The 141189-nt window shown below is 41.9% G+C and overlaps 4 protein-coding genes, 1 long non-coding RNA gene and 2 pseudogenes across 7 annotated transcripts; 5 read left to right on the top strand and 2 right to left on the bottom strand.

The window, feature by feature from the left end:
- Positions 1-3236: 3236 nt before the first annotated feature.
- Positions 3237-17520, top strand: LOC116057088 (annotated as a pseudogene).
- A 15127-nt stretch (positions 17521-32647) lies between these two features.
- Positions 32648-67526, top strand: LOC116057096 (phospholipid phosphatase-related protein type 5-like). Of its 2 annotated transcripts, none has more exons than XM_036001039.1 (6): positions 32648-33209; positions 53206-53338; positions 61114-61316; positions 61396-61572; positions 65358-65477; positions 67477-67526. In XM_036001039.1, the coding sequence occupies exons 1-6, from the start codon at positions 33006-33008 to the stop codon at positions 67504-67506; spliced, it is 867 nt and encodes a 288-aa protein (XP_035856932.1). In that variant the 5' UTR covers positions 32648-33005; the 3' UTR covers positions 67507-67526. The 2 variants fall into 2 exon arrangements, with proteins under 2 accessions (XP_035856932.1, XP_031165361.1); XM_031309501.2 differs by having other exon boundaries at positions 61066-61316.
- Positions 57273-58407, bottom strand: LOC116057102. Its single transcript, XR_004106725.2, has 2 exons — positions 58079-58407; positions 57273-57389 (listed from the first exon to the last, which is right to left on the bottom strand). It is a non-coding gene; the product is annotated as an uncharacterized LOC116057102 (long non-coding RNA).
- Positions 58233-59190, top strand: LOC116057097 (piggyBac transposable element-derived protein 4-like). Its single transcript, XM_031309502.2, has 2 exons — positions 58233-58246; positions 58541-59190. Exons 1-2 carry the CDS (start codon positions 58239-58241, stop codon positions 59169-59171), a joined length of 639 nt encoding a protein of 212 aa, XP_031165362.1. The 5' UTR covers positions 58233-58238; the 3' UTR covers positions 59172-59190.
- A 17746-nt stretch (positions 67527-85272) lies between the features above and the next one.
- On the top strand, positions 85273-110770 carry LOC118494999 (annotated as a pseudogene).
- On the bottom strand, positions 90126-96591 carry LOC116057095 (zinc finger protein 425-like). 2 transcript variants are annotated; one of them, XM_036001033.1, is made up of 3 exons: positions 96189-96591; positions 90396-91233; positions 90126-90311 (listed from the first exon to the last, which is right to left on the bottom strand). In XM_036001033.1, the coding sequence occupies exons 1-3, from the start codon at positions 96280-96282 to the stop codon at positions 90212-90214; spliced, it is 1032 nt and encodes a 343-aa protein (XP_035856926.1). In that variant the 5' UTR covers positions 96283-96591; the 3' UTR covers positions 90126-90211. The 2 variants fall into 2 exon arrangements, with proteins under 2 accessions (XP_035856926.1, XP_031165360.1); XM_031309500.2 differs by having other exon boundaries at positions 90130-91233; positions 96189-96589.
- A 27828-nt stretch (positions 110771-138598) lies between the features above and the next one.
- On the top strand, positions 138599-140656 carry LOC116057087 (synaptonemal complex protein 1-like). Its single transcript, XM_031309488.1, has one exon. The coding sequence runs from the start codon at positions 138599-138601 to the stop codon at positions 140654-140656; it is 2058 nt and encodes a 685-aa protein (XP_031165348.1).
- The last annotated feature ends 533 nt before the right edge of the window (positions 140657-141189 follow it).

The raw sequence follows: 141189 nt of genomic DNA, 5'->3' as shown, positions 1-141189 counted from the left end.
TCTCCAGCGACCTCGAGTCCGTGCTGACCAGTGTTACTGTTCCTGAGTCTACTAGTTTTCCCGAGTCTATGTTGACCATTGTTCCTGAGCTGACGTGCAGCCTTCCAGAACCTCTGCTGACGTGTAGCCTTCCAGAACCTCCGCTGACGTGTAGCCTTCCAGAACCTCCGCTGACGTGCAGCCTTCCAGAACCTCTGCTGACGTGCAGCCTTCCAGAACCGCCGCTGACGTGCAGCCTTCCAGAACCTCCGCTGACGTGCAGCCTTCCTGAACCTCCGCTGACGTGCAGCCTTCCAGAACCTCCGCTGACGTGCAGCCTTCCAGAACCTCTGCTGACGTGTAGCCTTCCAGAACCTCTGCTGACGTACAGCCTTCCAGAACCTCTGCTGACGTGCAGACGTCCAGTGCCAGAGCGGACCAGCGTTCCAGTGCCAGAGCGGACCAGCGTTCCAGTGCCAGAGTGGACCAGTGTTCCAGAGCCAGAGCGGACAAGAGTTCCAGAGCCAGAGCAAGAGCGGACCAGAGTTCCAGAGCCAGAGCGGACCAGAGTTCCAGAGCCAGAGCGGACCAGAGTTCCAAAGCCAGAGCGGACCAGAGTTCCAGAGCCTGAGCTGACCATTCTCCCAGAGTCTACGTCGACTGACCTCCCAGAGTCCCAGAGTCTACGTCGACTGACCTCCCAGAGTCTACGTCGACTGACCTCCCAGAGTCTGCGCTGACCGTTCTCCCAGAGTCTGCGCTGACCGTTCTCCCAGAGTCTGCGCTGACCGTTCTCCCAGTGTCTTCATTGACCGCGGCCCCAGAGACTTTGCCGTTGCCCGGCACTTCAGAGACTTTGCCGTTGCCCGGCACTTCAGAGACTTTGCCGTTGCCCGACACCTCAGAGACTATGCCTTTCCCCAATACCCCTGAGACTTCACCCGTCTCCGGCATCCCGGAGACTTTGCCTTTGCGTTGTCCCCCAGAAGCTTTGCCTTTTTTGTCGGTCCGACCGACTCCTGCCCCCCATGTTTTGTCGGTAGTCCGGCCGACTTCTGCTCCAGTTACCCTGTCGGTGGATTTGCCGACTTCTGATCCTGTTGCCTTGTTGCCTGTTCCTGATCCTGTTGCCTTGATTCCTGTGACTGTTCCAGTTACCTTATCGGAGGACCCGCATACTTCCGTTCCTGTTACCTTGTCGGCAGACACTGGCCCAGCTGACCCATTGACTGTCTCCAGCTCAGTTGACCCGTCTCCTGTCTTCAGCTCAGTTGACCCGTCTCCTGTCTTCAGCCCAGTTGACCTGTCGCCTGTCTTCAGCCCAGCTGACCCATTGCCTGCCCGGCCCACAGAAGGGATTCACCTTCGCAGATGTCTTCCAGAGGGGTTTCGCCTTCGTGGACGGCCTCCTGAGGTGATTCGTCTTCGCCGCCGGCCTTCTGATGGGTTTCGTCTTCGCGGCTGGCCTTCAGAGGGGTTTCGCCTTCGTGGACGGCCTCCAGAGGGAATTCACCTTCGCCGCCGGCCTTCTGATGGGTTTCGCCGCCGGCGTTCTGATGGGTTTCGCCTTCGCCGATGGCCTCCAGAGGGGTTTCGCCTTCGTAGTCGGCCTCCTGAGGGGATTCGCCTTCGCCGCTGGCCTTCTGATGGGTTTCGTCTTCACCGTCGGCGTTCTGATGGGTTTCGCCTTCGCGGATGGCCTCCAGAGGGGTTTCACCTTCGTGGTCGGCCTCCTGAGGGGATTCGCCCTCGCGGCTGGCCTTCAGAGGGGTTTCGCCTTCGCCTCCGGCCTTCAAAAGGGATTCGCCGTCGCCTCCGGCCTTCAAAAGGGATTCGCCTTCGCCGCCGGCCTTCTAAAGGGATTCGCCTTCGCCGCCGGCCTTCTAAAGGGATCCGCCTTCGCCATTGGCCTCCAGAGGGTCTTCACCTTCGCCATCCTGCTCGGCCACCTGAGGGATTCTGCCTTTGCCGTCCTGCCCGGCCGCCAGAAGGGTTCTGCCTTCGCCGCCGGCCGCCTGAAGGGTTCTGCCTTCGCTGCCGGCCGTCAGAGGGGTCCCATCTGCACTGCGCCTCTCTGTTCCCTGTCCCAAGTGATCCTCTGATTCCCCGAGGCCTCACCAGCCCTCTGTTTTCCCTAGGCCTCACTGAGCCTCTGTTTCCCCCAGACCTCTCCGGCCCTCTGTTTCCTCCAGACCCCCTCCACTCTCCCTGCACTGTCGTGCCCTGTTTTGGACATTTTTTGTTTTGTTTTAAGGGCCGTCTGGTAGCCGTCCCTTGAGGGGGGGGGTACTGTCATGGTTATGAGTTTGTGTTTCTGTTGGTTTTTAGGTTCTGTTCTTGTTTCCTGTTTTTGTTGTTTATTTGTCCTGTTTTCTGTGGTAGCCCGTGTTTCCTCCCTTGTCTTGTCTAGCTGTAGTTCCTGTCTTGTTTTCCCATGTCTGTGTGTTCTGTTTCCTGTTTTATTTTGATAGTCTGTTTTCTGTCTTGTCTATTTTACTTCCTGTGTTTCCCTCCCTGGTGATTGCCCTTATGTGTTTCACCTGTTTGCCCAGCCTAGTGTCACCTGTCCCTTGTTAGTCCTCGTTACCTGGTTTATTTAGTCTCTGTGTTGTCTTTGTCTGGTGTCAGATCATTGTTTTCTGTTGCTGTGTGTTTGTGTCTGGAGTTTACCGTTCGTCTCTGATTTCCAGTTTTGTGATCCCGTTCTGCTGTTCTGGAATTAGTTTTTGCATGTTGCTTTCTGGATTTTTTGGTATGTACTTCATTTTTGTTTAATAAACCTTCTAAACTGCATTTGGGTCCAAGCCTTTCCTGACAAATCGTGACAGCCACAAATGCTTGAGATGCAACATATGTTAATTGTGTTATTAAAAGTGAGTGGTAAGAGTGGTAGTTATGTAAAAATAAACCTTTGTATATCCTATAAATAGACATAATTAGGCACATTGTTGACACCTCCTTTCTTTTGGACATTTTAATGGACTCAAAGCTGTTATTTAAGGGGTTCCAGAGCCCCACGAACACCTGTATTTTACACATTGATTCTAACCCAATTTGACAATGATCCTGCTTGATATTTGTAGTTATAGCTATTACTTCAAAGTGAATTGACTGACTGATTGATTGAGTGATTGCATTACATTTCCCACAGGGTTAGGGTTAAGAGAATAGTTATGAAGAGAAGCAGAGATATTCAGAGCTTCTTCTTCTTCAAAAAAAAAGAGTCAGAGCCAGCCACAGCTTCTACAGCCGTAGTGATGAAGAGCAGTCATCAGTCAGCACAGGATGGTAAGTCATGCTTGGATAGTTTGAATTTACCATGTAGGCACACATTCAAGTTGTTTGTCACTCCAGTTATACAATTACAACTGTCTGAAACATCACTACACAAGAGCAATAGTTAAAACAGTTGTAAAAGACAGAACAATAATAAAATGTGCATAATACATAAATACACACACACACACAAACACGTGTGTATGTATGTATGTATATATATATTAGGGCTGTCAATCGATTAAAAAATGTAATCTAATCAATTACATACTCTGTGATTAATTAATCGAAATTAATCGCATACATAATTAACGGTGCCTGAACCAATACTTTTTAAGAAAGTAAAAAAAGAAAAGGAAAAAAAAGGGTACTAAACAGCAGTTGGTGACATTAAAGAACGGCTTGTTTATTGCTAAGGCCATATGATCAAAATGAAATGATTTAATAATAATGTATAACAATAACTTATTTCACTAGTAAATTGCTGTTGAACGACAAAAAATAACCACCAGATGGGAAAAGTACATTTACAATAACTTCAAATGCACCACGAGGCTGTAGTTTACCAGTTTCATTGAACGCACCGTCTGTGTTGTTTATTCGACGGCAGCTGCAGATTGTTACATACCGTTGTTGAATCCTCTACAGTAAAACACAGTCAAACTTTACACCGTTTAGCGTTAGCTGTCAGCATTTTAACCGTTTTTAATCCAGCTACTAGCTAGCGGTAGGCTAATGTTAGCTGCTGTCGAGTATAGTGTTAACTAGCGTCACGTGCAGCGGTGTTTGTGTTGCCTGTATTGTCTGTTTCAGAGCATCAGAGAGAAGCGCAGACATATCAGTGGCACCAGATTTCGGTAGCCAAGGAGATTTTTAAATTAAGTGTTCCAATTAATGATCCGGGCAGCACATTCTCGTCTCCCTCCCATTTTACAGTCGAATGGTGGCTAGAACGGCTCTGGGTCAAACGTCAATATGGAATAGATTAATCTGCGTTATTTTTTTTAACATGTTATTTTTTCTCAGATTAATTAATCGAAATTAACGCGTTATTTTGACAGCCCTAATATATATGTGTGTGTGTGTGTGTGTGTGTGTGTGTGTGTGTGTGTGTGTGTGTGTGTGTGTGTGTGTGTGTGTGTGTGTTTGTGTTTGTGTTTGTGGCAGAACCTCCAGCCTATTGATGTCTCAGATTTCTCAGATATCTGTGTATTCCCATAGCTGACCAGCCACACCCAGAGGAGGATCCAGCAGTGTCTGGAGCTCCACCTGCTAAGCATGGTATGTCAAGTTCTGTTATGTCCAGATATGTCATTCATGAACAGTTACCTGAAGTTGTCGTGTACTCTCATACTTGATTTAATTTAAAAAGGACGGTCCAATTTTGCCCAAAGTGTATGCCATTCATTTGCTAATACACAGCAAACCCCACACTTAAACATAGACAATCTATTCTTTAAATCTCAATACAAAACATTATGAAAAGACTAAGGAAAATGTGTGACACTAATCTATGGGTCTATGGGTGTAATGGTTATTGTTTTTACTACTTCAGGTACTTCATCTAGTGAGCAAAGTGATTCAGAGGGCATGTCAGTAGGTGATGGTGACACCGATGACAGAGAGGCTCCTCATGTTGCACAAGTACATGCTGCCCCTCCTGGACCTCACGGTATGTTGTGACATTTTATCTTTCAGTTTACACGACATTATGATTGCCTTCCATTTAAATAACATGGGAGTTGTAATACTGACCACAAATTCACTTTGTAACTAATAATTTTGAATGAAACTTCACAAAAACTGAAGTAAGGACTGATCACGATTATTTATAATTTACAGACATTTCACAGTCCAGAGCAGCAGGTTCTACACAGCCTCAACTTAAGGTATTTCCGCGAACCATGCAAGGCAACAGGAAGAGGTCCTTCAACAGCGAGTGGTATAAACAACACCCATGGCATGGCTTGAGTACTCCCAAAGCCAAAACTCTGCCTACTGTTTTGCATATCGACACTTCATCGACACTTCTCTTTGCCAAACACCCCAGCATCTGTATTCACATCACAACTGGGATTCTCTCATTGGAAAAACACAATGTACAAAGATGGTGGATTTAAAGTACATGGAAAGTCATGAGGGTCATGTCAATGCCATGTTTGCATGGGGTGAGCACAAGAAGGCAGTACTAACAGATTCTTCCATATGTGATGCCCTTAATGAAGCATACAACAAGAAAGTCCAAGAGAATCGAAAATATATTAAAACAGTGGCTGAAGTACTTTTTTTGACGACAACACAAAACATTGCACAACGAGGTCACCGTGAGACAGAAGAGGCAGATAACAGAGGAAACTTTTTAGAAATTTTGTAAATGACTGCAAAGCATGACCCAGTGGTACAGAAAAAAATGAAGGGAAAGCAGAATGCCAAGTACACAAGCAGTGTAATACAAAATGAAATCCTAGAATGCTTGGCAAATATAGTCCGTGAGGAGATAATTCAGGAAGTGAAGGGTTGTCTGTGATTGCTGATGAAACCAAAGACCTGAAAAAGAAGGAGCAGCTGTCACTGGTACTTTGGTACTACTACAATGGGGCAGTGCACAAATGTTTTCTTGACTTTCAACAAGCCACACGATTAGATGCAGAAGGACTCAAGGACAAAATCATCCACTGTTTGGAAAGATATGGACTTGAGTACAGATCCAATCTTGTTGGACAAGGTTATGACGGAGCATCAGTAATATGTGGGAATCACTCTGGAGTGGCAGCCAGAATAAAGACTGACGCAAAACATGCAGTTTATGTACACTGTAACGCACATTGCCGGAACTTGCTACTCGTTGATACTGTGAAGGCAGTTTGAACTACTACAGAAGCTTTATGTGTACATGTCTGGGTCCTGTGTTCACCAGATGTGGCTGGATGTGCAAAAGGAAATGTATGAAGGTCAGCCGAGGGAGTTGCAGAAGCTCAGTGACACGAGATGGGCATGTAGATACTTGGCATGCAGGAATCTAATGGACTGATTACCTGCTGTACTTCGTGTTCTGCATGACATTGCTACAGAAAATAGTGGGGAAAGATCTGTAGATGCTCGAGGTTTGCTGACTCAGCTAGACCTAAGCTTTGTCAGTCTTCTTGCAACCTTTCAAAGGCTCCTTGGGGATGCAAAGGTGCTGTCTGAAACCCTCCAATCTCCTTCACTTGACCTTGCCATGGCAGTGGATTTAGTAAGTGCACTCAAAGACTCATTTCAGGAGTACAGAAGTGAAACATTTGTTGACAATCTGTGGAAAAATATTGTAGACACTGCCACAAAGTGCAATATAGCCATTGAAAATGCAGAGAAAAAGAGGTCTCAAAAAGTTAATTCCAGACTTGGTGGGTCTGTCATAACCTCTACATTGGGTCAGCACAAATGTAACGATGGTGACAAGGATTCCTTTAGGAGGATAATCTTCTACCCCATTGTGGACACCATACTTGGAGAGTTAGACAGGCGCTTCTCCAAAGACAATTGTGAAATAATGAGAGGAATACAAGCTTTGAACCCCAAAAGCACATGTTTCCTTCAAGAGGAAGCAGTCTTTCGCCTGGGAGAAATTTATGAAAGTGACTCTGAAGATCTCAGTCATGAACTCCACCAGATAAGGAGGCTTTTGCAAAGGAAACAGGAAAGTGGAATGCCAAACTTGTCCGGTATTGTTGAACTTGCAGTGTTCCTTGAACCTCATGAGGATGTTTTTCACGAGCTTTTTCGTCTGTGCAAGATAGCCATAGCCCTCCCGATAAGCAGTGCAGCATGTGAGCACAGCTTCTCAGCTCTTAAACTCATCAAGATCCATTTGCGCACAACAATGACAGATGACAGAAGAGCAAAGTCCCTTGACATGGACAAGTTTATTAAACTTTTTGCTACCAATTAGGGCTGGGCGATAAAACGACCTCGATATGGGATCGCAATAAAATTCCGGTCGATGACGATGATTAACTTGGACATATTTTACTTGATTTGGATAGATCTAACAGCCTATCACACAGCAGAAATAAACGCCATTCCATTTCAGAAGGTGGCGGTATTGCGCACCAAAAGTTGTTTGCCAACCGTCAAAAAAGTCAATAGAAGAAGAAGTTTTTGGCTTGCCCGTCAAAGTACACGCCCATTTCCTACGCAGAGCATTGTTTGAGCTACCGGCAGTGAAGAAATGAGTGGAACCGAGGGGCATGGGCACGAAAGCAACGGTGAAAGTGAACTTGGCATCATCATCCAAAGCTGAGGAAATTGTTGAGAAAAAAGGTAATCAATATAAACGTCAATTATATGGAAGTGGTTTGGATATCTCAAAAGCGACGAAGTGCAGATTAACACGGTCTGCAAAATATGCCGTCGGTCGGTGTCGACCAAGACGGGAAACACAACCAATCTTTTCTGTCAGTTGAAAAGGTACCATCTCAGCGAACACAGCAAGAGTTTGAAAATGCGGGCCCATGTTAACGTTAGTCTGCCCACAAGTTTTGTCCAACATCCTAGTGGTTCTTCTGCTGTTAGCAGCATTAGTGGGGCTGAAAAACAACAATCAATCGTGTCGTCTTTTGCGACTATTGCCCCATATGAAAAGTGAATGTGATAGTAGTCACAGCTTTTAGTTTTATTTACATTATTTGCATTCACATTACTAACTTGTACTGTTTTGTTAAGGCAGATAAAGCATGTTTGCAAAGTTAAATGTTTACATTTAGATGTTATTCAATATATTCTTTTATCCCACAATATATTCTAAACCAAGCCATGTTTGCACAGTTCAATGTTACATTATGTTATTCTATTTTTTTTATGTTAATAAACTATATTCTAAAGTTTAACTAATGAACCCTCTGGTTTCTTCAGGCTTCAGTCATTATCAGGATATTCTTCAACCTGGCAGCATTATCAAATTATATATCGTGATAAATATCGATATTGATCAATATGGAAAAGAATTATCGTGATCATATTTTTTGCCATATCGCCCAGCCCTACTACCAATCACCAAAACAGGAGAATTCATCTGAGGCCTGTACTACGAAGCAAGATTTGGCGTTAACGAGCTAACTTCAGGTTCAACCCAGGGTTTTCTGTATCACGGAGGTGGATCACTTGTTACCGGGTTCAATTGCCGTGGTAACTTATGCTGAACGCCTAACCTGGTCGGGAGCAGATTAAGTTAGAGATCAGAGATCAACCGGTATAAAAGCACCGTCCACTGACTCATTCATTCTTGATCATAATGTTCTTAGAAGATCCTGTGAAGCTAGGTGCGCGGATAGTGAGAGGTGCGCTCAGAAGGCCGTAGGTATTCCATGCCCAGATGCAGGTCAAACAGACTCAGAAACTCTTTTATCCCGACTTCTATTTCCATTTTAAACAATTTTCCAGAATTGTTCTGAATGTATGTATCTTTATTTACTATTGTGGTTTTAGATACTGTGGGTATTTCATGTTTTGCTGTATTGTTGTTTATCTTGTCTTTATGTGTGTCTGCTGGCTGTACAAATAATTGCCCCTTGGGGACAATAAAGTTACCTTGACCTTGACCTTGAAGAGCCAGAACATTTAGAGACCGACAAAACCCTTTGTCATTCTCTGATGACTATCTTTATGAAAGATATAGATTCTCAGCGGAGGGAATTACGGTTATTTGTCAGCTTCTTGAGCCACGTGTTGCCAATGCAACACAACGAAGCCGTGCGCTCACAGTCCCACAGACTGTATGCTTAGCGCTGCGCTATTTTGCAACGGGTACATTCATGTACAGTGTACAGTGATGCGGAGAACCTCAGCAAGAACACCGTCTGCCGCGTAATCCGCAAGGTGGTGCGTGCTTTAACAGCACACTTAAATGCATTTGTAGTGTTCCCAGGGCACTTGCCCACGCAGACAATAAAAAAAGGGCTTTTATGAAATAGCAGGTAAATATTCACTTAAATTTAAACTTCATCTATAAATAATCTAGGCCCCATGATGTTCCTTAGGCTTCCCGAGGGTAATTAGTGCCATCGACTGCACCCATATCCCCATTTCTATATCACTGGGAGTGAATGAAGGCGATTTCATTAATCGCAAATCATATCACAGCATCAACGTTCAGGTAAAGCATACAGAACAGGCTACACATGTTTGGTCATACTGGTAAAGGAGGAGTCCTTCTAATTCACATTGATGTTTCCCTCATGTTAATGCTGTTATGTGGATGGACTTTTAACACAAGATGCTTTTGCAGATGACTTGTGACCATCAATGTTTGGTTACCAGCATTGAGGCAAAGAGGCCTGGGTCTGTCCATGACTCCCGGATCTTCAGGGAGTCTGCACTGTGCCACAGATTGGAGCAAGGTATGGCAATTGCAAGCAATATGTTGCATTTTGTAATACTGATAATTGTGGTTTTGGACATTTCTGTTGTGGTTTTGGATATTTCTGTTGCCTGTTCTTAATTCTGTCTGTTTCCCATTTTGTATATTCTGTATATTTCTGTTCACTGTGGTGTAGACTCATCCTGTTTTGTGTATTCTGGTTTATGTATACTTCTGTTCCTTGTTGTTTGTATTATGTTCTGCTTCCTGTTTTATTTTGATAGTCTAGTTTTCTGTCTTGTCATGTCTAGTTTTGCTTCCTGTGTTTTCCCGCCTGTGTGATTGTCTAATGTGCTCCACCTGTTCCCCAGCCCTGGTGTCACCTGTCCTGTGTTTGCTCGTTACCTAGTTTATTTAGCCCCTGTGTTTCCTTTGTCTCTTGTCAGATCGTTTTGCGTACGTTTGTGTTTCCTCTCTGTCTGTTCGTTCCTTGTCAGCGTGTCTAAGCCTGGTGCCTGAGTTTTTCCAGCCTCTGTGCTGCCGCTTTTTGTTCATCAATAAATCCTCAAGCTCAACCCTTCTCCTGCCTGCCTGCCTCTCCCTGCATTTGGGTCCTTTAATCCCTGGAAACCATCACAAATATAAATTTTCATCTTCAGGTCTCTTAAGTGGATTGCTGGTAGGGGACCGAGGGTGCGTCTGCCAGCCCTTTCTGATGACACCCTATCCTGACCCGAACACAGGGCCACAGAATGCTTTTAATGTGGCACTCAGCAGAACAAGGGTCAGGATCGAAATGACCTTTGGCATAATCAAAGCACGCTTCAACTGCCTGCGTGGCCTTCGAGTGGCCCCAGACCGGGCTTGTCAAATTGTGACAGCCTGTGTCATGCTCCACAATGTGGCCACAATAAGAAAGGAGAGAGCTCCACCTGTCAGCCAGCAACCCCCGGATGTGGTAGACCCCCTCACCCTTGACTACCCTACTGGCAGGGCCGTGAGAGAGGCTATTAAGCAGTTTTTTTTGTTTAAGGGGAGACTAAAACATGTTTTTTTTTTTTTTTTTTTTTTACAATTCAGTTGGGCTATTTTGGTTCCATAGCATTTGAGCTATACGGATTTTCTTTAATGGCTGTTGCCACCGTATTCTGATTAATGGAGTGGTAAAAAGGAGATATCCAAAGTGCCCAGTGTAAAAACTTGGACTCTAATATGTTGACAAAATGAAACAAGGATTTTCATTCAGTCTTATTCCAATGTTCTGATTTCCATCCTGGAAATGTATGCAAAAGTAATCATATTTTACAACTTAATTCATCATTTGCTCATTTAAACATACATTTACAGGAAACTAGTAATGAAAACAACAGTTGACCTAATATTAGTTATCAACTGGGGAGGTTTCATGTTGATATGTTATCCCTATTCACTGGGGTGTCTCCCCCTTAACCCCTGTTGTCCTTGGGTCGATTTGGCCCATTTTCTAATCATTTCCATATCAGTAATTTGGGTTTCTTTCAACCACAACATTTCAAACAAAAAACATGTATGGTACCGTACAATGCTCTTCACAAGTGAAATAAATGATCTACTTTCATTGAATTTGGATGTTTTATTCACTTATATAGCTATTTCAAAACACAATAAATAGGACATTGAAAGAACAAAATGGTGAAAACCCCCACAAAAGACTCAAAGTCACAACAAAAAACTTTGGGAAAAGCCACAAAAAATTGTTAAAAGACCAAAATGTAGAAAAATGTACAAGAAATACATCCTCATGTGTTGTCCCTTTCCTAGGAACACAGAAAAAGAATGTCAGTGTAACTGTAAGCTTTGTTATTTATACTTTGTTATGTACTACCTTCTTCTCATGTTCCAGCTTTTCTATCTCCAGCCTTGTTTTTTTTAATTAAAAGCCTCTTGTACTCAATGTCGAGCTCCAGTGTTCTTTTATATAGGGCCCTCACATTGTCTGCTCCAACCTGAAACAAATAAAAGAACATTTTCCCTTTGCAAGGCACACTTGGAGGAAGTTGAAGGTGTCCATTTGACTACTGTGTTTTAAGGTCCATTGCTTACCACATGTCTTTGTCTTGGCCTTGATGTGGAGGCCCTAGGCTCAGGGGGTGGAATATGTTCCTCTTCCTGTTCCTGCTGAGTTTAACACCATAGCAATTTAATCAATTGAGTCATATTTGAAATGAGCACTTTGGCTTGTGTCTCATGTTCAGACCACCACCATTAGCAAGTCATTACAGACACTTCAATCACAGCCACACATTTCACACACTCTCACCATCTATGTTGCAAGTGGTAAAAACATTCAAAAGTGTACCCCCATAGCACTCTCTGAGCAGGCAGACAGTTTCATCATCTGGGACTAAGACCTCCACCTGAGGAAATAAATGGCCTATTTGATCAATATTCAGCAACCACATATGGCATATATACTGGTGTATGACTATTAGTTTCTGTACATATGCCTGGGTCTGTGAGCTGTTGCCACCAGGGTCAGAAGAAATGCCCCCTTCCACTCCTTCCATCAGGGGCCGACCCTGATTGCTGGAGAGGGCCAGCTCCTCAGCAGGAGTGAAGTCCTGTGGGGGAGGGCCCCCTCCAGTCTTCTTTGCCTCATTTTTCTTCCTGTTGGCTGCATGCAATTTCATTGTTCTATAGGCCCTTTGCATACCAATATCCTACAAAAGGGACTGATCCCGCAATTCAGCCTTGTACTTGTTGGCCTTAAAATATGTGCAAGTATTGCTACTGCTACATACCGGTTTGAATTATGTTTTTATATTTAATTTTTATTTGCTCCCACGATCGTTTGCCACTGCCAGGGTTGCAACTAAAATAATACAGCAACATCAGTTAAACGTTATGGAATGCGCAAGTCAGATCTTTCTCCTGTGACAGTTATATCAATAAGTCATGTAACTTACGCATTTACAGCGTCTGCTATTTTCTGCCAGCTTTCCCTCCTTGCTTTGGCAGCAGCGACTGTGTTGCTTTTAGCCTGTATTATGTTTAAATTCCTGATACGTTTGTAGGATTATTGTCTGCTCCTCCTGAGTGAAATATGCAGCTCTTGTTTTGTCCATGTTTGTGATTGGACATACGGTGTGATCACCGCCCCTTTTATGTGAACGCGCGCGTCTCTAGATTGGAAAAACCTGGGTTGACTGAACTAGTTGATAACCACCGTCGTGACACAGGTTATGTGGGACCGCAGTTGTTAGGGTTAGTGAAGCTGGATAACTGAAAGAAATCCAGGGCATGTTGATCTTGATTCGTAGTACAGGCCTCTGATGTAAGATGGATGAACACAGAATTTGCAGTGCAGTGATTCCTTCCGAGGGAACACAGCGAATCTGACTGCAGTAGATGTGACAGAAAGGCATAAAAGTTGTGTTAATCCAGCCAGTGCACATACCTCTGTTTATTTCCTGTTTTCCGGTCAAGTCCACACTAGTCGATTGTTGAACTCATACAATCCAATAGTCCAGTCAAATTTGTTGTGTTGCCTCGGAAGGAATCACTGCACATGGGTAGGCACTTGTAATGACATTTCGAGCATGTTTAATGGCTTAAAACATGAAAAAATGGACCGGAATTCTCCTTTTAAGGTTTGTTTGGTTTATGTTACTACTGTAACTGAGCATTTCTTATATTGTATAGACTCACTGTTTAACTCTAAAATGAAGACACGGGCTTCCAATGCCGGAACCAAGACGGCACTGCACGTCTCACTTTAATCTCTTTTTTTTTGTTCAACACAACCAAACGTCAGAAAGAACAACCCCTTTCTTCACTTCCCTTTTCCCCTTCAAAATAAAAGCTCTATATTTACTACAACGTTCTCCTAAGCCTCAACAGAGAGGTTACACAATAAAATACCTTACACTACTGTTTAGGTACAATTTTCACAATTACATTATGAAGAAGCACCTTAACCCTTAAGTTATATTTGGTCTGGTGGCATTGCATTGGACTTTAAGTCTTGTGACCACATTATGGCCTATGTGAAAGCATTTTGTAGCAGGAGAATGACCAAAAGCAAGAACTAGCTACCTCTACTGCACTTTGTTACTATTATTGGAATCCTCTATTGTTCATGAGAGTTTGAAGGTTTACATAACATTACTTTATAGTATATACTTTGTTTGGAGATTTGTTTGGTTTATGTTACAATTGTTTATGTATATCATGAGTTAATTTATGAAGAAGCAATCTTAACCATTTATAATTCTAAGTCTTAACTGTTTGATTTAAATAAACTTCTTAATGTATACTGAATCAAAGCCAACGTTTCAATTTATACCTTCATCAGGGCCTTGGACATGAATACTGTCTGGGTTGAAAACCACTTTTTGCACATTTTCATTCATCACAAGGCATCCTATAGAATGACATTATTCAGTCATCAGGCCATCATCTGTGTTACCTGTATTGTTACCTATGTTTGCTATCCTAATTTAAGTGCCATCTTGTGGTTAAATAAAAACACACCTGGCAAAGAACAAACCAAAAAATTCAAATTCCAGTATCTCCAACAAATTATATCTAAGCTAAATAATAACAAACTAAGCATTTAAAGAACAACAAATATTTCAGTTTCCTTACAAGCTTAGTTTATCTTTTGCTTACAGATACACTTTTTAATAAGGTCCTATCTTTAAGCGTTTTGGTTTGTTCTGTTGCCTGGATTGCTGTGTTTTTATGTAACCATAAGATGGCGCCTCAATTAGTAAAGCAAACACAGGTAACAATACAGGTGACACAGGTGATGAGCTGATGACTGATAAATGTTATTCTATAGGATGAGTTAAGAGCAGTTGAATTTTGCTACTCTAATCTAACTTGTGAAGAGACAAGGACTTTAATCCACTACAAGGAAATAGCTCTTAGAAAATTTGTACCCTATCCTGATTAAAAACAGACATGTTAAAATAACCAGAGATACTTGAGGACTGTGATAGGTGGAAATGGAATAAAAAACAGCATAGACACCTTTTATTTGACAGTTACGAGATAGGAAATCATGGGAGAGAGAGGGAATGTGACATGCAGCAAACGACCGGGATTCGAACCGCGGTCGGCTGCGTACGTATACGCATTAAACTTCGCTATGTCATGGCCACCCCACACTAGCTTTGTGTCCCATCTTGGCCACCCCAGTAACAATGTCCTGGATACGCCACTGGCTGCTCCTCACGGCAATGCCGATCCCTCTCTTGCTCTCTACTATGTCCCATAGTAACCACCCGTTTTTTCTTCACAGACGCCTTTCTGAGACGAAATTCCTTTGACAACACATCCATTACATCAGATATGGCTGAAGTCATTTTGGCGTAGAGCTCTTCGCGAGAGACCCTCTCATCCTTGACAACATACTGCAGAAAAAAGCAAAATAATTACATTAAACTACATGGAAAAAAAGATTTTAGACAGTTAACATTAAAACAAGGAACAATATCAGTAAATAAAATTAAATTATAATTCCTGATCTTAAAATACATGTTGCCATTTATTAATTTAATTTCCTTCCTTTTACTGTAATCATAAGTCTTGATATTTAAATATTTTTTTGTCACGATTATTTTTTATATTTACCAACCCCCATACACACACACACACACACACACACACACACACACACACACACACACACACACACACACACACACACACACACACACACACACAGACACTTGAAGCTCAGAGCAAATTCTTTCAGGAAGACTAATTACTGCAATCACCACTATCTCTCCCTAAATCTATTCAGCTGTTAAGAGGCGTTCACTCTTCAGTAAACCAATCGTTATTGGCCACAAAATTCATGATCCAATCACAGCATGACATCCTGCTTTAAATGTCTCTCTCCTTGCTATCAGCTGTCTTCCCAGGCAAACGTGCAACAGTCATTGATACGGCTATATGGCACTAGTGTTCCTTCAGCGATACTTTTGATTCTTCGTGCTGCTTACCATGTCGGACTCTGTCGAAAATTCTGCAAGGCAAAGGTGTAAATTTGGTGAGCCTTATTCTGCCTTCTCCTGAGTGTGGGTGTTCAAATCAGCGGACCCCAGGTTAAACAAAGAGCTTTCCATAGGGATATTTTTGGTGGCTTTTGGCATTTTCCGTGATGTGATTTGTTCCGTTTACCCGGACAGGAGACAAGAACTTGACGCATATTTGGCGCTGATCGGCGATCTAAATATTAAGACGCGGCTCAAAGACGTTTCGACTGCTCATCCTTCCACTCCATTAAATTTGCATACACTAGCATTTGAATTGTCTTTCCATCCTATTTCTGTTTTTGTGGATCACCTTCTCACAGGGCTTTCCCAAGGTTTTCGGGTGGGCGTGCTCACAGCTCCAAATGTTACGTTCATGGCAAAAAATCTTCTCTCCGCAGTTTCCGAACCCGACACCATTTCCCGGTTGCTGGCTTCGGAGGTTGAGAAGGGATACGTCATCGGGCCATCAGCTCGTCTCAGTTTTCTTTGTTTCGTGTCAGTCCCATTGGTGTGGTTACTCGGAAATATTCGGGTAAAAAGCGCTTGATTTTTGCTCTGGCCGTGCCGCACAACGGTCCTGTTGCAAGCATTAACAGCCTCATTCCGCCGGTCCCCTTTTCTCTGCACTATGCTTCTGTAGATAACGCTATCAAAATGATTAAGTTAACAGGGGTTGGCGCTTGGCTATCCAAGGCGGACATCGCCGATGCATTTAAGATAGTTCCTATTCATCCTTCTCAGTGGCCCCTTTTCGGCATTAAGTGGGATTCCAAATTCTATTTCGGGATGCGTTTGACCTTCGGCTGCAGGAGTAGCGCGTGCATTTTTAATCATGTCTCCGAGGCCCTTTGCTGAATCCTGCTTAACAGGGTGAAGGTGCCTTCAGTACTTCATCTGCTGGATGATTTTCTTCTCGTAGAACCCCCTCATGATAGTTCTGGTGCATCTTTGAGCAAACTGAGGTGCTGTTTTCGTTCCCTCGACGTTCTTCTGTCAGATGAGAACTATTGGTCCTGCCACACGCCTCACCTTTCTCGGCATCACGCTCAATTCTGTGGGCATGGAAGCGTCTCTCCCGCTAAACAAATTGCAGCGAATCCGCGGAATCGCTGCGTCTTTTTCAACTGCTATTAAAGTCACTAAACGCCAGTTGCTCTTGTCATGGGTCAGTGTCTGTTTCCCTGTCCTGCCTGTTATCCTCTCCCTTTTTCCCTGTGTTTGTTGTCTGTGTGTTTGTCTCCACCTGCTGTGGCAAGAGGCCTGTCCTACCTGCTGTGGCGAGAGGTGTGTTCTAGTGAAATCTAGGTCAAGAGGCATGGTCATTCTCTCCTGCTCCGTTTCCAGCTCAGCTGCAGCACATCTCCACTAATCACCTAACAGTTATCTACCTGGGCTGTTCACCTCTTCGGCGCCAGTTCGTTTCAACCATTCCTGTGGTAACGTGGCTCAGTAACCTACTAGCGATTCCACTCCTAGTATCTCAGCTTTCTAGCTCTGTGTTCGCGCTTCCTAGTGCTTTTGTTCACGTTATCTCCTGTGTTCAGATTCCGTCTCTAGACCTGCTGCTCGCCTGCTGATACCTGCTTTCCTGCCGCCTCTCTACCCCGCTCTCATCGCTCTCTGCCTCTCCACTCAGCTCTCCTCGCCGCTCACCTTGTCACTCATCTCCCCGTACAAACACCTGGGTGAGTCCGGACCGGACTTTCTCCACAACCTCTGGCGAGTCTCAGTCTGTCCAGCCACACACCTGTCTGCCTGCCTCCAGCTGCGCCCCCACCTGGAGTCACTCCAATCTGCTTATTCCAAGTTTGTTCAAATAAACACCTAAACTGCTCCCCTGTTGTCTGTGTGTCTGTCTCAGAGTTCTGGGTCAAAATACGAAACGCTCCCTTCTCGGGCATCTAAATTTCGCCATGCGAGTTATCCCTCAAGGGCGCTCATTCATTTCCTGGCTACTGGACACGGCTTCCTCTGTCCCTCTTACCGTTGAAAGAAGTTATATTAATACAGGGCGCTGCACCGTTTACCTTAATACTGCCCGCTGCGCCCACAAATTAAATCTGGCCCTGCGCAGATGTAATAATACAGGGCGCTGTACCTGGGAAGTTATGCCGGCCGCCATGCTGATGACAATATAATGGCCTGCGCAGGAGGAAATTAGGCACTACCGGCGTTGTGCCGATGTACTTACAATTGGGTGCCGCGATGAAATAATACTGCCCGCTGCGCCAAAGACATTATACCGGCCACTGTGCTGATGACATTTATGCTGGCCGCTGTGCCGAAGCCATTAATACCTGCCGCTGCGCCGAAGAACTTAATACCGGCCGCTACGCAGACGAAGTCTCTCCTGATTGAAATACAAACACACACAAAAAAACAAACACAGACTGCCAGAATTATTTTCTGTTAATGAAATTCAACATTAAAAGGACTGCAGAAACAAATCCATTTGCAACACATTACTTTCATGAAATATTACACTGCATTGAAGCAAACTAATGCCTCAACACATGTTTTGTGTAGAGCTGACAAAACATATCAGGAACACGTTTACACTTACTACACAAATTCAGTACATATCAGCACTGAAAAACAACTGTTAGAAACTAGTAAACAAAAGTATATGTTACCTTTAATTGAATATTTTCATTTCCTTTGTGTGATATGACCCAATATTTAATTTCACTTATCAAGAAACAAATACAAACACATAAACAACACAAACATTACTTACTGCATACAACTGAAGTGCTTGCCGTACAGCTTCCACCCTTCCATCCTTTACGTGCGCTATCTTCATAGGAGAAGCCATCTAAGGAAAACAATAAATTACATTATATACAACATCCACACTAATACTTAGCCATACTTAGTTATACACCAATATTTTTAACAAAAAAATAGGCTTCCAGAATCATAAATAAACATTAAAAATCACATGTTCTTCAATAACATCTGCAATTTATTATTTTATTAAAAATGAAAAAACACTAAGCCATAGACAATATTTTTTAACACCACATAACAAAACAAAAAATCCACAATTAAAAACAACTACTATTTAAGGTAAAATCACTGTATACTAAACACTTCAATACAAAACGCATATTAAGAGGTAGGATTACAATTAAAAGACCCATAAGATAACAATGTGTGGGAAAAAAAGTATGAGTCAAAAACAAACACCTATTTGCAAACATTATATATATTTGGTACAATGTTATTAACTTAATCTGGCCACATCATTTTATAGAGTTCCCTTATTAAATTGTCCTCATTGCACTCTTACTTTGCGCATTATATTACCTGTTTAATACAGCTTAATTTACTCCAATGAAAACTTCAATCAACCACGGAGACCACGTGTAACCCACAACAGGTAAATCTTCAAACATGGCGCGCAGTCAACAAACTCAAAACACAGTGATATTTACTTGACACTGCCTATACAAACAGAAAAAAAGGAAAGGAAAAACACTGCTTAAATATAATTTGTTACAAAGTAAAACACTTTGTAAGCACAAACACAGGAATAAAGACAAAAAATTATACCGTGTTAATAGTGTGATGTAGCTGTCCTTACAACGGTGAAGAAAGGAATGGCCACCACATAGCGTCAAATGACGTAACAATCATGAGATAACTGCTACAAATTATCAAAAGCACAAATACTTTAAGTCATTACATGCACTGATCTGACCATTGCAAACATCTAACAATAATATGTGCCAAATCTCACTACATGACTTTTTACCAAAAAACAGCGTTTTAAAACACACACACACACACACACACACACACACACACACACACACACAGCAAAGATGTGGTGCAACATGCTTCGGAGGTAAATACCTGACTTGGAAAGATACCACTATATGCTCAAATTACTGTAAGTATGCTACTATAAAACCTATAAATAAATATGTAGATAATCAATAACCACTCACAAATCTAAGGGGCATATTAAACAATATAATTCTACCTAATCCCTCTGGTCAATTCACTCTCGTCCACCGCGCTGTTTACCAAAACACAACTCTACTCTAAATAAAGATTTTTAACAAAAAAACAAAACAAACGGTCGGTTTATATCACAACTATTTATCTGAGTTTACCACAAATCATGAAATATACACAAATTCTTGCAAACTTAACTGCTGTAAATTAACAATCCTCCCCGAGGCTTCATCCACCAATGTTTTACGTGTAGCCCGAATATATTTTGAACAGTTAACTGACGAATATGAAAATAACAATAACCTATGAAGCCTAAACATGCCTGATCGCCTGGCCATTCATGCTTAGCCTATTTCTCCGCGCCTGTCACAAAACGATCCCTCACCTCACTCTCAATTCAATTCAAAGAGGCTTTATTAGCATGACCATATTGACATACAGTATTGCTAAAGCACATAAACAGGGAAACATGTTACACATTTACATCCAGTTGTACAGTAGGATGCAGACTATAGAGCATTAGGTTAACATTCGTATAAAAGCAACAATCATGTCAACAAAATGTAACAATATGAACAAAACTGATGGATATCAGCTACAACATGAAAACAAGAATATTACAGGTGTGTGTGTGTGTGTGTGTGTGTGTGTGTGGGAGGGGGGTGGGTCACTCACTGTTCCTCAAAGTGTGGCAGGTAAAGACATATTCTGCTGCTAGACTGCAGCTCTCTGGGCGTTCTCCCAGCAGGATTGGCATTTTATTGATGTTGGTTATTTGGTCAAATGTTGGGTGTTTGTGTTTGAATTTGGGGAAATATTTAGTTCGGACTGGCTGCAGTTCTGTGGATTCTGTCAGGAAGTGCAGCTCTGTCTCGACTTCGTCTCTCTTGCACAGCTGGCAGAAGCGCTCCTCTTTGGGGAGCCATGATTGTTTGTAGCGGCCTGTCTCGATGGCCAGGTTGTGCTCACTGAGTCTGTACCTGGTCAATGTAGTTCTTAGTTTGATATCAGTAACTGTGGTCAGGTAGTCTGCCACACTGTACTCTCTCTTTAGGGACAGATAGCTCTGCATGTGTTTCCCTGAGATCTGGATCTTTTTTGAAAAGTCCTTATCTTTGTCTTTTGAGTGTTTACTGCCATGGCCCAGGTCTGGCAGTACTGCTCCAGCAGGTCCAGGTTCTGCTGTAAGCCCTGTTCTGTAGGAGACAGCAGAACCAGGTCATCTGCATAGAGCAGGAACTTGATCTCAGAGTCGTGTAGAGTGAGACCAGGTGCTGCTGATGTCTCTAGGATGGTGGCCAGTTGGTTAATATAGATGTTGAATAGAGTGGGACTCAAACAGCAGCCCTGTCTCACTCCACGCTTCTGACAGAAGAATGTTGTTCTTTTGTTGCCAATTTTAATACTGCACTTATTGTTAGTGTACATTGATTTAATGATGTTATATGTTTTACCCCCTACACCAGATTCAATAACTTTGTAGAATAGTCCACTGTGCCAAATAGAGTCGAATGCCTTTTTAAAACATGCAAAGATTTTGTTGTTGTTTTGGTGAACATGTTTGTCTATCAGGGTGTGTAGGGTGTAAATATGATCTGAAGTGCGGTGTTTTGGTACGAATCCAATTTGACTTTTACTCAAGACATTGTGTTTGGTAAGGAAGATTATGAGTCTGGAGTTGATAATGCTACAAAAGAGCTTCCCCAGATTACTGTTCACACAGATGCCTCGGTAATTATTTGGGTCAGATTTATCTCCAGATTTGTATATTGGTGTGATGAGACCATGATTCCAGATGTCAGGGAAGTAACCTACACTCAGAATCAAATTAAAGAGTTTCAGAACGGCCAATTGGAATTGTGGGCTTGTGTATTTCAGCATCTCGTTCATGATGCCATCGAGCCCACTGGCTTTTTGGGGTTTTAGTACCCAGTTTGTCTCTTAGTTCCTGTTCATTAATGGGGGAGTCGAGAGGATTCTGGTTGTCTTTTACAGCCAATTCTAGTTCATTCAGTTTGGTTATTATTTGGTTTTGATTTGGGTCTGGGTTCCTTGGTAATAGTTCATAGAGTGTTTCAAAATGGCCAACCCATATGTCTCCATTCTGTATCGCCAATTCTACAGGTTTGGATTTTTTAAGATTTTTCCATTTTTCCCAGAATTGGTTTGTGTTTATGGACTCCTCAATTAATGTCAGTTGTTTTTGTGTGTGTTGTGCATTTTTGATTCTGAGTGTACGTTTGTAATGTTTAAGTGTGGCACAGTAAAGAAGGCGTAAGTCTACATTTCCTGGATCTCTGTGTTTTTGGTTAGATAATCACCTAACATTTTGTCTAATTTCTTTACATTCTTTGTCAAACCAATTGTCATCTTTGCGATTCTTAGGTTTATTTTTGGATAATTTCAATTGTGATTTTTTTGCAGTTTGCATGATGATGTGACTGACATGTCTAACTGCATTATTTATGCTTTCTTGACTGTGTACATATGTGGTGTCCAGAAAGGTATCTAGTAGGGTTTGAATTTCGGGTGAGCTGATTGCTTTCTGGAACTCTTCTGTGCTGTTTTCGGCCCATCTGTATGATTTCCTGATATTAAACAGCTTACTGGGCTGTGGGGGTGTGGTGTTGTTGGTGTTGTGAGAGTGAGGAATAGTGGACCCAAATGCAGGGAGAGGCAGGCAGGCAGGAGATGGCTTGAGTTAGGATTTATTAATAACAAAAAACGACAGCGCAGAGGCTGGAAAAAACACTCCAAGAAACTAAGACAAAAATACAAAAGCAACAGGAAAAACTCAGGCAGGGAACAAAGGAGCAAACTTACGGGGACAGGAAACAACGGAATACAAACAGACACCACGATACAAAACGATCTGACAAGAGACAAAGGGAACACAGGGGTTAAATACAAGAGGTAATGAACAAATGAGGGACAGGTGACACGACAGGTGAAACACATCAGGGCGGGGCAGGACAATCAACAAAGGCAAAAAGTAAAACTAGACATGACAGAAAACGGACTATCAAAATAAAACAGGAAACCAGAACAACAGACAGGAAACATGAAATAACCTAAACACAGAGACTTGACACAATATACAACAACACAACGGGGAACAGAAAATGTACAATGCAAAAAACAGAAAATGTACAAAACCATAACAGAGCCCCCCCCCCTCAAGGGGCGGATACCAGACGTCCATAACAAAAAACAACCCAAAAAGGGCGACTAGAGTCCGGGGGAGGCAGAGTGTCACTGTGGCACCGGGAACAGAGAGTCACTAGGGCAAACAGAGCGGGGCCACTCGGGGGGAAAAAACAGAGCAGGGCCACTCGGGGGAAAAAACAGAGCGGGGCCACTCGGGACAGGGAACAGAGAGCGGGACCACTCGGGACAGGGAACAGAGAGCGGGACCACTCGGGACAGGGAACAGAGCGGGACCACTCGGGACAGGGAACAGAGAGCGGGGCCACTCGGGACAGGGAACAGAGTCACTGAGAGACCTCGGCGACAGAGAGGCCTCGGCAACAGGGGACTGAGAGGCCTCGGCGACAGGGGACTGAGAGGCCTCGGCAACAGGGGACTGAGAGGCCTCGGCAACAGGGGACTGAGAGCAGCCACGAAGGCAGAAGCCTTCAGGCGGCCTGCGATGAAGGCAGAATCCCTCTGGCCACCGGCGACGAAGGCAGAATCCCTCTGGTGGCCGTACTGGACGTCGAGGGCAGCGCCCCACCGGGGGCCTTGCAGGTCGGCCAAGGCGGAGCCCCTTGGGAGGCTGCGCAGATGAAGGGGCAGCTGGGCCGGAGACAGGTGGCCAGGCAACCGGGGCAGAGGTTGACTGGGGTGCCAACTGGGCACGAGGGGCAGGAGTGGGCCTGACCGCCGACAGGGCACGAGGGGCAGGAGTGGGCCTGACCACCACGGGCAAAATCTCAGGGGGGCAGAACAAAGGCAAAGTCCTAGGGGTGGTCTCAAGGGCGGTCTCAGGGGCGGTCACAGGGGTGCCGGGGACCGGCAAAGTCTCAGGGGCGGTCTCAGCTAGCAGGGACTCAGGGGGATCGCTAGCTAGCCGGGGCTCAGGGAAGTTGCTAGCCAGCTTGCATTCAGGTGGGCTGCCAGCTAGCCGGGGATTAGGAAGACTGCTAGCTACCCTGGATTCTGGGGAGATGCTAGCTAGCGGGGAATCAGGGGGGTTGCTAGCTAGCAGGGACCCAGGGGGATCGTTAGCTAGCCGGGGCTCAGGGAAGTTGGCAACTCGGGCAGGGAACAAAGGAGCAAACTTACGGGGACAGGAAACAACGGAATACAAACAGACACCACGATACAAAACGATCTGACAAGAGACAAAGGGAACACAGGGGTTAAATACAAGAGGTAATGAACAAATGAGGGACAGGTGACACGACAGGTGAAACACATCAGGGCGGGGCAGGACAATCAACAAAGGCAAAAAGTAAAACTAGACATGACAGAAAACGGACTATCAAAATAAAACAGGAAACCAGAACAACAGACAGGAAACATGAAATAACCTAAACACAGAGACTTGACACAATATACGGGGAACAGAAATATACAGAATGTACAAAACCATAACAGTTGGTCACTGACCTTCTGAGAAACACAGTAATTTGGCTGTGGTCAGACAGAGGGGTCAATGGTTTAACTGTGAATGCACTGAGAGAGAAAGGGTCTAAATCTGTTAGCATGTAATCAACGGTGCTGTTGCCAAGAGATGAGCAAAAAGTATTTCTACTTAAAGAGTCTCCTCGTAACCTACCGTTGACGATGTACAGACCCAGGCTTTGACAGAGCTGCAGTAACTCTCTGCCGTTCTTATTGATCTGGGCGTCAGAGTTGGAACGAGGAAGGTTAGTTCTGTTTTGTGGATAGTTGTGTCCAAATATATGACTGTTACCTAGCTCTGTGTTGTAGTCAGGGAGAGAGCCAGTACATGCGTTCAGGTCTCCACAGATGAGCACATTTCCCTGGGCCTGGAAGCTGCAGATCTGCTCATGGAGAAGGGGGAAGATGTCTTCATCATAGTACGGGGAGTCACTAGGGGGAATGTATACAGCACACAGGAATATGTCTGTTGGAGGGTTAGTGATGTCTTGTTTTATTTTAAGCCAAATGTGTGAGCGTTCATATTTTATAGGGGTGATGTATGTTGATATTTCATCTTTGTACCAGATAATAATCCCTCCTGAGTCCCTCCCTCTTTTAACAGTAGGGAGTTTGTCCGATGACAGCATGATTTCTCTGTAGTTTGGGGGGCAGTGAGTGACAGAGCCGGGTCTACACCAGTACTCTTGAAGGATGATGATGTCTGTGTCTTTGGTGTTGTCTTTGAATTCAGGGGTTTCACTTTTACATCCAAACAATGAAGAGTTAAGGCCCTGAATATTCCACATGGAGACAGTAAATGGCTTCATTGTTAGCAAATACAAATACAGTTTTAAAAAGAGATAAGCCTACAGTAATAAGTAATAAATAATAAATGAGAGGTAGGGCTGTCCTTGATTAAAGTAGTAATAGAATACATTTTCTAAATGGTATCTTCCGTTTAGCTATTTGCAGATGAGTTACAGGTTTAGGGTTAGACAAAAGGTTTAGTTTTTATATGAGAGACCCGAAACAAATTATGAATTATTGTGTTGCCAGAGATGTACTCCTCATTTTAAGTAATGACCAATAAGAAAAAGACTACCTCATTCTGCACTGGAAGCTAAAGAGTAAATAGAAATAAATAAGTTAAAATAAAATAAATCTGGTGATAATAGCCTTATAATTTAAGACCTGAATTGAAAAGTCGATCGACTACTTAAGATAAAACAGCCCTAATTAAAAGTGGATAGTAGTTAAACTTATAAAACTTGAGACTGTCATAAAAACACGTTATTCTTCTAAAAATAAGAATAGTGTTTATGACACCTTAGAGTCCCACTTAGCTGATCAGTCTGGAGCATATGAGACTGAGCAGGTGTTTGATCTCCCCCAGGTCTGCAGGGCTGCCAGCACTGGTTGGTGCGAGTGTCTCAGCGTAGCTCCTCTGTCCCGGGTGCTGAGGGTGGTGTTGAGCTGGGCCAGCAGGGTGGGGTCCAGGGTGAGGCCTGGGGAATAAGGACGGGGCAGGTCTGGTCCTGGGGTTAGGGTTAGGGTGGCTGCCTTGTGCATACGAAGGTGGAGGGTGATGGGGGCTGGCAGGGTGTGAGCTGGGTCTGTGAGGTGGTGGAGGGTGATGGGGGCTGGGTCTGTGAGGTGGTGACAGCTGCAGGCCGGCTGGGTGGAAGCTGCTCCGTCTGTTGGTTCTGGGGGGGGCTTCCTTGGTTGCGTCCTAAAGCCAAATCTTTCAATTTCTTTGCAAAGGTGCTGACGGTATTTTTGCGGAGGTGGACATTATCATAAAGGCTGTGGATGTTGAGGGTAGGGTGGTGGGCCAGGTGGACATTTGGCATGAGGGCACATTCATGGGAGATTTCAGCATTTATCCGGTGGATGGTGTCAGGATGGAAGTCTCTTCGTGGGAGGATGGTAGAGATTGTGATTTTTGATGAGGGGAAGGTCTGTTTAGCCCTCTGTGCTACTCTCTTCACAGACTCTGATATCCTCTCCTGCTGTAGTCTCAGGTCATTAGTACCTGTGTGGATGATGATATGGGTAGGCTGACTCAGGATGGGCTCAGTGAGCAGCTGGAGGGCATTGTCAGTCCTGGGGCATTGAATTTTGGTGACTTTTTGTCCGGGGAAAAGCTGGTCCTCATTCACAAATTTCCCATTAGAATCTATGAGGATAATGATCTCAGCATTGCTGGTTTTGTTTTGCTCTCCAGATGTTTTAGGCTTGTTGGTAGTGGCCTCTGTATGTGGGTCGGTGGGGGAAGGGGTGGGCATTATTGCAGGTTGTTGGGCTGGTCTTGGTTAAGATGGAGGTGGAGGTGGATGGCTGTGGTTCAGGTTGAGGGGGGCTGTTGATGGAAATGGAGGGTTGTGGTTGGTGTTGGCAGGCTCTCAGACTGTGGAGCTGCTCCTTGAGGCTGAGGATGATTTGCTCTCTCAGGTGCAGCTCCTGTCTTACACCAGTGAGTTCTGTTCTCAGAGCTTCTCTGTCCTGCTGTAGCTCCTGGATCTCTCCATTTAGCTCCTGTATGGAGGCCTTCATTTTGTTCCTCACCTGGCTGATCTGGTCTCTTAGCTGCTGTGTGGATTCAGTGGTCTGTTTGGAAAGCAGTAGCTCCTTCAGTTCCACCAGCTCTACTTCTTGCAGGGACAGACTCTCTCCCATCTGGGACACTCTGCTGTCCAGGTGACTGATGTGCCCTGAACGGTCTCCTAAAGGCTGTTCCTCTTCCAGCTCTTTGCCTGGTGGCTGCTCTGTGGGGTTGATGTTGCTTTCCTCCTCACTGCTGATCTTGTCCTTTCTCTGTTTCTCAGTCTCTGCCAGAGCTTTGATGGTGTTGAAGTTTTCTTGGACAGAGCTGAAACTGGCCTCATTGCCTTGGAACATGATGGTCCCATTGTGGTAGACATTGACAGTGAGAGGTGGGCTGTCCTTGTCTTCATCTTCAATGACTATCTGTCTCCCACTGCATATGCCTCTCTTCTTGTGATGGTCATAGTGGGAACAGATAGCTTTATGCCATGCATCAGTACTGTCCGTGTACAGTAGTAGGTTACTAATTCCTCCTGTGTGGCATATATCTGCAGTCAAGGCCTCTGGGTTTTCTCTGAGTTTTGTGTTTATAAGCTTTCTTGGCCTGTGTACTTTTGATTTCTGTTGGGTAGCCAATCACAAGGAGGCTTGTTTCAGTTCCTAACTGACGCTCTGCTGCTCCCTCTGCTGCTACTTAGCACGCTATGTTAAGTTAGCACAGGCTAGCCTTGGTTTCTTGAGTTACAAATTACAAATTAAACTACTGTGGGTATGAAGGAAGCTTACCTTACTACTCTACTACAGCGTCTCTTGAGTGGGAAGGAGACAGTGCTAGCCTTTGGTGGGTTTTTCCTTTGGTTTGGAGCCTTTTGGTCCTTAGCTTAGCGTAGCATAGCCTTCTTGCTCCTCTTCTATGTCCTTAGCTGTTGTTAGCAGAGTTAGCTCGTCTTTGTCTTCACTTCTCTTGCCTTATTAGATCTTTTCCTTGGTGATTTTCTTTCCAAAAGTCTTCTTCGAGTTTTCCTCTTCTTAAGGTTTGATTTTTTGAGAATTTAGTAGGTTTATCTCAGTTTAAAACTATTTGTCATTTCTGTAGGAGCTTCAATAAAACATGCTTTTCTCTCTCTCTCTCTCTCTCTCTCTCTCTCTCTCTCTCTCTCCGATAAAAAAACACAGGGTGAATGATGTATGTGTGTGTGTATGTATGTGTGTGTTATGTGTGCAGTCCAGATAGATATATAGATAGATAGATTAATAAATAGATATAGTTTATTAATCTAAACATGTTATACTTTTTTATCTCTTTTTGCTCCTGTCACATTAATACTACCTGTAAGCTCATTTATCGCTATACCGTCAAGTTTTGCTATTGAAATTAACAAGCACAACCAGGGCAACAATTACCAGTGACTCCTAAATGTATTTAAAGCATTTAACAAGCTTGTAATAACATAAACATAATAAAAATGAAAAACATACATTAAATTAAAGATATTTTATTTAAAACAAAAAAAAAAAAAATTAAATCCTATAATAAAGCCTCTACCTAACAAAACATATGTACAGTGAGGAAAATAAGTATTTGAACACCCTGCTATTTTGCAAGTTCTCCCACTTAGAAATCATGGAGGGGTCTGAAATTGTCATCGTAGGTGCATGTCCACTGTGAGAGACATAATCTAAAAAAGAAAATCCAGAAATCACAATGTATGATTTTTTAACTATTTATTTGTATGATACAGCTGCAAATAAGTATTTGAACACCTGAGAAAATCATCAATCAGAAAATTAATATTTGGTACAGTAGCCTTTGTTCGCAATTACAGAGGTCAAACGTTTCCTGTAGTTTTTCACCAGGTATGCACACACTGCAGGAGGGATTTTGGCCCACTCCTCCACACAGATCTTCTCTAGATCAGTCAGGTTTCTGGGCTGTCGCTGAGAAACACGGAGTTTGAGCTCCCTCCAAAGATTCTCTATTGGGTTTAGGTCTGGAGACTGGCTAGGCCACGCCAGAACCTTGATATGCTTCTTACAGAGCCACTCCTTGGTTATCCTGGCTGTGTGCTTCGGGTCATTGTCATGTTGGAAGACCCAGCCTCGACCCATCTTCAATGCTCTAACAGAGGGAAGGAGGTTGTTACCCAAAATCTCGCAATACATGGCCCCGGTCATCCTCTCCTTAATACAGTGCAGTCGGCCTGTCCCATGTGCAGAAAAACACCCCCAAAGCATGATGCTACCACCCCCATGCTTCACAGTAGGGATGGTGTTCTTGGGATGGTACTCATCATTCTTCTTCCTCCAAACACGGTTAGTGGAATTATGACCAAAAAGTTCTATTTTGGTCTCATCTGACCACATGACTTTCTCCCATGACTCCTCTGGATCATCCAAATGGTCATTGGCAAACTTAGGACGGGCCTTGACATGTGCTGGTTTAAGCAGGGGAACCTTCCGTGCCATGCATGATTTCAAACCATGACGTCTTAGTGTATTACCAACAGTAACCTTGGAAACGGTGGTCCCAGCTCTTTTCAGGTCATTGACCAGCTCCTCCCGTGTAGTTCTGGGCTGATTTCTCACCTTTCTTAGGATCATTGAGACCCCACGAGGTGAGATCTTGCATGGAGCCCCAGTCCGAGGGAGATTGACAGTCATGTTTAGCTTCTTCCATTTTCTAATGATTGCTCCAACAGTGGACCTTTTTTCACCAAGCTGCTTGGCAATTTCCCCGTAGCCCTTTCCAGCCTTGTGGAGGTGTACAATTTTGTCTCTAGTGTCTTTGGACAGCTCTTTGGTCTTGGCCATGTTAGTAGTTGGATTCTTACTGATTGTATGGGGTGAACAGGTGTCTTTATGCAGCTAACGACCTCAAACAGGGCATCTAATTTAGGATAATAAATGAAGTGGAGGTGGACATTTTAAAGGCAGACTAACAGGTCTTTGAGGGTCAGAATTCTAGCTGATAGACAGGTGTTCAAATACTTATTTGCAGCTGTATCATACAAATAAATAGTTAAAAAATCATACATTGTGATTTCTGGATTTTTTTTTTTAGATTATGTCTCTCACAGTGGACATGCACCTACGATGACAATGATTGACTCCATGATTTCTAAGTGGGAGAACTTGCAAAATAGCAGGGTGTTCAAATACTTATTTTCCTCACTGTATATAAAATACAGGTAGAAAATTATTTTTTGGTGATTAGTTACAGTACTACAAACATATCATCAGATATGGACTATAACAGCTTTAGTTACAATATTTACATTGAGTACTTTTAATTAAAATACTTATACTAATTTTTCAAATAATACTTACATACTTTAAATGAAGAAACAATTTCAATAAGAGACTTGTACAGTAACAGAATATTATTGCAGTGTAGTATTAGTACTACAATAAAAAATCTTATTACTTCTTCTACCACTATTCACCATTAGGAATTGCATACAGTTACGCCTCACATTACAGTAAACAGAACTGTGCTTTCCTGCAGATCAGAAGACATAAATGAAATGCATTTTACAGCACCTTGATTAGGCAAACGTTTTTTTTTCTCCTTGATCAGGCAAACGTTTTTTTTTCTCTCCTTGATCAGGCAAAAGTTGTTTTTTTTTTACAAATACTTCAAAACAAATGTTGTATATGAGTTTTAAAATCTTTCCCATTAAACCATTTAGGCATATTCAGTGACAATCAACATTTTGAGAAAAACCAAATTCATATTTTCAGCATCTTTCCACAGTTGCAGAAAATACAAACTTTTCATCATTACAATTTGGAAAAATTGACATGACTACACTGATCAATATTTTCTACAACAAACATTTTTTTCTTTCCTTTTCTATTTTAGACCAGTTTTGAGGTAAACAAGTATGAATAAAAATCCTCTACAGCCTAGGCTACAATGAAAAAGTCACGTTTAGCAAACAAACACGAACAATATACATATTTTACTTTGGTACTTAAGTATATTTTGATAATACTTTTGTACTATTACTTAAGGAAGGTGGTGAATGCAGGACTTGTAACTGACAAGTAATTTGTAACTCTATAACACTGTTTTTTCTACTTTTATTGCAATACATGATCTGAGTAAGTTTTCCACCTCTGTAATTCACCAGCAACAGTCGTGCATGAATGCCTGCAGCAGTGTTTCAGCGTTTTGCAGCTCTGCTACAGTAACAGATAACCTTTAACATAACCTGCCGGTCACATGGTCTCTAAACAGTCCGCTCACAGTGAAGTCCTGCACGGATCAACAGATGTTACCGTGGATTTCCACAGGATGCAGAATGTCTGCGGAACGGCTACGTGCTCCGTCGTCCGTCAATACCATAGACAGTATAAAGAGTGGACCGACGGAGACCAGTGAAGGTACGTAAACAAACCGGGAACTATATTCTCAGACAGGTTTGCTGCAAAGCAAATCATTCCGCCCAAGTACTATATTCTTCCGCCTGAGAATATATTTCCCGGTTTGTTTACGGTTAGAAGATGGCTGTGTCTCATGTTACATTGTTTTTTGTACACGCTGTGACTATACAAATCACAACATGTAAATAGGAACATGTTGGCGTTATTTTGTCACTTATTGGGAGCAGTAGGATTGCTGGAAACATTCACCTGCATGTACTGTGCTGGCCTGATGCTGCTGGAGCCGTCAGACAGCCTTACAGCACGCACGGAGATGAGAAGGGTATGTATGGACTTGTCTAACTCTGGGGGTTACGGTGAATAAGCTAAATTCCCAATAAGTCGGTGTGTTCCTTTTAAACTTTTCATCTCCAATCCTATCTGTATTTGTGAGAAGAGTTGAAAGCCTACTTTACGGCTTTATTATCGAGTTAATAATAAAGTATCTATCTATCTATCTATCTATCTATCTATCTATCTAGCAAAGCCTTAAGACCTTGATGATGCTTCAATTTGAACATTGTGATTTTTTGTTGAATGATGTCGCCGTGGCGGCACGGCGAACTTCATCATGAAACAGAAAGATGTTGTAACTCGAATGTACATTGTTTGTTCTGCCCTAAATCATTCAAGGATGGCAATCCATAGGTCATTTACACGGGTCTTAGGCTTGGGTGTGGGAATTGGCTCAATATCGCCCCCCTACAAAATATCAAAGAAGTAGCCCCTGTAGTTCGTCTCACCTAGATGTATGAAATTTGGTAGGCATATTAATTTTGGCATTTTACAAAATGCTATACACCCTGTATCAAAACTGGTTCAGAACTATTTTTTTTTTAATATGACAGCCGGGTTCATGGATTCACAAAATCAGTCAGTACTGGCAGGTGCGTCAGACAAACACATTTTTATACTGTAACCCATTACATGTGAAAATAATCATATTTTCTGTACCTAATATCTTAGTTTACATCATATGGCTGTTGTCACTGTCAGAGTCTATATGTCAAATGCTACCTCTTATTCATTACATGTGTATTCATTATATTTATCATTTCCAGACTTACAAAAAAGCCTCTTGAAACCATACGCTAAACCCAACAGGACATCAGCTATATTAAAATGAATGTGCAAATTATGGATGATTTTGACCATATGCAGGCTACTTTAAAATACTGCTCCTACAGATGTAACCCGATCGACTTTAAAATTGGTCAGTACAATCTGTGATGCATTGCACTTCTGGGACGCTTTGTTTACATTACTTTTTAACCAACAGCACACAGCGACAAACAGGGAATCCTGTAATGAATCTGTAACAAGTTATAGCTAACATTAGCCAACACATCTATAAAATATAAACATTAAAATAGTACTTTTTCTCTAATTTCACGGCTTCTGCGAAGTACTGATGTGAGTGTGTGTTCAGTAGACTGCAAGCTGCTCTTTAGAGATTGTTCAGTGAAATAGAATGGATTCACTGGTTCACTGCAGTCAGATGATTCAGGGAATTTACAGCAGCAGAAGGACAAGGTTTCCCCTCTCACTCGCAAAAAGCATAAAGAAGAGTAACTTTCTCAGTCTCTGAGGGGCTAATCATCATCATCTTCAGTATGCAGTGGAGTATTCTTTGTTGAATTGTTCAGATGGATTATACATCACAGTTGTTACAACACTGGATTATAATGTATTATGGTGGGGGACAGTAACAAGGAATGAGTAAAACTGGATTATTCACCATGGTGACACAAACCAGAAATTGGCAGAATTGGATTTGAAACAAGCAGTAATCCCAGAGGTAACAGTGCCCAGGAGCTTGTTGAATCTGACTGTTGGAGCCTGAACTCACCATGCTGTACTTCCAGGTGGTGATTTTGTCAGCTACAGTGATGCTGCTTTACTACTGTGAGTTTACTGACACCTTCAGTCCGGCACAGCAGGGCTTCATCTGCAGAGACCCAGCTTTAACTAAACCAGATCCTGGACCTGAACAGGACAGCCGGGTACAGCCAGTGATCCTTTACTCTGTGCTGGCTGGACTGCCTGTTGTACTGGTAAGTCTAATGTCATTTAAACACAATTAACAGATGCAAGAGAGCTAGAGAGAGGAACACAGAGTCTTACCTTTTTTTTTTTTTTTTTACATTTACCACATCCATGCTCGTTCTCTTTCATTAAAGATGAATTGAAATACACTGCTAATCAGTGGCGTATCCAGGACATTTTTATTGGGGTGGTCAAGATGTGACACAGAGCTAGTGTGGGGTGGTGATCCAGGAGAATCTTTATGAATGACACGTGATCAAAATGTGTTAATATCACATTGCTTTGCTTAAACATCTACACATACAGTATGTATAATAATTGATTTTTAAAACGAAAAAAATGTAATGTCCGCAATACTGCTTTAAACTCCCATGTTTAATATAAGTGCAACGTTTCGACCCTACTGGCTCTTCTTCAGGCAAATGGTGAACACATTTGGTGAAGGGATATATGTAGGGCTCACATTCAGCTGACACACCATCTGGCTTCAATTAGTCTGATTAGGTCTGAACAGCCCAAAAAAAAATGTTTAAAAAGATTTTATGAATGTGTGGGATAATGTTCATTAATTCTTTAACCGTTTGTGGTAACTTTATATGGAATTGTTTCCGCTACTGAATGTTTTTCCTTGTTTCTTTTTCCTCTTTTTCCTTTTTTTCCCTGTTTTTGTGCATAGTAACATCATGTACCTCTTTGGATATATTGTATTTTTATGGTGAAACCCTCCATGAAAATGTCATGGGTGGGGCCTTTTGGGCCGTTCAGACTAATTGAAGCCAGATGGTGTGTCAGCTGAATGTGAGCCCTACATATATCCCTTCATCAAATGTGTTCACCGTTTGCCTGAAGACGACCCAGCAGGGTCGAAACGTTGCACTTATATTAAACATGGGAGTTTAAAGCAGTGTTGCGGACATTACATTTTTTTTCGTTTTAAGTACTTTCATTTGTCCTGCACCTGCCAGAAGGTGGGATGTGCACACAATTACTTTTATAACATTTTTAAAACTAATGTTAGCCATGAGAATGGCTCCTTAAAATGTGTAACTGACTTTTCCTAAACAATTACTGATTGAAAAACTGATGTTATGTTAAAATAACTAGAGGTCCAGAAACTGTAATAGGTTAAAATAGAACAGTAATAGAAAACTGTCAAATGTCTAAACAGCAATCTGATATTGAATACAAACAATTCAGTGAATGAAGAGAATAAATCTGCAAATAACATCAGGTATACTGTATAATCATAAAAAAAGATTCAAAAGTAATAGTCAATTGAATAATTGACTATTTTTAAAAATAAATAATTACGATAGAAAATTAAATTACATTTGTTTAAGGGTAAGGACAGCAGATACTTTCACATTTATTCAACTTTAAACACTAACCTGCTAAATTAAAGCCAACATTTCAACTTATGCCTTCATCATATGGAAGCCTATAGGGGACTTCATTCAAATGATAACTTAAATATGAAGGGTGTTTTGGCGATGTTTGCATACTTTGTTAAATTTTACTTTTGAAGGTACTTTAAGTATCCTGATCCCATGTATCATATATCAAAATGTTCAGAACAAACTCAGCTTGTGAGTTAGTGAGGCCCACATTTGTCCTAGAGGAATGTTTAAATGGATAATTAGTTTATCTATTTTTAAGTTTTTTTATTACAATAAATATATTACATATTGGAGTTTTAAGGTCCAATATGTAATATATTTACTGTAATAAATCTAAAAATGACCCTAATACATAGAATAAAGCTTAATGAAATTTTTTTATAAACGTGTTCTCTACTAGCAAAAAGGACAATAGCCTTATCATGGAAAAACTTTGGTAAACCTGCTATCACTGTGTGGTTTAGGGAACTAACTTCTTGTTTACCTCTGGAAAAAATTTCTTACATTCTTAAGGGCAGACAGGAGGTATTTCAAAATGTATGGGGTCGTTTCATCAATTATATGAAGGACAATGATTTGTCGCGCCTGATAGACGGGCCTGGGACAGTATAGCTGCACCCTCTGCACGACCCAGTTTTTTCCTCTTTCCTGTTCTCTGGACTATATGCTAATGTGTCTTCTCTGGACCCACGATTATGTGCCTTCATTGGGGAGGCCCCCTGACCGCCATGTTGTTGTTGTTTTTTTTTTCTTTTTTAGTTTCATCTTATTGGTATGGTTGTATGGAGCAAGTGTGTATAGTGTGAAAAATATGTTCTGACGGAGTATGTTTGTACACTTCTGTACCATTTTACACACTTCTCTGCTGTTATTTGTTCTTGTATGTTTTTTTATAAAATGAAAATCTAATAAAGATATCGTTAAAAAAAAAAAATGACCCTAATGCGTCATCTGATATTAAGGAAACATGCTAAGTTGAAATACTATCTTTTCTGTTAACAATGCTAATGCCAGTTAGCCTGGTCCTACCAGACTCTCGCACATTTCATTTGTTTTTCAAGTGTTAAAGGAGAACATGGAGCTGCTGCAGCTAATGCCGAGAGTTCCCATGCACTTAGCTAAAACAGCAGTTTTGGGGGCATATCATAAAGAGTGCATTTGTGCCTCTTAACTAGAGGTCGACCGATATGGGTTTTCTCTGGCCGATGCCGATGCCGATCTTTAGAAATCAGGGTCAGCCGATTGCCGATTAATGCTGTCGATTTATTTTGGCCGATATTTGGCCGATATGTGCTTGTTTTTAAACCCCTATTTGAAAGATAAAATGTAACACTAATATACACAGAATTTCTCAACAAAAACATTTATTGAACACTTCACCAATCTACACTTGTAGCCTATACTTCATTTAAAAATGTATAATGTAAAAACATACGGTAGCCTATATTGTATAAATAATGTATGAAAAATATATAAAATAAACGAAACAGGTAAGAAGAAAATAAACATTGTCAAATAAACCTTTCAATGAAAAAATAAAGTTTAGTGCACTTATCAGCATTTATTAAACTTCTGAAAATACAAATCTGCTTCACAGAAAGTGTCATATTATTAATCTCAACACTATTTCCTCCTAACTCCTGTTGAATCACATAAGGCTAGGGCTCTCTAGTTCACCTTGTTTGTTAGATCATTGTTCATTTGTAAGTGTTTTATCTGTGTTTTGGGGACCCTACTGTTAGCCTAGCTACATGTCCTGTTACACTCATTAGGATCTTATCTGAGCAGATTTCTGTCATTCAAACAACTCTTAGTTGTAATTTAAAACTCATCCAGCCAATTTAATAAAATTAAGGGTTTTATTCGTGCTCGAGTCCATAGATGCAGTTAATGGATAGCCTACAGGAACGGAGAACTGAAGGCTCTGTTAGCAACGATTAGCTCCGTTAGCGGTTAGCTCCAGTTAACTCCGTTATAGGAGTGGATGAGACTGCCACGGACAGGGGTAACAACCAGACTCTGATAAATGATATTCGGGGAGCTTCCACAGCAGTGTGGCCGTTTTGTACGGTTTTATTAGTACAGTTAATCCCTCTGCATTCATGTTTTTAACACTAGGCTGCCCGCAGATGCGCCTGCTTATTAATCGGCTTGATATTGGCCGATGCCGATTATGTAAAAAAATTGCCAAAAATCGGCCGATTAATCGGTCGACCTCTACTCTTAACAGACACAAAATGCAATTAAAATGTCTGTGCAACATGAACAGGGCCCTTACATGACAACAAGATGCGTTTTCAACTCAGACATTGTTTAAATTCACCTACCCTGTTAGCTGCTAGCTGCCGTCTGGAATGAGTGAGTGTGTTCAGCCAGGCTTCGGTAATAATCATCAAGCAGCAGTTCCCTGTGTATTTGTAGCATATATATCCATTTTGTGTGCGATCCATCTGGCGTTGGTGAATATAGTAGTCTCGGCAGTGGCGAACTGTGTATTAGTTGCGTTAGCCGGGCTAGCAGGCCCGACTGGCATCCTTCTACTTCCTCCCCGCCTGCCGCGGCCAACAACAATCCACAGGTGCCCGCTGGTCTGGTGGATGTCCTCCAGAGGACAGTTCATGCTTTTCCGGTGAATTTTTGAAGTTTATTCCCCCCTCAAAAATAGCTAATTGAGCACTGTAGTGGTTATGATCATATCAGTGACTATGTAACTACATGGAAACAGGCCAAATTATGTCTGTTCCTTGTAAAGTAACAGCGTTACAGAAGGCTAGCTCTAGCTCCATAGTTAGCTACGTTACGCCAAGCTTCTTCCCTTGTGAATACCTCCGCTCTTCACTCTTCAAACACTACGCTCCAATCTGCACACTACTGTTTACCTTTTCCTGCTACAACTGAATTCCCACGGGACTTCAGCGCAAGACTACAGCTAGTCTTCTTTAACTGGCATTAGGCATTAGCTGCAGCAGCTCCATTTGCTACTACCGATTCGGCTTGTTTTTTTTGCTATTGACAGTACTCACATACGTATAGCGATCAAGATTAACGTAAAAATTGCCCAGAGTTCTCCTTTAAGTTCCTAGAAGGCGGGTACTCTGTTGAGGTTTAAAACTATTGGATCTGCCATAACCAATCGCTAACGTTTGAAGTACATTATGCGCATGTGCAACAAGAGGGGAGACCGACAACAACTATCGGCTTATATTTAGCATTAGCATCGCTAGCGTTAGCCAACTTCTTCACCACTAATGGAGCGAGCTGGAAAATTAAACTGTTCCTGAACCTCGTGGGGAGGAGGGCAATAACATCATGGCCACCAACATAACTCAGCAAAGATTGTTCTTGCTCGGGCTTTAACTTCTGGATATTCGGCAGCGTTGCTGCCACAACGGACCGAATGGCTTCGCTCGCATCTTTCTAGTGCACGTCCTCAACGTCATCGTTCTCAGCCACTCCCTCTGTTCACTGATTGGACTGCCAAATATTTGACTGGAGAAAACCCTAGAATATACCGCAAACCCAGACGGAGTAGTGAAGGAAAATGAAAATTGAGCAGAAGTACGTAGGAGGGCGGAGCCAGGCTAAATGCCAGTATGTTCTCCTTTTGAAATTTCCGTTCCGTGACGTAATTTCTGTTTGTGTTTTGGCCTGTGTGTTGGTATCAACTGCCCAGTTTGACAGCCAGGCCGGTTGCCAGATATACCTGTAAAAACATTAACCCAGCGCGCTACAGCTGTAATGTTAGTACAGCCATGAAAGCAGCACACAAACGAACAGGATCAACGGAGATAGATTCTACCTGACCTAAAAAATAACGGCATGTTTCTAACAGTTGCGTGACCAGAGACGTAACAAACCCCGGGTAAATATTGGAAATGTATTTGAAAGATGGAAACAGTTTAGAGCCCAAAAGGACGCCGAGTTGGCTAATTTCCTCCTGAACAGGTAGGCTAAGCATTAGCTTCAGGCTAATTTACCACGGCTACAAGGGACGGGCATTTTATGTAATTTCAACATTTATGTCACTTTGAATTATATAGCTAGAGTACCCGACAGAGGTGTCAAAAGTATTCACATTCATTACTCAGGTAGAAGTATAGATACTATGGTTTAAAAAGACTTCTGTAGATGTTGAAGTATCAACTCAAGCTTTTTACTCAAGTAAAAGTGTAAAAGTACTGGTTTCAAAACTACTTAAAGTATAAAAGTAAAAGTAATGTAAGGGGGGAAAAAATGACATTAAGGACAAAAGCTTAGGCCGCGCCACAGGGACCTAAAGTACACTAGCCCATCTCCACAAAAAAACATTTTTCTAAAAGCCATAACGCCTGGCCAATAAATGCTATTAAAGGGCGGGTCTTGGCATGGCCATAGTGTGATTCGTAATATCGCTATCCGGATGTTGCAAATTATCTGGATAGGTTGGGTTTTTTTCGGTGTTTTTTTCTTTTTTACGATGACAAGCCGGAATAAAAACAAGTCAAACTGAAATAGGAGTAACGAGGCTATTTTTAAAATTTGAGAGAAAGTACAGATAATTGCGTGAAAATGTAAGGAGTAGAAGTAAAAAGTCTGCTGTAAAATAATTATTCCAGTAAAGTATAGATACCCAAAATTTCTACTTAATTAAGGTGACGAAGTATTTGTACTTCGTTGGTAACTCGCAAAAACAATTGAGACACAGCCAGTAAAGTGATCCCGACTGGTCCCGGCTAATGCCACCAGGCTAACCCTGCTAACCCTGCTAACGTTACCGGAGGACAACAATTCTCTAGGGATTTCTTTAGTTTTTCCATTTCTTTGCGTATATTGTCCCTGTTCTTCCTGGAAATTTGCTTTCCTACACAAAAAAACAACACGTAACTTAGGGGGTGGTCAGTCATGTACATCCTATGTAAAACAATAGCACTCAACAGTGTGGTTCCAGAAGTAAAAATCCCATTGATTTTCTCCATAAGGATTTTGATTATCAGCTATAATGTTTGAATCATCCAAGGTAGACTGACCACGAGCTGCGTTGTTGTGTAACGAAAGTTTCTGCTCCTGTAGAAGCTAGAAGTATGTATGAAATCAACCTTGTTTTAAGAAAAACATGTTTAATCTTATGGAGAAACTACACTACCCACGATCCTAAGCATAACAGTGACATCTCTGATTGGTCAAACTCGCTGTTACTATGGAAATGTTTACCGTACCAGCAAAACCGCAAACGACTAGAGCGAGCTTCTACCATTGAAATCTATGATAGTTTCTCTACACAGTCTTGTACTTTTGCCTTTTTTGCAGTTTTCAAAATGTTTTTTTTGCACTGAATCAAATGTTTTATGCTCACTATAAATCTTGTAGCTGGTTGGCTTGGTGCCAGGCTTAAAACTCTTTATATCAGCGATTTTTGAAACGTCAATGAAACAATTGAACGGGGAAACACTTCTGGAACCAGAGCCGTTAGAAAAGTGGATGGTCACCGTTGAGCTATTACTCATCAATAATGGGCCTGCTTCTTATTCTCTACATGTGTCCACTTATTTTCAATCCTAACTGCACACTGCCCTGACCTTGAAGATCTTGACTGCTGCCGTGACTGTTGGACGGGATCTGGACTTTGAGAGGTGTCCAGACTGTAGCTATGTTTCCATCCACACGTTTTTATCCGAATTAAGTGATATCGAATGAAAAATGCCTTATGGAAACAGTAAAATTCGATTGAATTTCATGAATATCGACTCAAAGTAAATATGTTCGGTCTCATCGGATTTTATCTTGATCGATATACGGCTTATGCGATAAACGCTGATGGAAATGTTATTTACCGAATAAATAATGAATTGTGATTAAGTTTTAGGTCATTTTATGATTGCAACCCGCCACAAAACGAAGAAGTTTTAGTTCATTTCCACCCAGTATTTCCGCTCTGTTTGCACACAGTGGACGAAACGAGGAGACGAGAGACTTTTTGAATTTAATTTACGAGCAAAATATAACGCTGTCGTTCCCACACCACAGGCCGCCTCCGTTGTCGTCGGGCATTTACGCGCATCTGCATCTGCATCATCATAGCAATGTGTTGATAGCGTCGTTGTTTTCTTATTATAGCTTGATATGTCGCTATCAGCTGGCACATAAGCACTATTACAACTTGCAATATTGATCATTTGTTGGTAGATGGCGCGATCCATTTTGTCTAGCAAAACTTTGTTCGCAAATTAACACATTTATATGTTTAGCCTATCTTTGAAACAATGAAATAAAAATGTAGGCTAAGTCCAAAGTCCAACAGGGTAAAGTTAGTTTTGGGTTGGATATGTATTTATATTTCCATAAATCTGCTAATGAATAGAAATGGGGCATATCCCTGCAATAACCAATGTGAAACTAACTTGATCAGTGAGAAGAAGCCTCATCTTGGATGTTTCAAACAGGAAACTTCGGGATTCCCGACATGTTAAACAAGGCAAAAATCCTAAAGAAATAATATAAATAATTGTCCCTAACCTTAACCTTCACCCTAACCCTACATGGTCGGAACAAAGGGACGTCGGACTAGTGGGCTGTAGGACCAAAGGGAATTTTTCGGGTTATTGGGAGGTCGGAACAATGGAGCGTCGGAGAAATGGGCAGTCCCCGACGTGCACGGCATTGTCATTTTCTTTCAGTAGCACTTGATGGAGAGATCTATCTGCAGATGTTATGAAATGTAACTGTAATATTCTTTAAACACATATAGTGAGTGAATGAACCAAACACATTTTTTCAACCTGTAATTTCCTATATTTTTGTATGTAAGTGACTGATAGGAACAACAATCTTTGAAATTGGTCCAGTACTAAGCGAGAACGCTGTAACCTGCAGCAGCAAAGTGGGCTGCAATGTAATCCTGTAGGGCAAATGTGCATTGTCAATTTCGTCCACTAAAAGTGCTGTTTTTAACCACTGACATGCTCAGATTGTTTTTATGAGTGTCTGACAACATTATGGAAAGGACCCCTACAGAGATAGACCTTTTTAAAAGAGTAGAATCCTATTTCTTTAACTAGAAACAGCTCTGAGGTTGCTAGCGCTAAACTCACCAGACGATGTATAGAACCAACATATTTTCACATGTAAATCAGTTAACTATGTGTTTATTTCAATCAAAACTAGAATTGTGATTGTTGGGAAAGTAGAAAGACGACCCAAACCGTCTTTTCATAGTTTTATTTTGTTTCTATCGACTTTGAATGAAGTGTATTTTACAGTGCTAAAATTACTGTTTATGTACATGGAGCCTGGTGGGTTTAGCGAATGCAATTTCGAGGATGTTTTTGTGTGTAAAAAAGGATCTTACTCTTTAACATATAGGTCAACCTCCTTAGAAAATCCTTTCCATAATGTTGTCAGTGTTGTGGTTATGGACATTTCTGTTGCTGTTTCCTGTTTTTGTATATTTATTCTGTATTTTTCTGTTCCCTGTCTTGTAAATTTATCCTGTGTTGTGTATTGTGGTCTGTGTATATTTTGTTGTGTATTTCCCTGTTTATGTTCTGCTTCCTGTTTTATTTTGATAGTCTGTTTTCTGTCTTGTCATGTCCAGTTTTACTTTCTGTGTTTTCCCGCCTTTGTTGATTACCCTGTCTCTCCTAATGTGTTTCACCTGCTGTGTCACCTGCCCCTCGTTACCTCATTACCCAGTGTACTTAGCCCTTGTGTTTCCCTTGTCTCTTGTTAGATCGTTTTGTGTCCGCTTGTGTCTTTACCCTGTCCGTTTGTGTCCCTGCCCTGCTAGTTTTAGTCAGTTTGTATGTGTCTCCGTCAGTTCAGCGTTTCCTGTTTTTCGTACCTCCTTGGTTTTTTGGATTTCTTTGGATTTTTTTCTGGAAGTGGTTTTTTGCCTGCTCACAGGACTCCCTTGGTTTGTTTTTGTGTTTCTTTAATAAATCTTCATGTTCAAACCCTCTCCTGCCTGCCTGCCTCTCCCTGCATTTTGGGTCCTCTACTTCCCTGAACCGTAACAGTCAGACACTTAAAGACAGACACAGACAAACAATCTGAGCCTGTCAGTGGTAAAACGAGCACTTTTGTGAAGGTAAATACAAGCTGCACAATTGCCCTATTAACTTACATTGTAGCTTGTTTCGCCGATGCCGACTGCAGCGTTATTGCTTAATACTAGACCAATATCAAGGATTGTTGTTCCCATCAGTCACTTAGAAACAAAAACATAGAAAATAGGGTCCAGGGGCCTGTTTCACAAAAGCAGAATATATAAATCCAGGATAACTGATAAAGCGAGGCTTGACCTAGTCTAATCTGTGCATCCTGGCTTGGTGCGTTTCACAAAGGCCAAGCCAGGCTGAGGAGGAGAGACTAGGTTGAGCCAGGCTGAAGTAATTCAGATAGATGCGCGTCCACGGCTTTCCTCAAAAGACCGCGAGGTCGATCACAGATTTACTGATGCCAAAATGGAGAATACGCATTGTACATACTTTATACAGAGTGAGCAGCAGCTTCTTGTGGAAGTATGATGATGTGAAACACATTTTTGTATAAAAAGAAAAGAAACACGGCCGCTGTAATGAAACGGTGAGAGAAAGCGTAGCAGACGATCACGGACCGACTGAATGCGTATATAGCCTAAATATATACATTTACTGACCACTGCTCTGAATTGAAACCGTCATAATCATTCCATTCAAGGATTAGGTTACTAATCATTTGCACAAATTAACAGTTGTACTCTTTGCCTTAAAAGTAAGCAGAAGATAATGTTACTCAGGAAATTTACCATGAAGATCAATTTTTTACAATGCTAGAGTATGATGCGTAAATATCTCTTTCACTGTTCCTCCCTCTCTCTCATGGGCTAAAATATAAATTTCCTAAGTCATATTAACTTCCACTGCTCGCTTTTAATGCAAAGTGTACAACTGTTTGCTTTTGCAAATGACAAGGGACTCATTGAATGGTTTCAGTTAAGAGCAGTAGTTCATCAATGTATATTTTTTATCATTCAGTCGGTGCGCTATTATCTGCCACGCTTTTTCTCGCGGTTTTTTTATTTTTTATAGAGGACGAGTTTCTTCTCTACATATTATATGCCTTGCTCCCTTGTATATATGGACATAGAAAATAAAGACACTGAAGAAATTGGACTCTAATCTAGAAACTATAAAGATAATTAAGTGATAAATCCCATGCACACTGTAAACATGAATGGAACAGAGTATATTCATCAGTTATTTCCCCCCCAGCTAAACATAAGGTCAAAAACCATTGGGGTGTCCTCTCCCCTGTTGTTACATGAATGTACAGTAGCCTACATCACTAGGTAGTTACTGGTCCAGTGAACTAAGACTATAATTTGGGAGGATTGTACAATTAGTATATGTTCTTTAAATTGTACAATCCTCCCAAATTATAGTCCCAGTTTACTGGACAACACAATTTGTGTGCTAAGAATACCAAATACCATGCACATGGAAGTGGAACAAACATGATCCTTATTGTTAAAGAATTAAAAAAAACGTATCAACTAAAATAATTCAAGGTGCATTGGTCAACTATAGAAATGTACAGCATTGTATGTATTGCCCTAGTAACAGACTTCATTTAAAACACATTTGAAATGTTATCAGCCTTTTCTACTTATCTCAACAACTGTCATAATATATTCATCAAACTTCTAACAACAATATGAACAGCAGTCTTCATACAGCAATATAACAGTAACGATGACTGTCACATGAATAATTATTAAAAACAATTATGGTCACAACTTTAAATAATAACAGTACTTAAATGAACAGCAATATGCACCTGTTGTATTTTAATCCAGGCTGATAACAATAGGGTAAAACCACTGCTGGGTGATCAGAAAAGGCTCCAGGATTAAATAAATCCTGGCTGTTAGCCTGGTCGGGAGCGGGCTAGCTGCACAGAGTAAATCTCCATGGTGATTTATGTGCCTCCACTTTCGTGAAACCGAGTCAAGGCTTAAATCATCCAGGATAACTGATAAATCCCGGCTTAATCCCTTATCTTGGTTTTGTGAAACAGGCCCCAGGTTGACAAAAACCGAAGTTACCCTTTTAACAGAAAGTGATTAACCTACATGAATGAATATATAAATAATTGTCTTGTGTCATGCATATAACAAAATATGCCCAGCCCACACCGGCTTACAAGACACCTTTACTTAGGACAAAGGACCAAATGCCAAAGTAACATACCCTAAACATATAAACCTTGTCTTTTTTGCCAAGCTTTAGAAACAAATGTTGCCAACTTATATAAACGTAGCACAAAAAGTAAGGACATTTGTGTTTGGTAGATTATTTCTCTGTGGTAACAATGCTTTTTGGCAATAAATCTTATATTGTTGGAAAGCCTGTTTAGTTCCCTTTCAAATGATGCCCTATTTGTAAGGAACATGCATTTGTGGGATGAGCAGCAGCGCTGAGTATGTGGGTTGCGCCCATGAAAAATTTGCCAAATCTTCTCTGCTATTGCCAACCAGGTTATTTTGCTGTTGCTATGGGCGTTATATTGTATAAATTATTAGTGTGTCTTGGCAATAAATAATTTTCTGATTCTGATTCTGCACTAAGGAGCTGCTTTTGAGACCATTTTCATGTAGTTGTTGCTCAACTGCAGTCTTTCCTCTACAAATTCATCCACAACTTTTGGCAGCATGTGTTTAAAGTAGAAGCTACGCAGCTTTTGCATATACTGTATGTGATGGTAAAGTCATTGTCATAAGGCACATCAAGCTCCAGGTGTTGTAGTGGGGTCCAAATAACAAGACTGGCTGTTTGTAGCCTGAGACAGTGCATCCCTAACTGTACCTGACTATAGTCAACCTGGTCTCACGGCAGTTCGTGAAATGGTCACATTATTTTGATCTATTGATTCGTGTACGGGGAAACGGTTTTCCACTTTATTTCGTGGTGGCTACGAAATTCGAATGTTAGCATTTCACGAACTGCCATGCGACTGGGCTGCTATAGTAGCCTTTGGGGTCTCTTGGGTTCATAATGTACTGCCCGTCTTCCACTCTGATGTCTTGGTTTTTAGCAGTGAATGCATCATTAATGGATGTGCATGCACTGAGGGTGATGGGGCATTTTATTTCTAGCAGCTTATTATCAATGATACCATCAGGGCTAGCTGCCAGCCATGGGTCTCCTGCACACACCACCAACCCTTTGTCAATCACTCTGCAGCCCCTCTCTTTAATATGCTCCTTAGCAAGTCCCTCACTTTCCTTCCCATACTTTGTGGCCCCACTCCCCTGGAACCTTGGATACAGGTGTTCAGCAAGAAACTGTGCTGTCTCACGCTGAGGCACTTTGCTGGCTGTGCTTGCTGTTATGCGCAGTGTTGCCAACTCTTTTCCAATGAAAGTCGCTAGAACCAGCTCCAAATGTCGCTAAAAGTCGCTAGATGACATCATATGCTCATTTGCATATTGTTTACGTCATTACGCAATCATTTGTATAAAGCTTAGTGGTTGTGTCAGCAAGGTAGATAGAAAGAAATAGAACTCTTTAGCCAAATAATCACAAATTCAATACAGGAATTTATTTTACCTTATAATTATTACTTAGGTAGCCTATCTTTGAAGTAAAAAATTCTAAGAAATTCTACAAAGGGAGGGAAAAAGATCAATAAAGAATTCTCAAAGAAGGCTGGCTTCCCCAGGTCCAGGCCAGCTCAGCGGCGTCTTTCTCCCGTCGCGTCCTGCTGTCTCTCCTACCTACACCGGCCCCCGCACACCCTGTCCCCCCCTCCCCTTCTACCTGCCTGCGCACTGTGTGCAGTGATGCTGCACATGAGGAGAGAGGGGAGAGGCTCCTCCTCCTGACGGAGAGCTCCACAGCAATTTAGCACACGGCAGATAGTGCGGGACAGGAAGTTGAGCACAGAAACAAAAGAAAAATCTGGTTAATTTTCAAAGTAAAATACACCATGCTCACGGTGGATCATATTTCCCTGCACTACACCTTGAAAACACAGCACAGAGTTGTTTCCTCTCTACTCCTCTGGATGGAAACAAACTTGTTGGTTTTGTGGTTCTATTCTACGTGAATTCGCGACATATTGTGGGTCCTCGTTACTACAGCTGTCAGGCATGGCCGCAGCCGTGCCGCAACAAATCTGGATCTAGTGGGTATTGACGTACGGTGGAGCACGCAGCAGTTCCGCAGCGGAGCCGGTCCGCACAATCAGTTGTGAAAGCTCATTAAATTCTTTTCAACTTTTGGCTTGCCTAAAACTATACAGAGTGACCAAGGCACAAATTTCATGTCCAAACTCTCTGCACAGGTAATGAAAGAGCTAAAAGTTAAACATGTAACATCAAGTCCTTACCATCCAGGATGTCCTGTAAAGGGACTTCCTTGGTGCCACCAAAGATTGGAAATTTCACCATTTCCTGCTTGTTGTCCTCCACTCCCTGCATAGCATAACCATCCAGAGTCCCAAGGTACACTTGAGAGGTTCCACCAAACATTAAAGTCCATGTTGCGTAAATATTGTCTCGAGTCTAACAGAGAGTGGGATGAGGGCCTCCCTCTTCTGTTATTTGCCGTGCGTGAAACTCCTCAGGAGTCTTTAGGTTTCAGTCCTTGTGATTTGGTTTTTGGCCATACTGTGCGCGGTCTCCTTCGGCTCCTTAAAGAAAAGTGGTTGTCAGAGTCATAAGTCACTGAGCATAATGTGCTGGATTATGTCAGTTCTTTTCGTGAGCGTCTCAATTATGTGTGTCAGTTAGCCCGTGATAACTTGGCACAAAGTCAAACTAAAATCAAGCGTTATGAAAAAAGTCTGTGCTCCGTGTGTTCCAACCAGGTGAAAAAGTTTTGGTGCTGCTTCCGTTACTTGGATCCAGTTTGCAATCTCGGTTTTCGGGTCCATACACGGTGGAGAGGAAAATTAGTGACACAGACTATGTTATTCAAACTTCAGAACGGAAAAGAAAATCTAGAGTATGTCATTCGGGTTGCGTAATGCACCCGCTACTTTCCAACGGTTAATGCGTAGCATATTATCTGGCGTCGAAAATTGCTAAGCTTGCTTAGATGATGCAGATGCTTACTCCTCCACCTGGTCCGACCATCTCCACATATTGTCCCTTATTTTCAGCCGTCTCCGCAAGGCCTCCCTCACTCTTAACCTCGCAAAATGTGACTTTGCAACCCAGTCTCACGGCAGTTCGTGTAAATGTCACGTTATTTGAATCTATTGATGTCACGTTATTTTATCGGGGAAAGGACGCCGGGAGACGGCTGGGAAACGGCCGAAAATGATGCTCTATAAGTTGGGAGGCGGCCGCAAGGTGGCCCGCTGGGGACGCGCCACAATAAACGCGGGAGATGGCTGGGAAACGGCCAAAAATGACGCTCCATAAGCCAGGAGGCGGCCCGCTGGGGACGCGCCACAGTAAACGCCGGGAGACGGCTGGGATATGCCTGAAAATGATGCTTTAGAAGTTGGGAAGCGGCCGCAAGGCAGCCCGCTGGGGACACGCCACAATAACGGGATGGCGGAGGTTGGGTTTAGGGGAAACCCAACGGCGAAAGGGCGCCTTACGCACCGGGAGACGGCCGCAGGGGATGCGCCACAATAATACACGGGACAAAACGCCACGCGATCCCCGGGAAACAAAGCCCCACACACGGGACAAAAGACGTCATCCCCGGGAAACAAAGCGCCACATGCCGGACGTGATCCCCGCTCGCCCAGGTGAAAGTCCTGTGTTGTTTGACCCATCCACCACCCCGACCAACCTCCCTACGCGGATTTTCGGCTTTTTATATTACTCCCTAAAATTTTCGTGCTGTGGACAGGAAATATGCTTCCCATTAAAATACATTACTTCACATTTTCGTGCTGGCCCCCACGAAAAAAACGTCCCCGTGAACACGAATCAATAGATTCAAATAACGTGACATTTACACGAACTGCCGTGAGACTGGGCTGGACTTTGGTAGGGCCACTGTTACTTATTTGGGTAAACGGGTAGGTCAGGGGCAGGTGCGTCCTTTGGCTGGCGATTATTGATTTCCCGGCCCCACAGTCCAAGAAAGCGTTGCGCCGTTTCCTTGGAATGTGTGGATATTATCGTGGCTTTTGTCGAAACTTTTCTGATGTGGTGGCTCCTCTTATAGGTCTCGTAAGTCCCTTAAAAACATTTGTTTGGTCCCCCGCTTGTCAGGCTGCCTTCGAGTCTGCCAAGGCGTTACTGTGTAATGCTCCTGTTCTCGCTGCGCCTTGCTTTATGCGACCCTTCAAATTAGAGGTTGACGCCACCGCGTGCGACGCAGGTGCTCTTGCAGGAGGACAATCAAGCTATTGACCATTCTGTTTGTTACTTCTCAAGGAAGTTTAATAAGCATCAGCTTAATTATAGTACTATCGAGAAGGAAGCTCTCGCCCTCCTGTTCGCCTTGCAGTATTTTGAAGTTTATCTGGGGTCTAGCTCACAGCCTGTCCAAGTGTTTACTGACCAAAACCCATTAGTATTTCTCGCACATATGCGCAATTCTAACCAGCTTATGCACTGGTCTCTCCTTCTGCAGGACTTTAATCTGCAGGTTCATCACAAAAAGGGTACCGAAAATGTGATAGCAGACGCTTTGTCTAGGTGTTCCTCAGAACTGTAGGAATTAAACCTTTTTTAGGGGTAGGTTTAATTTTTGGATGTGGGGGTGTTATGACTGTGGTCATATTATTTCTTTGGTCTGCTGTGTGTGCGTGTGTGCCCTCACAATAAACATAATGGAACAGTGACTACAAATGGCACCAAGTGACACACATAATTAGAGCTTTGTAGGACAGGAGAAGGATTTTAAACTTAATCCTGGATTTTAGAGGAAGCCAATGCAGAGAAGGACAGTGAACAGTTGGGATTTCGTTGGGTGATTAGTTCTCCCTCGCTGTGAGGGAGCAGCCAGCAGTTTGGCTGATGCAGAACGAAGTGGGCGGGTTGGGGTATATGGTTTGACCATGTTCTGGATGTAAGCGGGTGCTGATCCGTTCGTGGCCCTGTACGTAAGTACTAGTGTCTTGAAGTGGATGCGGGCCGCAATTGGTAACCAGTGAAGAGAGCGGAGGAGAGGTGTAGTGTGAGAGAACTTGGGGAGGTTGAAGACAAGTCGAGCCGCTGCATTCTGAATGAGCTGCAGGGGTTGGATGGCACATGCAGGCAGGCCAATCAGGAGGGAGTTGCAGTAGTCTAGACGTGAGATGACTAGAGCCTGAACCAGAACCTGAGCCGCCTTCTGCGTTAGAAGGGGACGTATCCTTCTGATGTTATGCAGCATGTATCTACACGATCGGGTGGTTGCACCAATGTTAGCAGTGAAGGAGAGTTGGTCGTCAAGTGTTACACCCAGGTTTCTAGCAGTCTTGGTGGGGACTACCACAGAGTTGTCAATTGTTATAGTCAGGTCTTGGGTAGGAGAGCCCTTCCCTGGAAGGAAAAGGAGCTCAGTCTTGTCGAGGTTGAGTTTCAGATGGTGTGTTGTTTTTGGGGTTCGAGAAAGAGGATTCAATTTTGGTTTGATAAAAAGAGCTTTTTGCTGCAGAAATAGAGGCAGTGAAGGAGGAAAGAAGAGACTGATAGGTAAGCAGATCATCTGGGTGTTTAGATTTCTGCCATTTCCTTTCCGCTGCCCGTATAGTTGATCTTTCAGCACGTACTGAGTCAGATAACCACGGAGCTGGGGAGGATTTGCGAGCCTGTCATGAAGTAAGAGGGCAGAGAGAGTCGAGAGAGGGGGATAGAGTAGAGAAGAGAGTGTCTGTGGCATCATTGGGAGACATGAGTAAGAAAGAGTCGGATGGAGGGAGGGTTGATAAAGTACATGCCGCCAGAGAAGAAGGAGAGAGTGAACGAATATTACGGCGGACAGGTATGGTGTCTCTTGAGATATGGTTGTGAGCTTGGGAGAGTGGGAGAGAGTAAGAGATGAAGAAATGGTCTGAGGTATGGAGTGGAGTAACTGAGGTTGGCTATAGAGCAGTTTCTGGTGAATATGAGATCTAAGTGGTTGCCAGCTTTGTGAGTGGGTGGTGAAGGAGAGAGTGAGAGGGCAAAAGAAGAGAGAAGGTGAGAAAAGGCAGCTAACTTCTCTGTCTGGATGTTGAAGTCGCCCAGAAGTACCAGCGGAGGGCCAGTTTCAGGGATGTTTGAAAGAAGGACATCCAGCTCCTCCAAAAACTCTCCCAGAGGACCTGGTGGGCGGTAGATAACAATGATGACTAGTTGTACCGGATGGGTTATGGTGACAGCATGAAGTTCAAAAGATTGTGGAGTGAACTGTGGCAATGGGTAGAGAGAAAATCTCCACTTGGGGTTAATGAGTAGGCCTGTCCCCCCACCTCTACCAGTGGGTCTTAGTGTGTGGGTGAAAGAGTAGGCAGAAGAAAGGGCAGCAGGGGTGGATGTGTTGGTCGGTGTAATCCAGGTCTCAGTGAGAGCAAGGAAGTCAAGGGATTTCAGGCTGGCAAAGCCAGAGATGAACTCAGTCTTGTGAGTGGCAGACTGGCAGTTCCACAGGCCACCTGCAACAAGGTGTTGAATGTGTGTGGAACGGGTGGGATAGGTAAGAGAGGTGGGGTTGCGGAAATGTTGCGAGCTAATGCGTGGTTTGTAGTATCTCCGAGAGGAAACACGGACAGGAATGGAGAAGCAGCACATTTCCAGATGAAGACACCGAGCAGTTAAGTGAGATAAAGATAAGGTTAAGCCCACTTAGCCTCCCACGAAGACTCCCGCGTAGACTCCTTTGTCTTTGTCCTCCGAGTCTTCGTCCGATGAGGCTGCCGCTTCACGCAATTGCCAACATTAAATACAAGGAGGTGATTGGTGTTGGCTACAGGTGGGGAGGCCACACCCTGGCTAATCAGTCAAAAGCACCTGAGAGTCGTTAACCTCCACTCCCCAAATTCACACTTTACACTAACTAGTTTCACTTTAAGAAAATCCTCTAAATTATGCCTAACAACACAACCAATCCAGCAAAGAACACACAGCAGCAGTAGAAAGTAGAAAAGTACAAGAAGCAGCAAAAACCCAAATAAAGTCTGTACTTAACTTAATATCTAGCAGTCCAGTAGTCAGTTCCTTCAGAAATCAAATGCACTCTGTCATTTGGTCTGATTCTAGCTTACTTTTGTAGTCAGAATCAGTGGGGAGGCCACACCCTGGCTAATCAGTCAAAAGCACCTGAGAGTCGTTAACCTCCACTCCCCAAATTCATACTTTACACTAACTAGTTTCACTTTAAGAAAATCCTCTAAATTATGCCTACAACACAACCAATCCAGCAAAGAACACACAGCAGCAGTAGAAAGTAGAAAAGTACAAGAAGCAGCAAAAACCCAAATAAAGTCTGTACTTAACTTAATATCTAGCAGTCCAGTAGTCAGTTCCTTCAGAAATCAAATGCACTCTGTCATTTGGTCTGATTCTAGCTTACTTTTGTAGTCAGAATCAGGTGGGGAGGCCACACCCTGGCTAATCAGTCAAAAGCACCTGAGAGTCGTTAACCTCCACTCCCCAAATTCATACTTTACACTAACTAGTTTCACTTTAAGAAAATCCTCTAAATTATGCCTAACAACACAACCAATCCAGCAAAGAACACACAGCAGCAGTAGAAAGTAGAAAAGTACAAGAAGCAGCAAAAACCCAAATAAAGTCTGTACTTAACTTAATATCTAGCAGTCCAGTAATCAGTTCCTTCAGAAATCAAATGCACTCTGTCTTGAGGTTTGTTTTAGATGGGCCTTAAAGGATATATCCTGAACAAAAATAACTCCTAGATTTCTGACAGTAGTGCTGGAGGCCAGGGCAATGCCATCCAGGGTAGCTATATCTTTAGATAATTAAGTTCAGAGGTGTTTGGGGCCCAGCACAATCACTTCAGTTTTGTTTGAGTTTAACATCAGAAAATTGTAGGTCATCCAGAATTTGATATCTTTAATGCATGCTTGAAGTTTAGCTAACTGACTGGTTTCGTGTGGCTTATTAACAGTTTGTAACAGAAATAAAATGGATTATGGATAATTTTGTTGTAGTTGACTTTACCAGCTGACTTCTCTATTGGCTGTGTATGTGACGTCTCTTACGTTCTAAAACCAGCCTCTGCGACGCCATCAGTTGGTTTTTGTCGAGCTGAGACAGGCCAGTTCAGACCGCTGCAACTTTTCTCTGCAACGTTCTAAAACGGTTTCATCTCGTCGTGAATCTTTGGTCTGAACTGGGTTTTAGACTTTCAGCTAAAAATACATTTCTGCTGGCAAAGATTTGTTACCATCGAGTCAAGTCTACACAGAGAAAAGACAGTATTGATGAGTTGAGTTATTGGACAGTTTTTATCATCGAAATGTGGTGAATATTTTGAAGAATTCCTTATATGCGCTACATACTTACTATAGGTTCTGTCAAACTGTAAAAACTGGTAGGTGGTCACTGATATCATTTATTTATAGTCTGCTTATTGTATTGATGGTTTTCATTTCCCATTATGATATGGATCTTGTACATCCAGCTAACTGTATTCCAACGATTCAACAATCTAAGTATTTTGTTTCAAAAGTGATCTTTTTTCATTCTGTTTCTCAGATTTCAGGTGTCGAGCTTGTCATCTTCCTCCTGCACTACAACTCCAACATCCTATATGACCAGGAGAAGGTTGTCGTCATGGGTGACTGTTGCTACGTGAACCCTATGGTGCGCAGGACCTTCCGTTTCCTCGGTAATCTAATTAAAAATATTGAGATGAAATGACTTATTTTCACAATTATTCACAATTTCATATTTTTGTGGTTAAATCAAGCGTGCTTTATACTTAATATAATTAATTATCAACCAGTGTCATTCAGTGGTGATCTGGCTACAGGCCTCCTCTGGTTTGGATGTAGGCAGTTCTGTTTTATAATTTATATTTATCGTTATTCAGTCCAAAACATCAAATCCACCGTTTCCCAGCATCAGGAGCTAATTACGAGCCTTCATATGAGAAGGTGATTGATGTATGATAAAACACTTTCTCACAAGATATGTTCCTTTTTATATAAGAATATTTAATGAGATGCTTTGTCATTATAACAATATACATGTATATATGTCTATGATTATAACTACATAATGAGAACAGCTTCTTGTGTTCCAGTATGGTGTTGGTAAAATGACTTTCAACATTATTAACGAGAACATAATAAAGTGTCCTAGTAAACCATGCCAATAAACAAACTTGGCTTTGCCTGCTGACATGTCAAAATGCCTCCTGTAAAAATACACCAAACCTTCCACTTTGATTCCTATCTATATTCTTACACAGGGCTTTGTTCACATGTCGTTCACAGTGATTTATACAACATTTAAACCTAACAATGTGGTGTCAGTGGATTTTTGATGTAATGATGGCACCTGATGGCACCTCTGGGCTGCCGTACTAAACATAACCGGTAGCCTCTGTTTCGTCCGAAATCTCATACTCTGCACTACATACTCAAAATGTATACTCTCGTTAAACATACTTTTGTGTAAATAAACAGTAGTGTGGATCTTTTCGGATGCACTGAGCTGTAATATTCAGCATCACTTCCTGAGAGCCTCCTTGCCGCTGAAGTAACCCCTGCTGACCTCCGCTATAGCGGCATTGCTAGATAACGCTTAAAGGTGCAATGTGTAATACTTACTGCTAGTGTTTAAAATAGTTACTGCAATACAAATTCAAAATACTGGAGAGAGTCGTCTCCCCCGCCACCTCCTCCCCAGACTCGAAGTTTACGGAGGTTGCCAGGCTGACCGCAGCATCCACAACAATGTTGCTAGACGCTTGTCTCACATAGCCAGATATTACTTCACAGCACAGCGGAGTAGCTAACACACTTTTTCGGCTTAGAATTACGGTAGGAACCGCTAAAAACCCAACAACGTCGCCATCCTCTCTGCTAAAAATAACACTACCTTGCCGTCCTCTCCACCTGACTGAACACACTTTATTGGCTTAGAATTACAGCAACAATCAATCTCAAGGTCCTCTCTTTCTGATTTACAGCCCCCCTCTCTTGGCTTCAAATAACTCACCGTTGTCGGCTACGGCCGCTGAACAGGCTACACGCTGTAAACAGCCATGGCCTGCTTGCCTGGTCCTCTGGTAACGTTAGCAGTTAGCAGGGTTAGCATGGCGGCGTTAGCCAGGACCAGTCGGGATCACTTTACTGGCTGTGTCTCAATTGTTTTTGCGAGTAACCAACTAGGGTACTCTATATAATTCAATGTGAGTACATGAATGTTAAAATGAAATAAAATGCCCGTCCCTTGTAGCCGTGATAAATTAGCCTGAAGCTAATGCTTAGCTACCTGTTCAGGAGGAAATTAGCCAACTCTGCGTCCTATTGGGCTCTAAGCTGTCTCCATCTTTCAAATACATCTCCAACATTTACCCGGGGTTTGTTAGCTACGTCTCTGGTCACGCAACTGTTAGAAACATGCAGTTTTTTTTAGGTTAAGTAGAATCTATCTCTGTTGATCCTGTTCATTTGTAACGGAACGGAAATTTCAAAAGAAGAAAATACTGGCATTAGCATTGTTGTCAGAAAAGATAGTATTTCAACTTAGCATGTTTCCTTAATATCTGATGACGCATTGGGGTCATTTTTGGATTCATTACAGTAAATATATTACATATTGGACCTTTAAATTACTGAAATTAACTAAACCAGCGTCGTTTAACTATGTAGAAATGTATATTAGAGCGTTGCTGACGCTACAGAGCTCCTTGGTTTCTGTCTGTTTATCTGTTATGATCATGGTCGTTACTACCACATTGCATTGTGGGATATTTATGCCGGCGTACTGTCCAGTATTGCATACTGTAATATTTTACCGGAAATAGTATGCAATGCATTGGTTTCATACTAAAGTTTCAGACATACTTCTCACACACGGTTTGTTAGTATGGAATTATGGACGCAGCCTCTGTTTCGTGTCAGCATGTTGTTAGTGCAAATCTTTCAGCTAGCAAGTTCATTCACACGCAGTTTACATTTGTGCACGATAGTTGTTGTCATGCTAACACTGTAGCATACACTATATTAAGTGATAGAGAGCACCATGCTAACTAAGTTCACTTACTTAAGTATTGCGTACAAATTTGAAGTACTTGTACTCTACATGAGTATTTCCATGTAATGCTATTTTCTACAATTCTGAGGTAAATATTATAATATTTCTACTGCATTACATTATTTTTGGCCAATACAGTTACTTTACAAAGTGAGATTTGACATGTAAAACATATCTTATAGAATAAGATGTATTGGTAACTAGGCAACTGTATTTGAAGCAGTTGAAATAAGCACAACCTCAACTGACTAAACAGTCAAATCTTTCTGCTCTGAATACTTTTACTGTTGATACTTTAACCCTTAAAGAGTTTCTTGGGGGATACATTTAACAGGCTGTAGGGGGAGGAGCTATGGGGGGAGGGGCATTATGTGGTTGCAGTTGATGAGAAACACTGATGGGGTGATGGGTCATGTAATCAGGTCATGTGACTTTATGCCAACATTCCAAACATTTGAATCAAAATCCAAAATGGCAGCAATATGTGGACAAAGACACTGGCCATGAGGTAAGTGTTGTTATATTTTTCACGATTATGATATTTTAGAGTGATTTTGTTTTAGAAAATAGTTTTTTAAGGATAGTTTTACATGTTCTTGATGATATTTTTATATCATTATCTTCTCACAACTTTGATAATCAGGCATTGAATGCCTGTATCCTGGGGGATACATTGCTCATATTACTGTACGTACACACCGCCGCCGACTTGAGCTTCTAAAGATACCGGAAGTCATTCATTTTCAATGGAAGCTGGCTTCTCTCAGCTGCAAGGAGCGTCAAATCTGTCGGCGTCGCGTTTTGAGCGTTTTGAGCGACCAGAGCGTCAATCAGAAAGTTGAAAGTAGGTCAACTTTATGGATAATGAGCTATGACGCGGTTCAGCGACAAGCAGCGGCAACCAATGGGAATATAGACGTCCTTCGCGCTGGCTGATTCCAGAGAAACATACGATGTAAACTTTAGTTCCTACCAAAACATTAGTTCCGAGAAAAAGGAGGAAAAGCTCATCATGGCCGTTGCTGGGTTCCCTATCATTTATGATATTTGCGTATAGGGACCAGTTAACGTTACCTGCCGGTCACATCGTCTCTAAACAGTCCGCTCACGGTGAAGTCCTGCATGGATCAACAGCTGGCGGCTGCTCGCTCTGCCTGCATGCTGCTGCGGTTCAGCGGCTAACGAGCGAGTTAACTGCTAACAGACACCGCTGCGACCAACAACCAATACACATTCTGTCATTATATATGTAATTTATAAAAGGTTTCTAGTGTCAGTGTATTGGCCGTGCAGTAGCTGCTTGTGCTTTTTCCATGATCGAACATAGAATGCTACTACGTCAGAGCGGCCAAAGGGTCAAACAGCTTCCCCGTACTTTTTGACAAGCGTCGTTGACCGGGCAGCCAGAGCTTCTTTGCAGCTCAAGTCGGCGGCGGTGTGTACGTACAGTAAGGGTATTTAACAGGGCTGATCACTCACAGATATACTTATGTTTTGAGGCCTGTTCTCTACAGATATTGAATAGGATAAAGGTGTGCAACATTGACCACTTTTTATTTTACTCTCAAATGTATATTATTGATGAATTCACCAGTGTACACGTTTTCAGGGAATTTCTGTCAGCAGTTTCTACAGTACAATAAAGAGAGAGGTGAAGTCTGTAGTTTTGCCACCTATTGACCGGTCTGGCCCTAAAAAGGCCAGACTTAATCTGACTCCAATTCTTTGGTCACTATTTTGTGTTCGTTTACTGGTAGATCAGAGAAATAAAACTCAGGATTCAAATCAAGACCAGGATTCGTTCAGTTAAAGTTAATAACAAGTTTAGTGAATGATATTGCAGAATACAAGTACATGTACATGGATCCAATACAAGGCAAAGTCTATATCTCCTAACGGACCAACAGAGTCTCCCCTAGCATCAGGTGCCCTAAGTCTAAAATGCTCCCCTATTTATTACAATTTTGTCCGTCTTCTGGTGGTGCTGTCATCAGTTTGGATCTAGTCCAGATCTTCTGGCTCCAGCCGGCTCCTAACACACTGTATGAAAAATGACCTTGACTTATCTCATTATTAGTTCAACAGAGACAACTCGTTATTTTGGATTTGGACACCTGTGTGTTTTCTAATCTCCTACAAAATAAAGGAGTTAGTTTCATGTGAGCCGAGGTCACCTTGTCCCCCCCCCCCCCCCCGGATCAGAGAAGAACTTCTTTCAGGCCTATCCCACACTCCTTTTTCTAATATCTAATTACTATAAGTCCAGATGGCCTCTCATAACCCAGGAAAAGGGGCACAATGGAGCGACATGAACTCTAAAAACCTCTTCTTAACACTTTCACAAAATATATTCTAACAACACCTGATGGTTCATCAGATTCAGAGGAGGGAACCAGTGAGGAAGTCGAGGAAGATGAGCTGTATAGGCCTACAGAGGAACAGTGTGAGGATGACAACAGCAGCAGTGACAATTTGAATGGCAGCTCTGGTGATGAGGCCGAGGAAGGAGCAAACAAGGGAAGATGTTTAGGTAATGTTAGAGGAATATTTCAAATTGTTATGTGAAAGATCTAGTGGTTTTGCTATACATATTGTATCTGTGTGTGTCCACATGATGTGTGCTATGGTGATGTGTGTTAGTAAATGAGTGGAGGGAAGGAACCCCCCTTTCTAATACTCTCTCTATTTTACACACACACACACACACATACACACACACAACAACACACAGGAGTTTGTGTAAAATTGCATATAGTTAGGTGGTTTATGTTAAAGATTAGGGAATTTATATGTTTTTTACATTGTATTTTTTCCTTTTCAATAGTTGGAGAAAAACTATGTTTGAGCACCTGTCCACTGCTACACCAAGCTGCTTCACTGCACCAGACGAGCCCTCTACTCCACTAATGTACTTCTCCAAATTCTTTGACAAGGACATCTTTGAAGTCATTACTCAGCAGACAAACTTGTATTCCCATCAGCTCATTGGATGCAACATCAACACTAATGTGTCTGAAATCAAGGCATTCATTGGAATGAAAATGCCTGCAATGGAAAACTACTGGGCAAAAGATACAATATATGAGAAAGTAGCAGATGTCATGCCACTCAAGAGGTACAAATGTTTATCCAGGATGCTCCACTTTCAAGACAACATGAGCTCTGAGTCCAGTGAAGATCGTCTTGTGAAAATAAAGCCTGTACTGGACCACATGAGGAGCAAGTGCATGGAAATGGAGAGTGAGAACCAGTTCTCAATTGATGAAATGATGGTTCCTTACAAAGGAAAAAAAGCTGGAAGTCTGCGGCAGTATCTACCCAGTAAATCCAAAAAATGGGGGATCAAGATCTTCTCCGCGCTGGTGTGTCTGGCTTTGTGTATGACTTCATGGTCTATAAAGGGAAGTCTACATTTGATGGTTCTACTCAAACTCAAGGCAAAGAGTTTGGGTTAGGTGCAAATGTTGTTCTGCAGCTTTGATTTTCGTGTTGACAACGATGCAAAGCTCGCTGTGGTCAAATGGGCCGACAACAAAACAGTCACTTTGGTGAGCTCCTGTGCCAACCCAGTCTCACGGCATTTTGTGTAAATGTCACGTTATTTTGAATCTATTGATACGTGTTCACGGGCACGCCCCATATGTTGGGAGGCGGCCGTTGGGGACACAGGCGGGAGACGGCTGGGAGACGGCCGAAAAGGATGTCCTATGTGCTGGGAGGCGGCCGCAGGTGGGAGACGGCCAGGAGATGCCGGCATAAGGATGCCCCATATGCCAGGAGGTGGCCGTGCGACAATAACGGGATGGCGGAGATTGGGTTTAGGAAAAACCCTACAGGGAAAGGGCGCCTCACACGGCGGGAGACGGCCGCAGGGGACGCGCCACAATAACGGGATGGCGTAGGTTGGGTTTAGGAAAAACACTACAGGGATAGGGCGCCTCACATGCCGGGAGACGGCCGCTGGGGACGTGCAACAACAACGGGACGGTTGTGATTAGGAAGACTATGGGAAACAAAACGCCACACGCGGGACGCGAACCCCACTCGCCAGGGTGAAAGTCCTGTGTTGTTTGATCCATCAACCACCCCGACCAACCTCCCTACGCGGATTTTCGCCTCTTTATACTACTCCCTACCATTTTCGTGCTGTGGCCACGAAATATGCTTCCCATTGAAATACATTACTTCACATTTTCGTGCTGGCCACCACGTAAAAAACGAGAAAAACGTGCCCGTGAACACGTATCAATAGATTAAAAATAACGTGACATTTACACGTCCTGCCGTGAGACCGGGCTGCTTGTGCGTCTGTCAACCATGTTGCCCAAGTGAGATGCTACTCTAAAGAGGAGAAGAGAAAGATAAGTGTGTCATGCCCCAAGATTGTGTCTGAATACAATACTCATATGGGAGGAGTGGATTTGGCAGATATGATGATTGCCCTGTATCGCAGTCCCATCGGTGGTACATGGGCGTATTTTGGCAGATAGTTGACATTGCTGTCAATAACGCATGGCTCCTCCACCGGCGTGATGCAGCAGCTCTTGGTCAGACACACCAGTGTCTGAAGGACTTTAGGCTGGATGCTGCCAGGGGACTCATCTACCTTAAAAGGCAGAAAAGTGGACGGCCATCCAAAGGAAATGAAGACAATACGCCAGAAAATGTGATTAAACAGCCAAAAGTCCCCGGGCCAGTGGCTGATATGAGGTATGACAGGATTGACCACTTCCCTATCCTGTCAGTGAAAGGCCGATGCAGGATGTGCCAGGATGGGCAGACATCCATCATGTGTCAGAAGTGCAAAGTGAGGCTTTGCCTGGTCACTGGTCAAAATGTTGCAACTGTTTTCTCAGCTTCCATTGCCCATAGAATATATCTAGTGAGGGGCACCACAGGGAAGATGGTAGAATTTAGAAAACAGGAAGAAGGTGTTACAAAAATCGGCACATGAACTGTTTAAAAAGTTATGAAATGTTAAATTTATATCCTACATGGGCAATGCATCTTGGGAGATAAAGTTCAGTTTTTTCCAATTTTTCCTAATGTAGCTAATTAATTGTTCATGAAATGTTTTAAAAGTTGGCATATGAACTATAATAAAAAGAATAAAATGCAAAATGTTACCCTAAATGGGCAATGTATCTCGGAAGATACAGAGTGTAACTTAGAAAATAAAGATCATATTTTCGTCTAGATACATAAAAAAATTGGAAATGAATCAAATTTACTGTAAGACTTTATGGAAATGCTGCTTTTAAATGTTTGGATGTGTATAAAAATGTAAATCAGCTAATGTGTGTGTGTGTGTGTGTGTGTGTGTGTGTGTGTGTGTGTGTTTCTCTGTAGGCGTGTATGTCTTCGGTCTGTTCACAACAGACATCTTTGTTAACGCAGGTCAGCTGGTCACTGGATGTCTGGCTCCTCACTTCCTGTCTGTTTGCCAGCCCAATTACACTGCCCTCGGCTGCCTGGACTCGCCGCACTTTGTCAGCCAATCAGATGCTTGTACTGGTGACCCTGATGATATCATGAGAGCTAGAAAGACGTTCCCGTCCAAAGAGGCTGCTCTGAGTGTGTACACAGCAGTGTACCTGGCAGTGAGTGGCTCTGTTCCATCTAACAGTATATGACTGCTTCTGAAGAGTTGTCGTAGAACAAAAACAATGTCTTTTCCAGGTGTACGTTATGTCCTGTGTCGGTTCCAGAGGAGGATGTCTGACTGCCCCCCTCTTCAGCCTCTCATTGGTCAGTCTGGCTGTGCTAACAGGCATCAACAGAGTGGCCGAGTACCGAAACCACTGGAGTGATGTCATTGCAGGACAAGCCATCGGGGGAGCGATTGCTGTCTTCCTGGTAAGTTCCTGTTCATCCTTTAAGCTGTAGTAGCACATCCATCTGATGACACATATATTTACACTGCTATGTTTTGGTTTTTAAGTGAGCCAAAAGTGATCTCCGTCCACCAACTGTTTTTATCTCCAGTAGAAGAACAAATCTCTGTTTAAACTAACACACCCAAACCTCATATCTCATCAACATTCTGGTATACTGGGCATAAACAGGAGGCAGTGTGGAGACTCCACCCACTGCTGGTAGTTGCCATGGTAACGTTAGTAGCTTTAGTCTCAGAGAACGAGACGTTGCGACCAAGGGGGTAAGTTTCGCTTCAGAGCTCGAACCTCCTATGGCGCCATTTTGATGCTACAAAGCCATCACCCGACGTTAGCATCCCATTGACTGCCATTCATTTTGACGTCACTTTGACAGCGAATAACTTTACATCTGAAGCGTTTAAAGACTCCATTTGTCCATTGTTTATTTCTAAAGAAACACGACAATGTATAAAAGGCTCCATTACCTTGTACCTCACGTTATGGCTCCGTAGTAGACGTTTTTGTAAAAAACGATTGTGTCATAACCACGCGAGGAATTACCGTATAGTACAGGAGAAGCTCGCAGGCAGTTTCGACTTACATTAGCTGTTTAAGTTTAATTACTAATGTTAACTAGCATTTTAGTTAGCAATAATTAGCATGTGTCCATGTTATCTTCTTACATATACCTACGCTCTCCGTCTCTGCTAGATTGGGAATGATTGAGATTTCTCTTGGCACAGCTACCAAAAGACTTCGAACTTTCAGACAGGTTGCTCACGTCACATTTATGTCGTCTCTCTCAGTTGGAGGCTGCGCAGTAATGCTCAGCGCTCACCGGAAAAGTGCTTCTAATGGCCTTCACTGGTCTCTGTCCAGAGACACGGGATCTATTGGTCCATTCTTATATACTGTCTATGGTTGCGACCAATAAGACCCAATCAGGAGGAGCAACGTTGGCGTCAGTGTCAGTGTTGCCAAAGGTCTCCATATGTGGTCGTTGAGACTGCAACACAACCCTGCAGATTCCAAAACAAAACGGGTCAGAAGTGTTTCAAAATGTCTCTGGTTTAAGAGCTCGGAAACGCCAGAGCAGGGGGAATGAGAGGGGGAAACGTCGCAGAAGATATTACCTGAGACTTTTCAGTGCTTATTCTTTTATTGATAGGCCATTCAAATATACCTTCCCGATCCATCTTACAGTTCATTTGCTTGCTTTCACCTTGTGGCCACACTACAACTCTGTGTAAGAGTTTCATCCCTCAGAGAAGTTGATGTCTGTGCAGTCAACAGCTTCATTGTATTCTTAGCATCCCACTACAAACCCTTCACTACACCCAACTATCTCAAACTTTTACCCAACCATAACATTTTCAACTTGATGCCCTCAAACCCCCCATAGTCCACCCATGTGTGTTTTCTCTGACAGTGCCTGATCCCACCTGTTCTCCAGATTGTGTGAGTGTGTACCGACTGCTCCGTCACTCTCCGTTGGGACAATATGCACTGTTGTTGTCACGTCATTCCCCGCAGAGCTCCATCCAACTTCAACCTGACGTCTAGTCAGCCAGAGGAATTGTAAAAGCCTGTGTGCTAGGTCTTCATCTCTTCATTATCAACACAGCTGTTATTTAGTTGAAATGCTTACCTGATGTCATTTCCAGTTCTGCTACAGTTTGAGAGCTCCACTGATCTCAGGCTCAGTATAACTTCTAGCACACCTGTACAGCTACAGTTAGTTAGCTTAATATGTAACTCACATCAATGCACTAATACAAGTCTCTTCCAAGGTTACTAAGTGATGGTAGCAAAAGTAATCATATTAATCATTCTTATACCATGGTCTAATAAAGTGATATAGGACACCTACTAAAGGAGTTCTGGTGAAACGAAATTAATAAATAAATGCGCTGGCTACATCAGCTATGAGTAACCATAGCAACAGGCAGTCAAAGTATCCGTTTACAATTTATTGTAACAAACTTAGATCTAGTTAGCGTAACGTTATACTAGTACAACAATGAGCGACTTCATTATTTATTTTAACCTTTTTGGAGAATTTGACAACTTTGATGACTGGGATGCTTCTGAAGAAAGAGAAATTGTAAATAAAACGGAGAAACATCACAAGGAGATAACACCGGGAGAATTGAATCAAATAGAAGACAAAAAAGAGTACAAAAAAAAAAAATACGAAATGGGCAGTAACTACACTCAGAGACTTTATTGTTCAAAAAGAAATGGACTCCAGCTTTGAGAAATACACAGCCGATGCTCTGAATGAGACCCTGCGGGAGTTTTATGTCTGTCCAGTCAACCAAGGCAGGGGGAGAATACAGCAAGCATAAGGAGTCTGAGAGTCGGTATCAACCGTCATTTAACGGAATTCAATATAATAACTGACACCAGATTCATGACCAGTAATGCAGTTTTTAAAGCAATAATTAAGCGTTACGGAAAAAGCGGCAAAGATGACAGCGTCCACCATCTCTGTATTTCTGAGTGTGATATTAAAAAAGTTAATAAATTCAGCTGTACTGTCTCCCGATACGCCCCTCGGCCTGGTCAGAAAAGTCTGGTTTGACATCCAGCTGCGTTTGGCTCGGCGTGGCAGGGAAGGCAACCGGGAGCTCTGCATGCAATCTTTCATCCTCCGGAGAGACGAGGACGGGGTTGAGTTTGTCTGGCTGGCTTACAATCCGCACACAAACCACAAAGACCCGAATTACCCAGACAAGGAAAACTTTAGAGGTGCTTCCGACGTGTGGTACAGCCGGGAGCCGATGGGTGTCCACTACCTCGGGGACATGCTGAAAAAGATCAGCGAAGAGGTAATTACACTTTATGTCAATATAAATGTATTATTAGGCCTACTGTTATTATAATTATAATTATTATCATCATCAATTTACCTTTCAGGTGGGTCTTTCGAAGGTCTACACTAAGCCTCCGAAGCACCGCTGTAGGTCGATTCTCCGATGCTGACCTGGAGAGCCATCAAATAATGTTGGTGTCAGGCCATCGATGCGAGAGCAGTATGCAAGCTTACTGGGCTCCGTCAGTCCGGGAGAGACGAGACTGGAGCAATGTACTGTCTACATCAAGTGCCCATCACGGCCAGTCCCCAGCTATCGTGCATCCTTCTTCAAAGGCCCCTACATCGGAATTGCCGACTATGTCAAATTGCACTATAAACTATGGAAACGTTGAATTTAATTTTAAATAAAAAAGCTAGCATGTAGGCAAATGCCCCTCTGTTCGACCTGATTTATTTATTTCCCATATCTATAAGCGCAAATCGCTGGAGCAGAATGAATTGTTTATTTTGTTTGTTGTTTGATTAATTGTGACAAAATGAATGACTTTCTCTCACATACATTACATTTTAAGGTGTTTTTTTGTGCACTAACCAGAGCATGTCAGAAGATCTTTCAGACCACCACTCTGTACATCGTTACGTTACTGAGCCAAATAAATATAGGCTCTTTCCTTCAGAGAAAACTGCTCTAATGGACTAAATGTCTTCAGGACACACACACACACACACACACACGCTAGAATGAACTTAAATTGGGTGAGCTTGGTCACAGAGACAATGCAAACAGAGCCCCCTGGTAAAGCTCTTTGTGTCAGGCTACTCTATTATTGTTTGACTGCGTTTGTCTATGTATTTTCCCTGTGATACATGACCTCTTTTGGTCGTACAAACATTTGATTTGTCTGGAAGGAATCCTTTGATGAATGTCTCTTCTTCTTTCTTTCTAGGTGGTGTTTGTGGTTCAGTATTTTAAAAAGAGAGCTGTGGTTTCTGTGAGTCCGTCGGACACGGCCTCAGCCAACACTGACGACGCTTCACCACAAAGAAATGAGCACATTGTTCCACAGGTAGCTTACCTTCTGCTGTTTGTTTTCAGTGCACCATGTATCATTGTGTATATGAAAGCCAATACGCCTGGAACCATGTTTCCATCCACACATTTTTATGCGAATTAAAGCTATAGTGGGTAATTTCTGTCTCCCCCATGAGGAATTCTAAGTAATGACAACAAAACTATTGCGCGTCCACATGATACAAGCCTTCTGTTATTGCGCACCACCCCCACCCCTCCTCCACACAGCTGCTAGTAGCCAAGGAGGACACGGAGGATTAAAAAAACATGATGGACTTTGAGGTCATTATGTTCACTCGAGTTTCTGCACGGGAAAGTCACCGGATGCCACAATCTTCTGAACAGTCATACTGAGAAATCCAGAGAGTTGTGTGGAGCTGATAGTCTTAATTAGCTTTGTAGCAACTCATTTGGCAATGGCTTGAATGTAACAGACGTTCGTTAATATCAAAAAGTTACGCACTAAAGCTTTAAGTAATATCACATGAAAAATACCTTATGGAAACAGTAAAACTTGATTGAATTTAATGAATATCGACACAAAGTTTGTACGTTCTATTTCATCAAATTTCCTCTTAACTGGTGGACGGCTTATGTGATGAACGCTGATGGAAACGTTATTTGCCGAATAAAAATGAATTGCAATTACGTTTTAGGTCATTTTATATTTGTAACCGGCCATAAAACAAAGAAGAAGTTTTAGGTCATTTCCGCCACGTATTTCCACTTTCTTTGTAGATATGGCGGGTGTCAACAAAGACAGATATAAGTGGACCAACGAGGAGACGAGAGACTTTTTGATAGTGTCGTCTTATTATAGCTTGATATGTCGCTATCAGCTGGCACATAAGCACTATTACAACTTGTGCAGCATTACTCATTTGTAGGTAGACGGCGCGATCCATTTTGGCTAGCAAACTTTGTTCCCAAATTTTAGCTTAAATGTTTTGCGATTCAGTGTAAAAATGAATGGAAACGCCTCAAAATGTCTCAAATCTATTCCATATACCCATTTGATCGCAAAACAGCATGTGACGTCATTACACACAGGTTTTTATTCTACTTAAAGCCGTTGGATGGAAACACACTTTCACCGGCTTTATTCGCATGAATGTTTTTAGCAAACTTAAAGGAACACGCCGACTTATTGGGACTTTAGCTTATTCACCGTAACCCCCAGAATTAGATAAGTCCATACATACCCTTCTCATCTCCGTGCGTGCTATAACTCTGTCCGATGGTTCCACCGGTAGCTTAGCCTAGCACGGAAGGTAATCGGTTCCAACTAGCCTACTGCTCCGAATAAGTGACAACATAACGCCAAATAACAAGGTCACATGAGACACAGCCATCTTCTAACCGCATACAAACTGGGAACTATATTCTCAGAAAGGCGAAGCATTGCTGATCTGCTCGGGGCTTCTCAGGTGCTGCAAAGCATATCACGCCGCCCAAGTAGCAGAAGTAGCACTGCTTCGCCTTTCTGAGACTATAGTTCCCAGTTTATATACGGTTAGAAGATGTCATGTGACCTTGTTATTTGTACACGCTGTGACTATACAAATCACAACATGTAAAAAGGAACATGTTGGCGTTATTTTGTCACTTATTCGGAGCAGTAGGCTAGTTGGAACCGATTACCTCCAGGATCCATGCTAGGCTAAGCTACCGGTGGAACCGTCGGACAGAGTTACGACACGCACGGAGATGAGAAGGGTATGTATGGACTTGTCTAACTCTGGGGGATAGGGTCAATAAGCTAAAGTCCCAATAAGTCAGCGTGTTCCTTTAAGATAATTCGACTGAAAAGTGAATGAAAACATAGCTACTGTTTGCTGTTTTTTTCTGACATTACAAACAGCATACAGTAAAAGGGAGTGACACTTGGCATAGTGTCACCCAAATAATGAAGCTCTCAATATTCTACAGCAATGTACAAATTCTGTTAGGCAATTTTCAATTTATTGTTTTTTTTTTCTTTTCTGCTTCAACAGAGCCCAGGATCCTTCACAGAAGTTACATGACTATGACCCCCCCCCACACACACACACACACACACACACACACACACACACACACACACACACTTTTTTCTCCCAGTGTGAAACCTGGCAAGCACAGTTAAAAAAAAAATTCTCATTTACTTACTTCAATATGATATATTATCCAGATGCAACAAACTACAGACATTTCAAACAATGTCTTCATGTCTATCATGACATAAGGAGTTCATATTAAACTAGTAGTAATCCAGTAATGTGTTAGATGTGGTTAGTGGTCCATGAGTCCAGGCAGCAAAGTTCAGACAGAATGCCCTGGCTCTCATGTCAAGACGGTAGTTTGGTTGCATAAGTATTGATTTTGTTGGTGCTATGTAGCTTAGTTTGGTCATTGATTTGCATGTCTTAGTTCTTGTTTGTGTTTTCCTCTTCCTGTTGTATGTGTGTCGTGTTTTAAAGTGCAGTGTGGTGCAACACTTCAACTCCCAGGTCTACGGTGGCTGACAGGGGCAGACGCCCTGCAACTTAAGAAAACACACGCAAATAGACAAAACACAAGCAAATTAAGAAAACAACTTCATTAATTTGACAACACATGTGCAGCATTCAGCAAACGCACTGCAAATACACACAACACAACCAAATACATAAACGCACTGCAAATATGAAACGATGCAAAAAGAAAAGCACACAAACCCAGAAAACAAATGCAACAAAAAAACACTGCATCCAGATTACACAACGGAAGTTCTCCAGACCTCTAGAGGGAGCAGCTAGTGGAACAGCTTGATTTTTGACCTCACGGAGAGAGAGAGAGAGAGAGAGAGAGAGAGAGAGAGAGAGAGAGAGAGAGAGAGAGAGAAACTGCATAGACTGTAAATATTAAATCTATGTTTGAGATGTTTTCTCTGGTTTGGTGGGTGTGTCTCCTCAGGTCACAGGTGATACTCAATCAGCAGAGACGTCTGTAAACTCGTGGTGATAAAACATTTAAAACTGCATCAGCGTTTAACGTTGACGTTTGTTAAAGCCACATGAGAGGGTTTAATTTCGAGGTCCGAAATTACTGAAGTGTAGGCCTCCTCAAGTGTAATATTGTGATTATACAACAACGGTTACCAACAAAATAAGTGATCAATCTGTATTCATATTGTGGAGCAATTCGCTCTTGCAATACAAAAAACAGACAGGATTTACAGTCCCTCCCTGTTAGTAAACCAGCCAATTTACCGTGGGATTTATCAAACTGAATAAATCCCGCCCGCACATATAAACACAAAACTGCTTTGCTAACTCCAACATGTTGTAAGTAAGACATCTGCTGAAAAAGTTATTGTATTCATCAGCATGATTGCCGTACTGTTTAGTTCACAAACACCCAACACACCAAAGTACAAACACATAGCGGACCAGACGCAAGCTTTTATTTTGAAAAGCCGACGCTCGGGGACAGCACCAGCCGGGAGGGCATGAGACGGGAGCATAGACTGTATATTAATAATATATTATGTTATTAATAATAATAATAATAATATGAATTTAATATCGGTTAATAACAGTCGAAAATCCAGCTGTTCCACTAGCTGCTCCCTCTAGAGGTCTGGAGAACTTCCGTTGTGTAATCTGGATGCTGCGTTTTTTTTGTTGCATTTTTTTTCTGGGTTTGTGTGCTTTTCTTTTTGCATCGTTTCATATTTGCAGCGCGTTTATCTATTTGGTTGTGTTGTGTGTATTTGTAGTGCGTTTATGTATTTGGTTGTGTTGTGATATTTGCAGTGCGTTTGCTAAATGCTGCGCATGTTTTGTCAAATTAATGAAGTTGTTTTTCTTTTTGCATCGCTTCTTTTTTCGGGGTTTGCGTGTTTTTCTTTTTGCATCGTTTTTTATTTGCAGTGCGTTTATCTATTTGGTTGTGTTGTGTGTATTTGCAGTGCGTTTGCTGAATGCTGCACATGTGTTGTCAAATTAATGAAGTTGTTTTCTTAATTTGCTTGTGTTTTGTCTATTTGCGTGTGTTTTCTTAAGTTGCAGGGCGTCTGCCCCTGTCGGCCACCGTACAGGTCAGCACAGAGATGATTTATTTTCGACACACTTGTCCCTCATGCAATGCCTCATGCTTCTCATCCGACTATTCTCATAAACACATGGGAATTAGCGCTAGTTTTACGTGTACAGATGTAAAAATACTGTTTATTTAGGGTCACATTGACTTAAGTTGCCATGTAGCTGTCATGCCTGACTGATTTCCAGTGTTGGGCAAGTTACTTCCAAAATGTAATACATTATAGATTACTAGTTACTGTCATTTGAGAGTAATTAGTTATATTACAATATTACTGTCTCTGAATTGTAATGCGTTACACTACTTTTGCATTACTTTTGAATTACTTTCACCAAAATAACAGGGGAAGTTTGATTTGGCAGCTAGCTTGTGAATCCACTTTAATACATCATAGATTATTAATATAAATATGCAAAGTAACTAAAGCTATACAAAATAGATAAGTAAAACGTATAATAGGCAAGTAGGAGAAAATGAGAAAATGAAAATACTCAATTAAAAGTACGGCATTGTTGTAAAATGTTTGTTTATAGCACTTCAATAAGAAATTCATGTTGTTTAGGTTAAAACACTCTAAAGGAAATGTTCAATTATAGTGTGATTAAAACTCACTATTAACATTATTTACAGTACTTGATTTACAGCTGATTTGTGAAAAGGTAGCCTACACAACCTTATTTAACAGTAATTTAGTTTTACTGCGAACCGTCACAGGAAGTGCTTTTATTTTGAAGTAGGCTACACGGAAGTTGTCTGTTGTGTAGCCTACTCTTGCTAGCTTACTGAGATGCAACATGTCCGTCAGGCTCAAGTTGTTCACTTTCTTGTTTGTAAAACTGCAACATATTGAACAGTAAATGGTCACAGTAAAAGACAAGCGCTTTTGGTCGTCATTCGAAGCCATTCCACAACAGGCAGAGTTACTCTCTACGGCTGATAAAATGCAATGATATTTACGTGTAGCAAGCCTCATCATTAATTCCCGACATGTTTATATCTGTCAGCCGCTGACGCTGACGTCACCTGTTGGGACATACATGCTGTCCGTACCGTCTCTGGTTCTGGCTCTGACCACGGGAACAGAAACAGGACAGCTCACTTCAACGCAGCGTAATAACTCCTGAAAATAATATCCATCTCGCAAATGTATCTGTCTCTGCAGTCATCTCAACCTCGAATACAGCGACAGGAAAATAATACGGCTTTTTTTTTTCCTGTGAAGAAATGTGTCGCGGTGTTGGTGAATTCTTAAAAAATCCAATGCACCACTAAATGTTGCGTTAAAATGCATTGTAACTTGCATTACTGAGATTGTAACGAGTATAATATTACCGAAATTTAATTAGTAATGCGTTATATTACTGCGTTACAGCAAAAAGGAATACATTACTGTAATTGCGTTACTTTTGTAACGCGTTACTCCCAACACTGCTGATTTCTGCCTCAGTCTGAGTGGATCTGGAAACAGCAGGAAGAGAGTAACAGTTACTGGAAAGCAGTGCTGTAGAACTTGCGCCCGGTCTCAGCCTTTCTATTGTCTCTGAGTCGTTGGTATTTGCATCCGGACTTGTCTCAGACTTGGCCATTGGTCTCACCAAATAGTGAGCTCTCCGAGCTGTAGCAGTAGTAACAGTAGTAGTAACAGTAGTAGTAACAGCACCCCCCTGCAAATACTTTTGTAATAAATACAATAAATGTAATTCACAATTTAATTCAAGTTGACTGAGCTGTCTTTATTCATTCATCACTGGAGGACCCTTCCAAAATGAATAATAATAATAATAATAATAAGCCATAGCTGGCATCTTTAATAATACTATATATTAAATACTAATACTAATAAGAGTTATGCAGTCTAAGCTGGCTGAAGCAGCACAGGCTCCACCTGCTGCACGCTGAGCGTACTGCAGCTCACTGCGCATACTTTCAGCCATTTGCCAATAGAAAAGATTTTACTTAAAGGAGAATTCCGGCCAATTTCTACGTTAATCTTGATTGCTATAAATATGCGTGTACTTTCATTTTAAAAAACCCCGACCCGAATCGGTGCAGGCAACAGAGAGTAGCTGCAGCAACGTGTACAAGCTTCCACTGAGCTAAAACGGCAGTTGTCAGGGCAAGTTTTAGAGTGCCTTTGTGCTTCTTAACAGACACAAAATGCAATTAATATGTCTGTGCTACATGAACAGGGCCCTTACATGACAACAAGATGCGTTTTCAACTCAGACATTGTTTTAATTCACCTACCCTGTCTCGATTCTGCTGGTAGCTAGCTCGTAGTTAGCGGCTAGCTGCTAGCTGCCGTCCGTGATAAGTATGTTCAGCCAAAATATTACGCAGCAGTTCCATGTGTATTTGTAGCTCATCCATTTTGTGTGTGATCGATCTGGTGTTGGTGAGCAGGAGGCTTGGCAGTGTCGATCAGTGTAGTAGTTTAGCCGCGCTAGCAGGCGTGACCTTGCTTCTCAGAGCGATCTGCACACGGTTTACCTTTTCCTGCTACACCGGGACTTCAGCGCGAGACTACAGATAGCCTTCTCTAATGTTTCCATGTAGTTACAGTCACTGATATGGTCATAACCACTACAGTGCTCAATTACCTATTTTTGAGGGGGAATAAACTTCACGTTTTCGTCGCGAAGGCATGACCTGTCCTCTGGAGGACATAGCTCTCACTGGACTGTTTTTCGGGAGCGGGAGGCGACAAAGGCGGGGAGAAATCAGAAGCAAGGATGCCGGCCGGTCGGGCCTGCTAGCGTGGCTAAAACTACCACACTGGCAGACACCCGCCCACCAAGAGCCTGGGTCTGTCCGAGGTTTCTGCTTAAAAGGAAGTTTTTCCTCACCACTGTAGCACTAAATGTTTGCTCTTGGGGGAATTGTTGGGTCTTTGTAAATTATAGTGTGGTCTAGACCTAGTCTATCTGTAAAGTGTCTTGAGATAACTCCTGTTGTGATTTGCAGCCCAGTCTCATGGCAGTTCGTGAAATGGTGACATTATTTAATCTATTGATTCGTGTACAGGGACACGATTTTCTCGTTTTTATCGTGGTGGTGAGCACGAATTTTAAACTAATGTATTTCAATGGGAAGCATCTTTCGTGATAACAGCTTAGATTACGGTAGCGAGTAGTATTGAAAAGCCGAAAAGCCGGGTTGTGATTTGATACTATAAATAAAATAGTATTTATAGTATCATAAGACAACCCGTTTATCACCTCAACCTGGCAACCCAGTTGCGCAGTTGATCTCTGTGAAAGCTTCGCGGAAAGTTCAGACCTGAAAGCGAGCCGATAAAAATGGCAGGTGAAGGCAGTGTTCCCGCAAAGAGATCGAAATATAGCTGTAAATTTCAACAGTGTTGGGCGCAACTGTTACGGTTTAGGGATATTTCTGTTACCAGTTTGTTCATTTCTGTTGTCTTTATTGTTTATTTGTGCATGTTCCCTGTGTTTGTATATTCTGTATATTTCTGTTTAGTTATCTCCTGGTTTATTGTGTATTTTTTGGTTAATTCCAGTGTTCTGTGTTGTCAAGTTTCTGTGTTTAGTTGATTTCAGGTTTTTGACGGTGGTTCCTATTTCCTGTTTTATTTTGATAGTCTGTTTTCTGTCCTGTCATGTCTAGTTTTACTTTTTGTGTTCCTGCCTTTGTTGATTGTCCTGCCCCGCCCTGATGTGTTTCACCTGTCGTGTCACCTGTCCCTCATTTGTTCATTACCTCATGTATTTAACATTTAACCTTAAACTCAGTTTGTGTGTGTCCGCGTCAGTCAGTTTTCCGTGTCTCCTTTTTCTCCCCGGTCTTGGTTTTTGCCTGCAGTTCACATGACTCCCTAGATTTGTTTTTGTTTTTTGGAGGAAATAAATCTTTGAGTTTCAACGCTGCTCCTGCCTGCCTGTCTCTCTCTGCGTTTGGGTCCTTTTCCCCCTGCTGATTGCAACAGCAACAATTTACATGTATCTTACCTAGTCATATCAACAACCTCCACACTTTTTGTAAGGTGTGTCACATTGATTTTAATGTAGCGCACGGCGGGAAAAATTACATTACCCAGCACATTTGTATCCTTCATCACGAAAGGACAGACAGAAAATGAAAAATATTATTTAAATTAAGTTATGTTTTCATTCATTTCGTAATAACACCACAGTGTTAAATGTGTTTGTACCAGTGTTAAAAACTGCAGTGCAGTGTTTCTGTGATATTTTGTTGTAATAAAATTACAAATAAAAAATATAAATAAATATTAATAAATTAAGTTATGTTTTAATTTATATTGCAATGTAAATAATACACTTAACACTGAAGTGTGAGTATAACTGATGGCAATATATGTTACTAACTGAAGAGTTCAGATGCAAAAACCTCTAAAAACACTTCTGTGAAAAATTAGATAATGATATCAAGGAAAAGCTCTCAGTGCCTACTATACGATAATCAAATAGGCTACCTTTAAATCCCACACTCACGCCATTATAAAACATGAGTTATTGGTGTAAATCCTTTAAATGCCAGCTGTGTTTTTGCTAATTTACCACAAAAAGGTCAGGTGGACTTCTGAACTCTTCAATTGTTCTTCAGAAATGGTTTGGTCGTTGCTGTCTGTTATTTTCAGTCTTGCCAAAAAATGTCACCATGTTCCCTAAATTGAGTGTCAAAATCCAGGAACACAATGAAAGATATGTAAGTAAAAAAAATAAATGTTTGCCTTCCCACCCCACATTTTACTAATGTACCAAATGTTAATGGTTTCAGAAATGAGGGCCATTGTGTTGTTGGTATTATTGACTGACGCCTCATGTTCACTCTCTACCTTCAACCCATGCCAAGGAACACTACTATGATCCAGCCTCACACAGCGGCTTCATTGAAATGAAAGTACGAAACCTTAGAAGGGGATATGGAAGAAAGCCAGAGAAGATATCGGCGGAAGAACAAGTCAGGGGGCACTGTAACTCTGACTTTGGCAAACACACACACACACACACACACAGAGGAGGATGTGAGTGAGTGGGTGACCCTGGCAAAAATAATGAAGCCCAACCTGAAAACCTCTCAACAATCAACCATGCTATGGACCGGACCTACACTCACAGAAGAATATGGATTACAACACACTCTCCAAACTGTGGCCAAGATATTTAATCAGTATTCACGATTCATTGACATGCCACACCTGGTAAGAAAATTCTTGATACTATAATTTTTTTTATAGCTACAGTGTATATGTCCTTTGAAGCAATCAATACCTCAGTGAATATAGCCTGTTTATTCAAATTAATAAATTGGATTGTATTTCTCCTTGTACATCTTAGTTTGATTTAGACTTTAGACTAGAGAAGGTTGATCTTTTCCTTCGCAAATGGGAGACGATCATCATCCCTAAGCTAATGAAGGTTGCTGCAAATCCTTCAACCACCGGGAACAACAGTGATGGTATGTTGGGTCGCATTCAGGAAGATGTGGGTAACATGCACTTATAACTTTTATGCAATGGATAATTACTGAAGCCAGTTTAATTGTTCAAGATGACTTAGCCTTGAACAAGGGTAGATATCTAATTTGGAATTTAACATTTTCATGTAGACATGCTTTGCTTCAAAGCACTTCAGGTGCTCACGCATCTTCTTCCACCAACTGCATCAGGACAAGTGGCTGGATGGAGTCGCTGCAGTGTGAAATCAGCTATTTCCTACCTTATGGATTTTGTGCAAGTATGTTTGTGTCTTGTGACTTTTTGGTTGCATCACTGTTCACTGAACCTCCTGATGTGTTGTGGTCTCCTCCCCATGTTGGTTTACTAATGTAGTATTTCAAACGTTTTGTGTTACAGCCTGGAACGAGCATCTCATCATTGCTTGAGAATCCTGATTCATCAAGGGCCCACCAGCCTTGCATCGTGTGCATTGGACACCCAAGTGGAGCTGCCCAGCAGTATCTGATCGTCTCAAGAAGTGACAAGATTGCTGTTCCACTTGGAGATGAAGGGCTGACCTGTGTAATTGACAAGCTCTTCAAGATATATTGGGTTTGCAATCTTAAGTACCCTGTTCAACTGCTGTCTTTCTTCTACTTCCTGGAGCATATTTATGAAATACCCATTTCTGTTAAGAAAAGATCCAAAGTTGTTGAGCTTATCTCCAAGCTCCAGGCTATATCATAAGTAAGCCATGTATGTGTGCCCAAGTTGCAAGCGTGTCATTGGAGGAGAAGTCAGGAAGCTTATCTGGCATCTTAGAACCTTTCATGCTTTATCAGATTGCCAGAACAACTGCCAAAGAACATCTATACACAATCTAAACTCCTATACAAAACATCTTAAGAAACACCATAAATGATATCAAAAGAACAAATTGACTATGTCCCAGGACACTTGGAATATTGTAATATGTTAAATGATGTTGACATTGATAATGAACCAATTCCAGTAGAAGCCACAGTAGATCTTAGAACTGAAAATATGACAACGGATTCAGTAACTCTTAATGCCCAAATGTATTCTTCACCTAATACAGCTCTCATGATGTGCAGAGGAGCGTTACATGTGCCAAATAAGTCATAGACATTATGGACATTGTTGAAGAGAAAATGCTCTCCTTTATAGATACCCATTCTATACCTAATGATGACGATGCTTTTACAACTTTAATGCAAAAATTGGAAAATGGGAGGAAAATGTTTGAGGATGTTGACACTCCCTATAAGATGAGCAAATATTCCTCTGATAAAAAGTGTCTTGTGAAACCAACAGACATATTCTTGGGGCATAGGGCAGATACTGCCAGAAAAAATGGACAAATGACACAAGTGCTGATCTCAGACACATGTCAGTATATTCCTATTATTGACACCATCAGATTTCTTTTTAGCAGTGAGAAAATGCAGAGCCTTTACATGGAGTCTAATAAAAGTATAGATGGTAAAATGTGAGACTATTGCAATGGTGCACAGTTTGGTACTCATCCTCTGTACAGTAGATATTCAGATGCCTTACATATACAATACTTATGTATACCTCTGTGCCAATATCTTGTGGAGGTTTGCCATCTTTTGCTGGTTCCACAAAATTGCCAACAAGGTAATCATATCTCTTTGTGCTGTAGTAAAAGTAAAAGTAATGGCTGTCCAATCATGGCAGAAATAAATACCCCAAAGCAAATACACAGTTTCATTCTTCTAATCATCATTATTATTTAGGGCTGTCAAACGATTCAATTTTCTTAATCGCGATTAATCGCATGTTTTATCACATGATTAAAATTCTATTATTTTGCATTTCAGAACTGTTTTTAAGTACATATAAACAATGGAAAGCCATCCTTACCAGTGTATCTTGATTGGGAATCAAATGAATGCAAAGAAAGTGACTTTATGAACTTGATTTTAAGATTTGTATTTGTTTATTATATATTTAATCTAGTCACATATTTGAATTTAACAACAACTTTGAATGCACCACGAGGCTGTAAATTACCAGTTTCATTGAACGCACCGTCTGTGTTTTTCCGACAACAGCAGCTGCAGATTGTTACATCCCGATGTCGGAATCCTAGCTGCATTGTAACCGTGTTTAATCCAGCTACTTGCTAGCGGTAGGCTAACGTTAGCTGCTGTCGAGTATAGTGTTAACTAGCGTCACGTGCAGCGATGTTTCTGTTGCCTGTAATGTCTGTTTCAGAGCATCAGAGAGAAGTGCAGACATATCATTGGCACCAGAATGAGGCACCGAAATCTGCGTTGCTATTCCTGCAGCAGCAGGATGTGTTACGAGGAAGTACGGCAAAATAGTAGCCTGTTAGGCACGACGCAAAGCCGAGTGAAGTGAAAATAAATTAATAAATGACGGCATGCGATTAATATGATTAAAAAAAATTAACGCATTATGCTCAACCCTTAATCGCATCGCGATTAACGGGTTTATGCTGACAGCCCTAAAAACAACACAAGACAGAAAACCAGACCGTCAAAATAAAACAGGAAACAGGGCAAAAATACAAAACAGAAACAACAAATTACCAAAATAAGGCAACACAGAACAAAATGCCAAACCCTAACAGAACAACATGCCAAACCCATAACAATAAATGTAATAAAAAAAAATTGATTTTCTAATATTGCACCTGTCAACACAGAACGAAATATTCTGTAGCCTATTTTGCCGTCAATACTGCCGACGTTATCTTTGCTGTAATCAGATCAGTATATATTTGTTTAACATGGTATTTCATTTTATCAATGGGAAACATCCATGTGTACATACAAGGCTAGCAGCAGCAGTGCCGTGTCAGACACGTTTCTGGTGTGTAAAGAAATAGAAAAATCCACGCAGCTGACACGCAACAGAAACGCCACTCTCACGCCACGCAGGCAGTGTGTTGCCGGCCTAAGGCACACTCACCAAAGGCAAGACTTCACAAGTCTCATCCCTTCTTGAAATCCCAGAAGGCATCCACAACCTACCTTGTGTATGTGGACAATCTGTCAGCTGACGAGATTGTGCATGAAGTTGCGGTCTCCTCTGCTTCCTCCTCATCTGAAGAAAGTGAAGGAGAAATGACAAGTCAAGGAGATATTGAAAATGCCACCATCAACACGGATGATTCTCGGGTGTTATATCATGCAGCAATGACACTTAAAGAAATCATTCAAAAGACATCAAAAATATCACCAAAGCTTCCATGGCCTCCTACACCAGGTGACCTCACACTGGAGAATGCCCTCAATGTAGTGCCTCACCAACTTTTTAATTTCATTGCATGGACATCAGGAATGTCATCACAACCATCAGATGAATGTGTTGATGTCACTTCAGAGGACAGCAGAAAGATAGTGTCCACTTGTCAGGACATTATTACCCTGGCAACCAGAGGACGGTGGCTCATGCGAAAACAGCGCTCACTTGCAATGGCAGTTCGGCATATGACTGGCTCTGCACAGCTTATCAGTTCCTCCAGGATTTCGCTTTCGCCAGGATTTGCAGGTTTGATGGGCAGTGAACGCTCGAGTTGCACAGATGTTTTCAGACACTACTATGTAGGCAAACATGCCGCTGGCAGTGTGTACACTAAGAAGTACATTCATCACTGACTATTTACACAACACACACACACCCTGGAATCCCTTTCTCCTTCTATGGCATCACCTCAGGACACTGTTTGCAGCACTAGCCCCCCCTACTGTCTTCCCTTGCCATTAACACTACCACCGGTCCATCTCCCCATTCAGACTGTTGTCACAGATAGGGCCTCCTGCCCTCATTACACAATTAATAGGGTTAATAAAAACAATCTTCTTTACATAAAATGCACTACTGTCCCATTACCAGTGGTTATGTGTAAACTGGCCCTCCTAAATGTGAGGTCCCTCTCAAATAAGACTTTTATTCTAAATGAGTTTATCTCCTCCACCATGCTAGAATTTCTTGTTCCTCACTGAAACCTGGTTGGAGTCTGATGAATATAGCCAGCTCTTAGAAGTATGTCCCCCTGACTATGACTTCTTTAGCTCACCCAGGCTTAGTGGCCGTGGAGGAGGTATTGCTGTTATTTTTAAAAAATGCCACTGGTGCACTCCTGTTGGTTCAAATGCTTATACCAGTTTTGAGGTTTTTATGTTTAAAACAGGTGGTATAAAGCCTGTCCTTTGTGTAACTGTCTACCGCCCTCCCAAACAGAATTCTCTATTTTTAACTGAATTTTCTGAATTTTTATCTTCGGTGGTTTTAGGCTATGATAAGATTTTAATCTCTGGGGACTTCAATATTCACGTGGACATTCCTTCCAATGCCAGTGCTGAATTTCTCGGAACTATGGACTCTTTTAACTTTACTCAGCATGTTACCTGCCCTACTCACAACCGTGGTCATACTTTGGATTTAGTCTTTACACTGGGTCTATCCATTGATTCTCTGGATGTGGAGGATTTGGGTGTCTCAGACCATCAGTGTATCAGGTTCTCCACCTTGTTTCAAATCATCGCCAATCATCAAACTCCTGCTCACTACTGCCGATCTATAAATACATCCACTCCAAGTTATTTCTCAGATGCCTTCAGAGCCTCCTTTTCACCTAGCAGTTCTAAAACCCCACCCCATCAGCTGAATACAGACCTATTTATCACAGAGTTTCATTCTATCTGTGGAAATATTTTGGACTCCATTGCCCCTCTGACTATCAGGAAACCTAGAGCCAAATCTCAGCCTTGGCTGAATAGCGACACTCGTGCTCTGAGACGACTATGTCGAAAAGCAGAGAGAAAATGGAAAAAGGACAGGCTACATGTCTCTTTTGAGATACTGAAAGGCTGTCTGACTAACTATCAGTTATCGGTCAAAGCAGCAAGGGCCAAATTTTTCGCCAACATCATCTCCAAAAATCACCACAATCCCAAAGCCTTGTTCCATACAATAAATTCAGTTCTCACCCCTGTTGACAACACTTGTCTTGTACCATCCACAGCCATTTGTGAGGATTTTCTAACATTTTTCTTAACAAAAATAGATCTTATTCGTTCAAATATCTCACCACCCATTTATGATCCTGGTCTGATGCTTGCCCCCCCTACCATCCTAAATAGCTTTCAGCCTGTATCTCTGTCGCTCGTCTATGACACTATTGCTCATACAAGGTCCTCCACCTACCCTCTGGATATTGTTCCCTCACACCTTTTAAAGGATGTATTGGACACTGTAGGTCCCACAATTTCCCTTATTATAAACAGCAGTCTTGCCAATGGAACTGTCCCATCTATTTTTAAACATGCAATAGTTCATCCTCTTATTAAAAAACCGAACCTCGACAAATCAGATTTAAATAATTTCCGTCCCATTTCCAAGCTTCCCTTCCTGTCTAAAGTATTGGAGAAAATTGTTTATGCTCAGCTATTGTCTCATTTAGATAATAACAACATCATGGAAAAATTTCAATCTGGGTTCAGGGCTCGGCACAGTACAGAATCTGCCCTTCTTAAAGTTTCAAATGATCTGCTACTGGCTTTAGACTGTGGTAAATGTGCCATCCTAATTCTGTTAGACCTTAGTGCAGCATTTGATACAGTGGATCACAATATTTTATTAAATCGTCTTGAGGACCAGGTTGGCATCCAGGGCACTGCCCTCAAGTGGTTTGCCTCCTATTTAGCCGATAGGACTTTCTCTGTTAACATTGGCAGCCTTTACTCCTCCACAGCCCCTATTACTTGTGGAGTACCTCAGGGTTCCATTTTGGGACCTATTTTATTTACTCTGTATATGCTCCCTTTGGGCAATATATTATATCATTGGCATATAATATATATATATGCCGATGATACACAAATCTATTTGCCGTTAAATCTGGGGGATTCAAACTCGATTACATCCATTCTTAACTGCCTCCAGGATGTGAAATGCTGGATGGCCAAAAACTACTTACAGCTGAATGACTCTAAAACAGAGGTGATTCTTCTTGGTCCCCCAATCACCACAGCAAGCATAGCTAGCCACCTGGGTCCGCTGTCTCTTAACCTTCACGTCCATGCAAGGAATCTCGGTGTCATCTTTGATTCATCACTTCGTTTTGAGAAACAGATCAATTCCGTGGTGAAAAGTTGCTTTTTTCAACTCCGGAATATTGTCAAACTGAAGACCATCCTGTCTTCTGATGACATGAAGACTGTCACCATTGCATTAATCTCCTCCAGGCTTGATTATTGCAACTCACTGTATCTGGGTATTGGCCATTCCTCTTTGTCTCGCCTACAGCTGGTGCAAAATGCTGCAGCGAGACTTCTGACTGGCACAAGGAAAAGAGAAAGCATCACACCGATTCTGGCATCCCTGCATTGGCTACCTATTAAATACAGGATTGATTTTAAGATTCTTTTATTTGTTTTTAAAGCCATTCGTGGTCAGGCTCCTCACTATATTTCAGAACTCCTTAGCCCCTACTCCAATTCCAGGCCTCTTAGATCCGCGAATCAATTATTTTTAACTGTTCCTAGATCAAGGTTAGTGGGTAAGGGAGATCGTGCCTTTTCTGTGGCAGCTCCAAAGCTTTGGAATAGTCTCCCACTTTCTCTCAGATGTTTCCCCTCCATTGACAGTTTTAAAACACATCTCAAGACATATTTGTTCTCAAAGGCCTTTGGTTGATCTTAGAGGTTTGTAGCATCTTGAGATGATATTGTACTGTATTTCATGCATTTCTTGCTTTATTTTTTTTATTCATTTTCAATTTGTACAGTACTTTGGTCAACTTTGGTTGTTTTAAATGTCAAAAAAAAGTCACTTATGGTGAGAGGGAGAGGTGTTTTGAAGGGTACTACAGGCTGAATCAGGACAGGAAATATGACTACATTATGATGACAACTGAGTGCCATGTCAAAGACAGACAACGTGGTAGTGGCGGCGACTCACGTCGTACACACTCATTCAAATATTTTCATGATATAGGAGAGGGACAGAGTCAGAGTATGCAAGCCTTTTTTTCTAGGTACTCTTTCGAGGGTACAAGCGGCCGAAATGGGTTTCCTCAGGAGGGTGGCTGGTGTCTCCCTTAGAGATAGGGTGAGAAGCTCAGTCATCCGTGAGGAGCTCGGAGTAGAGCCGCTGCTCCTTCGCGTCGAAAGGAGCCAGTTGAGGTGGTTCGGGCATCTGGTAAGGATGCCCCCTGGGCGCTTCCCTAGGGAGGTGTTCCAGGCACGTCCAGCTGGGAGGAGGCCTCGGGGAAGACCCAGGACTAGGTGGAGGGATTATATCTCCAACCTGGCCTGGGAACGCCTCGGGATCCCCCAGTCGGAGCTGGTTAATGTGACTTGGGAAAGGGAAGTTTGGGGTCCCCTGCTGGAGCTGCTACCCCCGCGACCCGAGACCGGATAAGCGGACGAAGATGGATGGATGGGACTCTTTCAATAATAATAATAATAATAATAATAATAATAATTATAAGTTTATTTGATATAGCACCTTTCACAGACAAAGTCACAAAGTGCTTCACATAATAAACATTTGTACAAAACATAGTAAGTTGTAAAACTAAAAAGACTAAACAATTAAAAGAAAATATACAAATTTTTATATACATGAATCAAAAGCAAATTTAAACAAGTGCGTCTTGAGCTGCTTTTTAAAAGCTTCAACAGAGACTGCAGAACGTAAGACAATAGGAAGGGCATTCCACAGGTTTGGCGCCACCACTTCAAAGGAGCGGTCACCTCTAGTTTTTAAACGGGTGCGTGGGACAACCAGTAAACCCTGGTTCGAAGACCTGAGGGGCCTGTTCGTAGTGTACGAATGGAGCAGGTCCGAGATATACACTGGAGCCTGACCAGTGCAAAGCTTTATAAGTGAGAACCAAAACTTTAAATTTTATCCTAAAGTTAATCGGAAGCCAATGTAATGAGTATAAAATCGGTGTGATGTGCGACATCCTGCTAGACCTGGTCAGCAGCCTTGCAGCAGAATTCTGGACTATTTGTAGACGGTCCAATAAGTCAGAAAACAGTGTATAATGTACACTAAAAGAGAAGCCAGGCTGGCATGCCAAAGTCAGATGCACGGGGAAAGCATCCTAAAAAAAACACATAGATGAGAACAAAAAAGAGAAGGTGCTGGAGCACATTAGGTCTTTCCCTGTCGTCGAGTCCCACTACTGTCGTGCCTGCACCCAAAAGCAATATCTGGAGCCAACTCTAATGTGGCCAAGATGTATGATCTCTATAAAATCAAATGTGCTGTACATGAAACACCAGTGAAAATGTCTTACTATAGATTTATATTTAACACAGAGTTTAATCTTGGTTTTCATGTCCCCAAATCAGACAGGTGTGATGAATGTGAGGCACATGAAGCAGCACAAAAACAGGGGTTGTTAAACCAGCACCAAGAGGATGCACACAATAAACATGTATATGAAAAAAATGCCATGCGCCAATAGCGCCAAAGAGATAGAGATGATAAACAGCACCTTACAGTCTGTTTTGATTTAGAAAATGTCATCTCATGTCCACGAGCTGAGGTTAGTTCATTCTTTTATAAAAGGAAGATGAATCTATATAATATGACTGCCCACAGCTCACTTACTAAGAAAGGGTATTGTGCTGTGTGGACAGAGGCCATGTCAGGTAGAGGAGGGAATGACATGGCAAGTGCCATAGTCAAAATCCTTGAAAGAGCTGTTCAAGACCATCCTGAGGTAACTGAGATAGTCACATGGAGTGACAGCTGTGTGCCACAAAATAGAAATTCCATCATGTCTTTTGCAATCGTTGAGTTCTTGTCAAGAAATACCAAAATCCGAAAGATCACAATGAAATATTCTACGCCTGGCCACTCGGCTGTCCAAGAAGTAGACAACATGCATAGCAACATCGAAAAGGCAATGGCAAGCTCAGAGTTTTCAGCCCACTGTCGTTCTTGCGTGTCCTTCTGAGAGCGAACAGAACTAATCCTTACACTGTCATCCAGATGAAAGATACAGATTTCAAAGACTTTCAGTCATGTTCAAAACTTTTCCAGTACAAGCAGGTACCATTCGCTTCAGTGGCCCAAATAACATTTTCTCAAAATCTGTTCAGTGTGCAGTACAGTACCTCCCATGCTCAACCTCCTATACAGGTGGATATTAGGGGCTCAAATGCCAAAACCAGGGCTAACATGCCAACGTCTCTCTTGCTGCTCAAGCCAAAGTTGCTCACCAACAAAAACACAATCGCAGAGGCAAAGAAGTCGGACCTTTTATCCATGTTCAAGTACATGCCTGCCGTTGACAAAGCATACTACAAGGCAGTATTTAGAAAGTGATCTAGATAGAAGGTTGGAGGGTTGGAAAGAGTCATGACAACATAAATTACATAGAACATGAAGTACATCATACATAACAAAACAGACATACAGAATAATAAATAATAAAAGTGTCTCATAGTGTGTTCTCAAAGTGTCTCATAGTTTAACACTAGCTTATAAAATAAATGAACAATGTGTATTTAAAAAGTGTTTAATGATGTTTAGTAACAGTGTGTGTAGGGGGGGTATATGGGTGGAGACGAGGGGATGTCAAGGGTGGAGGATTTAAAAAAGAATAATGAATTACAACAATACATTATTGATTAGAAGCGTGTTTAGAATGTTTTTAATGAAATAAATGAACACTGTTTTTAAAATGTTTCAGAGCACAGAGGGGGTGGGGGTGGAAAGGGATGAAAACATAACTTTCATGATGTTACACAATATTTTGTATGTTTTAATCTACTAAATGAACCATTTTTAATGTATGTAAGATGCTTCCTAAATGTTTTTACAGTACAGAGGAGTGGGGTGTAGTATGTGAAGAAAACATTTTTTGTTTAGCTGTAATTTTTCCATGTCCATGTTCTTTAACCCGGAAGTGTGTCGGTTTGTCTTGAAGTGGGCGGGGCTAATAACGGTATGTTATTTTAAGCATGCAATTGATATGGGTTGATCAGAAATTGTTATATTTATTGCTGATTAGAAAACTATTTACATGACAGCATCAGCATTGAGCTTCAGATCAATGGTCTTGATCACGATAACAAACAAACTACAGAACAAGAACAATGAATACAACACATGCGGTTGCAATTATGAAGTAAAATGTAATGAACAAGAGTTTTTATACTCAACATAACTTTCTTTTTTTAACTTTTAATTTTTTTATGATCAGTGTGATTTATTTATTTTTTGTTCTTTTTTTTTTTATTATTATTTCCACACCAGGTATGTGTGTGTGTGTGAGTGTGTGTGAGTGAGTAAGACAGAGAGAGAGAGAAAGAGAGAGAGAGAAAGAGAGAGAGGTGGGCGGGGGGGACTGTGTTCTACGGATCAAATAGTCCGACGCCGTTTTTCAGATCTGTTTAGAGCCAGCTGACGGTTTAAAAAAGAAAAAAAATCTCCGACAGGCAGAGACGCAACGCAAGTCGCATTCTACCAAGCACCACGTCTGAACAAACCCCACGTTTACCAGAACTCTACTGGTTAATAAGTAAGTACTACAAACCAAAGTAAAAAACAAACCTGAAGCTGAAGAAACCCTAAACGTTAACGGAAAAGACCCGCGAACCTGAGTGAGTGACTGAGGGAGAGACAGAGAGAGAGAGCTGTTCTGTGTGAGTGAGCAGAGCGGGACACAGCAACACAATAAATCTGTATGTGTGTAGGGGAGGGGCGCTGTAACGACTAGCCTATCACAGAACGCAGACACAGTCAGCTACCCAATGAGGATTTTTATTCAATCCGAGCACAGATATTGACTCGTATTACTCGTATAATACTCGTACTCGGCAAAAGTGCTTTATCCGAGTATCCGGCTCAACTCTAATAAAAATAACATTTTTTCTTACAAACTTGCTTGGCTTTGATGTATACTATACTATTATATATTATATTATATACTACAAGCTGTGTGCTTGTATTATAAATATATAAATTGATTAAAATCAATGGTTATATAAATTTATTCTTTGAAATGTGGGGTTTTATTTGTAAAAGTGGAGATAGAACCTTATAATTCCAAACAGAATCAGAGCTCTCAGAATTATAAGGTTCTATCTCCATTTGGGCCATCTTAAAAAATCCCATTTCCAAATGTGCCAGGATTTTGATATTCTATCCTTAAAGTACCCGTAGGGTGATGGTCTTGTTGAGCTATAATAGTAGATTATACTACATAACAGTTTTGCCAGCTGGGATGTAAAAACTTTGATGCTCAATATCTCAGACCTACCCTAAACGGAGATAGAACCTTATAATTCTAAGCTCACGATAATGGTCTGGGTCACTGCTCATCCAATTCCCAGGTCCTTCAGCATTAACTGCCCTTGCTCACCTACAAATGGAGAGAGGAGAATATACATCCCTGAAAATGTCAGTGCTGAAGTGCCTGGGATGATGACTTTGGAGAGGAGACTCTTTCAGGTAAAGGGACAACACATAACACCAATGGTATAATAATTCAGAGGGCCATAAACAGTTATACAGCATCCTTACCAGACACATTACCCAGACAGAGAACACGAGAGCGGTCTGTTCATCCTCCTCCACTGAATCTTTCAACTTACACAAGAGGAAAGCAGTCTGGTCCACAGAATTTTGCATTGAAGATCGAGCTCCAGTAGGACCAATACAGATATGCCGAAACTACTGGTAGAAGAATTGATGCTGCATTCTTTTTACTGAAAGTACCTGAGGCCCAGGGCAAAGTCCTTCCTGGATGGACAGAGTTTAATATCATGTTGAAGACACAGTCCTACCATCTACATATGTCGGCTACCTACCAGCAATTGACGCCAGCCCGACTGATCTCAACACTGTCTACACCATCCTGAGCCGCTCCACTGCCATTGCTGACAGCTTGGAACAAAAATAAGTTGTTTTAGTTATGGATCAAGCCATATATGCCAAGGCCCAAGAGATCCATTGGCAAAGAAATTCTTACTCTGAGAGAATTGTAGTGAGGATGGGAGAGTTCCACACATCAATGGCATATCTGTCATGTATAGGAAAGTTGTATGGTGATGCTGGCTTTCAGGACATCTTGATTGAGTCTGACCTGGTGGCCGCAGGCTCAATCGATGGAGAGATCTCCGGCCATCACTATAACAGGAGCATACGGGCTCACAAACTCCTGATGGAAGCACTCCAGAAACTGTGCTGGTGGGCATACTTGGACACATTCACACAAGAACAAAATGCAGCTGCTTTAAAAGTGGCAACAGATCTGCAGGAGTATTTTCCCAGTGAGGAGTCCAAGGTCATGCTAACATCAGACACATTTCAGCAGTTACTGCAAGGTGATGAAGAATTTGTGGTGAAAAACAACTGTAACCACACATTCGCATTTTGGAGCACATACCTTGACATGATGGAAGACTTGCTTCTTTTCATCAGGGCAACAAGAGAGGGGAACTGGGCTCTCCATTTGTCCACAGTGCAAAGTATGCTGCCCTGGTTTTTTGCTTGTGACAAAGTAAATTACGCCAGGTATTTGACGGCATATTGGGCTGAAATGACCAACCTGGAAGACACACACCCTTCAGCACACCAGCAGCTTCTTTCAGGTGACTTTGTGGCACAAAGACATCAAAGTCATGGTTTTGCCGGCACCGCATGTGATCAAGTCATTGAGCAAACAGCCAATCGTGACTCAAAGACAAAGGGATGCATCAGTGGGTTCTCTCTGAACAAACAGAGAAAGTTATAACTGAGATGACAGACAAATGTAAATGTAACTCATTACTAACCACCACTTTCTTTAGGGAAACAGATGTAAAGAAATTCAAATTCAAACACTGATTTATTCAAATAAATGTATACAAAAAAAGTATTACAATTCCTAAGAAACACAGTGCTTAGTTACCAAAACTGTGGCAAATATTGAAGTACAACCTTTAACTGCAGTTGGCTGAGCTTTACAACTGTTTCCTTGTTATCCAACAGAAATTGAACAGATTAGAAGCCTTCTGTGATCACGCATCACCCCCACCCCTCCTCCAATAGTAACAAGGTTGAATACTTTGCTTGAGTTTCCTAACTGCTGTTGCCATAGAGCTGTATGCTAGAAAACAAAACAAAGACATAACTGAATTACAATGATTGTGTATTCATTTTAGCTGAAAAAAGCTTATTTTAAGGTCTGTAGCAGCCTTAACCTCTTAAGAAACTTGAAATTCCATGCTTTTTGGTCTAAACGTCATACCCAAATTAAAAGTGGTACAGCTCCCATATACTTTGACACTCATGGCTGTGCCTGACATCATTGTAAAGGTAACACTCTCAAGTGTTTGTTAAGTGTCAGGGTGATTCTAGGTCTTACTGACACAGAGTTACAGAGGCTAGAATGGAGTTTTTTTTATTTCTGTCCAAGTCATACATCTGTAAAATTATTAAAATACACAAGGCCATAGCAACATGTCTCAGCTTACTCCAGAAGCCAAAAGACTCAAAAATGGATTTTATATGAATTGTTTTCTCCAGATATGTCTGTCCGTTTTTCTTATTTCAATCAAAGTTTCAAAGTGCAAAGAAAAAAGCTAATAAATTACAAAAAACACTCCTCAAATACACAAACACACCCACATCAATCACACATAAACTTGAAATAACTATTTACATAAATATATAGAAATAAGTAATTATAAATTGCACAGGGTGTGATATGCTTATAGGAGGCCCTGTTTTTGTTTTGACACAGCTACAGCCATCACAGGGTTAAAATTTCAGTGTCAAGTTTGGTGTCTATTGAATTGTCTGCTCATTGGCTAAAAAGGTCTTGTAGCATTTAAATCTAACTGGTCCGAGCAAATGTCCCATTATTTTTTCTCATTTTAATGCTCTTATCAACATGATACGATACTTTTAAAAATGGTGCCTGAACCGAAAGATTGATATATATATATATATATATATAAAGGGTATTTTACAATAACTTTGAAAGCACCATGAGGCGAGTGTTTTTCAGATAACGGCAGCTACAGTCTGGTGTTAGAATCCTCTACAGTGAAATACAGACACACTTTTACACCATTTAGCTGTCAGTATTTTAACCGTGTTTACTCCAGCTGCTAGCTAACAGTAGGTTAACGTTAGCTGCTGCTAAGTGTAGTGTTGACTAGCGTCCCGTGCGGCGATGTTTTCAGTTCCCTCTAACGTCCGTTGTTGGAACATCAGAGAGAAGCGCAGGCATTTCAGTGGCACCGAAATACGCGTTGCTATTCAGTCCGGTAGATAACGGTTGTTAAGAAACCGGTGCCGTATTAGCACCGCGTCTCGGACCCCATTCAAAACGGTGATTTTCGCCGAAAAGCGACTAGTTTGCAGGTATGTACTACTCTTTGGCCGGCTCGCAAGCCCAAACAAGTGTGTGCAGCGTGCCTGTTGTTTTGTTTCCGGTCTAGCTAGATCCTGTGTGTTACTAGTTGTTGCAGCATGTAGTTTGCTAGGCCAAAAAGAACGTTAATCACGCAATAAAAAAATTGACACCGTTAAAATGTGTTTGCGTTAACGCCGTTAATAACACGTTTAACTGACAGCACTATTTATAACAGTTGTATAACTGCTATAAATCATCTAATGCTTTGTGTGTGGGCTTAATTGAATCATGAGAGGCTAAGCTTTCAATTGTTGTCGCATGGCTGTACATTTTGAAGATTTAATGCTTTAAAGTTATAAAAATGTTTATGAGTGGAGGTTACAGCAACGTTACAGCGACGCCACAGCCACAAAGTGTGCCGTCCACAAGGGGTGGGGGGAAAAAAATCGATACAGCATAATATCGCAATATTTTCCGTGGCAATACTGTATCGATACACAGGCGACAAGTATTGAGCTTTTATTATATATGTGTTGGTCAGTCTGTCTGCTTGACAATCCCATTTTGCAGCAATACAATTGAAGTGAGATGAACAAACAGAGAAATATATATCTTTTTAGATAAAACAGATGTTGACAAAGTTTACTTTTGGGGACATCATTTGAAGTTGGAAAAAAGGTAATAAATTGCAATATATCACAGAATATTGCAATATGTTTAAAATCGCAATAATATTGTATCGTGATGATATCGTAGCGTGAGACCTCTGGTGATTCCCACCCCTACCGTCCACGGTACAGTGAACCTAGAGAGGATAAGTCTGACAGTTTATAGCTGATTAGTGTTGAACAAAGACTTGAACTCAGTACTTGACTAATTGTCTCAGCGAGCACCTCTCACCAACACACTTGTGACTTTTGACATGATTGAGCCGAGAGAATCTTCTGTCACAAACTGAACAACTAAATGGTTTCTCCCCCGTGTGGACAGTTAAGTGTTGTTTCAGATTTCCCTTTAGTGCAAAACTTTTACTACAAACTGAACAACTAAATGGCTTCTCCCCCATGTGGACAGTTAAGTGTTGTTTCAGATTTCCCTGTTGTGTGAATCTTTTACTACAAAATGAGCAACTAAATGGTTTTTCCCCTGTGTGGATTCTCATGTGTTTAACCAAATCGCTAGGCGTACAGAAACTTGCTTTACAAACTGAGCAGGTGTAACATTTTTCTTCTGAATGAAGTCTCATGTGAGTCGTTAAGGACTTCTTCAGAAGGTATCTTTTACCACAAACTGAGCAACTAAATGGTTTCCCTCCTGTTTGGACTCCAGAGTGTTTGTGTCGATGTTTCTTGTGGCCAAAGCTTCCAGCACATTCAGAGGAGCTAACTGATGTGTTTCCAGTATTACATTCCACATCACTTACAGCTACTTCATTGTTTTGCAGAGGGTTTAAAATTGACTGAGGTTCCCTAGTCTCCTCCCAGTCTACACTGTCATCAGTCTCAGATTCAGAGTCTGAAGTCTTGTCATGAGTAGCTGGTTGTAAAGGACTATCTGGATCTGAGTTCCTGATTGGTTCTGGTCCTCCACAGTCCTCTCCATCAGCTTCTGTTCTCTCTGCCTCTCTGTTCGACTCAGTTTGAGTCTGTGAGGACTGAGCTTTCTCTTCATCATCTTCTTCACTCTTCACAGGGACAGAAGTGAACGGGAACTTGATATCAGCCTCCTCCAGCCCTTGAAGCTGCTCTCCCTCCTGACTGGTCCAGAGTTCCTCCTGTTCCTCTTTAATGTGTGGGGGCTCTGGGTCCTCCTGGTCCAGACTGGAGCTCCACTCCTGCTGCTCACGGGGAACCTCTGCTTTCACCACTGACAGCTGCTGGACGTCTGAGGAGAAAAAGGAAATAGATGCACAGGTTTTATGGTTTTATGTTCATAGCTGTGCTATGCATTTTACCTGAGGGAAATAACTTCAAGATCAAGATTACTTTATTTATTTGTCTCGAGGGAATTTGTCTTGGACATACAGGCTGCCACATTATACTACATACAATTATAAAGCAGTAAGAGTATGTAAAGTTCATAGTACAGACAAGTGTAGACATAAAGTCAAATTTAATGTTTTTAAAGACCTTTTTAAGACCACCAACAAATATAGTTTAAGACCCAAAAATGTTGGAAAAAAATATTGAGTCATTAATAAGATTATTAACTAACTTAATAGCTTATTAATATCCTTTTAGTCCTTGTGTATCCTCAAAATCAAAAAGTACTCAAGTAGCCTTGAAAAGGCACTCTGAATGGGCAACTAGACATGTAGAACATGCTCAAATCAGCATGACCAACATGACATCATGACTTGGCGTAAACATACACGCCACTTTCCTACGCATTTTGAGCTATCCGCTTGTATGTCTATGCTGTATACAGTGGATGGCAGTCTGCAACGTCACAGTGTAGCCACGTGGCATGTTATCGCTACGTGTTACTGTGACGCTACGTGTTATCGCTACGTGTTACCGCTACGTGTTACTGTGACGCTACGTGTTATCACGAGGCTACAGTTGGGTTTAGGAAAAGAACAAACGTGGAAAGGAAACATCACACGCGGGACACGAAGGAAACATCACACGCAGGACACGATCCCATCCTCCACCCCGACTAACCTCCCTACGTGGATTTTTGCCCTTTCATACAACTCGCTACGGCATCAATTCACATGCAATCGCAATGTAATGTAAGTCAATGGAGGCCAAACGGCGTTGATAAACAGGCTAAAAACCGAGTATGCGTCTTGATAACACGCCAATAATGGCGTACGAATTGGCGTGTCATACATACGCCACTTCATGAGATCAGTCTGGCATGACAGCACACCCAGAGCCATTTGAGCACACCTGGCTTATCATTTAAAATATTACTCCGCCATTTACACGTCAACATCACAGAATTGATTCAAAAACTATTTTTGAAACATCTGTATTCATGAAAATTAACTCAGGAGCCACAGTGGGACACAGAAACTCTCCCACATATTTATATTAAGTGATTAATCGTTTTAAACAACTCACGCTCTTTTCCTTTTGATTCCATGTATTTTAACTTGAAACATGAACTTCTTTATTAAAATATTTGAAAAATATCAAAATGTCATAACAAGACATACAAAACATGTGCAATAGAGCATAGAACAACATAATAAAGTGCAATGAATGGTCATAATGCAACAACTAAGTGTCCCCAGACTTATAGGCATCTTTTCAAAAGGTACTGTGCAAAAACAACAACAGTGTTTCTAACAGTTGCGTGACCAGAGACGTTTACAAACCCCGTAAATAATGGAGATGTATTTGAAAGATGGAGACAGCTTAGAGCCCAAAAGGACGCCAAGTTGGATAATTTCCTCCTGTTAAAGGTATTAGCTTCAGGCTAATTTATCACGGCTACTAGGGACGGGCATTTTATGTCATTTCAACATTTGTGTACTCACATGGAATTATATAGTTAGAGTACCCGAGTTGGTTACTCGCAAAAACAATTGAGACACTGCCAGTAAAGTGATCCCGACAGGTCCTGGCTAACCGTGGCTAACGCCGCCATGCTAACCTTGCTAATGGCTACCGTTACCCGAGGACCAGGCAAGCGGGCCACGGCTGTTTACAACGTGTAGCCAGTTCAGCGGCTGTAGCCGACAACGGTGAGTTATTTGAAGCCAATAGAGGGGGCTGTAAATCGGAAAGAGAGGACCGTGAGTTTGCAGTGAACATGCCGTTGTTTAGGTCGGGTAGAGTTGACTGACCGTTGCCTAACATCACCACTTCCACCTGCTGTTAAACGGTACACAACCGGCACAGGTCGGTGTTGTGAGCGGCCAGTGCCGCCGGTGGATCGGTTTATGCTGCTGTACCATCAGCCACTTTTCTATCTCGACGCTATTGAATATCCCATATCGGTCTGATGACAGTATAACCAGAGTGTGAACAGAGAGAAGAAGTTAAAGGGAGTTTCGACAATTTCTTCGCTGTTTTCTCACAGGTTTCTCTATAGAGCTCCCCCTACAGCTTTGGAATAGATATTTGGCAACACTGTGTAAAAACTTGCTCGGTCTGTCTGCCGTTTCCTCTTTCTCTGTTTCTCCGACAATGCTGTGCTAGCTTTCTGCTTCTTTTTTGCTGGCTCAGCCATGACGATAGTGTGAAAAACTCCATCGCTACCTTGTTAGCCGGTTCCTGGATGGGGGCGTGTATGTGTGCAGTGCCTAAAGCAATTACATCGCGAGACCTGATATCACGTGATACTTCCTGACGCCTTCAAAATAAAAGTTCTTAAGCTTATAAAAAAATAAGTACAAGAAGTTGGTTACGTAAACTTAGCACAAAAAGTAAGGACATTTGTGTTTGGTAGATTATTTCTCTGTGGTAACAAATGGTGCCCCATTTGTAAGGAACATGCATTTGTGGGATGAGCAGCAGCACTGAGTATGTGGGTTGCGCCCATGAAAAATTTGCCAAATCTTCTCTGCCAATGTCAAACAGGTTATTTTGTTATTGCTATTGACACTTGTTTTGAGCTTCTGGTACCCCCAGGTGCTGCCAATCAGAGATATAGAGATGAGATTCTGCAACCAGTGGCAATCCCATATCTCCACAGTCTAGGACCGAACTCTATTCTCCAAGATGACAACGCTCGCCCCCACAGGGTGGGGTTTATCAGAGACTACCTCCAGAATGTGGGAGTGGAGAGGATGGAATGGCCTGCTAGCAGTCCTGACCTCAACCCCATTGAGCACTTGTGGGATCAGCTTAGGCGTGCTGTTCGTGCCAGAGTGACCAACACAACCACGTTGGCTGACTTGCGACAAATGCTGGTAGAAGAATGGGATGCCATCCCACAGCAGTGTGTGACCAGGCTGGTGACCAGCATGAGGAGGAGGTGCCAGGCTGTTGTGGCTGTGTATGGTTCTTCCACACGCTACTGTTTGTGAAATGAATAAAATAATTTGTTGTTAAAATGCCAATGTCTTGTTTCTTCAAACTTCAATCATCCAATCCATGCGCCTGTGTGTAAAGCGGTCGCACAACAGCTGAAATGGCATACTCCTTCATAGTATCCTTCAACAAAGGAGGAATGTAGCACAATATGGATGTGAAAACAGTTATAATTAGCCTATGTGACATTACAATTTGTTTTGATTAAAGTCAACAAATAATCGTGATCTCAATATTGATCAAAATAATCGTGATTATCATTTTGGCCATAATCATAATGCAGCCCTACAAAAGATGTATCCTGGGATTCATTCAAAAATACAATCTACTTGAAAATGTGAAAAACATATTTTTTTTATTTGCCTGAAAGACAATTCTATTGCTAATCGCAATGATTGCTGAGTCCATTGTACAGAAACATTTGGAATAGGGCTGTTGGAACCAATGCCGAAATTCGAATATAATTTGAATAGTAAAAAAAAAAAAAAAATCAATACTATTCGAATGCTTAAATAACTATTTGAATGTGACTTTTTTTTATAAATATGTTGGCTAACGTTAGCTAATCTCCCTCTTCTCGCCTTGGCCTACCCGCATGTGTCACTCATGTCACGTCTTATGAACAATAACTTAGCGGGAGTGAGAAACAAGGCATTGTAAGGTCTAAGATAACGTTAGTACAACATTACGGAGCTAACGGTACATACGGAGTAACGTTAGCACAACATTACAGAACTAACATTAGTACAACATTACAGAACTAACGTTAGTACAACATTATGGAGCTAACGTTACGTACCTAGTACACAGGGGAGTGACAGGCTGCAGCTGGAAATCGTAAGAAGGAAGGGAAATAGTTTTAACATGAAATCAAAATCGACTTCCACCGAGCCAAAGTGCGTTATTGTTTTCTAACTGCGTCACGAGGTAAAGTAACGTTAGCGTAGCTGGGAGCTTCATGAAGGCAGCTAAAAGTAATGTTAGCTGCACTACAGTTGTCAGAGTTAGCTTCTACTTCATATATTACCTTTTAATAGCTGTATTCTAAGTAACGTGAAAATCTGCAAGAAACAGGTTGCTTTTAAATCACTAAAATAGTAGTGACAGCACCGTTTGGCTTAGTTATTAATGCCGTTAGCATCATTGTTACTCACCTAGCTAGTTTATGACAAAACTTTTCGGCTTTCAAACATGATGTAATTGTGCTAACCGAGCACTGTTAGCCTTTACAATAAAGCTGCTTCACTACACATGTTGATAATGTTTCGTTACAGAGTTCTCTGTTGATTTGTGTTTGTCGCTGTGTGCGTGGTGGAAAATGAATGTAAACAAAGTTGCGTGCAGGTCCCCTCAAGGCCAGGCTAATGTTGGAAGCCCCTCTAGTGGACGGAATGTGTAACAACAACCACATGCTTGTACTGCCATCGACAATGCATGAGCCTGAGTAGTGTAGTACATATTATTTTACAGGCTCCAATTGAACATTGAATAATAGAATATTATTCGAATATTAAAAAGAATGATTGATAAAATGATAGATAGATGAAAGAATGGTATTATAGAGGAAGATTGACAGCTCTAATTTGGAATGGTTACACAGCTCTAATTAAAGTGCAGTAACAGACATAACACCCTCCGTATGTCCTGAGTTTAGGAGATTCACTGATAGAGGGATGAGCTGAAACCAGAGAATGTTTGTCACAGGGGGCATATTTATACCTTTAATAACTTAACTACATTTCCTGAATATACATAGGCCTACACTAACAGTTTCATTTGTACATTTACTTCAGTATCGGTTGTGAATACTGGTTTCCCAGCAGATTAAATATATAACAATGAAGCTGTACCAACCTGCTCTGTGTAACCGGACTTCAGGGTTTAAAACAGCGTCCAGTAGTTTCTGTTGTTGGTGATTCTCTTTTGAACTGAACTCAAGTTTAGACATTTCTACTCGCTAAATCACAGCAACGTTTCCTCCAGACAGACTGGAGGAAACGTTAAAATCCGTTTGCTTACTTTGAAGTGCGCTGTGTATTTACGTTCAGGTCCATGTACTCCCAGCTAGCAAGCTAACTTCATTAGCTTCGTAGGACACCAGGAGATGATTCCGAGGTTCAAATAAAGGGAACAGCACAGAGTCCATTTAGACAGGTTTATCTGGACATTGTGGGTCCATGAAACATTTCGTCTCTCTTACTAGCGCTGTGTGGCCGAGTTCAGGCTCTGTCCAGCTGGCATGCTACGTTAACTTCCGTTGCACTGCTCAAGTTAGCCACGGTAAGTAAAAGTACTTCCGGTACCACTTCTTCAGAATAAAAGTTGCGACACTTTTATCCAGTTTATGATGCTTCTGCAGCAGAATGTCGCCTCTGAATGTTATTTCATACAGTTTAGTATATTATTGGATTAATATTACTGATACCTTAACTTAATATGTAGGCAGTATTTTCATGTTTAAGTTTAATCCTTGAATCCTGTACTTCTGTTATGCTACACAAATCTACATTTAAAAATAGCTTTTATGCAATGTATAGGTTATTTTTTAGTCTGATTTTACCATGAATTATATTTTAACCGTTGCTGCTAACATTAGGTCACGTTGTTTGTAGGTCAAGCTTAAAGCAATGTGGAGAGTTAAAATGGTGGCAAACAAAAAGTCAGATGTGGCACGTGAAATTGCTTCCACTGCAGAAAAACTTTTAGGATTCAAGGGGATCAATCCAAAGGAATTATGGGAATTTACTTATACTCAGGACAGTGCAGATCAAATACCAAATGGGAGTCAACACATAGAGTTGGACGACAGTGAGGAAGAGGAAATGGATAGCAGACATGATGAATATGATGGTGATTAGTGTCCTTTGTATTATGTTTTACATAATGCAGTGGAATGCTAGGAGTCTTATTGCGAATGGGCAAGAGTTTAAACACTTGATAGATTGTCTTGGAGAAAAAACAGAAATTATTTGTATTGAGGAAACTTGGTTTAATCCGAGATTAGATTTTATAATACCAGGGTACAAATGTGAAAGGAAAGATAGGGAAAATACATCAGGAGGGGGTTGTGCTACATTTATTAGAAATGGGATTCAGTATAGAAGAATTGAAATAAAAACAGTGTTAGAGTATGTCATTACAGAAGTTTGGACTGATCGAGGGAAAATCTCTATTGTGAATTTATATAATCCGTGCATTAAGCTAGAAGAGAGTCACTTTCAGGAAATTGTAGATAAAATTAGTGTACCGGGGATTCGGGTTGGGGATTTTAATGCTCATAATGAACTGTGGGGAGGTGAGAAGAGAGACAGAAATGGTCAAATTGTAGAAGATTTTATAGATAAAAATAATTTAATTGTGTTAAATGATGGTCGTCCTACATGGTTTAGTACAAGTCGGTCAATGACATCTTCCATAGATATTACAATTGCATCAGCAGAGTTAGCATCGATCAGTAGGTGGGAAACAATGGATCTTTATACAGTGGGAAGTGACCATGTGCCAATAATTAGTAAATTCAGTAGGTGTCTGATTGAGGAGCCAGTTCAGTGCTCCCTGCGGCTTAATTATAAAAGAGCTAATTGGATCAAGTTTGAGGATCGAGTCAATATGGGATTGTCAAGAATAGATAGTGAAAAAGGAGTAGATGAGTGGAATAGGTCTCTTAGTGAAGTGTTGTGGGTTGCGGCAGTTAAGAGTATCCCTAAGAAAAAAGTTCCAGTAAGAGGAGCAATGGTTCCGTGGTGGACTGATGAATGTAATTCGGCGGTCCGAGATAGGAATAGGGCATATAAAAACTTACGGAAACACCTATTAGAGAATTGTGCTGTTGAATATAAGAGGCTTAGAGCTAAGGCTAGACATGTAATTAAGGAAGCAAAGAAGCAAAGTTGGAAGGCTTTCTGTAATAAGTTAGGACCGGATACGCCCTTAAAAAAGATTTGGAATCTAGTTCATAGAATGACAGGTATCTTTCAGCAGACAGAAATTCCTGTCCTCCACTGTGATGGAGATGAAGCTGTAAATAATAAAGGGAAAGCTAGTATGTTGGTCAAGCAATTCCAAAAAGTACACAGCTCCAAAAATGTAGATGATGTAAGCAGGAGAAGGAGGTGTCAAATATCAAGAATTAATATGGCTAAATTGCTAATTGATTGTGATAATTCTGATGATATTAATGTATTTTTTTCAATAGATGAGCTAAAGAAAGTTCTTGCTCAGGGTAAAGATACCTCGCCTGGCAGAGATGGGTTGGGATATCAATTATTTAAAAATTCTGGAGATTTGTTAGGAGAAGAAGTTCTTGCCCTAATTAATAATGTATGGGAGAGTGGTTGTCTTCCTAAAGAGTGGAAACATGCTGTAATTATTCCAATTGTAAAACCAGGGAAAAAAACAGATAACCCAAGTTCTTATAGACCAATTGCATTGACCTCTGTTTTATGTAAGATTATGGAGCGCATGATAACAGATAGACTTGTGGATAAACTGGAGAAAAGTGGATATTTTGTGGAATATCAGAGTGGATTTAGGCAGGGGCGGTCAACAATGGATGCTGTTTTAGATTTAGATACTGACATTAAAAAAGCCATCGCAAATAAAGAAGCCGTTGTTGCAGTGTTTTTGGACATTGAAAAAGCTTATGATATGCTTTGGAAGGAGGGATTGCTCATTACACTTTATGATACGGGAATCAGAGGAAGAATGTTTAATTGGATAAAGAATTTTTTAAGTAATAGGATAATTCAGGTAAGGGTGGGAAGTGAATTATCAGAGGAGGTTGAGATAGAGAATGGAACCCCTCAAGGTAGCGTTATAAGTCCGGTTCTTTTTAATATACTAGTTAATGGTATGTTTAGCAGAGTGGGGAAAGAATTTCGGTTTTCATTGTTTGCAGATGATGGGGCCCTCTGGAAGCGAGGGAGGAACCTTTCCTATATTTTTGGTCAAACTCAAACTGCTTTGGAGAGGGTATCTGAATGGGCTAATGATTGGGATTTTAAAATATCAATAGAAAAAACAAAATACATGGTATTTGGACATAAGAAGAAAATGCCAACCCGGCTGTTACAAATATATAATACAACTATTGAAAGAGTTAAAAATTTTAAATTTTTGGGGATGTGGTTAGATGAAAGACTGACATGGAGGAAACATATTGAGATGGTTTCGTCTAAATGTGGGAAAATAATTAATGTTCTAAGGTGTGTGGCTGGGTCTGATTGGGGGGCTGATAGTGATTCTATGATGATGATATACAGAGCAATGATAAGATCAACTATTGATTATGGTTGTATGGTATATGGGTCAGCAGCCCCTTCAGTGATTAGTCAACTTGATATAGTCCAAGCAAAAGCCCGTTTCGTACAACTCCAATACCAGCGCTATTAATAGAAACAGGGGAGATGCCGTTAGATATAAGAAGACATAAACTGGGGTTGAAGTATTTAATGAAACTAAAAGGACAGACTGGGAAATTACCAACAAAAAAACTGTTGAATCAGCATTGGGAGTTTATGGGAACAGCAAGATTGGTCAAAACAAACTTTACAGAAACACTTAAATCTATGGCAGATGAAATTGGTATTGTGAATTTGAATGTGTGTCCACCAATATGTCGTTCAGATGTATCTTTGTGGTTGATTCCAGATCCCATTGTTGATTTATATTTTTTGAAAACAAGCAAAAGAAAGATGTCAGAGGGGGTAGTGGAGGAGATAAAAGCCCGTCAGTGTCAAATGTGGGGAGGCTACCTACAAATTTATACTGACGGGTCGAAGGATCCTGAGAGCGGTAAAGTGGCTTTTGGTATTAGTATACCTGAAATAGGTTATAAAAAAGGCTGTAGGATTCCAGATCACTTATCAGTATTTACTGCAGAGTTGGTGGCAGTTCTATGGGCAGTAAGGTGGGTTGAAGATAACAAACAGGAACATCTGTCATATGTAGTGATTCAGCTGCATCCCTAATTACAATTAAAGGTACCAAATCTAAGTCCAGACCTGATTTGCTTGTTGAAATTATGCAAGTGTTGTATAGAATTCATAAAGCAGGGTATGAGGTGGGGTTTATGTGGGTTCCGGCGCACATGGGTGTGGAGGGTAATGAGGAGGCAGATGAGGTGGCAAAGAAAGCAGTGCAGGAGGAAAGAGTTCAAATCAATGTGCAGTATGGGTCACCAGATTACGCAGAAATAATTAATAGGTCAGTAAAAGAAATGTGGCAAAATTCATGGGATTGTGAAAGGAAGGGGAGAACTTATTATTCAGTACAAAGAATGGTAGAGAAAGAAAGATGTGCTTATAGATGTAAGAGAAGAGATGCAGTAGTTTTATCCAGATTGAGGCTTGGGCATTGTGGGTTGAGGAGTGGGCGGGCTCTGATTAGTAAACATCCTGATGGAAAGTGTGAATGTGGAGACAAGGAAACAGTGAAGCATGTATTAGTGCAGTGCAGGAAGTACTCTCCTCAGAGGAAGAAACTGTTCAGAGAACTGGGTGCAACTGGAGAAATTGTTTTTACTTTATGCACTTTATTGAATTTGGACAGTTGGAACAAATTGAAGAAACTGATGGAGTACTTGCGACATATTGGAGTATATAAAAATATATAGATAATTACTTTTAATCAAGTTGTGAATAGCGATTGGTGAACAGCGGAGGGCAGCAATACGCCATAGATGCGTCTAGTCTGCCGGAAACAAAAAGAAGAAGAAGAAGAAGGTCAAGCTTAAGAACTTTTATTTTGAAGGTTAACCACCAAGTTGCAGCACAACCGGATGTTATTCTTTGAGAAATATGGCACCTAACGTGAGTAGAAACAGCGGAGTCGGTTTCCGTCATTGTGTGAAAATGTCTAAAGTCCAGATGCTGAGAGCGTTGGTGGAGCAGCGACTAACTGCGGCTGCTGAAGAGATATTTGGGCTGTTTGAAAGAACGATAGCAGAGTACGAGGAGGAACTTTGTAGTTCAAAAGAGGAGAACGAGCGACAACGGGAGCTACTGGACGCTGTTTACAACCCTCAGCTTCGGTTCCACAGAGCAGGTTTGTTACCTTAACTTCTTCTCTTTATTCACACTCTGGTTATACTGACATCAGACCGATATGGGTCAACTTTTAGGGTTCTTGTCTCCTGAACTGTTGGTCATTCTGGTTGAGTAAACCATGTTCTAACACTCTTTTATAAAGTGATTTATTTCTGACGAAATGCTCCAGTGGAGTGCAGTATTTTCACAGTGTGGTATAAAATATATTAGCACTTTTACTTCAGTTAAGGATCTTAATACTTCTTCCACCACTGGTTACAAGTTAAAGTCCTGCATCATAAATGTTACTAAAGTAAACCTTTGTAACTAATCAGAAAAATATACCTGAAGTATTAAAATGTCCCCTGTGACTGTTATACTGTTATATACAGTGCTGCTCATGAGTATAGGAACCCATGCTAAAGTTGACTAAAAAGAGGAATAAAAAAAATCATCTTTTGTAAATTGATCTTAATGCCTTAATTGAAAAAAATAGGAAAAATCCAGCCTTTGAGAACACCAGTTTTCTTTGTGAATGAATAATGTATCTTAAATAAATAAATGTTCTTCCTTAAAATACAGGGGGCATAAGTATAGACACCCCTATGTTAAATTCCCATAGAGGCAGGCAGATTTTTATTTTTAAAGGCCAGTTATTTCATGGATCCAGGATACTATGCATCCTGATAAAGTTCCCTTGGCCTTTGGAATTAAAATAGCCCCACATCATCACATCCCCTTCACCATACCTAGAGATTGGCATGGGGTACTTTCCATAAGATCATCTCTCTATCATCTCTTCACATGGATGTTTACATTGTAAAACAACTACAAAGGCAAAAGAAAAAAACTAAACAGAGATTGAATCTCACAGAAGTGTATTCAAATCACACAATAATAAAGACGACTTTTGGATTTTGAAGTGTTATTCCAAGTCTTGACATTCAGGGGAAACCCAAATAAACTCTGTAACGTATACAACACACATATAAAAAAATTGTGTGGAAATATTTTTTCCAGAAAAGTCCATATGCTTTTATTTAAAAGTTAGTTGTGTCCAATGAATTTTCTGTCTGCTATGAGACATCAGTAGGCCAAATCACATTCATTTCCACATCCAGGGCTTCATCTGGCCTGCCTGTGTCTGCCTACTTACACACACACACACACACACACACACACACACACATATATACACACACACACACACACACACACACTGAGCAGTATAAACTATGTCAGTGACACCAAAATTAGCTCTTAGTATCTCCATTGTTTACAAGCAGCTGTTCTAGCTGTAGCAAGTCTGTGTTAGAGCTGCACATTACCTAAGTTGTCTGCCAGGGAAATCACAACACACATGATTACGATTATGTTACAAGGTTGACAATCCTTTTTCATCATTGACGCGAGGAAAAGTATCCTAGACGTCGTTCTAGCGATATGCACAACCATGCTATGGTTAGCCAAGCAACTATAAAACTTCAAATTTACACAAATAGGCAGCATTACCTTTTCAGAAGAAAGCAGGCAACTTCGGTGTCCCTTTTAAAATCCTTGCTCCTTATGAGCTCTTTCCATCTTGGAAAAGCCACTCCAATATTAACTTTGGTCTTGTTGCTTTGCCTGTTGCGTTGTCATTTTAATTCTCTTTTTAATTTCCTTGGCGATTCCGTTATATTCTCCCCTTCCCTGGCATTTGTCACTGTGCCACTGAGTTTAAAAGTGCAAAAGGCGGAGGTATTTCCCTCTTTGACTGATACATTTTAAAGATTGAGGCGCAACATGGGGGCCGTCATTCGAGCAAGTCGCTCATATGTATTCTGAATGATTCTGAATGGCAGATTCTACACGTATGAGAATACTTTGATTAGTTGGTGGAAGTAATTACACATGAATGAGCACATATTTGTGAAAGAACAAAGGGTTTCTTGCTAAGAATCAACTCAAACAATTAATTTAAGTCAAAATTAAGATTTTGGAATGTTACAAACTCCAACACAAAACTTTGGTTAAATGCTTTAAATAGAACGGTCACATGACTAAACCGCTGGGAGTTTTAAATCGACCTATAATGTTGTTTGTGTAAGAGGATGTCTTGCAGCGGTGAAGCCCCTCATGACTCACAGAACAACAAAAAGAGCAAAAAACTAACATGCTGATGCTCTGTGTTACTGAAAATACAGAAATATAAATGTATGTTTCTCTCTTTCAGACCACACTGAGATCCCGCCCCCTCCCGACAAAGTGGCCCCGGCCCCGGCCCCGACGCTGCTCATCCAGGAGGAGATTTGTTCTGAGATCTGCCAATCGACAGAGCGGTTCACCCAATCGCTGGGCGGCCTCTCTGAAGTCCCGCCTCCCTCACCCTTCTACACCAACAGCTACTGCCAGACCTCGCCTGAGCCCTCAGGTGAGCTGCTGCACCTTTTTATTAACTTTTTTTATCAGTCCGGTGCGGACTTATGTCGGTCGCCCAAGTGGTTCCAGAAAAGTGGATGCTGGTGTCCACGACAACGCACCGAACATTTTGGTGGCGCGACCAGTAAAAGTCAACAGCTGTCCTAGCCTCCCGGACGTGTAAACTGGGACAGTGTTGCCTGCTTGTCGGTGTGGAAGAAAAAGTTCTCTCAGGTCCAAACCAGTGGCTGGTTCAGATGAGTTTTATTCACTGCGCAGTGGAGACAGAAGTTCACAGGAAGCTGTACACTCTAAGAAATACATCCGTATTTAACATAAAAGAAAAGGTTCTGGCCGCTTCATTACCTGGAATTTTGCCACATCTTGTTTATCTACAGTTATACAACAGAACATTTGAAAAAAAAAAAACCATTGGAAAAAGTGTCACAAAGGTAAAAAAAACAAAAAAAAACGACAAAAACTTCGACCAAAATGTTGGAAAAAGTGACAAGAAACTCGAGAAAAAAAACGTTCTTTCTAAAATTCTATATGGACAGTTTCTTTTAAAATATACAGACATGCTTCTGTTATTACACAGGTATTTCTTAGAGTGTAGGATCATCTCCAGAATGTGTTTCTAGTCAGGGTTTTATACAAAGTTACAGGAAGCAACAGAATAAAGAAGCTGAGAAGATATTCACTCAAAAGACTATCTGAGTAGATTTGCATAGACCCAAAACCGTCTGCTCAAACTATTTAAAAACTGTCCTTTGTTTAAACAAGGTGTGAACACCGCTGGAGGCGGGTTGGGCTTTAAGCAATTATTTAATAAATTAGAAACTTTCAACATAAGGAGGGGTATAAGAGTTTAGGGAATGGATAGAATGGGGCTCACTCGGCGGAAAAGATACGTGGACCGGCAACGACTATTTGTCTGTTGCTAGGGAAACTAAGTCTCTGCTTTGTGATCCCACATATCTGCAGATCTGTGTCTGTAGCTCTCATGCTTGACTTATCAAAACATATTCGTTCGGGGCGCTTGGATAGCTCAGTTGGTAGAGCAGGCCCATATATAGGGGTTTACTCCTCGACGCAGCGGGCCCGGGTTCGACTCCGACCTGCGGCCCGTTGCTGCATGTCATTCCCTCTCTCTCCCCTTTCATTTCTTCAGGTGTCCTGTCAATAAAGGCCTAAAAAGCCCAAAAAATAATCTTAAAAAAACCCAACATACTCGTTCAAAATAGTACTATCATCTCATTGATTATTGTGTAGGATCGGTGTAAAACCAATTTAAGAATACGCGGGGAAGAATAATTGGTGGTTTTGGTACCCTTTTTAGGGACACACGGAGGATTTCCCCAACACCAGTGTTTGGCAAGCTATTGGAAGTTTAGTGAGCTAAGCTAACGCTACCAGTTATTCAACAGTAAATGAAGCTTTACTACACTGATGCTAACGTTAGCCCCCAAATAAATGTACCAAGCAATTACCTAACGTTACATCAGTTTACTACATCAAGGCTATTTTTTAAACATCTATGTTACGATACACGTCTGTGTTTGGCCGTGGAAGCAGTGATGCAGCAAGAAGCTGGGAAAATGTACGCTGGTTTGCTTGGACGCTACCGCACTCAATAAATATTGTAAAAAAGCTAACTTAAGATACTGACAAGCTATTTGATTAAAAAACAGCAACGCTGTAGTAACGCTACTGCCCAACTAGGCCTGTAACAATTTCAAATTATGCTGGACAATTAATTGTCTCAAAAATAATTGCCTCTTTTAGTGAAATTATTTTATTTATTTATTACTTCTTCAAACAAATTAAAAACGAAAACGAATTTCGAAGGTGAAAATTAATATTCGAATTAAAAAAAAAAAAGTGGAAAAAACCGCTCGCGGTAGCAGAGGCTGTCTGGCTGTCTGCTTTGCGAGTGGGCGTGCTAGCGCGCCTGAGGGTTCAGGGACAGGTCACAGGAGTCGCACTGTCTGGCACAGCGTCACTGCTGAAAGTTGACTTGTCTTGCATGGAAGATGGCAGAAAGTGCAGAGCCAAACTCGACCGCATCAGAGAAAGCGATTTTAACCCCCTAAAATCTAAAAAGCCATGTCTGGAAGTACTTTGGATTTGGGTCGGTAGGAGGTAAAATAGTTGAGCCGCGAGATAAAGTTGTATGCAAGCTTTGTAAAATACAGTTAGCGTACCATTCGACCACTAGCAACATGAGGTCACATCTCGAAAATGTGCACCCAAATGAGCATGGCATAATGTGTGGAACTCCAGCTAAACAGTCACGTCTTGACACGTATTTTGCACCGCCTGCCACAAGCTCTTTGTCTGCAACACGACAAGAGGCCATAACGGAGAAATTAATTTCGTTCATTTGTAAGGACATGAGACCAATCAGTGTCGTGGATGGGGCAGGCTTCAGGGAGTTCTGTCAAGCAATGGAACCGAGGTACCGTATCCCTATGCTACAACTGAATAGATATGCATGAATAAAGGTTAAATGCACTGCTTCCACTGGTTTGATTATTTACCGTTTCACGTCAAGGAAAAGCTCCATGTTTACCACAGCACAGCTCGCTCGGAGCGTTGAATGTCGGTTCTATATAGGCTACTGTGAAACTTCAATTAATGTTAATAATATTTGTTTCAATCACTGAATGAAGCCTGCTATATTTGGCACAATAGTCGCGACCTTAAATTGCTTGCACAAAACTCTTGATCAGCACACAAAATGTGTTTATTGTTCATTTTAAACCGTTATGCGCACAGCCGCACATTGCGCAGAGAGCGTGAGGGCGAGAGAGAGAAAGTGCTCGAATGAGCGAGCGAGCGTGAGGTCTGCGGTCTTGGCCATCATTTGATTTACTTGTTTTTGTGTAGTTAATACGTTGTCAAATATGTTTAAACTTAAATAGACTACCTATACCAGAAGTTATGTCTCTTTGTATTAATTTGTCCTGTTATTGACGTAATGCGCGTCATTGACAAAATGCGCATGCGCAACCAGATGTTCGAATAGTTCGAATATTATGTGTTTTTTTAGAGGGAATATTCGAACGTCATTTTTGAGCAATTTTGACAGCCCTAGTCCCAGGATACATCTTTTGTTATATATCACGGTTATGTGACCCAGATACGCAGGTTCACAACCTACGAAGTACACCACGTCTCTTTATTGTCATAAAACATTGTATTTTTCGCTTTAATGAACAAAAGAACAGAGTTTTAATTTCTCTGGCTTTAGACGGCTGCAGCCCAGGATGTTTGGAGTTGCTATGGCATAGCTTTAGCTAAACAGTCCTACGTATAATCACATATATAATTACAATTTGGCCCATCTAAACAAAATCAACAATTACCATCAACAGTCATACCCCCTTAGTACCTTAGCTAATGTTAGCAAACAAGTTGTTATTTCCAGATTAGAAAAATAAAAGCACAATCCCCCAGGCAGACGGCTCCTCTCTTGAGCATACGTTGTTCTGGTGTATCTCCTCTAACTTTCTACTCTGTTATTGAATGTGCAGTAGCGACCGGAGCCTCTCCCAGCTTAGTTATGCTACCTGGCTAGCTAGCAGCTGTAATGTTACCCAACATGCCTTTCGGCGGTGTACATTTGTAAATGTAAAATTATTAGTGTTAGAAATTGTTTAAGTCACAAATTGTTGTGTGCTGTTTTATCCTGCTAAAGAGAGTTAGTTGTGGGTTATTAATTGTTGTGTTATAAAGTTACTACCATGAGTGAGAAGGGTGCGCAGTTAACAGGGGTCCTGGTGCTGCAACGGAGAAAAAAACAACCCGTGGATCTGTTAATTTTTCCGATCCCCGATCCAGCTATTTTGTCAATATCGGGGCCGATATCCGATCTTAATATCGGATCGGTGCACCCCTAATTTCCGCTACTGCGTCGTCATTTAGGGTAACGTTACTAATTACCATAGTAGATTAAACACCACAGACGGACTAACTACATTTCTTAAACACATGTAAATGTGCTTCGTGGATTTTTAACATTTGAAAGGCTTCCCACGATCAAATTCACGTGAGCAAGCGATATTTAAAATGCGTCATTCCGTTCATAGAACGCTCCCTATCAACGTTTTTTTTTTTTTTTTTTTTTTCAGAGCTCCGTAAATCACTGTCTGATCACGTGCCTCCATGAGCCAATCAGAGTTGTTCCCTGCACCGGGCAGCTTAGTTTAGATGTAGACAGTCACAGAGGACAGAGAGTAACATGAGGAAAATTCCACAACAGATAGCAGTCGGTCATAAGTCGGTCCCAAGGTTTACCAGCTGTCAGCATTTTAGCCGTGTTTAATCCAGTTACTACTGTAGCTAATGGTAGGCTAACGTTACCTGCTGTGTAACGTGTTGTTAGCGTGACATGCAGCGATGATTCTGGTGCCTCTAACGTCTGTTTTGGAGCATCAGAGCGCAACGCAGACATTAAAGTGGCACCGTAATGAGGCACCGAAATCCACGTTGCTATCTTGTCCGGTAGATACTGGGCACCACATGCGCTGTTAACGTGAACAGAAAATTGCATTGTCTGTATCTTTTCACAGCAAACGCGCATGTGTGGAAAGCGGTCGCACAACAGCTGAAATGGCATACTCCTTCATAGTATCCTTCAACAAAGGAGGAATGTAGCACAATATGGATGTGAAAGCAGTTACAATTAGCCTATGTGACAATAAAATTAGTTTGGGTTAAAATCAACAAATAATCGTGATAATTAATTGTGATCTCAATATTCATCAAAATAATCGTGATTATCATTTTGGCCATAATCTTGCAGCCCTAGGCCATCGGGCAATGCTTAATGTTGAACTAGTGTTGTATCGGACCATAATTGATCCGTGGTCCGTACGGATCAACGTTCGTGGTTTGGAATGCATTGTGAACCATGTATTAATTGCAAAGTTCATGATAATAGTGTGAAATGCATTTTTACTGTCGCTGTCTAAAAGTAGGCTGATAAATCTCTATGGAGGGTTGCTGTGAAAAGATAGAGGCAATGCAATGTTCTGTTCATGTGAACGGCGCATGTTAAAAGCGGTTCATAGAGCCGGCTACAGCTCTGTCGCTTCAGCTGCAGTTGGTAGTTGAGTTACCAGAGTATTGGGGGCGTAGAGCCGATAATACAGCACCGTTGCCTAAGTGACCGGTATCTACTGGATGGAATAGCAACGCAGATTTCGGAGCCTCATTTCGGTGCCACTTAAATGGCTGCACTGCTCTCTGATGCTCCGAAACAGACGTTAGAGGCAACAGAAGCATCGCTGAATGTCACGCTAGTTAACACTAACGTTACACTTGGCACCAGATAACGTTAGCCTGCCGTTAGCTAGTAATGTTAGCTGGATTAAACACGGTTAAAATGCTGATAGCTTAACGGTGTAAAAGTGTGACTGTATTTCACTGTAGAGGAATCCAACACCGGGACATCAAACAGTCTGCAGTTAAAGACACAAACAAGTGGCCAGGTTGGATCAGTGGGTAGAGCAGGCGCACATATATTGAGAGGTTTATGCAGAGGTCCAGGGTTCGAATCCGACCTGTGACAATTTCCTGCATGTCTTCCCCCCTCTCTCTCCCCTTTCTCACCTAGCTGTCCTGTCAAAAATTAAAGGCGGAAAAGCCCAAAAAAATAATCTTTAAAAAAAAAAAGAAAAAAGACACAAACAAGCAATTGGCCACTGGTGTTGTCGGAAAAACAACAGATGGGACTAAATGGTGCGTTTACTTGAAACTGGTAAACCTCATGGTGTGCTCAAAGTGATCGTAAAATACTCTTTTCTCATCTGTTTTTGTCATTTAACAGCAATTTACTGGTGAAATAACTTCCAGATGGTCTACAATCGGAACTAGTTTTGGTGTCGGTTAATGAATAAGCGTCAACATGACATTACAGTTTTCTAACAGTTTTCTCCATGTGCATGTATTTCCTTATTCTCCTCAGACGTCCAGCAGCTGTCAGTGGTGAAAGCAGAGGTTCCCCGTGAGCAGCAGGAGTGGAGCTCCAGTCTGGACCAGGAGGACCCAGAGCCCCCCCACACATTAAAGAGGAACAGGAGGAACTCTGGACCAGTCAGGAGGGAGAGCAGCTTCAAGGGCTGGAGGAGGCTGATATCAAGTTCCCGTTCACTTCTGTCCCTGTGAAGAGTGAAGAAGATGATGAAGAGAAAGCTCAGTTCTCACAGACTCAAATTGAGTCGAACAGAGAGGCAGAGAGAACAGAAGCTGATGGAGAGGACTGTGGAGGACCAGAACCAATCAGGAACTCAGATCCAGATAGTCCTTTACAACCAGCTACTCATGACAAGACTTCAGACTCCTCTGAATCTGAGACTGATGACAGTGTAGACTGGGAGGAGACTAGGGAACCTCAGTCAGGTTTAAACTCTCTGCAAAACAATGAAGTAGCTGTAAGTGATGTGGAATGTAATACTGGAAACACATCAGTTAGCTCCTCTGAATGTGCTGGAAGCTTTGGCCACAAGACACATCGACAGAAACACTCTGGAGTCCAAACAGGAGGGAAACCATTTAGTTGCTCAGTTTGTGGTAAAAGATACCTTCTGAAGAAGTCCTTAACGACTCACATGAGACTTCATTCAGAAGAAAAATGTTACACCTGCTCAGTTTGTAAAGCAAGTTTCTGTACGCCTAGCGATTTGGTTAAACACATGAGAATCCACACAGGGGAAAAACCATTTAGTTGTTCAGTTTGTAGGAAAAGATTTGCGCAGAAGCAAAGTCTGGAAAGACACTTGATTGTCCACACAGGGGAGAAATCATTTAGTTGTTCAGTTTGTAGTAAAAGATTTGGAAGATCTGTAACTCTGAAACAACACTTGCGCGTCCACACAGGGGAGGAATAATTATTTGTTAAAGATGCAATATGTAATACTGACAGCTAGCGTTTGAAATTGTTACTGTAGTCCAAATTCAGAATACTGGAGAGAGCCGACTCCTCCTCCTCCCCAGACTCAAAGTTTACAGGGTTGACAGGTTGAGAACGCTAACAGGGCTCCAGACTAACTTTTTTCACTAGGAGCACAGTGGCCCCCAACTGAAAAGTTTAGGGGCGCAACCAGAAAATTTAGGGGCACACACCATAAATCAACATGCTATCCAAATATTCACATTTCTACTAATTTCCACTGTATTACTAATCAATACTTTGATAATAGATGCAGAAATTACAATGTGCTGTTTCAAATTCACTGTCACTTTTGAAGATGCAACATACCGAATACCTGAAATTCGGTTCCGTTACCCAATGGTACCTTTTTTTTTGGTACTTTCCCTCTATAATTACAAAACAATTATTTCAGTTGTCAAACCTATTTATCCTATGTACTTAGAACATGTTATTTTATTAGAATATGTTACACTCTAAAGAAATTAAACAAAAATAAAAATAAAACCCCTGCCTCTCTCCTCCCAAACCCATCCCTACAACCTATTAAATTGAATAATTATTCATTTCTTACTCACTGTAACTTTTATTCTTGTATTTGTACATTCTTTTTTAGCCTGTTTTATTTTCATGACCGTTTTTAATTGCTCTTTAATGTTTCATGTAAAGCACTTTGAATTGCCTTGTTGCTGAAAGGTGCTGTAGAAATAAAGTTGCCTTGCCTTACAACCTCAGCCTGTCAGTCATTCACCAGGGCACAGAAACCACTGTCGTTGTGCCTGCTTAGGAAGTGTAACCTCAACAGCACCGCGACTGCTTTCGGCTCTACATTATCATATCGCTGTCTGCGTGAAGTTTTGAAAAACTGTAACCACACTTGAAACCACTTTATCGGCATTTCCGTGACTCACTGTGACTTCAACAAAACCGCAGAGCCAACGTAGTTTGCACCGTCCGCAGCTATGCGTGTGTGTGCGAGTGTGTGTGTTTGTGTCTAACGTTTGCAATTCTTCTAGTGGAAGTGACCTGTTCTTCAGTAAGTTGTGCACCTTTTTTGTGAATGAGGGTATGACTAGGTTAACTTTCCATTCAATGAGTATGTCACTAATTGTGAATCTCTAATTGAGAGCTCTGCTCTCCGCCACTAAAGCTAAAGCTAAACCGACTCACTGCACATGACCTACCGGTTTCTGCCTTTCGGAAAATTTTCAAGCAAATATGATATGGCTTGCTTAGTGTTAGGCCTACTAACGGACCCGCCCTTTTATTATTATCACTGTTTGGCTACACGTTTCATGTATTTAAAGTGCACTTAAATCATACTAAACAACTTATGCATATGTAACCTTTTCAAATGAAGATATTCATGAAAAATGTTTTATCTAGATTTTGTTTCTTACAACAAAGTGGTGAGCTCATTTTACTTTATTTTTAGTTTCTTGAATAGGGTTCATAGTGAACAGTTTTATGTTGTCATGTTTGACTAATTTCAACCCCTAATGGTACCAGTTAAATTGCACGGTTCGTTGCTGTTTGAATAAAATTCTGTGCATTGAAAACGTCTGGGTTTTAGTTTAAATTGATTTGTGTGAGCTATAGCAGTCTACCTACCCACAGGGGTGCTGCAGACATTTTGGGCTGTACTTAATACTATCATATGCCATGTGTTAACAGTTGGATTTTCAAATAATTTATTTAGATAATTAAGTTATTTGCACGGTGACATCCACGTAGTGTGGAACTATAAGTATGGAAAAGTATGGAATTTTGAAATGGAAAATGTGTAGGAACCCTGCTCCAGAAGCAAGAGTAAATGCAACTATCTTTATGTCAAAAGTGTGTTAACATTTGAATATTTATTCAAGAAAGAATGAACAATTAACCGAACAACCAATAAAGCAAAAATGTAAAATTTAATGAAACATTTCAACTGAAAATATATATGTACAACGACAATATAACATTATAAACATACAACAACACTATCTAAAAACGAACAAAAAACACGTAGAACTAGCGAACAAATTAATAAACATATTTTGACCTCTTCACAGGCCTCTGCCTCAACTACTTTCTTCCCACATAAACTTATTTTTATGAAGAAGGGCAGCTTTGTCATCTTCTTCTCTAGAGGAACCCGCAGGGCCTCTTCTATTTCATACACGGAATCCCTCTCCTCGACAAGGAGCTGCAGGAACCCCGGCTTCCCGAAGTCGGTGGCTCCCAGAGCACTTAGGACAGCAGTGGTGACGGTGTTCTGTAGGGAAGAATATAACAATTCTTAGCACGGATTTCAAGTTCATGTAATCGAAATCTTTGAAATATAACTTCCATTCTCAGGAGGAGTCCGTCAAAGTCATTAAACTATTCTGTAACCTAAAAATCAAAACTGCATTTACTCTGGTGAGTCAAAATATGTTTCTGTCATATCAATTTTTTGTTATAGTTTCTTCTTGAGTGCAGTGCCTCAGAAAATAATTAAGTTAAATGTATCTACTGCAATCTTTAAGAGATTAGGCATTCAAACCTCCTCCCCTTTCTGAAATATTCTCCTTTATTAAGTCAATCTGAAACTGATCAGATAAAAATTAATTTTCTTGTCAATAGATACCTACAAACTTCTAAATGTTTAATGCTAGAAATAAAAAATAAGTGACTGCATGAATTATCACTTTATTGAAATATTTTTAGAGGATGTCTTAAATATTTGAGGTTTATATTCTTCATACATAATTGTGTGTGTGTATTTTGCATATTTAAATCAACAATGAAAAAAAAAACTACTGTACCTCCAGGGCTGTATTATGGGTGGACTGCAGGTGGTAACCAAAAGGCATTTTGCTGCCTTTTAAATGGGTCAGCCTGGCCTGCTGCCCAAGGTCCAAGGCCAACATGGCTGCCTCCCTCCACAAGTTTATTGTAACCTGATGGTTTTCCTATAAATGAAAATAAGAAAAATGTATTATATTTATGCTCCCATACACTGTAATATTCCCTTTAGATAAAAAAATTAACACGGCATTGGGATTCTCAATGACCAGGCTGCAACCGGGTATCCCACCCTTATACACTGTCACAGACATGGATCATTCCACGCTATGACACATTAGTAGCCTATAGCCCAGGGTCACATTTCACATAGCCTAGTGATATTCATTTTCGTCTATTTAGTATAAAGCACCTAGTAAACTCTTCATCTCTCTCTGTGTTTTTCTCTTTCTGGAGCTGTCCATGGTTCTGAAACTGAAGCTCATCTGGCCAGTAGCAGTAGCATATCTTATGGTATTAGTGTATACTGTAGCCTACCTGCTCCAATGTCATCGTTTTCAGGGGGACGGTGTCTTTTCCCAACTTTGGACTTTTTTTATCGCGGAGACCTGAAAACACAGACAATGTATTGGTGTTAATTAGGCTACACATTTTATAGGCTATTCATATTACATTTTATTCACAACACCACAATATGAAAATTATGTTTTTATTAATTAACCGACCTCCACCACCTCTCCTTGAATGGTCAGTAGCCCCTCCGCCCGGACAGCTTCCACTACTGTGGTAGTTTCGGATTTCGGACAGAGGAGCTTCTCCGCCTCCACACGTAGCGCGGCTGGCACCTCCAGCGGTGCCGATTTGAAGAATTGAGTCTCCCTAGTGATATTTATTCCATACGGCGGCGCCTGGCCTCACAGGGAGTAACCCCTCATAATATAAATTACACCAGCGCTCACTTTAGAAGCAAACTACTCATAGAGAGTAAGTATGGTCAGCGACTCACCGTCTGTTATAATAACCACTGAGTTTTCCTTTGAGACCGATGGCCTCACCGCCCCGTCCTCAAATATCAAAGTCATTACTCCTTTCTCTGTTTTTATATACAAATAAACACAAAAAGGAAGGGAACTAATTACTATGACAGAATGAAGAAGACGGCAGCACACAGCAGTGAGTGTTGACATTAGAATAGCCTAGTCTCAGATTTATGGACTATGCTGTCATACTGCGGCTGATTTGCTTTGAAGTTTCCGCCACTGATGCTTCTTCTTTATCTCCATCTTTCTATGGCTCTATCCTCAAATGGCGGCTATTAGCGGTGACCCACGCCAGTTTAAAGTCCTCCCCCGCAGTATTATTCATATTCATTTTGTGTGTTTTTTGGCCAAAATGTCATTGGACATTTAACAGCCTATAGGCCAAAGACTCACTTGTAAGTCATTTTTAGCTCCAGTCTCACTAAGGTATACTCACTAAGTCATAAGGTTATAACAAACTAGACGGAAGAAGTATAAGCTAAAAGTTAACCAATTTAGTGAGCTAATTTCATTAAAGGCTTAACACAAAATGATTAATAAATATGAATATTAACCTTTTACAGATATTGGATAACATTGTCTGAAAGATAAGGTATGAATTAGTAGCTAATTTTGACAAGAAAAAACAGACACCTACCTTTCTCTCGGAAGTCTTCTGTCAAAATGTAGCTATCTGAATGGGATGTTGTGATTGCTTTGATGATCCTGCTTTGATGTTCCCGCCACTGATGATGCTACTTGCGTGAGACAACATTGTCTCAGGAGGTGTGCATGTGGCTGCTGCCTCTTATCTATCCAGGGCTCCAAGTTAACTTTCCCCCCAAGGATTAAGTGTGATACTGAAATAAAGAACTTTAGGGGCGCAAAAAAAAAGAATGAAATGATGTGCTTTTCTTTAATAAATAAGGAATCTGAGGAGACATACAAGCAAAGTGATGTGTGCAGACATGTACTCAACAGAGAGAAGCAAGAATATTAATACAATTTGGATTTAATGGCTTAAAATAGTCGTTTTGGTTGTTTCCTCTGCTTCACAATTTTAATCCAATTTTAAAAGTTATAAGTAGTAGGCTGTAGTATAAAAAGGTGGGAGAGAGACAGACAGACAAGAATGGAGGGAGGAAGACATGTTCCGTCTGTTTTTTTATTTTTTTATTTTATATGTAAAAATATTTTGTTTTGAAGCAGCTACATTAGGAAATGTTGAGTCTTCATCAAGCTTAACTTAACACAACCCCCAAACGTGACACGTAAAATAAAGCAATATAATATATTTCTATATTTTTATAATATAGGAACTAAACTTCAAACCACAGATATTCAGTTGGAAGCTACAAATGTACTGAGAGTTGAACACACTGAAACTTTTGAAACCACTGCTCGCTGAAGCACCGTGTGTTGTGAAATGTTTGTTTAAAGCATTTGAATAAGAAATTCATGTTTAGTTTGAAACAGTCTAAAGGAAATAGTACATTATAGTGTGATTAAAACTCACTATTTACATTAGGTGTTTCTCAAAGTCAAGGAATGATCCTCCGAAGTCGGAATTTCGAGGATCCTACGTCATCGAAGTCCGTCGAAAAGGACTGTTCCAGCATCAAGGATCCTCCGAATTCCACCAAACACTGAGTCCTTTGTTGGGAGAATTTCCAAGGATGCATATGTCTATTTTTCGTGCTCCCAAATCACCCACAATCGTATGCACTTTGACAGCTCGTTAAAAAAATTAACGAGCTAATAATTAGCTAGATATCTCACAAGCTAACGGTAGGCTAACTGAACCGGACCTGTCATTTAACAGTTGTTAGCTTGGTTTCTGTCACCAGCATTTCTTTTATAAATAACTAGAGAAGTTGTACAAACTATGTAACGTTAACATTATACAATCCACAGTGTTATACTGATAGCTTTCTCGTCTTTTTTAACTGGGACTAAGGAACAAACGGAGGCGTTTATACGTCCGTGTAGAACAGAAGCAGCTGTTTACCGGGGGGAGAGACACTGTGGTGAACGGATATCGGTGAGAAGCAAATGTACTATTGTTTAATGTTCAGAAGTAATAGCTGTGTAATCCCCCCTTTTTATTCCCCCCCCTCATTCACATAGGCTTATTTTAGAGAAGATGGGGATCGGAGGGAGGGTCACACACACCCAGGCCAAAAAGAAGTGGGACAATTTAAAAACCAAGTACAAGGTGGGAGATATTGTACTTTGGGGTATTATTGTATGGACATAATTGTTGATGCACATTTTAATGTAACTTGAATGTAAACCTGACAGAATTGGGCCTGCTGACAGTAAGTTTAGATGTAGTGTTGTGTACAATAGTAGTAATACATCATCACAACAACTTTTGATCTTCACTGTTTAGGAATGCAAGTGTCCTGCTACAGGTCAGGGGACAGAGGATGGGAAGTCAACGGCAGCAACTTGGCCCTGGTTTGCCCTCATGGACGAGGCATTAGGGCAGTCTGTGGCAGTCTCGCCCCCCTGTCTTATTGCCTCGATCCAAGAGGACAAACCAGGGCCAAGCACTGTACAAGAGGTAGATGAAGGGAAAGACGAGGATGAAGAGGAGGAGGAGGAGAGAGTGAGAGACAGCAGCAAAGAGAGTGCAGGACACAGACGAGAGAAGAGAAGGGAGAGAGAGGATCCGTTCCTACAGCTCCTCAAGGAGGACATTAAGTGCCAGAGAGAGGTCAAATCAGGTTTTTTCACTGTTGGAAAGGTTGGTGGAAAAATAAAGTAAATTAAATTGAACTGGTTTTGTCTTTCGCTTTTTTAATTATTTAATATAAACTGTCTGTCTATTTTTTAAAAACCTTATTGTTCTTCAGACTGCAATAGAAAAAAACGTAGTAACTAACAACTAGCATGTGAACCCTAGAACAATGTATTGAACAATATCTTCAACCTTATTTACAACGTTTTTGTGGTTAGGTATTCCGAGCTCTTCATCTTTGTTACAAAATAATTATTTATTCTATATTGATAACTATATACATGAAGCAGAGCATTCTTTCAAACATGACATTCTTATATTTACAACTATATACAACAAGAAGCGACCATCAGCTACAGCTGCTGCTGTTGTTGCTTCAAGACTGCAGACAGAGGAAGAAAGTTTAGGTTAGTCCAGTGGTAATCCAATCTATCCTGTAATATGATAATTATATCTAATACAGTTGCAGTATATTTAATATTGTATCATGAAGATAAATAACGTACTTAATGTACTAGTGATGTACTTTATAATGGTCTTAACTGACATCACTGTGTATGACTGTTTACCAATGGTGTCGTTAAATGACTTTTCATATGATGGTTACAGTACTTTAAGGATAATTGGCAGCTGGTAACTTCAAGGTATGTTATTTGTCTTAATAGTCATAGAAACAACAAACTTTCTTTTATGTACTTGGATGTAAGCGCAGCAGGTCATCTTCCACACTTATAATTATTCACCTGGGAAAAATAGTCATGGTCAAGAGGTGCCTCATGCAGTGCAGACAACTCGTTCGTGAGCGCAGACCGTCAAGCTGCTCCACTCCGGCTCTCCCCACCATCACGCTCCAGAGGGGGCTGGTTGTCCTCCTCCTCCACAGCCTCTTCCATCTCATCCCCAACAACAACACAAATTTTGTGTAATATTACACATGCCGTCACCACCTGTGCACAAGGCGGAGCAAAAGACACACATCTCCTCCAGCGGCGTTCGCCTCTGCCCTGGCTGCCGGACCGGCTACATCCTGCCGTCGGATCTTCACCCCGCTGCGAGACCTGCCTCGGTGCCGCTCACGCCGGCATGGCACTCACCCCCCAGGCCTCCTGCCAGTTCTGCGCCCGCCTGCCATCTAAAGACCTTGAATGGCGGGTGGAAGCTTTTCTGGCTTGCCAGGTCGATGGGGAGGGGGACGGCAGCTGGGCAGACCGACGGGACACCGTCAACACCCTGGATCTGCTGGAAGAGGACGTCTTCGACGGGCACGAGTCTGCTGACTCGTCTCCCCCGAATGATGGCTCTCTCACCGGTTTTCCCTCCTCCCCTGAGAAGAACTGGGCCATGAGATAGGGATCGATGCCCTCCCACTGCGGCTCTCCCCATCTCCGGAATGGCCAGGGGCACCACTTCGGCGGTCTTCCTCTCTGCCCCAGGCGGCTCCAACCTCCACCACTAGTGCTCTCTTCCTGGACCTGCATCATTAAAAAGGCGGCAGACCAGAGAGGCATAGCACTCCCAGCTGAGCTGGAGGAGGCTCTCTCCCAGCCCGGGAAACTGAAGGTTCCCATCTCTCGCTATGCCCGTTCACCTGGGTTCAAAGCGACACAGGAGCGGGCTTTCCTTCGGTCCCTCCCCTTGAACAGAGCCTGGCTTCCATCCTGCTTCCAAGGGCTACGTTTTTTGACTACCGGAAGCCCACGCCCCCGTCCCCCCAGGATCAGGTCTGCGCCCAGGTCACTGACCGGTTACACCAGTGTGCAGCCCGGGGCGGCGCAGAACAATATAGCTTTGCTAGCCTCCGCCGTCTCCACCATGGCCACCACTCCCGGAGCTAGCCACGGAGATTGGCAAAGCTATGACCGCCATCCTCACCTTTACCACGGCGTCCACGGTGGCGTTGTCAAGAATTCAGACGTGGCAGAAAACAGGCGAAACATCTGGCTCAACATGTCACAGCTACCCATGGAGGTCAGACGCAAGCTTCTGTACGGCCCCATAGCTCCTGATGGACTATTTGGGCCCCGCCTACAGATGGCCACGTCCCACCTTCACCCAGCGGCCGAAGAGGGAGAGCGGCTACGAAGGCTCGACTCTTGGAAGGCGGCTCCTCCACATGGGCTGGGCACCACGATCACACGTCTCGCTCAGCGGTGGAATGGGCTCTGCGCTCCTTGCTGGCCATTTCTGTAAACAACACACAAACATGCGCACGCCCGCTCTCAGAGCACAGCACAGCATGGGTGAGTCTGACACACATGGACTCATGGATGTCAAAGCTGATAACACGGGGCTACACACTCCAGTTTGCCTCCAACTCGCTTTGCGGGCGTGTTGGAGACAACCGTGTCATCTCAGGCAGAGTCAGATGCCATGATGTCAGAGCTAGAGGAGCTACTGTCAAAAGGGGCAATTTCCCACATTCCTCTAGGGAAGGAGAACGAGGGATTTTACTCCTGCTACTTTCTCACTCCAAAAAAGACAGGCGGGACTCCAAAAAAGACAGGCAGGTTGCGTACCATTCTCGACCTGTCCCAATTCAACCGGTGCATCATGGAGCGCCCATTCCACATGCTGACTGTCAAGCACGTGTTGCAACGTGTGCACCACCATGAGTGGTTTACGTCTGTGGATCTGAAAGACGCATACTTTCACATCCAAATTATTCCCAGACACAGGAAATTCCTGTGCTTCTTTTTCCAAGGGGCCCATTTCCAGTACAACCGGCTGCCGTTCGGGTACTCACTGGCCCCCCGCACTTTTTCCTAGTGCATGGAGACGGCACTTCAGTCCTTTTTTATCTGGACGATTTGCTCATTCTGGTCCCCTCTCGGGAAAAGGCGGCGCTGCAAACTATGAAAGTTTTGCGATACCTGCAAACACTGGGCTTCGCCATAAACTGGCAAAAAAGCTCACTGGTCCCCGCACAATCGATAGTTTATCTGTGCGTGGACATACACTTGATTGTGTGAAGAGCCGGGCTGTCAGCGCCAAGGCGAGACACACTGATCCCTCTGTTGTCGTGCTGTTGTAGAGCCCCCTCTACTACAGCGTGTTACGCAGGGCATTGGTCTGCTTTCCAGCACTGGTGCATGAAGAAGGGTGCGGACCCTACATTGTGTCCCCTGCCTCTCGTGTTGACTTATCTCCAAACATTAGTGGATAATGATTTGGCTCTGTCTACAGTCAAAGCCTACGCAGCAGCCATTTCAACCTACCACAACAAACCTGACAATTTGTTCATGAGTATTAAAAGTAGCATTATGTGCAGTTGTGTTAAAGGTGCCGTAGGTAGGATTGTGAAGATCCAGGACTTAGCCAAAACATTTGAACATCGACAACTTCTTAGTCCCTCCCCCCTTTCTGCTAAAATTCTCACCAGGGCCAAGTGCAAGAGTAAATCTGCTAGAATCTCTGATGATTTGAGATCTTTTGCCATGACTCTCCATTTCTACTCTGCAAAAGCGTATCAGTTTGTTCGTGATAGCTTTGATTGTGTTCTGCCTCATCCTCAAACAATCAGGTCTTGGTACAACAGCATTCCTGCAGACCCAGGCTTTACAGAGGCATCATTTGCTGCCCTCCAATCCCATGTGGAGGAAGGAAGGAAAGATGGTCATCAGAAAGCATGTTGAATATGCTGAAGGGAAATTCCATGGGTATGTTGATGTAGGATGTGACAAAGTCGATGACTCTTTGCCAGTAGCCAAGGATGCATTGGTCCTTGTGGTTGTAGCTGTTAATGGATCTTGGAAAATCCCCGTGGCTTACGTTCTCCTTGACGGGTTAAGCGGACAAGGGAGAGCAAATATTGTCACACAGTGTCTTCACAAGCTGCTGACATTGGAGTGCGTGTTGTTTCCCTGACATGTGATGGACCACCTTGTCACTTCACCATGATGCTGGCTCTTGGAGCCAATATCACAGTTGGAAACATGATGCCATTTTTTCCTCACCCTGCAAATCCAATGCAGGCCGTGCATGTTGTTTTTGACGTGTGTCACATGATGAAACTCTTGAGGAATGCTTTTGCTGATGGACGTGGTGCCAATACCTAGAAGACCTCAACAAACTTCAGGAGACTGAGGGCTTGAGGCTGGGTAATAAGCTGAAGATGGCACATATTCTGTGGAGAAATCAGAAGATGAAGGTAAATCTTGCTGCTCAAGTTTTCAGCAGCAGCGTTGCAGATGCCCTTGAATTCTGCAACAAGGAGCTTCACTTGCCTCAGTTTCATGGTTCTGAGCAAACCGTTGAATTTCTGAGAACAACTGATTTAGCTTTGGATGTTCTCAATAGCAGGAACACTGTACAAAGGGTTCCAAAGCTCCTTTGAGAAGTTGTAATAAACTTCACATGCTGAGTCTGTTGGAAAGAGCTGAACATTTCCTTCTGCAGCTCAGAGATAGCTCTGGGAGACATCTTTATGCAGGGCCTAGGAAAACGGGTCCCATTGGATTTGTTGCCAACTCCAGAAGCATTTCCAACATCTTTAAAGAGCTGGTTGAAGCACAGGATGCACCTTGTAAGTATCTCCTCACTTACTAACTCAGTCAGGATCATCTTGAGCTGTTCTTTTCTGCAGTTAGGGCACGCGGAGGCTACAACAACCCAACTGCCCGACAGTTCAAAGCTGCGTACAAACGCCTCCTAGTGAGACAACAAGTGAAAAATGGAACAGGGAACTGTCTCATTAGAGATGGCACCAACATGTTGGCAGTGACAGTTGGTCCAGCTTATCGTCGATTTGATGTCACACCAGCACTCCTTCTGGATTCTGACCACGACTACAGCATCTTACCTTATGATTCAATATCCGAGTTCAAGGACGCCACTATCCATTACGTTGCTGGATTTATGGTGAAAAAGATGGAGAAAATCTCGTGCATGCCCTGTTCTCTTGCACTGAGTTCTGAAGATTCCAGCATGCATGCTTTCATTGCCCTGAAGAACAGGGGATGCTTACAGAATCCATCAACAAGCATTGTGGAGGTGTGTAAAGCCTCTGAAAGGTGCTTTCAAAGACTTCTGAAGACCAGTGGAGGAAAGCTTCCTCAAGGAAAAGGAGTGACAGCTGCCATTATAATTCAGGTTCTGAGTGATTCTGCTGACAAGAATCTTTTTTCAGAGTTGCACAACCACATTTAAGACCAGTGTTGAGGACAATCATGTTCACACCTTGGTTAAGATGGCAACCTCCATGTACTGCAAGATACGCCTTCATCATTTGGCAAGGTGAGAAACTGAGAAAGTAACAGGGGCTCTTGTGAGAAGGAGGATGGACAACATTTGACACTGTGCATGATTTTTTGTGCATGATTTTTTTCTGATGTACAGTTGTGGTAGAAAACCTCTCAATCAGGATGTGTAATATCTATGGCTGTATTTCAATTTGAATTGGCCCTTTATTCTGCATATGTGAGTCTACAAGAGAGGAGGATTACATCAACCTGTCCCGGGACCTGGTGCCTGGAGGAACAGTGCACCAGTGTCTGCAGAAGTACTTCAAAAGTAAGTGGCACATCAGCTCATTTACTCAGAGTTCAGTGTGATTTCAACCCATGGATGATTTAAGAGAACTGGATACAGTGTTCGGCGCAAAGCCCTGTTTATTCCAATGAGAGTTGCTTTGTAGCGCATGATGCAGTCATGGAGCTAAAAAAATACCTGGATCTCTCACGTTGACTGGCCCATGACATCACAATGTACATACGCACTAACGACAGTTTGTTAGAGTTTCGTAGCAACGCAGCGCGTTAATGAGCTCGTTTCTTGTGGATATTGTAGGATTTTGATCTAAAATGTGACCGATTTGACCGGTCTGGCCCTAAAAAGGCCAGACTTAATCTGACTCCAATTCTTTGGTCACTATTTGTGTTCGTTTACTGGTAGATCAGAGAAATAAAACTCAGGAATCAAATCAAGACCAGGATTCGTCCAGTTAAAATTAATAACAAGTTTAGTGAAAGATATTGCCGAATACAAGTACATGTACATGGATCTGATACACAAAGGCAGAGTCTATCTCCTAACGAACTGACAGAGTTTCCCCTGGCATCAGGTGCTGCTAAGTTAAGATACTGTCTATTTATCCATTTCTGTCCCATCCCTGGTGGTGCCCTCATCAGTTTGGATCCAGTCCAGATCTTCTGGCTCCAGCCGGCTCCTGACTAATTTGTAACACTGTATAAAAACATGACCTTGACTTCCAATTCTCAGCTCAGAAGAAGCAAGCCGCTATTGTTGGATTTTGAACACCTGTGTTTTAATCTCCAGCAAACTTTAAGGAGTTTCCATGAGAGCCAGGTCATTTCCATACAGTGTCACAAATCCCGCGCTTGCAAAGTGCTGACCATTGTTTGCCTCGTTCCCTCCCCTGATCAGAGAGGATCTTTCTCACCCTTCCTTTATAATATCTAATCACTGTAAAACTAGATGGCCTCTCATAACCCAGGGAAACAGAGGCACTGAGGTCAGCCCCATGAACTCTAAAACCTTTTAACACTTTCACAAAATATATTCTAACAATATAGAAAAAAGTATACGTAGAGAACTCACCATTCATCGTCTAAAATATGTTAAACATTGTGTTTTCGTTTCTCATCATTTAATGCTTATCTAAATAAACGATGGATGTATTAAGAGAACCAAGGAGATTTAATCATTATGTCTGGCAACTAGGTCCAGCTAATGTTAGCTACTAGCTGATAGCCGGCAGTTTGGGAACAGAAACGTTTATACGTTAAATCCACGTTACAGGCTTCACAGCGCTCAGATGTATTATAAGTTAATATACATGATAAATTACAGCCATTATTACAGCTCCAGGAACTCAGGAGAACCATCATATGAGCCTGCAGTGCAGGGCGGCGTGGGGGAAGTCCTGTGGCTCTGCTCGCATTCATGATGTGTGTTCATCATGCCTAGTTAAATAATTCTACATTCAAATAATTCTGCATTCGGCTATTAGTGCATTTAAAACATTTTAAAACATGATGGTTTGAACAAAGACCATTTAAATGTTCGGACTGGTAAGTTGATGTACCCCCAAATTATCCGCTGAAATATAGACGTTTCTTGCGTCATGTAAAGTCTATGGGAAAAGTCTTTCTGGGCCAGCGGGTTGCCAGATGTTGCAGATCCACCGTTGGCTGCTCATTGTTGCATCAAAGCATGGCGCTGTTCCTGGGGGCTTGTTTCAATCCACCAACACTCATCCTCACGCTCCACCGAATGTGAATTTGTGTGAATATGTTTGTCAACGTGATTTTGATATCATCCATGAAAAGATTCAAACTAAAACCTGCTTCTTACTCCTGTTTCCTGCTAGGAGAACCAGCTGGAGTATCGGTGCGAGTGTGGGGCTGAAAACTCGTCACAGCGGGGGTCATTCTTGACGCTGCCAAAATGAGTGATGTCATCCAGCGAATTCAGTCAGGTGTCAGGCTAAACTGTCACCTCCATCTTCCTCTGTCAATCTGTGATCTGACCCTCTTTCCTGTCAACAGTGCACTGATCATCCAGCTGAAGAGATTCAATTACACCCAATGCTTACAGCTGGATGAACAGCCCCATCATTCTGTCAAGGCAGCAGTTGCTGAATGCTGAGTCCAGCGCCGGTGAACAGGTAAATATGATATTCAGTAATAAAAGGGCAACTTTTATGGTCTTAACGCTGGGTTTTCACAGGCAGCTGAAATAATGGGAGAGCGGTGCGATTCAATTCATTCCCTATGAGAACAGCTGTATGAGCAAATTCTGCTGATGACGGCGAAAGTGCCCGGATGTTCACCGCTCTCCCAAAGTTGACTCGGAGTCAACTTTGGCAGAGCGGTAGCCAATGAGAGGGCAGACTCGCAAACATGCCTCCAATATATTCGGCCTATGCGTGCACATAAAAAGATTGTGGTTTTACTATAGCCTACTTTATGATATGCCTCTGTATGACTACAGGGATGATAACAGCTAGCCAAAATGTTGTCCAGGCAGTTGGTATACCTGGTGAGTAGTAGCATTGTAGCAATGACAACTAGCTTGTTGCTAGTAATATAACGTTATGCAAACTAAACGGCAAAGTGTGGGACTGGAGAAGAAAACTTACGTTAAGCCAGATATAACTGATAGAAAACATATATCAACACCAATTACTCATTGTCTGCAAAATGTGTACACCGTCATCATCATGTTGTGGTGACACAACTCCGCTTGGTTGCAGTTGAAAAACGCTGCCTGTGGAAACCCAGTGTAACAGCTTTATTTTCTGTACAGTAAAGATGACTTATTATAATTAGATATATTTTCTTTCTGCATATAAAGTGATCTTAGAACAAAGATTTTAAATAAAACATAGAAATCAGCCTGTCAAATATACAGTTCCTGTAGTCAAATGAAATGTGTCTGCATGTGTAACCTATTGTTGGTAACTGTTCTTTTCTAAACACAGTCTTGCTATTCTCTGATGAGCGTCGTCAGCCATTTGGCTTCCTCAGCTTACGCTGACAAGTGTGTTGTGGCACTTAACAGCCACACGTGTTGAAAATGAGTCAAATTTCAACATTAAAGAATCAATGACCTCTTCAGATATACTTTTAACATATGCGTCCTCTCCTCTCAGGCCATTACATCTGTGATGGAGCCCTCAGGGACCAGAAACCACAGGACATGACAACTGGCTGACCTACAATGACAAGGACGTCAGTGAGACAACCGGCACGTCCGTCTGTCACCAGCGGCAGCAAACAGCTTACCTGCTGTTCTATGTCAAACATGTAAGAGAACACCTCTATCTACAGACATAAAACTAACCAAATATTTAAAACGCTGATAGACACACATACATGTTCTATCCCATACAGGAGGAAAGAAGATGTTTGTGTAAATGAGCAATATAGCATTAATAAAAAAATATGCTGGGACTCTTGTCACAGCAGTGTGGATAAAGTATTTCACAATGCCATCGCTGTACAATTACTGTGTTAATAGTGATACGTCACCTGTAAAACGCAGGACACTGAGCCACTCTGACAGGCCGAACACATCTGGTACCTATACAGGTTCTGTTTGAGGTTTCTTCCTGTTAAAAGGAAATTTTCCTCGCCGCCATCGCACGGTTGCTAATGGGGGAATTGTTGGGTCCCTGTAAATTGTGTGCAGTGCGCGAGTGTGGCCTAGACCAGACATAGTTAACGGGGGGGCCGTGACCCATAGGGGGTCTTCAGAGTTCCTGCTACGTTATCACCAAATTATTGTTTGCTTATTTTGAATCTTAAAATAGCCACTATGGTAACGTAAGATAAACTAATAAATTCACTTGAAATAAATTGATTGGCAAAGTTTTCCTCTAAAAACTTCTTAAGGGTTTTATTAAGTCATTTTTTTGTTTAATTATAATAATATAATGTAATTTATTTTATAAAAAAATCATAATAAAAAAAAGTAAATTGTGTCACAATAGGGTGAGCTGCACATTCAAAGTGAACAGAATATCACAATTTCTCTGTTAATGCAAACAATTTATCTTTGGGCAAACCCCCCTTGATGCCCATTATGCTTTGACAGAAAGTCATTTTTCCTGTCACTCTCTGCTTAGAGGAGCTAATGATGCACACCTATTATCACTATCTATAAAAAGCAGATGATCTGATATGATACCACAGTAAGGACGAGCCCTTTAACAGATGATAATCTTGTGAAACAAATAAAATACAAATTATTATTTAAGTAATCAACGTATCAGTAAGAAAATGATGGTAACAGGTGACAATGTTCATCGGGGTGTTTTGAAGGCTAACGTTAGCCAACGAAAACTGGCACCGTCTAACCAGCAATTTCCACTGGAAGCGTGAACGGCTGTGTAACGGCTGCGGAACATCGACGGAGTCATTAGGTTTCCATTAAAGTCAATGTGTGTATTTCCACTGACTGCGGAACGTCTGCGTCCCTAATCCGTCCCAGCTCCGGCGGTCCGCAGCCCTCCGGAGCAGATACGCAGAGCTTCTATTTTTTCACGGCGGATCATATTTCCCTGCACTACACGTTGAAAACACAGCACAGAGTTGTTTCCCCTCTACTCCTCTGGATGGAAACTGCCTGAATGGTTTTGTGGTTCTATTCTACGTGAATTCGCAAGATATTGTGGGGCCTCGTGACTACTGCTGTCAGTCATGGCCGCAGCCGTGCCGCAATAAATCCGGACCTAGTGGGTATTGACGGACGGCAGAGCACGCAGCCGTTCCGCAGCAGAGCCGGTCCACAGACGTTCCGCATCCAGTGGAAATCCACAGTAATTACTGACGTTTTGTGACTGTTGGCACCCCGTTTTCAAAATCAATTGTTAATCAGATTTCATGCTGACTTTACAGAAACGAACCACTGTCTTACTAAAATGTCCCAAAATTAATTTTACATAGTGTCATTTGGTAATAAGGTGGGTAAAAATAAACTTTAAAATCACAATGGAAGTTTGGTAACGTAGACTCACTGGCCCTCATTTATGAAACGTGTGTACGACCAAAAGCAGGCGTAGGACGGGCGTACGCCGATTCCTACGCAAAGCAAGGCATTTATCAATTTGATCATGAGCGTAGGCTGTGATAAAATCTCACGTCTGGTCTGAACTCGTGTACGCAAGTTTTTGAGTCAGTGTGGACTTGCGGTGCAGCATATAATCAGGGGTGGAGGACACGCGCTCTCCCTCACAGCTGTTGCCTGGCTCTGACTCATGAAAAAAAACACGAGAAAAATAAACGACACTGCATAAACTCCGCTACTGTGTGTTTATTTAAATATAGGTACACCATGTAGGCCTAAGAGATTGCAATATAAGCCTGTATATTACTATTAGGACTATAGCATAAATGTCAAGGATGTACATTAAATAAACTTCAGCTGGAGTCAGATTTTCTACAGCAACACGGTTGACTGCATCAGTGATCTCTTTCCATTCTGCATTCTTTCTACAGTGATTAATAACAGTTTTCAGGCTGCCAAATAGTACACACGTTAGTGCAAATGAACCTGAGATATCAGGGTTTCAATCTTCACCTCTGATAAGTGCTGCTTCTCAGCCGGATTACGTCTCGCTATGTCGTAAATTGTAGGGGCGAGGTCTCAAAACCGAGAATATATTGGGGCGTGATATTTAAATTACAATTGTTTCCAGCCGCTGCATTTATCAGTGTACGACCATCCTTACGCTCTGATTGGTGTGACACGAACGTTTCATGAATCACACGTGAAGCCTGTCATAAGATGATTTCTGCGCTCATATCTGCGCTGGTTTCTACGTTAGGTTGATAAATGAGGGTCACTGTATTCTGGACATAACGGTATTCCGGACACTTGACCTTTACCCACAAATTCTACAAATAAATACTTCCAGGTTATGGGCACTATATATATATATATATATATATATATATCCATCTCATCCTTGTCTCCTCCTCTTTCGACTACGACCAACCTCCAGTTTCAAGAGCGAGTCATTTAAGAGAAATCAACGTGAGTTTCCAATGTGCGCCAATGAGGGGGGTAAGAAAAAGGCGGGAGGAGGGTTTTCCGCTAAGATGACATGCAGAGGGGAGAGGCTTACGATCTCACATTACCAGTGGTGTGTCTCAAATCACGCACTTCTGTACTTATACTAGCTATTTGAGTACACTCAAAAGGTGTGTCTCAAATCGCGCACTTCTGTACTTATACTAGCTTTTTGAGTACACTCAAAATGTCACTCGTCGAAGTGTGGTCAATGCAGTGCACTACAAGTACCCGGATGGTGCACTCATAACGTTCAAAAAGTTGAGTGTGGATCGATGTTCACAAAAAAATGTGTTAAATTTAAAATCCGACACCATTGTTAGCTTTATTAGACCTTGGGGTAGATGTTACATAAGTGGCGTGATGAAATTCAAACTGTAAATACTCTAATTATGCCGAAGATGAGGCTATCTAGTCACACTATCGTCCTCACTGTAGAAGATTTAGCGTTAGATGTGTGATCTTGTAAATATAAATTACATATTAGCAGTAATGTTACATGTAATGTTTTAACGTATTAACAGTGCTGTTTCTGTCCTGATCTGACTTATATAATCGTTAGAGACAGACGAGGACACAAGGTCCCTCATTCAGTGGAGGACGGTGAACGCCTCCAGCTTTACGGGCAAGCGGAATGCTGCCCTGAATGGATATGAGTAAGTAAATGTGTATAATATCTTCCTATTGTTATATATTGTACTGTGGACCTATATTTTACATTGCTAGCCTCATACAAATTGTATTTTCATTAGGGCGTACGTTGAAAGTCGAGGGCTGAAGGACAGGGTTACCCCCCTATTTTAAAAAAAAAAAATGGGAGAACCTTAAACAAAAATACAAGGTTGGTTAACTGTCAGAATAATTGTGAGTTAATCAGCCCTAAGGATGTAAGCATTTAATTTTAGTTTGTTTTGATCTAAATTTGAATGTTTTCTGTTGTCCGTAGGATCTGAAGTGCCCCAGAACTGGGGTCAGCACTGAGGGGGGTGAGGCAACCGCTGCGTCCTGGAAGTGGTATGCTTTGATGGATGAGGCAATTGGGGGCAGGCCGTCTGTAACGCCGCCTGTCCTCATTGCCTCATCATTCCAGGACGTGGCGGTTGTTGAACCCCCCTCGGTGGTGACCCCAGAAAGGGACACAGCCAGGGCTTCCACGGCATCCACTCCAAAACGGAGGCGAGTGGATGTCGCGGAGGCCCTGAAAGAATTGCAAGAAACGGAGCAGTTGTATGAGCAGGAGATGAAGAAGATGGAGAAGGCAAGAGAGAGAGAGGAAGCAAGAGATGAAAAAGAGGAGAGGCGGCACCGTGAGGCAGTGGAGAGAGAGGAACGGCATTTTGCAGAGATGAGGGAGAGGGATGAGAGAAGAGACAGGGAGGTAGCCATGAGGGAGGAGCGCTTCCTGTCTTTGTTGGAAAAACTTGTAAATAAATAAATAATAACTATATGATCTGTCTATTATTACTGTACTCTGAAAGTGTGATGGTTACCCTCTGTAATATTGTCATATATATATATATATATATATATATATATATATATATAAATAAATAAATAAGGGTGTGTGATGAACAGTGGCAATAATAGTCACTAAAGATAATGGAACAGTGACTAGAAATAGTAGATGTAGTAGTTAATGGCATAGCAGGGCACTGCAGGGCGTTACAGGACGTAGCAGAGCATGGCAGGGTGTAGCAGGACACTGGAAGGCACTGCAGGGTGTAACAGGGCAACAGCAGAACAACAATACATTTCTAATATTTAAATTGCATAGTCATGGTCCGGTACAACATACATGATTGCCATCCTGTGCCTGTCCTGTGCTCCACAGATAGCGCCTTGAGGGGCTGGTTGTGGATGGTCCCCTGCTTCTCCCTCCACATCATCTTCAGGCTCCAACAGGTCCCCATTGCTCAGGCAGATGTTGTGCAAGACTGTGCAGCAGGCAATGACCTCCAGGACATAGAGGACATCCACCTCCAGCGCCTTCAAAAATATGGACCTCCATCTGGTCTTCAGGATGCCCTCTCCACAACACACCTCGCTCTAGAGAGGTGACCGTTGAAGCGGACCTGGAGTTGATTATGGAGAAGCTGCCTGTAGGGAGTCATGAGGGCGATGGGTTGCCTGAGGCAGGGGTAGCCACCATCCCCAATGATGCAGAAACCAGGTGGAGGGTACCTTTGCTGGTAGTACAGGGGGCTGTGTTTTAAAACCCTTGCATCATGAGCCGACCCGGGGATGCCAATGAACACGTCAATAAACTTGGCTGTGTGGTCACACACAGCCTGAAATTGAACAGAATAAAAAATCTTCCTGTTCAGGTAACAGGCTGCGTCCTTTATGGGGGGCGTCACACGGACGTGGCATCCATCAATCCTGCCAACAACTCTGTTGAAAGCTGCTGACCCGGCCAAAACGTGCAAAACCTGCACCAACATGAGGCAAGTCCTCCTGTGATGGAAGTCGAACGACCTCGGGGAGAAGAGAGAGGACTTTCCTGCTGGTCTTGTGGACAGCACGGTGCACAGTGGCCCGGGGCATACCAAAGGCTCTGGCTACAACGCGGTAAGAGGTACCACTGGCTATCAAAATACAGTGCCAGCAACGGCACCGTGTTGTTGAGCTGGCAGTACTTCCTGGGGTTGGGAGCCTGTGGAACAATTAACACAGGACCATCTTTTAAAATAAAATTGTATTCAATGTGTTTAATGTTATGTGTTATCTTTAGCGTTGCACTTTGCTTGACTATAGCAAGCATACATGAAATGAAAAATTAATAGAATCTATTTAAATGTCTATTGGGTTGCCTATGCTTTCACTCCTGTATTGTCACTGTAATTAGTTAGCTAGCTAATAGATGAATCATTAAAATTAAACACTTATAAACATAATGACTATGTTAACATTAGCTATATGTCAGTTGGACACAATTTTATTCCTCCACTTTTGCTAAAATAACTCATAATGGTCATTTTTGGGTATTTTTTTTTTTTATTAATTAAGAGAAAAAGTGTTACGCGGAGGCAGGGAAAAGTGGGCCCAAACGCAGAGATGAGACAGGCAGGCCGGCAGGAGAAGGTTGCACACGATGATTTATTTGCAGGAAGCAAATACGAACAAATACAAAAAGGGATCCAAAAAAGCCAAAAAATGCAAAACAGACTGCACGAGGGGTACAAACTGAGGCAGGCAAAAAACTAAGTCCAGAATCAAGGTCAAAGGTCAAAGGTCAGAGCTCTCTCTCTGTCTCTCTCTTACTCACTCACTCACTCACACACACACACACACACACACACACACACACACACACCTGGTGTGAAAAAAAAAAAAAAAAAGAACCAAAAATTTCAAGACAACCTGACCCACGTCCGGGTTAAATCCCGCCCACTTCCGGGTTAGGCCCCGCCCAGTCTGAGTACAGATACAGATAATTCATATGGTTAACAGATACAGATACAGATAATGCTGTACTCGCTCATCCCTAGTAAGTACGTAGTGTACGAAGTGCACTTCCCTTAGTGCACTAAGGGAAGTGCGCGATTTGAGACACACTCCAGTTTTAAAACATGACCACCGAACAGAAAACATTCTTAAACAGTCTTAAGATCACATAGAATATTTTTAGTCAGTTTTTGTAAATACTTTTGACTTTTTTGAAGGGATACCCACAATTACAGATGCCCTTTGTCTGACGTAAATGAGTGGCAAAAAAAAAACACACACACACACACACACACACACACACAGTGCATGAAATTGGCACCCGCCCACCCGCCAAATGCGGGTAACTTTTGTGATTGGCGGGTGAAACTATCAATCTACCTGCCACATTGGCGGGTAGCCAATGAGAATTGAGTGATTCAGACTCGTAACTATCGGTAAGCAGGGTACACGGTTGCTTACAGGCCTGGTCCAATCAGGGGCCCGCATCACTGGAAGACATTGATTGACAGCCGGGGCCCCCTATCGCATTTTCATTACTCACACAATCCCAGCAGTCCCATGTGCAGCCACTGACCAAGCGGGAGTGAGAACGGGTCAAATTCATTTCCTAGTTTCTGATATGAAGACGAGACGTGTGTGTGACTCGAACATCTCACATTTACCAACAAAACATACAGCGAAAGACCGTGCAAAACATTTCAGACCGTCCTGCCAACCTGTATACATTTTAACATCAATGTACGCTGTGACGATTTTTCACTCTAAAGTCAGCGCTGCTGTTTCAAATTGTCGGCTCTCTGCAGCGGGCGGGGCTGCTCCGTTTCCCCCGCGACTGACACACAATCACACACAAACACACACACAGACACACACACAAACACACGCACGCACAGACACACACACACACACACACACACACACACAAACGCACACGGTGGATGCAGGAAAAAACGCAGATGAGACTACAGGATGACCTAAATTGAGGACAGCTACGTTATTGTAAGTGCAATGATAAGTTAAAGTCCAATAAGTACTTTATTAAACCGTATGAATGTGTGTCCCAGGCCAGGATAGGAAATTAACTAACAATGTAAAGATCAACAAGCCACTGACAGATATGTTCATATTTGATTCATCCAATAAATTATTATTTTGTGTCTTAAATCCACCAGCCTTTTTCATATTTTACCAACATTTGCAGCATCCTGAGCCTTTTTGGTAAGGTTCCTAGAAAATCTCAGCCCAGAGTAATTAATTAATAGTAATAAGTATTATTCTCCCCAAAACAAGTTTCCTTTTTATTTATTTTTTTATTTTTAAGAACTATACAAAAAACATTCATGTGTTATGGTGCGCATTCACCAGTGTTTTGACATATATACCAGTCCATAAGACATATAATTCTTGAGCGACAGATGCCAAAAAATCCACAACAATCTCTATCCCCACAGAGCAGACACAGCCGCTCTGCTGCTGCGCTGGCTGCACGCTTCTCTGTTCACTTCTCTGGTCGCCAAATGATTTGACTCCGTTCATAAACCATATCCTTGTAAGCCCGTCTCTAAGAGCCGGTGGAAGAGCAGGATTGGTATGGAATGGAGTGTTTCCCGTGTAGGGTCATTAAGCATTTGTGGCGGGATTGTATAATGGAAAACAATTTGGAGGTGTGGTTTATAAAAGGATTACTTGTTTTCAGAGCATAATATGAGCGTATAAAGAGAATACCAGCCAATGATACCTCAGCTGCATGGAACTGCTCAATCTGCTTCCAAGCAGGGGGGTTATCCAATTCCGTCTGCCAAATCCAAATTGCTCTTAGCTGGGCCGTCCAGTAGAATAGTTCAAAGTTCGGGAGCTTTAGACCACCTTGCTGGGGAGTGTTGTATAGAGTTTTCATTTTAATTCTAGGTACTTTTCCCCTCCATAGATATCATGCTTTCTAATTTTTTAAAGAACTTTACTAGGGATCGGTATAGGAAGAGTTTGGAACAGATAGAGGAACCTAGGTAGCAGATTCATCTTTATGCAGTTAACACGCTGGCAGGGAGGAGTTCAAATGTGTTAAAAACAGGATTACGTCATCTGCATATAGCGAGATGGTGTGGTCCACATCCTCCACCCTGACCCCTGAGATGGACGGGTGGGATCTTATTGCAATAGCTAAGGGCTCAATTGCTAACGCAATGAGCAATGGTGAGAGTGGGCATCCCTGACTGGTGCCACGTGAGAGGGGGAAAGGGGTGGAGATGTCCGAGTTAGTTTGGACCATGGCTGTGGGGTGGAGGTACAATAGTTCAATCATGTGTATCAGGTTTGGGCCCAAATTCATTTTACGCAGAACTCCACACAAGGTGCCACTCAAGGCGATCAAAAGCCTTCTCCGCGTCCAGTGAGATGGCCAATACTGGATCATCGATGGATTTTGCGCAGTGCGCTATGTTGAGGAATCTCAACATACGGTTTGAACGGAGAACGGTTTTGAATAAATCCGGTCTGGTTCAGATGGGGACCACTGTACCAAGCCGGATAGCTATGATTTTAGTGAGCACCTTATATTCGCTTGACAAAAGGGAGATGGGTCTGTATGAGCCGCAAAAATTGGGGTCCTTCCCTAGTTTTAAGAAGAACTATAATTAGAACCTGTTCTAAAGTTTGCGTTAATCTGTTGGTCTTGATTGCATGGTTGAACATATCTATAAGAGGATCCAATAACGTATTAGCAAATTTTTTCAAAAAGTCCATTGAGAACCCAGGGTCAGCTTTTGATAAAAGCCAATAGATGTGATATGAACTTGTAATGGCGCACTGGAGAGATGGATGGAGATGTACATTTCTTACTTGCAAGACAGGCTCTGATTTGGTAATCTCCTTTACAGTCATAAAAGCAATAGTCCAGCTGCAGTATGAACACAGCAATAACACATTATCTTTGCTTGGAGGCGGATGAGATTATTATTTCCTGAATCTAGCACAAAGCGAGAATCGTTAAGATATGTTTTATTAATGAGCGTGTAAAAGTTAAATCCACACAAAGTCCCTGGGTGCACAAAAAAAATGGAAATTGAATTTGTGTTTACAGTGAACTTATATTACAATTGTGATGCCACACTAACTGAAAAAATTTACTATCAGTGTGTGAACACTGCAGTAAATGCTTTATCCACATGAATTATTAAAAGGCAGATCCAGGTGATGCAGTTAGCTGGTTACACTGCAACACAGAAGCAGCCTTAGTAACCAAACATCCATCATCTGTTTTCCAGGACAGTAGCAGTGCAGAACTGTAGGTTCTGGTGATTTTACAGCACCTCTGCATTGTGCTGAAACAGCAAACAATGACAGGGAGGTTTTATCAAAGTCTTTTTTTCAAAAGTGTGACTAACAACTGGGATGTTAAGGGGAAGATAGTGAAGCAACAGCGGAAGAGGCTGAAGAACCTCAATCATTAATGACCTTTGCGCAAAGCAGTGACAACACTTCTATTACATATTCTTTACATTTAAACCCTGTCCACATTGCATGTATTATTGAATATGTTTTAGTGTATAATTTATATTACGATGCCTCTTACTCAAATGCAAGGCATGTGAGATATGATAGAAATAGTCCAACTTTGGGATATGTCTTAAATTTCCCCAGGCCTAATCAAAAATGCACCTAGCGTAACTGTGTGCATGTTCGGAAGCCGTTTGCAGCTCTTGGCCATATACGGACACCTCGGGTCTGACGCCGTTTCTAGTCTTTTTTTGCGGTGCTTTTCCTAAGCGTTCACCCCCGTGCAAAGTGCTAATACAGAATTAAATACCAGAGGGACATGCGAGACTGCAACATCATCTGCCTCACTGAGACATGGCTAACACCCTCGATACCAGACCATACAGTTCAACCAGCGCATCACCTCTGAGTTCATCGTGTGGACAGAACGAGAGAGTCTGGAAAGTCGAGGGGAGGTGGACTATGTTTCATGGTGAACAACTACTGGTGTGACAACAGGAATGTCCATCATCCAAGGGCGCTGGAGGGTGGGTGGTAATGGTGGAGTGGTACGGTGTAAAATTATTTTATTTATTTATTAAGATATTTATTTATTTTTCAGCAGATGAGGTGCCTGTCAGAAAAAGTATATAAAATTGTTTTAAATATTCAAATTGATTTCATTCCTTCGATCTGAAGTGACAGCATCATCACATCACGTCAGACAGGAGTCAGTTGAAGAACGCTGCTCAGTGTGGAAAGGTGAGGTCAAAGAGCAGAGGGCGAGGGTGATAAGCTACTTGGCTAGCAGCCGTGGGTGCGAATGCGATCTATTGTTATTTTACTAACATGTTTATCAGGAAGAACATCAACGGAAAATGTGGATTTATTTGTATTATCAAATAGCCTATACAAACTTTATTGGCAAGGATTGTTGGATAGACATTATTATGTATCGATCAAAACGTGGTCGGCACCAGAGACAGAGATGGCTACTAACGTTACGTTACTAGGTAAGACACAGGTTTGTTTTTTGATAACGTGTAATAGCAAATACCAAGCAAGGTTGAAATATGTTCTATTTGGGGCTGTGTCTCCCAGGGCCATTGGGGTCAAGAATTTCTTGTTTCTGTTCGCGTCCGGCCCTTAGCTTTCTAATAATAGACGGGTCCAGCTGACAGGCGTTACACCGAAATCTGTGACCCATCAGAAACTGATACTGCATACGGGGCTGCTGCACAAATTGTCTGCCCGTGCGTGGTCAACAACAGGGGCGAAGAAGAGCGTATCTACAGATGCGGCATAATGTAGGCTAAACATGAATGCATTACGGTGTAACACCGGCTCGGTTCTGGGTAGCCTACTATATTGAGTCATTTAGGGTGCGGAAATCATGTCTTTATATCTGAAATGGCTTTAAAGGGAGTAATGTTATTGCAATGGATGAAAAGGAGGATATGTGTAAGCGTGTGCATTGGGTGCACATTTAGGCTACAGCACCCCCCAGCGAAAGTATGTTCCCGCGCGCATGCCATTATGTCACACATTCCTGCTCACCCAACCTGGAGCTCCTGACAATCAAATGTCGCCCGTTTTACCTTCCTCGGGAGTTTACCTCAGTTATCATCAGTGCCGTTAATATCCCACCACAAGCAAACACTGACACTGCTTTGTCTGAACTACATGAGGCTCTAATTAACAACCAGGCTGAACATCGGGATGCAGCCATCATCGTAGCCAGGGGATTTTAACAGTGCTAACCTGAAGAGAGTCAGACTTGACCTTCAGCAGCACATCACATGCCCCACCAGAGGAGAGAGAAACCTGGATCACTGTTATTCACCCTTCAAGGACGGCTACAAAACAAAGTCTCTCCCTCCGTTCGGCAAATCTAACCATTCTGCAATTTTCCTCATGCCAAAACATAAACACCGGCTAAAGCAGGACGCAAAGGGAGGTGAAATTTTGGACTGACCAATCATGGTTTTTATTGTTATTGTTTTTATTGAGACGGAACAGGTACACAATGAATTTCACCGCACAGTGTACTGTGTATGATTGTGTATGTGACAAATAAAATTTGAATTGACTTGAATATCTCAACAACTACTGGATGGATTACCATAACATATGGTACAGGCATTCATGGTCCTCCGATCATTCTTAGGGGGCTTTCACACCTGCCTCATTTAGTTTGGTTGAATCCCACTGGAGTTGGTTTCAACCGGTTTCAAACTGAGAGAGGTAAAGTTCCCAAACTGTGTTAGTTAAATGTGCACACACATAAAAGTTCCAAGATTTGAGTTATTTAGCTGTATTTGTGAAAAACGACATGATTTCCCAGTTTTTTTCCCCACCTGGACCACTAGACCGGTTGACTAATTAAAAAACACGACTTATTTGTGAAAAGTTACTTTTTGCTACAAAAGAAAAATATTTTCCGTGTAAATATGCTTGGATCGTTATTCCTACACTGTGTGGGACTAACATTGATTTAAAAAACAAAGTCATATTTTTATTTGAAATTTATTTGAAAGTTCCATCTCTTACTGACAGGCATAGCAACAGTAACTATGGGGGCGGAGCTTAGCAAACAGTCAAAGTGTGACATCACTTCCTGTTGGAACACTCTTTATTTAAGATCTTCCCTTTATCTAAGATTCCATGTGACATCATTTTCTGATGAAACATTTGTGCTTTGATCTAAGATTCCATGTAACATCATTTCTTCCACAGACACAGAGCAGAGGAGTATTTCTCATTCAATTTCAGATTTGTTAACGAATTGTTTGTCCCATCATTCGTCCTATCACTTCAAGAATCAGTTCAAAGTTATCACCAGAACTCACGGCACACACTCACTGTTTAGTAGCTACATCTGTCTGCAACAACAATAGTTTTCACTTACAAAACTAAAGATAATGGATATCTTAGAAACACACATTGGGAAAATCAAGGCAGAATTTCAGAAGCTCGATAGCGACAAACTGTTTTATAAAAACAGCAGTGAGCAACTCTTGAAGAATAGCTCTCAATTACACATCACCAATGACAAAGATTCGTTGGTTTGGAGGAGCCATCAAGTTCTAAAACTAGAGATTGAAACCCTAAAGAGAACCATTGAGGAAGAACAAAACAAGAATGCTCTCCTCCAGGATGAACTTAAGAAGAATGCTCTCCTCCAGGTAGAAAAACAGGATCTCAAAGAGAACTTGCAGTTGAAAAACATAATGGAGGAAGACATCAAAAACAACAATGCAAAACTCGTTATTGAAAGCAGTCAAGCTCTCCGAGAAGAGATCGAAAAAATGACGAAAATAATTAATGAAAGTAAGGATGAAAGTAACAGGAATGCTGTCCTGGCAGAAAAAGAGGTCGTGAAAGAGCATGTCCAGGTGATAAATGGTCCCATGAAAGCTCTCCGAGAAGAGAATGAACGCTTAAAGAAAATAATTGAGGATGAGCGTAAGAACAACGCTGTCATCCAGGCACAGACAGAGGGTGTAAAAGGGCACTCCCAGGTGAAAAACGATGTCATGGAAAGCAGTCAATCCCTCCGAGATGAGAATGAAAGCTTGAAGAAAACAATTGAGGATGAACGAAACAAGAATGCTCTCCTCCGGTTAGAAAACGACGACATGAATGTAAACTATGGTAATCTTCAGCGAGCACTGGGTTACCTCAGGTTTGAATACAGCTATCTCCAGGAAAAAAACAAAGACCAGCCAGAAAACAAGGACGCTCTCCTGGTAGGAAGCGAGGTCATGGACCACATCAACCTTGAGGTGGAACTCGGCCACCTTCTGTGTGATAATAAGCAGCTTACAGTAGAAAACGAGGATCTCAAGGTACAACTCTATGATATGGAGTTAAACTGCAAGAACTCGGTGCATGAATGCCATCTCCTCCGGTCCCAAAACGGGTATCTCCAGGCAACAATCGAGAAACTCCAGGAAGACATACTCCAGAGCACCAACAAGGCCCAACAGTCAAAAATCAAGAAACTTGGGGCAACAAATAAAGACATCCAGGAAGACAGGGACATGCTCCAAGGAGACAACAATACCCTACAGGCAAACATTAAGGAACTGGAGGCAACAATCAAAGACATCCAGGAAGACAGGGACATGCTCCAAAGAGACAACAACACCCTACAGGCAAACATTAAGCAACTGGAGGCAACAAAGACATCTATGAAGAAAAGGCCATACTCCAAAAAAATCAACAATGACCTAGAGGCCAAAATCATGGAAGCAAACATGGAACCCCAAGAAAATGATGGACTCCTGATGAATGACAACCTACTCCAGGGAAACGTAAAAGCAAAAATCAAAGCCTTCGAACAGAAGGGTAGAGAAAGGGTAAAAGACCTTCCCAGGCAGGCAGAGGTCTGTTATGGAGAAATCAAACAGAAAAAGACTTTAGCTTGGAAGACATGTAAGAGTATCTTAAAGCATGGATTTAAAAAGAACTCCAAAAGCAAAGACACTTCCCAAAGTAATGGCAATGACTTGAAGCAGTGGGAGTCCGTTGATGAGCTAAATGTTAAAATCATCACCCATAGCTCCAAAAAGATCTCCAAAAACAACGGCGATCCCCAAAGTAATGACATTGAACATGAACAGTCAGGTGATGAGATAAATGGTAAAATGATCACCCATAGATCCAAAAAGATCTCCAAAAACAAAGGCAATCCCCAAAGTAATGACATCGAACATGAACACGAACACTCAGGTGATGAGTTAAATGGTATAATTAGCACCCATGGATCCAAAACGAACTCCGAAAGCAAAGGCGAGACTCACAGTGATGGCATCAACATGAAGCAGGGGAAGTCAGGTGATAAGTTGTCGACTACCTGTGACAATGAACATCAACCAGATTGTTCTGGTTCGGGTTTGAAGGCCAAATGCAAACATCTTTCTGGCGTGCTGCCAGAAAAAAACAGACTTCGACACAACACCGGCACATCATTTTAACACATTACGTGCAGGGCATGAAGTTAACTTTTTTGACCACCAGCCACTGTGGCAGGTGGATTTTTACCAGCCACTTTTTTTTTTGCGTCATAAAGGTGAAAAACAGGAATTGCTGTGTCTCTATGATCCTATCCTGTCCTATTGATGGTAGCCTACTCGTGAACATTGCGCCGTCATCACGTGCTGTAGTAGGGGGCCCGCCTTGATAATCCTGCATAGGGGCCCGGTGTTGGCTCGTTATGCCACTGCATATAAGAGATGAGATGACTGACAAAATCAGGAGTGGCCTACGCGCACCACAACAACAAAACACTGGTGAATGCGCACCATAACACATGAATGTTTTTTGTATAGTTCTTAAAAATAAAAAAATAAATAAAAAGGAAACTTGTTTTGGGGAGAATAATACTTATTACTATTAATTCATTACTCTGGGCTGAGATTTTCTAGGAACCTTACCAAAAAGGCTCAGGATGCTGCAAATGTTGGTAAAATATGAAAAAGGCTGGTGGATTTAAGACACAAAATAATAA

The sequence above is a fragment of the Sander lucioperca genome, chromosome 5 (genome assembly GCF_008315115.2).
Source record: "Sander lucioperca isolate FBNREF2018 chromosome 5, SLUC_FBN_1.2, whole genome shotgun sequence".
Lineage (NCBI taxonomy): Eukaryota > Metazoa > Chordata > Actinopteri > Perciformes > Percidae > Sander > Sander lucioperca.
Note: the sequence above shows the minus strand (reverse complement) of the source record. Positions and strands in the feature narration are given on the sequence as shown.

Coding starts and splice junctions, on each gene's coding strand:
- LOC116057096 (XM_031309501.2), top strand. CDS start 33,006: ATGCTGTACTTCCAGGTGGTGATTTTGTCAGCTACAGTGATGCTGCTT. Junction 61,573..65,357: donor GAGCGATTGCTGTCTTCCTG/GTAAGTTCCTGT, acceptor CTTTCTTTCTAG/GTGGTGTTTGTGGTTCAGTA. Junction 65,478..67,476: donor ATGAGCACATTGTTCCACAG/GTAGCTTACCTT, acceptor CTGCTTCAACAG/AGCCCAGGATCCTTCACAGA.
- LOC116057095 (XM_031309500.2), bottom strand. CDS start 96,282: ATGTCTAAACTTGAGTTCAGTTCAAAAGAGAATCACCAACAACAGAAA. Junction 91,234..96,188: donor AGTCCGGTTACACAGAGCAG/GTTGGTACAGCT, acceptor TTTTCTCCTCAG/ACGTCCAGCAGCTGTCAGTG.
- LOC116057087 (XM_031309488.1), top strand. CDS start 138,599: ATGGATATCTTAGAAACACACATTGGGAAAATCAAGGCAGAATTTCAG.